At 40.2% G+C, this 115,652-nt stretch overlaps 2 protein-coding genes across 4 annotated transcripts; both read right to left on the reverse strand.

Annotated features, from left to right (window-relative positions):
• Positions 1-44,468: 44,468 nt before the first annotated feature.
• tmem229b (transmembrane protein 229B) lies at positions 44,469-62,167 on the reverse strand. 2 transcript variants are annotated; one of them, XM_044142165.1, is made up of 3 exons: positions 62,088-62,167; positions 61,844-61,995; positions 44,469-46,406 (listed from the first exon to the last, which is right to left on the reverse strand). In XM_044142165.1, exon 3 carries the CDS (start codon positions 46,356-46,358, stop codon positions 45,750-45,752), a length of 609 nt encoding a protein of 202 aa, XP_043998100.1. In that variant the 5' UTR covers positions 46,359-46,406; positions 61,844-61,995; positions 62,088-62,167; the 3' UTR covers positions 44,469-45,749. The 2 variants fall into 2 exon arrangements, with proteins under 2 accessions (XP_043998100.1, XP_043998099.1); XM_044142164.1 differs by having other exon boundaries at positions 61,844-62,157.
• Positions 62,168-68,407: 6,240 nt separating this feature from the next.
• mta1 (metastasis associated 1) lies at positions 68,408-111,406 on the reverse strand. 2 transcript variants are annotated; one of them, XM_044142168.1, is made up of 18 exons: positions 111,255-111,406; positions 97,724-97,791; positions 95,114-95,207; positions 84,336-84,462; positions 83,154-83,217; positions 81,978-82,095; positions 80,693-80,795; positions 78,917-79,016; positions 78,584-78,772; positions 76,829-76,903; positions 76,636-76,694; positions 75,349-75,485; positions 74,965-75,116; positions 73,709-73,898; positions 73,509-73,598; positions 72,542-72,697; positions 70,663-70,812; positions 68,408-69,420 (listed from the first exon to the last, which is right to left on the reverse strand). In XM_044142168.1, the coding sequence occupies exons 1-17, from the start codon at positions 111,280-111,282 to the stop codon at positions 70,703-70,705; spliced, it is 1,860 nt and encodes a 619-aa protein (XP_043998103.1). In that variant the 5' UTR covers positions 111,283-111,406; the 3' UTR covers positions 68,408-69,420; positions 70,663-70,702. The 2 variants fall into 2 exon arrangements, with proteins under 2 accessions (XP_043998103.1, XP_043998102.1); XM_044142167.1 differs by having other exon boundaries at positions 68,408-69,423.
• Between the last annotated feature and the right edge of the window lie 4,246 nt (positions 111,407-115,652).

Genomic DNA, 115,652 nt, shown 5'->3' on the forward strand with positions numbered 1-115,652 from the left:
CCTATTTTCCATGTTTTCTTTCAAATGTTTCAGGACTATACACAAATACACCCGAGCTGTGCACGGCTCCAATAAATTCTTGATTGTGCCTTTAAGTTGAGAGCGTGTTGTTTGTTCAGCTGCTCGAGGGCCTCAGAGAGAAACCCGGGGAGGCCGCGGAGAATTCATACCTTCTATTCATCACAGAGGAAGGGGAGGAGGGAGGAGTTTTTAAGACGAAGAAAGAGCGAGGAAATGAAAAGACAAGAGCCTGTTTCTCTCCCCCCCTCCCTCCTTCTCTGCTGAGTAAGGAAAGAGGTAAGCTCAGCTTTCTGACAGCTGGGCCGAGAAACCTCTGCTCAAATGATCAACGACTCATGCCTCATTTATGCAACCATTACGGCACAAATTGCTGCAGATTTGCAGCAATCAATAACGTCTGTTTCAGACTAAAAAGACAGAGTCTCTGTTTATCTACAAAAGGATTTTCATCGTGATGCACCGGATTTTTGTTTCACGAGATATACAGAGGAATGCACTACAGATAGGTTGAGTCGATATAAAACTGAATGCTAGCTCACAGGAAATAGCATCATGGAACCATTATCGACGGGAACATTTGCATGATACAACTTTTTAAGACATTGAAGAAAGCTTACTTTTAGAGAAGATGTTCTAAAGCTTTCGTACTTATGAGCAAATCTCTATTACAAATCAGAATCAAAATAAACAGCAAAAACATTTTATGTGCCCTTGAGTACCAACTACAGCTTGACATCAATGTCTTACTCTTCACAAGTTGACCTTTTGCCCTCTTAAGTACAGCTTCCTGTATTTCTTGAAAGTTTGTGGCGCTTCAGGGATATGATCCTGTACCTGTTGAATCAGCTGATTCCAGACGTTATGGGATTCAGGTCTGAAGAAAGATCAGGCCACTTGATTTGAGGTACCCCTGTATCCAGCAGCCACTTCCTAATGAATGTTGATTAAATTAGGCCTGTGTTGGGTCACAATGACAGGAATGATGACATTATTCAGGCAGTATTGGCTTTTCACTGTGCCATTCACAAAATGTAGGGCAGTTTTGTCAGCACTGTCTCATCACCACCTCCAAAAGCTTGTTTAAAGACAGCAGGAGTTGATACACAGTGCTCTCCTTGACGTCTCCAACAACGCCGGCGGCCATCTTGTCCATTCAATGTGAACTGACTTTCATCAGAGCCAACCAGTCCTTCATCTGGTGTAAATGCTCCCTCGTGGTGTGGTCAGGGGTCCTTGCAGGTCATCTAGAACAAGCTGAGGTAAATAGTTTCCAGTGGCCAGACAGAAGACTTCTCTTGAATGTGCATAGAAGTTGAGTGGAATTCATCTTCCGTTTCCACAAGAGAACGGTTCACAGTGAAGCGGTCATCAGCGTAGGATGTGGCCAGAGGACATCCACCTGCATACCTTTGTATGACTCTTCCAGGCTCTGTGTCTTTGTTGCAACCTACAGATGACACTCTGTGACACTATGACCTCAGTGGCCACTTCCACCTGAGAACATCCTGTTTGAAGCCTTGCAGGCACAAAGTACGGTTGATCGGATGTTAGGTGTCGTCTCGTTCTCACGTCAAAATGAAATCTGAATGTCTCCAGCTTTTTGTAAGTAGAATATTTCTAAAACAAAACAAAAAAGTTAGACGTCAGCTTATACACAGTCAAACAAGATCTGTTACAACAGAAGAAAGGCAGAAAGTGTAGCTGAATAGCAATGCAATAAAATGCAGTTTGTGTTGTCAGAGAAACTTTGTTGTGGTATTATTATTATTATTATTATTATTATTATGGTTGGGCCTATTTCGCTCCTTCTAAGTAGAGGTTATCTTTTCACCACAGAAGAACAGATAAAATCTGAATAATGCTAATGTGACATCTCAGTTGACGTCATGTTTGTAAATCAAAGGTTAGAAGAAGAGCATAACCACAAGTGCAGAATGACTAAACTGTCTCGGAACCACGTTTAACCCAGCTGTGTCTCGTTTCCCTGATTACCCTCTGTGTATTTAATCCCACCTGTGTTCCTTGTTCCCAGTCGGGTCCTTGTCCAATCTATTGTGTCAAGCTGGCTTGCTGTCAAGTCTTTGGTCAGATGTCCGTTGTTACCAGTCGCTACCAGTTTTGACCCTTAGCCTTCCGTTCATTGTATCCTGCCTGGACTTTGGATTATTGAGCTTTTGATCATTAAATCATCATAATTTCTCCATAAACTGGGTCCACTGCGTCTGCCTCACCACCTCAACTACCGCATTTCATGACAGCAAATGGAAAAAGATGAAAAAAGTAGATTATATACTTTAAAAGAACAAATATCAATGGCAAAGTTTCTCAATTCAAAACGTATTGGAGAAAGAAAGACATGAACAATTCTCCAGGTTGGGAACTGAAGTGCCCAGGTTGAGATTTGGGTAAATAGGCGACACATTGTAAGAGCAAGTGTATTTTTGATGAGGGAACAATGTTACAACATATGAACACCAGATTTTCATTCTGACCATGGCTGACTTTCTTTTTTTTCTTTTACCTCAGAAGAAATAGATCTTGTAAGTTTGTGTCCACGAAATTCCTTAACTTTTTGAAGCTACAATTTCCCATAGAGTTTGTAGTGATTCTATGTAAGCTACAAAGTGTAGCTGCTGTTTAATGCCTGCTTGTACAGGTAAAACAAAACATCAAAGCTCATTGGACTAGATAATATGTGATGCTGGATTCACGAGAACAAGATTAGATGACACTATAGCATTTTTATATTTTTGCTACACACAACAAACTTGTATTCTTAAATCAGTGGATTAGCCACAGCGTCATCGGACTTTGTGGATCACTTTCGATCCAGCTTAATAACCGTTCGGGGTTAACAGTGCTGAAATGTCTGAAAATTTACTTTGACCCACAAGGAGAGAAACACTGAGAAATGATTAGAGCAGTGGTTCTCAAAGTGTGGGGCGCGCCCCCTGGGGGGGGGGCACAGTGCCATTACAGTTAGGGCGCGATTTTGCATAGAGGCTTTTTTTTAAATGTATTGATGATAGCAAAGTTGAATATTGTTTCAAATAAAAAAGAGAAATATGTTTGAAATAACACTGACGGCAAAGAATACTCTTCTACAGTATAAAACCTAAAACACACAAAAGTGTTTCACTGTAAAGATGGTTTGTAGTGTGTTTTGCTGCAACCTGGAGTGTGAAATAAACGTCAGTGGAGTTTGAAAACAAAATTTATGTACAAGTTTATGTCTGGTTGAACGATGTGTGTGCCCAGTTGATTTTTTTTTTTTCTACTTTTTTGGGGAGGATTTTATTGTAATCCATATGGGGGCCCAGAAAATCTTTGGGAACCACTGGATTAGAGGAAGATTACAGAATCATACAATAGTAAAATGTAATTGTCTTGCAGGGATGTGGAGAAGTAACAATAGTCTGGTTAGAGACCTTAAGCCATGTTCACACTGCGGATCTTAATGCTCATCAGATTTTTGTTTTTGTTTGCTGAGACAGTGAGTTTTGTTTTTTTGGGGGGGTTTTTCTTTTGCATTGTTGTTGACATTTCAATTTTAATGCAGATGTCATCAGACTCCAACGTGAACAGCCTACAGCTCTGAAGAAGACCTGACATCACCACACTGCGTTGTTTCCTGAAGGGAATATGAAGGGCGCACATCAACTGCAGCGTAATAATTTTGAAATTGTGCCTCTAGACTGAATAAAATTACAACAATCTCCATTCATAATCTGCTCAATGGTCACTTCGTGGATGTTACAATGGGTCTCGTTGCTTAAGTGCAAAATAGCTAACCACACCCAGGTTGTTTTGATTTGGGCAAGCATATGAAAAATAACCTGTGTCTGAACTGTGCTGTTCATTGTGGAGCACTAAATGTGCAGTCTGAACATAGCTTTAAAGGGAGCAGAAAGGGATTAGCTGGAATCAGAGGTAAGCGATTAACGAGGTGACAATTACAGGCGTAAGGAACAGGTGAGGGTAATTATCTGAATGTGCTGCAACTGTGGTGAAAAATGCACAAAGACATGGAGGTGAAGTGGCTAAAATGACACACACCGAATTGAGAAAGAAAGCAGGGAGACGAGTGGAAAGTGATTACTGAAAGAAGCAAATTAACCAAACGATAATCCACTCGAAATACAACTGCTAGAACAACAAAGTGCAAGATCAAAGCCCAAGGATTCACTTTAATATCAAGGAACCATAATCATAGTTAAAATTAAAACAGCAAGTAGATGGTTCTTTCTGAGACAGGCTTCGCTGTCATCATGCTTCCCCGTGGCGTTAAGAAATAAATCAAAAGCTTAAATCAAATGCCACAAACGAAGGATGATTAAGCCCTACTGCTGCCGTCCAACCTGAACAGACTGGATTTGTCCGCTCCCCATGATTCAACGCTAGGCTCATCTCCATTCTGCTCCCACTTCCTCTGTCATGATCATGCCTTGCTTCATCCTGTTGTTACTCACTCTAGTTGCAACAGTGCTGCTTCACAACTGTCTCGTCAGCACTTCTCACTTCCTCAAAGCCCCTTTTAGTGGACTGAAAAACACTGCAGGCTGATTAAGTTCAGATCAGGAAGAAGCCACTGTGGTCAACGAATAATCCCCACCATGTGAACCGTGCTGTGTCTGGAACGGTTAATAAGCTGCGCTGATTCAACAAAATGCTAACAAAACTAAGTTATAACACTTGACCATGTTTGGAGTTGAACGTGTTTTCAGAGTCCCTGCTACAGCTGACACGAGGTTAAGAAACTGGGACAGGCAATATAAGAAAAGGGCGGGAAAAGAAAACACTCGAAGAGGTAGTTTTGAGAGCCCCAATGGTTTATTACCCTCGATTTTCAGGGGCTGAAATTTCAGCCTCGCTTTGAGGAGAAACTCGAACCGCTGGTCCAGCTGTCCACAGCTTGCCAGGATTGAGAAAACCTCCACCGCACACGTTCTCCCAAACCTAGTCTTTTTTGATTATTTTTTTGTCCCTCCTCCCTGGTGTCTCCCAGCCAGGTAATCAATAGGAAACCAACACCCAAACGCGCTGTGCCTGCCAGAGGATTCGAGACGAGCTATTGTGACATGAAGGTCCCACAAACAAATCTGTCACTCGACCATGTTCTCACTTGTATGTTTTATGTTCTCTATCCCGCTCTAGCTGCGCAAAAAACTAAATAAATAAATAACATGACCAGGTGGGAAGCAAATGGAAATGTTTAAGCTCTTTAGTGCTATTTTTATCACGCTCTTGTCATTATTTTGAAAGAAGAAAGGAAGAGGTTCTTGAGCTGAACTTTCGTTTTGAGACAGACGACAGATAAAGAACTATAGTTGGGCTGGATGCAAATAGCCAGTTTTATTGGCAAAACTTTAAGTAGACTGTGTGGCAGGGACAAAGCAACAGGCAACATGATTTGTAAGTACTGTACAAATATCAGGAGTGGGGGTGCTGTGGTGGCGCATGGGCAAAGCACAACCCATGCATTGAGGCCTTAGTTCTCACGCCGGTGGTCACAGGTTCGACTCCCGACCTGGCGATATTTGCCGCATGTGTTCCACTTCTCTCGTTACCCTCTTTCCTGTCACTCTACTTTCAAATAAAGGCCACTAGAGCCAACAAAACCTTTAAAAATAAAATATCGGGATTGGCTAGCAATTAGTGCTGACAATCCTAACAGTAGACTCTAATCTGTACTATCATGCTGCGCCAAGCTAATGGCGTATATTAACAATCGTCTTATAAATTGTATCTAGATTATTATATCTAGCTAACTTGTGCGCTGTGTCATCTTATGAGCTGCGTACATTGTTACACCCCTCTTGTTTGGTGGAATTCATCAAATAGTGATGAATTAATGATTTTTCACATCACTGTTTGAGGATTCTTTTATTTTTAGGGTTTTAGAAAGTTCACATTTATATGAGGTTCTAACTCAAAAAGTTGAGTGAAATCTGTTTTCTCTAACAGGTGACTGTCGTGTTTAGACGGAGAAGCTCTCCTTTGTTCTCCTCTGTGCCCAGCTCAGTGCAGCGGAAGGCCACTCCGACCTCACAGTGACTCATTATCCAGGCCTCGGTCACACACAGGGAATTAGTGACCTTGGGCACTGGACAATGAGGAGTTGTCTAAACTGCTTGTCTTATCAGTCTCTGGGAAATGTATCAACTGATCTTTTCTAGCCAGACTCTCCCACAGCCTCCTACAGCCTTGCCTCGGCTTAGATACAAGGAACGCTGATGTCATTGTGGCATCGAGGACTTTAGCTTTGATCTGGGATTATAACTTTGCCGAATGTCTTCAGTAAATCTAACCGGTTGCTCTGCTGGTTTTAGTTTATTTATCATGCAGCAATTTCCTCTCGGTGTCAGTCTTTTAAATTAGCATGAATCTGATTCAATCATTTGCTCATTGTTTCAAGTTACCTTAAAGGGGTATTGCATTGAGATTCTCTTTAAAGTTCATAATGAGTTTATGTCTTACCTACAACTAATTAATGTGTTGATATATTAAGTAATAATAATAAAAAAAAACATTTTACTCTGTGCCAGAAACTAAAGCTAAGAGCTTTCCTGAGGGTCCATGATTATACCAGGTTTCTTAAAAATACTCCTATGTCAAAAACTTCACTATGATTTATGTTACTTTTTCTTTGGATGGTTATTTACAGGATTTGATGATTTGCTATGTGGACAGTGGAAGTAGGAGGTGGTGTGTTCCCGGTGATCTTCCTGTTGTAAACACATAGAGAGAACAGAAAGTAATTCCAATCAGAAACGGTGACTGATGTAAAAAGCAAAAAACAACAAAAAAATAATAAAAATTCCAACAAAATGTAATTATATTAATTTGTACAATTTTCTGAAAGGAAGCAACTCTGACTTGTAACAATTTACATTTTCTGTTCTTTGTATGTTTCCCACAGGAATACAGTTGGTGGTGCGCCGCTTCCAACCAGGAGTTTCTGTTGAAATAACTGTGAATAAACTGATCCCCACATACAGCATGGAAAATACATCTGAGAAAGTTTACTTGGACTTGCTGTTTGCTTTTGCCTCCGAGATTCGGATGTTACTCCAAATAAAGAAGAAACATGGAGTCTGAAGATGTAGCTACTGCAGGTAAGTTATTTACTACTCTCAGTGTTTCAACAGAACCTCACCATAAATATTTTGTCCATTTAAGTGCAGCACAGCAGCCACAGTACGCCGTTCATCTTCAGAAGCCATCGTTCCTTTTTTTTTTTTTTTATTACTCATGCAGGTTAACCTAAGTAGAAGTACAAGACGGCTGCAGTTGTGCAACATCGAGGATGTAAACGAAACAGTTGCTGTTCACATGTTTATATCGTCTCGTTGTTGCGACAGATGTGCCCATCTTTTCTTTTCTTTTTTTTTTTTTTTACAGGATTTATGAAATATATGACTTTAAAACAACTTCTGCCCCTGCCTGCTCTTGCTCAACTGTGTCAGTAAACCAGTGGAGCAAGGCTACTGGTTTGTTAAAATGATGTAAATATTACAAAATAACACAAAGAAGTCAAAAAAAAAAATGCAGATATGTAAATATATGTACAGCAAGTGTGCCACAGTGCAGTTGTGCAAAACTGGGCTGATTAGTGCAGAACAATGATTTAGCTTTAAAATATTTAAACTATAAATAAACTATTTCCTTGAATCTTGGGCCCCCCTGTTCAAGTATTTTGCAGGTTTTTCTCAAAGATTGGCCCATATTTCCATCAATCGTCCCCTCAGCTCTGACCAGCTTCCCTGTCCCTGCTGAAGATGAGCATCTTTACTCCATGACACTGCCACCACCGTGTTTCACAATGGGAATGGTTTGCTCACAAAAGTAAATTATGCACAAGTAGACTTTGCTCACTATTTAGGTGACTTTTGAGTACAATTGGTGGCACTGGATTGCATTTCATTACGTTTTTTTTTTCCACTTCTTACTTATAAATAAGTCTGGGTGTGATACTTAAAGACCTAAAAACGTACATCAAAGCTTTTGGTCCAGGTGGTAAAATTTAGAACACTGTATACAACACTAAAATACATAACAAAATACTCAACGTGTGCTTTGTTGTGTTGCTTCATCCGTGCGTCCAGGACGTAGTTGTTGAACGAGGCGCTGGATTCGAACAAAATGGATGGAGGAAGCGTGAACTGCAGAGGAGGAAGAAGGCTCATTGGCCAGCAGATGTTTCAGCTTTTGGGTTTTTGGCTAGAAAAGAGCAATTAAGAGCTCCCCTTAATGAGGCTGGCAGCCACCCTATAAACTGTCTGGTACAGTGAAAGAGTTGCTCATTAAGTGAAACGTTCCCCCACTCCGCCCTTCTCTTTGGCGCTGCCCTCGCTTGTACAGGAAGTAACGAATCAGACTTTTTAAAAATTTGTATGCCATCTTCAGACAAAGTCACTTTGTCTGAACGGCTGGCTTTGGCCACACCAACTCGTCTGCGAGGCCGTGCAAGCCTGTGTGCCTTGTGTGTGTGTGTGTGTGTGTGTGTGTGTGTGCGCACCGATTTGCGTCCATGTACACCGAAATGTCTGTTGTGCGCCTGGCTTGAGCCGAGTGTGGGGAAGTGATGCACATTTTCCATGAGGCAGCTAACTATGCACCTCCAGCACTAAAGGCCACAACAGTCAACAGAACATTGCAGATGAGAATGCCGAGATTAAAATACCAAACAACCCAAATAGGGGCCAGATCCTGTTTTCCCACCCTCAGTTTCTGTTCGCCATAAACTTCTAATTTAGCTAATAAAGAGCAAGCACCAGAAGAAGAACCCCGGAGAGCTGGCTCGCAGCTGCTTGTAACAGAGCTGTATGCAAGCGCTGATTTGTTTGTCACCCTCGCGTTTCCAAATCAGGACTCCACTGACTGGTGGAAATCATATTAACTCATGAGCTGTACAGCCAGAAATGTAAGTTGTTTCATGCCGCTCTTTATTGAATCTTTAATAGGTACAGTTCTCTAGAGTTTGCGATCACATAATTGAATCTTTTGGCTTCAGCTACACAGTAAATATCAAGTTATGTGGCTGTGTGATTTGGCTTGATTCACTGCACATTTCCAGAAATGAGAAGAACGCTGAACTGAATGGCTCCAGCTCTTCAAAGGAGTTTCTTATTTATGGTGCTTTCTTGCACATTTTTACATTTTCTTCTGTTAGAACCACAAGCTTCAATGCATCTAGGATTTTATGCGGCCCATTAGCACACAGTAGCACACGAAGAAAGAAAGACAGACATGCATTTAAAAAAAAAAACAATGTTCAAATAAAAATTCTAAAAGTCAAGTATATGCATTTGTACTAGGTCCCCTTTATGCTGATACACCTAAGTAAATATGACTCTCCACTCCAGACTTAAGACTTTTACAGTTTTTCAATCTTGCCGTCACCAAGTCTCACAATGCCAAATTCAGCATGATCTGCGGAGTGCTCGTCCATAAATAAAGTTAAACATGTGGACCAAAACGTTCAGCTTTGGTCTCCTCTGAATATGACATGTTCTTCCAAATGTTTGTAGTTTCCCCAACGAGGCTCGTGGTAAACTATGAAGGTGAACTTCACATGGAGGTCTTCTTGCCACTGTTCCATGAAGACGAGAAAGTGGAGGGTGGGACCTGTGGTTGTCCTGTCAGCATATACTTCCACCTGAGCTGCGGAACTCTGCAGCTCCTCCAGAGTTACTGTGTGAATCTTGGCAGCTTCTTTGAATAAACCTCTTTTTGCCACGGCCCTCAGTTTAGGTGGGTAGCAATGTTTTTGTCATGATCCTGGTGCTTTTTTTTTTTTTTCCTTTGTGGTTTATTTATGTTCAAAAAGTCTTGCCATATATAGTTTATCATTTTTACTTTATGGTTTTGCCGTGTACATTCATCTCTTTATGTTTAGGTTCTTGTGTTCTGGGGAACCAAAGTAAAGACATGAAAAGCATGCAACACAATTCAGATATTTATTTTTGAAACACTTCACAGCTGTTGCTTTACTTTGACCTGGTCTGTTGCATAAAAGGCCAATAAAACAGATTAAAGTTAATGTGACAAAACATGAAAACATTCCAAAGGGTATAAGTAAAGCATTTTCAGCTGTTTGTTTTTTTTCTTCTTCTTCAGGTTTTATGTGGTCAGGTGACCACACAAAACTAAACCAATCCAAACCACAGCATTAACCGATTACCTGAAAAAATAAACACCAAATCAATCCTCCCCTAGAACAATAAGGGATACCGCTCTCACAGTATCTGGTGGGGCCTTGTCCCCGGACCCCATCTGGCATCAGGAGGACTTGGCACAAGGCGCCCCATTGAGTCCTGACCAAAACTAGGTCATTTGCAAAGCTCCCGCTGGACACGCACGGCAGAAAGAAAATAAACGTGGAGATGAAGAGAGCTCGACAGGAGGCGGCCGAGCTTCCTGTCGAGGGCCACAGAGGGATGCTGAGAGCGAGGTTAAGATAATGCGGAGCTGTGATAATGCACTGGCGTTTTCGTAAGCTCGAGGTTGCCTTCCATGTCATCTCCGAGTCTTCCTCTCATTGTTCCAGGCGCACCGTGTGATGTGTTCGTCCAAGTTTCCTCCTGCTGAGTTCAATGATATTTACCCCCCTCACCCCAACCGCCGTATTTAAAATCATGCAGGAATCCCAAATCGCTTTCATAAATCACTCTCTTACCGAGGCAGACATTGCAAACAGGCCCTGGTTGATGCCTGATGGCAATCATAACTTAGAGAAATTATCAAGCAAGGCCTTACAACCCACGACTTGACCTATTGTTCACGTTTCTCTCTGAAGCCTGCAACAGCCGCGCCGCACACATGTTCTTGTCATCACCGGCAGGACGGGCCTTCTCGAAATATCTGGTAGAAACCCCAGGCACGCAGGAAGCGGGAAAGAAAGAAACGCAGAGATGGGAGGCGGGAAATCAGGTGACTGGAGTTTTAATTGGGTTTTTTTTCCCCCTTGTAGTGTTACAGCAGAAACACACGCACCGGAGCCAAACACAAACGCACCAAAAAATAAAAGATAAAATTATGCACAGGCTTGCATCTGAAAGGAACCATGTCCACCGGCTCCCTCCAGCCTCCTCTCCCTCCCTTGGTGAAAATCCTGAAGTTCTCCGTCAACAGTCTGTGGAGTTATGGAATCGATCCCTACCCCCACATCCTCCCTTCTCCGTGCAGCTTCAAGCGTATGTCTGCCAGATGTCCAAAGCAGAGAAGGGGGAATATGAAAGCTGAAGCTGAAGACTGCCAGAGGTATCTTTTATGGAAGGAGCTAATGTCCTAATGATATGACATAAAAGATGCCATCAGTTTGTCGACAACCAGTGCCTCCCCTTTCCGCATTAGAGTCTCTTCGGGATTGCTTTATGGAAAAAAAAAAAAACAAAATGAAGATTTTCCTTCTTCCATTCAAATAAACTGTCCTATTTTTAAATTACATTAACATTTGTGAAAAAGTAGTAACTTCCAAGTTTATAAAAATACCCATTGTTTGGTGAAAATGCCTAAACTCCTCTGTTGAGCTATTGTGCGTTTCTGTAAACCGCATACATGTGAGGGGAAACTCGAGCCCGTGATTTGACTTGAGTTATACCATGTAGCACACATTGTATACAGACCCCGCTAGATGGATATCTACCCCTAAGCCCCTGGAGTATTTCAGTGAATAGATGAGGAGGAGGGTAGACAGTACCTGACATTTACTCGGTACTGCAGGAAAGACAGGCCATTGTCTTTGCTGAAATGAGAGACTCGGCCACAGAAGGGCGACTGGGGGAGAAAAAGGGCGGTGTAAGACAACCTGATATCAATCTAATGAAATAATAGCAAGCGCTCTGAAGTGGATATCTGGGATATCTTGACTTTTTTTTTTCTTTTTTTTTTTTTACCCCATTGTCAAACCCGTTCCTCACCTGGGGAAGGGCCCGGACACGAGAAGGACGAACTCAGACACACAAACTTGCTTTCACTGTCTCTAAAGGAGATGCCAGGTGAGCCACAGAAGGAAGAAGTTCACATAACCCTGATTACGGGCAAGAGATGGGTTTTAAGTCCTGGCTTTTTTTAAATGGGACATTTAAATTCTCAAGACATAACCCCTCCACTAGTATTTGGTGACATGTCCTTTAGTAAGGTGCAGAGAAACCTCTTGCTTTTGGAACCTCTGTAAATATTCTTACTGGACATTTTACCTCACTTTTTATCAGAAATCACATCAATTATTTTTTTTTTTATTTATTTCTGTCTATTGGCCAGTTTTTTAAACTAGACTACAAATTTTCAATTTGAGGATTCAAGGATTTTTTTTATTGTCATACCACCTTGCTTGTCTGTGGTACTAAATTCAGACTCAGGTCCCAGATTAAGAAATTTACTACACACAAAACATATATACATAAATACAGTAGTTTATGTGATGTATAGATATGTGTGTGTTGAGGTTAGGTCCATTCCTACTTTTACCCTTTCTGAACCAGTTTTTATAGATTTTTGTGATTTCCATGAACTTGTATTCAAGTTTCAACAATGTAGATGTTGTTTTCACGAAGCTAAAGACTGTGACGGCAGCTGCTTTTGTCAAAGGGAGGCACAGCGGTGGCAGCGTCATGCTGAGGACCCGTGGTTCTGGTGCGTGGCACAAAGTGGATGGAATAATAAATGTTTAGTCTTCAACCGCACATCAAAACGCCACATGAAAACATTTTGACACAGTTGGGTGATCCAACAACTCTGAGATCCCAAACACACATCAAACCGGTTTATTGGAACGGAAACATCGGGCTAGCATTAAGAGTTTGGAACGACCTCGACCTCGACCTTTTGTAGATTTGTAGACTGCGCTGAAAAGGCTGCGTCTGTACCCAGAAACCAACTCGTTTAAATGAACGCCACCGATTCTGCTCAGCAATGCGGTCAAATGTGTAGAGAGAGAAGTATGCTACAACCTTGTAATTGGCTGCAGTGGTTTCTCAGTAAATCAACCGTAACGTTGAGTTTTTGAAACTCATTGAAGTTACTTGTTGCATAAAGAACGGCTCTAGAGGCAGCGCTGGGGGCTCATGTGACATTTGTGCAGAGTAAGAATGTTGGCGAACTTCTGACGGGCACCGTCAACTTAAACCTCCGCGGAGGACACTACAAAGATATGTGACTAAGACGACACTTGTGAACCTGAATTTTCTGGGCTGGAAAATGTTTCTGCCGTGTGGCTTCTGTTCTGGTAGAAACCACAGGCTCTCCATTAGTCTCTTGACTAATGGAGAGAAGGACAAGAAGAAGAAGGAAAAAAAACACCCATGATGTGACAAACGGCACATATGGAAGGCAGAGGCAAGCAAACAAGGTAAAGTCCAAAACAAGTCGAGAGCTTCTCTGCGTCTGTTGTGTCGGGCTCCCACAGAAACAGCAAGAACGGCTCAGCATCCAGACAAAAAGAGGAAGGGAAAGAAGAACTGGTGAAAGGAAGTGAGACTGAGGCCAAAGAAACATCTGCTCCAGATCCTTTTTAGTGCACGCCGTCCACTTCTCGCAGAGTGATTTGTTTGTCCGTGAGTCAGGAGCACAAGCCAAAAGCAGAGAGAGAGAGAGAGAGAGAGAGAGAGAAGAAAAGGGAGAGAAAGAGAGAGAGACGTTAAGGGATGTGTGCGTGCACAGAGGGAGAAGTTAATAAGTCAATAGGACAACGGCTCCATATCTTATTGGGCCTTGTTTAAGCGACGAGTCCCGGAGAATAATAAACAGGACAGACACAAATCAGTGTTATCTTTTCACTCAGCGGGGTGAATGGGGCGAGTAACAGAGCCAAAAAGAACAAAAAAAAAAAGAACAGAGGAACAAAAAGAGAAAGAAAGGGAGGGTTTGGGAAGAGGAGTGGGGGAGGGGGGTTAAAGGAGAATGAAAAGCCCCCTTCTGACTCGCATTGACCCACATACATTCGCCCAGCTTTTCTGAGGCTCGCTCTGTCTTGGCAACCAGCAGCCTCTGTGAAAGAATCCCAGCGTTCAGCCAAAGGCAAAGCCCATGTGAGAGAGGAGGGGAGGGGAGGATTGCAGAGGGAGAAAACGACAGAAAAGGAGAAGTGGACACTAAACTCCTCCTTTCTTTTTTTTTTCTTTTTCTCCCTCCTCCTCACCAGCCCTGTTGCCCCTGACGACCGGTTCTCAATGGATTCCTACATATTCAGGAGGCTGAGCGCGCATCGACTTAAGTAAGAAACCATGTGGGGATCCTCCGTTGTAAATAATCTTCGTCAAAAGCGCTAAACTACCACCAGCTAGGACGCATAATGAAGTTAAAGCTGTACCGCTGTGCTATTAAACAAACATGAAATCCAATCGGTCATTCGTCAAATGGCATTTGTATTGTTTTACTCGGGAACGTCTGCTTACATCCAGCGTTTAATTGTGATGCAACGGAATGGAGCGACTGATAAATGCCAGAAGAACTGCACTCGAGACACGATTTTTAGGAGTTTCCGCAGCTAAAACCTGTTTTTGCTGTGCTCCGATGCAAAGTTAAAACAGAGGCGGACATATACAGCACCATTCATTTACCATCCACACTGAAAAGCCTCCCTGTCTCTGCTGGAGGAAGGAATTCCCACAGCATGATGCCCCTAACACCGTGTTTCATCACATCAGCGGTGTTCAAGATTTATGTGTGGTGATACTATTTACCCACACAGTGTTTGGCACAGTAATGGCCTATAAAAAAAAACCCCTCTGGATTCAAATTCTTTAATCACAGAACAGCTTCAATCTTTTCTAAAACAATAGTCTTCTGAGGGAGATTTGTATTTATTTGCAGTCAACGTAGTGTTGCTCTCTTATAAAAATAAAACATTTCTGTTTTGCGACGTGTAATAAGTTACATTTTGACTTCTGTGCTCAGCTAGCGCGGTTTTCCGCTTGAGCTTTATTTGCTCCCTCACCTTGCTCTGGTCAGAAGAGCCACACGAGACAAAGGGGAATTATTTTGGCGCACCGTCTTTTTTGGGTGCAGAGCAGCAGCTGCGATCAGTGAGCAAACTGAAAAGAGACTTGTCCAAGCTTTTAATGGGGGGTTTGATTGGGGTGTCCAGACTTGTAGCCTAATGATGGATGAATGCAGAGCCTTCTAAGCATTAGTGACATAATCAGAGAGCTGTAGGTCAGCGAGTGACAGTTGGGTGCCTGTAGCCGAATGGGAGAAAGAGGCCTTTCAGCCCCGACGTTCACAGACACCGGTCCAAGTTCATTAGCAGTCAGATTGGCTACAAGGCCTGCTGCAGGCTTCTCCCGGCGACACATGGCACACACATACAGATGTATCAGCGAGCGCCGAAACGCCGAGCGACCTCTAATGGGCAGCTTTTTCTTCCTTAAAGCGAATCTGTTTCTGTCCGCGTCGACCCAAACGCAGGGATTTCATGAAAACCCCAGCTCGCCTTTTAAGCGGCTCTGGCAGCAGGTTTTATCTGTAAACAATAAAACGTTTGGGCTTAAACATTTTTCTCTCTCTCTCTGGTTTTGGCGCTTTTTTTCACCAGCAATCATCTATAGACTCTCCCTTCTTTTCCTGCCATTAAGCGATGATGAGGCCAAACCCGCAGCTCAGCCAAAAGAACCTGATAGTCGTGGAACCGACGCAGATTCCCCCTCCACCCCGTCCAACCGCCCCTCTCCGAGCCCCCCGCCTTGGAATGCATTTCTGCTGCGCTGCACTTTTCACCATCCAGCAGCGACTGGACGCAACCCCACCAGCACAGGAAAAAAAAAAAAAAAGAAAAAAAAAGAAAATCCCCACCTGCACCCACCCACTCAGGCACAAACTCACCCCCACACCACCACTTGCTTCTCGAGCAATTGCCCCAAAGACCCCGTGAGGCCTGCGCAAACACACCGACAGGCGTGGAAAACAGCTAAATATGTCCTGTTGAACTTCAAAACAGCAGTTACATGTAGAGCTGGGGTTTTGAAAAAAAAAATAATAATAATAATTACTTTGCATACTTTACATGCTTCCACATTTGTTAGTAAACCTGGTAGAGATGTGAAAACATATATATTTTTGCAACAGTATGACTTCACACTGTTTTCCAATTTATATTGGAAGACATTTATTTAGTTGGAGAAAAATTAAATACGTCACAGACAGCTTTATTGTGCTATTTAGGTACAATCTGTGTGGCAAAGTTGTTAATCGCCTTTCAAATAAATTTAACTACACCATTTCATACTTTTTCCTGTTTCATAAATTTGATGTGACACAAAGGTCAATGTCTTTTAGCCACAGGTCTCTAAACTGCACAAAATCCATATTTATATCCCCCACCTGCTAACACACACACACACACACGTGCGCACACACACAACAAGGAGGATGATATGTGTCATCAAGTAACCATAATAACAAGTAGATAGCTACTACAATCCAGTCAGTTGTTTTGGAAATTATGCCAAGAAAAAGCCTTTTGCGTCTTACAATAACAAACGTAAATGCATGGAGTTTGCGAATCGACTCACGCATTTTAAACGGAGCAATAATTTAAACAATTGGCTAAAAGAAAACAGAAATGGTTCCCTAGATGTAAAAGTAAGAGTTTTGTTTATTATTATTCATCTTCTCTTGGGCTGTCAGTAACTGCTCGGTCAGTTTTCCGTTCCTAGTTAAGATCAACCTTTGGATCATGCAATATTTATTTTCACAACAAGACCAAACCAACCAATGAAAAAAAATTACAAAAATGCTTAAAAAAAAAAAGACTGAACTTTGTTGTTTTATTAACTTGATCCTAACCAATCCTATTAAATTTAATGACCCCCACAGTCATAAAAACCAGAGAGCCAGACTGCTTCTTCTTTCATTCTTGACCCATTCCATTCGGATTTTCACAGAAACGGAGGATCTGCGCACTTCTTTCTCCAATCCTTGTTTATTTCAAATATCAGGGCTTAATTGCCAGCGTGTTTCCCTTTAACAAGCTCACACACACGCACACACACGTAAAAAAAAAAAAAAAAAGAAAGAAAGACCCACAAAGAACCACCAAAACACACACACACACACACACACACACACACACACCCTGCTTCTCACAAATGGCCACAACTGAACGGAGACAAATTCCACCACAGATGCTCCTCTCAGCCTCCCTGACCGCAGAAGCTATGGCGGAGAAAACAAGACCCCCGACTCCCACCACGTACATCACATCCTCTGTGGTGCACCTTACACCCCCACCCTCTGTTCAAGTCACCCTTCCTACACACTGAACTCTACTTCTTCCATTACGCCCCCTGAAACATGCTTACTTGAGTGGGCTACAAGTGGGTACAGTAAAACGGTTTACAGTGGAGGTGTTTGAGCCGCGCAGTCGTTCTGTACCTGAACAAACGAGGCCACAGAAAGGACATTTTTGCTAACAGTGAAGTCCCCCTCGGCTCCGGTGGGAATTATTACACTGCCCCCTGGTGGCAAAAAAAGAAACACAGACAGCCCACCTTCCTTCCTTATTCCTTCAATCTGTCATTCTGTAAAAAATAAACTTCAATAATGTCATTGTACTGTTAAAACAGGCTCCAATAAACTCCCTCACACACCGGTTTGTGGAAGGGGAGCTACAGCATGAATGCTTTCCACCTGCCTTGTTTTGCTGTTCGCATGAGCCGACCTTAAGCAGATTTGAAGCAGATTGTTTCATAAAGGCATCAACTGGGTTATGACCTAGTTGTTGAACTAATGAATTAGATGCAAAGAAAACAGACACCTGAGAAGTTTTCCACACCCTGTTCCTTGCCATTGTGCAGAGGGTGTGTGTGTGAGCTGCACTGATTTGATTTTGTTCGGATGTAAATGCAGGGAGAAGGTATTCATGACACTAACTAGTCTGTAGAAAAGGTATTGCCAGTATTGTGTTGCTTGATTGTAATTGAACTTGAATGAATCTTCTCAGTTTGTAAAACCAGATCACTATCTTACTTTATGGGTTCATCTGTGCAACATATGATCTTTTATTTGCCGTGTTACCCTAATTTAAACGTAAGAACCTTATGAGTTTGCCGTATTTTACTAGAGAGTACACAGTGCCTGACAAGAGTTTCAGAAACGATAACCTATCTTGACAACATGAAGTAGACTTAAAGATCTCTAAAAGCAACACACCACGTCCTGATCTTCATTCAAGAACAGATTGAAAAAAACTAAAAGTAAAAAAAAAAATTGGCAAGGACTAGTCTGGAAAGAGTTATAATGCAATTTCTAAGGCTTTGGGACTCCAGCTAACCACAGTGGGAGTCATTATCCACAAATGGAGAAAACATGGAGCAGTGGTGTGGTGATCCTTCCCAGGAGTAGCTGATCTAACAAAAATCTCCATTGACTCATCAAAGAGGTCACACAGAACAATTTAATAAAACACACAAACCAAGCCATAAATGAAGAAGGAGCTCAAACAGCTAGAAGCCAAAACATATAATAAAACAGAGGGCAAGTTTAATTAAGTCACTAAATAAATTTCAGTTTTTGTCGTAAGAGTTCCAGCAACAGCTGCAGGTGTAGAACCAGCTTTCGCCACACAGCAGCTGTAAGACTTTTGCTGTATTCCTTCACCAGCTTTGCACATTTAGAAATATTTTTACATTTTCTTTTTTTTTCTTTTGCATTCAAATGCTCAAGCTTAGATGTATTTAGGTCTGGACTCTGATTGACCCGTGTCAACAGATGAGTGTGTTTCGCCTTGCTAGCTGTAACTCTGTGTGTCGGAGGTTGTGCTCCTTCTGGACGGCTGAATATTTCCACCAATTCCACAAAATTTTATTCTTGTCTCAGCATAACGGAGCCTAAATCATCAGCAGAAAAACTCAGATGACTCTGCGGTGTGTATCAGCGATGGGTGATAAGCGGAGGACAGAGACTTGACGGACCGCTTTGTGGCATGTTGTGGGAACAGTCGTCTTTTTTTGAAATGTGAGCAAGACAAATCAGATTATAGATTCATGAGAAACAGCATAAAGTAAAGTGCTGTGTCAATCATGGGTGAAGAAGGTTGTGGAGCATAAATGCAGAGTCAGTGACTAACAAAGACTGAACAACTTGATTAAAAAAAAAAAGAAGGCCGGTTCTGTTCTGGAGAACCACTGGAGATAACGATGCAAAGAGGGATTCTTCATAAAAATCAAGAAAATATGAACAACCCCGAGCATCTTCTTCCTGAGACTGTCATGCAAAAACAAAGTGCCTTCAGTCAGAGTCTTCTTTAGGTTTTCTGTAACACCGACCGCTACAGGAGACCTTCCCTGCATCTACAGCAACATCTTGAAAAATCTCGCTTGATATGAGCTGCAGCAACTTTTAATTTCCCTTTAGGATCACTAAAGTATTTGTGAGTCTGAACTCAGTTTGAAATACAAAGTATTCATACATTTTTTAAATTAAAGTTTGCAAATTCAGGTATATCTGTGTGCCTGTGGAACTTCTGTGGACTTATCCCTTTGGGGCCTTTCCCTCGGGGCTGCAGTTCAGTGGGTTATGAGCTCAGGCTGCCAAAGCAGAATAGAGGTTTTATTGAATTTATCACAAGTTCTGACTTGCCTGCCTGTCAGCCAGCTTTGTGAGCAAACTGCAGAGTTTCTAAAACCGCTATTAAGTCACATTAGGTTTATGCGGTATCGTATGTGGTAATGGGTATAGGAGGAAGGGCTGCTTTAGGGCATTACAAAAGGGCTTCCTTAAAATGCAACAGAAAGGACTATTTGCTGACAGAAATTATGAATTACATGTTTTCACAATTCTTCTTTTCCGGTGTGTTGGATGAGTTTCTGCTGATTTGACTCAAAGGATGATGGACAAATCTTGAGATTTGCACATTTTTGCCAGAGAGAGAGAGAGAGAGTGCTGTGACACGCTGACTGCAGCTTTGCACGTCCCACCATGGAAGCTAAACTCAGCTTGGTCTCCACTGGCAGCTTAGATGTGTTCATCACAATCATGCTGCTTTGCTTTCCAAATCTCAATGTCCTGGTGTCTAATGGAAGAAAAATCCAGTTCTACCAAAGAAAAAAAAAAAAAAAGTCTGACTTTGATCAGTGTCATTATGTTTCCTTTTTGTTGCACAACTTGCTGACCTGAAGGTTAACTCCGAATATGCACGCTGAGAAAGGAAAACTGCAAAACTGTGGTTCATTTGTGCAAATCTAAAACGTTTCTCTGTTTCTCTGTCATTTCTCTCACCGTCAGCACAACAAATGTCAGCAAAGTGAATAACAGCTTGTCTCATCTCAAGAGTTTTCTACACAAATAATCTCTGACTAACCGTCTAGCACTTAATGTGATTAAGAATCCACTCTCACCTAATTAATATTTTCCGTGAAAAGGCTTACAGAAATGGAGAAAAATGGCAAAAAAAAAACCAACTCTCACTTCTTAGAGATGTGTTTATTTTTAGAAAGAAAACCCCACAGACAAACCTTTATTTTACATAATTTCACAAATTATTGTTTAATTAAATCTGAGCATACCTGCAGCTTTTCTGTGACGTTTTAGGAGTTTTGTTAGAGAGCATTAGTGAACCAAAAGCATCATGGAGACCAATTGACACAGCAAAGAGGTCAGAAATTGAAAGCATAGTCAAAATTCAGAGGTTTGAACATATTATGGGGAACTGTAGAAAAGAGCTAAAAAGAAAACAAACTGCTACCCTAACAAGAGCAGATCATTAATCAGGGAAGCGGCCTATCTAAACTCAAAAATCGGTGGCCATGTCAACTTGGTGTTCGCTCCATAATTCTGGTCTTTATAAAAGAAGGTCTTTTTTGAAAAGAAAAAAAAAAGCCTTTGGAAGTCTTGTCAGATGAAACCAAAATTGATACTCTGTGACACGATTCAGAGAAATTGCAGTAAAAGTCTTTCAGCCTAAATCTCCCTGAGGAATGAAAAGTTTTGGGATTCATTTTACCCCTTGGGATTTGCAGACAAACGTGTTTCTATGCATACAAAATGAAATACTGGGAAGTTTTAGTTTGAAACTAATAAGTGTGAAAAGGTCTCAGAAGTACGAATATGTTCACAAGTAGACCTCAAATCCCCCCTACTTTCTCGCAATAAGAGATCTTAATCTGAACTATCTGAGTAGAATCTTTGAATTTTATCAGCTTGACAAGCAGCAGAGGTGAGTTCGACAAGCCACGTTATCAGGTCTGTGCAGATATCGAGGCTTGAGGCATTTTCTTGCTCCAACAAAAATCCTTCCGTCAGTCGACTAAAGCAGCCAACTCAGATCTGCGACAGGTGTGGCTTCGACACCCAAACAGTCGGGTTGGTGGTGTCCTCTAACCTCTCCTTCCTTCCCTTTTCCCCTTATCAGCCCAAACAAGCACTTTGCCTGTTATCTGCGTCTTTAATTGCCCTTGGCATCTTGCATCTGCTCCGACAAACTCAATAAACACCATCAAACGCTTTCAATATCAAAAGGCTGCCGTTGGTGTGAATAAACAGCCCTCACAGACTTTGGCCGTCAATGAGTAACGGTGAATGGAGGCTAAAGTACTTCAAATTTTCAAAGTACATTTGACTTCCTTGTAACCTCGACTGCTTTGTGTTTGAATCCATGGATGGCTAATGTGAAACAAAGCCATCCTTCACCTGAAGGAAGCATGTGTGAGAAGGATTGCGTTGCCTGAATTCCAGGGTAAAGTGATCCCTCAAGCATTTATTGACTTCATGCACAAATGAGAATTTTCTTCTTTTTTTTTTTTCTTTTTTTTTTAGCTGATATTGAGACTTTGGAATTGACTTACAGAGGCTCTCAACTGTCCCCAATGACAAGGCCACACACCCGGAGCATACCACACACTAAACATGGAGACCGCAGCAGGCACGGTGGTTCCCAGGTTAAGAGCGGTCCAGATGGGTTGAGGGGTGGAGGGGTGGATGCTCAGATGGACTGCATTCTTGAGAAAATGTAAACCTGCCAGGACCTTAATTTCTTTTTTTTTTTCTTTTCCAGAATTGGGTGGTCCGCCGGAGTAATGTGGTGCAGGCGAGGACTCATAAAGGAGCCAACTGTCGGCGTGCCGCAACCAGGCGGGGCATCAAAGGACGGCGGGGGAGTCCTGTCGAAAGTGACCCGCAGAGTCCAGTCTGGCTCAGTCTGTCGCCCGCAGTACGTCCCTGCTGTCGAGATCACAGCCGCGCGGTCACAGATCGGCTTCACGTCGTCCCAGAGGAGCCGCACATTCCGAGGATCCCATTTTCTCTGTTGGGAGAAGATCGAAACACCTGCTGTCCCGGAGTAGCAAGCGTCGCTCTTTAACCACGAGAACATTTCCATCTTCGTCTAATAGAGTTGCTTTCCTCCCATAATGACTGGACCGGTGACCAACACATTAGACGTCTGTTGACAGTTTTTATGACTGCACTCGGCAAAATGGGATGTTTGTCTCTGGTTTCTAAATTTGGTGACTGTATGTTGTTTTTATGACGGGGTTGTTGTTACTTTTTGTCCGTGTTCTTATAATGTAAAGAACTTTGTTGTTACTGAAATGTGCTATGCAAATAAACGTTATTGATTGATGTACACTGCCTGCATAAAGAAGATTGTATTTAGCTAAGTTTTTTCTGCTTAATAAGTTAAACGTCTCAGATCGACACTTGCTTTACTTCACACGTTTTTAACTTACCAAAGATTCTCAATGACTAGACGACTCTGACACATGAAATTTGTATCAAACCAGGTGGTCGAATTTCAGTCCTGCAGATCATGAAGTCTTGCAACTTTTACAAATTAAAACAATTGTTTATCAGTTCCCAGCAGCTTGCCAGTAGTTTGTTTATTGGTTCTCAATAGCTTCCCAGTAGTTTGTTTATTGGTTCTCAATAGCTTCCCAGTAGTTTGGGAACAATTTGGGAACAGATCGGGTGTCTTCCAACCCTTTCTGTTGGTTGAGTTTACTCAGATTTCTGTTCTACAGGGATGGGAATGAAAACAAAAACAGCAACTTCAGCCAATCTATTATACCATGTCAGCTTGTAAATTCTGTTTTTATGTCTTCTGGGCTTTGTAACCAAAACAGACTGTGTTTTTTTCTTACACACAGTGGACCTCTGTATTTGCAGCTCTTCTCGTGGAACGTTGCTCCAAATTACTAGCCGTGCTTCTCATAGCTGTAACGCATTACTCACCACCTGGTTTCAATTCTACTGTCGGCCCTCCTCATATTTACAGCTGTTTGTCAGATCTTTCCATCAAATGTAATTTTTCTCCTGATGCTCCTGAGTTTTTTCCTCTGTTGTTTCCACCTAAAATCTACCTTTTTGGTGCCTCATTTGATGCTTTTATTTGTAAGCTTAGCTAATAAAGACTTCATTCATTTTTGGGCCTCTGCCTCCATGAATTATCACTGGCTGTATATTTAGAGTCATCTTCCTGCTTTACAGTGATAATTTGCAGCATTACATTTATCTCCATCCATCTTCCAAATGACTTAACAACTTTTTTCACCCACAAAGGAAGATATTTAACCCATCATGATAACGCCGCCAGCGTGTCTGACTTTGGGGATGATGCGTTCAGGGCGATGTGCAGCGTTTTGCGTGGTTTTTTTTCCACCACAAATATTCTCCCACATCCTTCCGATTCCTTCAAAGAAATGTTGCAATAAATGATTAAAGGATTAACTTTACACAAGCAGATGCGATTTACTGATTTAATATTGTAGTATAGGCCTATTGATGAATTTTAGATGACACTGTAAAATGGCATGAGAACAAACCCATGCCACATTTCAGAATTTGGTTTGCCGCATACTACATTGTTTCGAAGTGTGGAAATGTTCATGTATGTGAACTTTCACACACACACACATGCACACACACACACAGTGATCTCCAGGGCTCAGTGTAGTGGAATAGAGTGGAACACCAGATACCTCAAGACCATGACGGCCTCAAATTCATTCATGAGACAAAAGGGACATTCCCATAATCCCTCACATCGTTTAGTTAATGAATGACTGCAGACTCTGTTGTAACAGCTTTTAATTTAACTTCAGAATTACAGAGGTTAGTCATCAGTTTAACTGATACTTTAGTTGACCTGCAAAATAATAAGAATGACTCAAGTAAACAGGCCAGGCGGAGGTGGTGATTTACCGCCATCAAACTTCACTGGAAGTTTGTTATTTTCCACATAAATCCTCCTGGATTTTTTTTTTGTTTTGTTTTGTTTTTTTGTTGTTTTCCGACCCAAAACTGTGAACAACACACACACAAAGCTAAAACATGCTTCCTGCCGCTCCGTTCCGCTGGTTTTCACAGTCATTGTCTAGACCTGGTAATCTTGGCTTCTTCTGAACCTGACCAAGTTTTTTTTTTCCCCCATTTAAAATGAAAGAATGAGGTCAGAACTGCTTACTCATCCAGCCCTCGGATAGCCATTCACAGAACTCCGCGGTCGTTTGCATGTGAATAGGCGCCAAACCTGCATTTCCAGTTTACACAACCTATTTTTATTTCTTTTTTAACATTTTTTTTTTTACCCCGACAAATCAGCATGTGCGTGCCTGTGTGTACGTGCCTGTTTCTGTGATTGACAAGTTAGAACAGCCAAAGCAAACATTAAAGGATCCCTCTGAGTGCTAATGAAAGGTTGGAGGGTGTGCATTAGAATGTTTACAGATGAAATCAATCACTAACTTGAAGCGCGATGACTCATGGAGGACCAGAGCAGCCAAGGAGAAACAAAAGCAGAGCCCTCAGGTGGCGTTCCCACTGTTACATCACAATAGGTGGGGGGTTCGCTGCGCTGCCTGGCCACAGGCTCTCTGCCAATTAGTGAGCTGTTCGGTGGGAGGGGCCGGTCAGAATGATGGATGCGGATTAAAGACTATTAGGAGCTGGCATCCGTTTAGGGGAAAAAACAAAACAAGACATCAAAAGGTCAGATCACGCCTCGGTTTGCCATGAGCTCAGAGATTAAGAGGCGGTTCAGAGATATCCTCTGCATTATCACAAGTAGGTAAAATAAACAATAGGCAATAGGGTCAAGGAAGAATTTGTTTTTTTTGTGGCTTATGCTCTGGGTCTTAAATGATTTATTAGTCATGGGAACAGAGAGGAGCCTCCTTAACTTTTATTGAGTTTATGTGCACAGACAGGCGCTCTGTTTTTACAAAGTCAAAAAAAACAACTTTCTGCTAACTCATGTAAAATGTAAGTGCCTAATGTGGAAGGTGAGTCACTACCAAACATATGGGCTAAAAAAAAAACTAAAAAAAACAATAAACTGTAAACTGGATGACTAGACAAATAACCACCAGTTTTAAATTCATTATTTTCTGTTTTGTCGTAACTCAGTTTAGTTTATTAACGTTTACACCAATTTCTAACAAGCATCATCTAACTGCACAGGACAAATAGTCGACTCGGTCAAATCTTACTGACTCATTCAAAGTCAATTAAATCGGTCATTTGTAATTCAACACTACAAAATTTCAGATTTAAAAAAACAAACAAACAAACAAACTTTTGACATCTTCTATTGACAAGAACTTAAATGATAAATGACACTTCACATTCAATTCAGAGCAATCATGTAATTTAAATTTATTCTCCGAAAGATTTTTAGTGAAGTTTGAACTCGTCATTTATTCAAAATGGAAAGTCGTGGGAAATATTGAGGCTCCTTCTTGTCTTTTCTCTAAACCAACAAACTCTGTCTCAATTTTGACTCGTTGTTTGGTTAATACAACCCATCTTCTCTCCCAAAATAAAACAAAACCAAAAAAAACAATAAAAAACTGCCTTTTGGACATTTTAGAATAAAACTCCTAAATCCAGCTGATTTGTAGATTATTACAGCTGAGAAAATAATACAGTGGAAAATATCATCTACTCATGAATGTGTGTGTTTTGCAGAGCTTTTCTAAAATAGTAAATGCAGCTTGGGAAGCTGAAATATTTGGGCACAACGCTGCTTAAAATGTTATGGACGGACGTTTTGTAAGGCAGCCAATCAGGGAGCGGCATTTATTTTCTGAACATCCAAAAGTGGAAATAAGGAAGATTATAGATGTTAGCTTCTACGGTTGTGCCAAGACGCTTTTCACTCTGTATTAACACATAATAAGATGTATTTGATGTTGGAACAATCGAAATAGGCAGTTGTCATGTGGTTCCTCACCGCTGCACATACCAGAGATCCTCAGTCACACTGAATCACAATTACAAGAAACCTAAAACAAATGTATAGCTTCTTTAAAAATGCTATGAAAACACTACGACTTGGTGGTTAGCACTGTTATCTTACAGATTAAAATCCCGTGTAGAGCTCGGTTGTTCTTTCGGTGCATGATTGGGTTTTCTCAGGCTACTCATGTTTCCAAAAAATATGCATGCGATGTTACAAAGACTTATCCTCAGGGTGTGTGTTGTCTGCTTATTGTGTGTGTCTGTGCATTGACCCTGACGGACTGGCAACCTTTTAGCGGTCAAGCCCTTCTGGCCAATAATCACTGTACATTGATAACTTAGCATGAACAGTATAAACATGATAGAGAAAATGGATTTATCGATGGTGACCTGAAGTCCTTATACATATATATACTGAACTTATTAGCTTTTTCCAGACAAGAGCTCTAAGATATATTATTACATTTGATCTATTTGAACAAGATTGTTTCGCAGCACCCATCAAACATCTGATCTGAGTGAGCATGTGATATTCTCCACAGCTAAATGGTTCCCACTTGAGAGCTTTTGCGAGGACAGTCAAGCTATGACCCGGGCCATTTGTCATAATTATACCCAGCAATGGAAACTTCACCTGTCACACTGGAAACGGCTCCAGTTGAGGAACTTTTTTTTTTTTTTCTTTTTTTTTGCAGCAGCAGTCACCTGCGAGCAATCACTCATCCACCTTCTCCTGTTCCTTGAAACCCACACTCTCTCACACACGCTTTTAAGCATGCAGTGCCCACATCCTCGTGCACAGAGGGACCATTCTACCGCCAGATGCTGCCTGGCCGCGCGAAGGCTGCAGCCAGGGTCTATTTTCATAATGACAAGCAAGATTTGTAGAAAGAGGGGGTGGAGGTGTTGTGGAGTGTAGACATGATGTAAAATAACTTAACTGCTCCATAAAATGCAACGAGGGAGGCGGGAGGAAGGAGAAGCTCCCATGAGGCGAAAGAGGCCGAGCTCGCGGACCGCAGTCGGACAACACAAACCGCACTCAGCCCCCGTGCCAAAGTCAACATGAGGAGACCCCAGCAGATGCTGGTTTTGTTGCTGCCAAAATATGCCTCTTTTTTTGTTTTTTTGATACTTGACCCTTTTTTTTTTTTTGCAGGCGAATAAACATGTCTCTCAGAGCGCATTTTGCCCCTCTTTTTTTTAACCGTTTATTTCACGGTTGCTGGCTGATGAGGTGGTTCTAAACTTATTTCATGTTATTTGCAAAAAAAAAAAAAAAACAGAGAAAAACCACATCATCTGAAACCCTAGACCAACTTGCATAAGTGTTTGTTTGTTTTTTGTTCTTTGCTTTTCATTTGATCACATTTCAGCCATAAACAATAATGAATTTTTTTTTAGCTTTTTCTTAAAGTAACAGACAAACACAAAAGCAGGCCACAAGTGGAAATAAAACTAAATGTTGTTTTGAAACTTTTTAGCAACTAAATATCATGAAAACTGTGGCGCGTCTCTTGATACAATGTTTGAACCATCTGTATAAAATTTGCACATGTAGAGTCTGAGACAAATGTCCTTTTCATAATGGAGGGAGATTTGAACACTGGATTAAAGTCTGGACTTTGGGCCATTTTAACACAGAAGTAGTCGAGGATCCAAACCATTCCATTGTAGTTCTGGTGCGTTTGGGGTCTTTATGTCATCCGCAGACATAAACTCTGGAAGATCATAAAGGAATTTCATTAAATTAATCAGAGCAGGAGCAGAACAAGAATGGGACTTTAAGGAGAGGAAGAGAAACCGGAGGAGCCTGTAAATTAAGAATTGGCATTAGGCGCAGATATGGAAATCAAAATTTAAAAAAAATAAAGAAAATTAGGTGAATGGGAGCAGCTGTGGAAGGGAACAAACTGAAAGGACGTGAATAATAACAACAAGGGGCCGAACTAAAACTCGAGGATATTACAAAACGAGGCGAAAAGAACAATTCTGACCCAAGACAATCACCAAGAACAGAACATAATGGGCTGCGAAACTAAATACAAATGAATGAACCTGTATGGCAATACCTTACCAGCAATAATAGGATGCAAAGAAAATGAACAGTGTATGGCAAGACCTAAAGAATTTATTAAGAAGCAAACGATCAAAACAAATGAAAACCAAAACAGACATGAATCGTGTCACTTCAGTCCTGTTGGAAGGAGAACATTGAGCTCAGTCTAAAGTCCTTTTAAAGCCTTTATCAGGTTTTATTTTAAAATTGACAATTACAACTTAAATGGTGATTGGACAAGTTGATGTGAAGTTTCTGGGGGTGGGGGGGTTGTCGCACGTTGTGTTTTGCATGTAAGGCAGAAAGTTCAGTTCTTTCAGAATCGTGTTGTGTTCATGAAGTAATTTGTGACCAACTTCAAACCAAGCTTTTTAGGACATTCTTCAAAAGAAAAAAACTTTCTCATTGCCACTTGTTCAACGGGGTCCAGATTTGTAGAGTCAGTGACTAATAGGACTCGTCCTGGTAGAAGATCCTCCCACCTGAGCTGTTCTTCTTGGTGGTTCCTTCAAAGTTACAGTGAACTTTTGTTGTACTTTGTCAAAAGGTGGAAATGTTTATGGAGTAAAGACGTGTTTGCAAGGTGTTTTTATTTGTCAAATTCAAGATCCTAGGTAGAAAGACACAGGTTGAAAAACTATGCTCATGTTGTACGCGATTACATAAACCTCCTGTCAAGTTAAACCTCCTTGTGATGAACACTAAACCTGACGGCTCTGTACTGGGGCGACAGTGTATAAGCTTCCTCATCACATCCTCATTAGAGCAAGAGAAGGAATAACAGAAGTGAGATACCCACAGGTGGCGTTCAGCAGAGTTACGGGGCGCCGACCCACATCTTGGAAACCCTGGCTGTCAGCCCACGAATCAAAGCAGGTCTAAAAATAATCGCTGACTCTGCCCCTCTGCTTTTCCAGTAGACCAAAGAGGGGGATGCGGGTGATGGAGACCCCCGCGGCATGCTTCTGAGCCAGGCAGGAAATCACGCTGTTTGCCTTTGCTCTGAATTGGGCATTGCTCTGAAAAGCACCAATGATCCAAAACGGCACCAGCACGTTTCATAATCAGACGTCATACTGCAGCACACCTGTACAAACAGCGACCGTACTGTAAGCTCCTGTAGCGCTGCTCCCATGTGCACACTGTGGGGAAGACGGGCCATGAATGTAACTTGTAGTGTATCCAGTGGTTGAGCTGTTGGTCTGGGGCTTCCTGCTCTTACACACACAAGAGTTAATTGCTGATATAAAGTCTGTAACAACAACAACAGCAACAAAAACTATATACTTATTGAGTTGCTAAAGGAAAACTGCAGGCATGAGATAATTATGGAGGCAGGACTTAAATGTAATATATGTAGTTCTGTCACAAAAAGTATCGGTTCACTTTGTATCTTTTTTTTTTTTTTTTTTTACTTTTTAATTGAGAATTGTGGTCAAATTCAAATTTGTTTGAGAATTTGACTGCAGAATTTGTTACTATTTGGGCACTAAATAGTTACATTTTCTCAGTTAAAGTTACTTAAGCAACATTTTGGAAGAATTTAGTTTTGTATTGTTACTATGTTGTACTTTTTACTTTTACTTGGTGCAAATTATATTGTATGAGATATTGCTCTTCGTACTTGAGTAAAATTTCTGGACTCTCTAACCTCTGTTAGTAACTCCACTGAATGAAGAACAAGCTTCTTTGAACCAAAAATTCACCAGACACAGACAAATGTCTGCAGATTTTGTTACAGTTTCATAAATTTTATGTTGAATGAATTGGGGGGAAAAAATGTCTTATTGTTTTGTAATTATGTTACTTAAATTAATTATTTTCATTTTGATCTTTGAAACATCAAAATTTACACACAACTGTATGTTTTTTGTTGTTGTTTTTCCGTCCGATGAGGTCATTTTTAAATTTTAAAATATTGATCAGTGGCTTGATCAGTTAATTTCTTCAACAGCTACGTTTGGCTTTTACTTGAAGTAGTGCTACTCTTACTTGAGTACAATTTAAGATAATGATAATAATTTCTCTTATAGATTAACCTTAGTTATAAAAACCCAGATTCAAGATGAAACAACAGATTTCCAAGTTTTTATGATCAAATAAACTGTAGCTTAAGCCTTGAACTTTGAAGTAAAATGCAACCAGAGCTGTCAGCTACACCCAATAAAAAGAGTTAAATATTTCCTTTTAAAATCTCTGCAATTATGTATAGTATTTGTATACACAGTAATATTTAGCCAGAGGTTAGACACTGTGAACATAAAGCTTAAGTGCACCACTATGGTAAACGTAAACTAACTTCTTGGCTTAAGGAAATGCCCCTCGTCTTTCTTTGAAGCTGTAGCGGCACAGCAGTACTGCTAATGTTTTGGGGGGGTTTTTTCACATATTGGCATTTAGTCACTTTAGCGTTATATTTAGCTCCAACCATCTTCCTGTTAAACATCCCCACAACACCAAGCCGCCACCACCGTGCTTCACAGAGAGCTTGGTGATAGTAGGGATCCACGGGTCTGTGGCGTTTTAAGATGATCTACACAAATCAATTCCTTTGTGTTAAGTTTTTATTTCTTAGTTCTTTCCAGTGTTTTGCTCAGGTTGTTTCTCCAGCTGCATTCATTAGTCGCACCCGGTTGTCATGGCACCCATTCACCCCTCTTTAAGCTCCTTGAAGATAATTTAGTTTCATTATGTCTTCACCAGATTCCTCAGATTTGCTATTCTCATTGCCTTTTATCTTCCATACCAATTTTCTTATGACGCTGTTTCCTCTGGTTTTCCAGTTTCTTCCTTTGCAATATTTCATTCAATAAATGTTCAACTGCTATGTGGGAGTGCAGTCCACTGCTTTGCATTTGGATGCAGTTCAACCACAACCCTCGGCAGTGATGAGTTCAGCTAGTTTTCTACCACTCATAGCATTTTGCACACTAGCAAAAACGCTAGATTTTGCTCTTCCCTCGTCAGAGTTTCTTCTGCCACATGCTTGATTTTACCTCAGCATCAATTGTGGCAAACAGCAATTTGACTTGTTGAAGCCTGGTTTTCCTGACAGCCTCCTCCTTCTCACTTATCAATAGAGACTGGAACTGGAGTGCAGGAGCAATTGTAGAGCAGCCTACAAAGCCTTCTGAGTTACCATTGGGATTCTGGAACCTTTTTCCAATTTGCCAGATTGTGAAGGCCACAGCGTATAGCTATGAAATCAGATTAATGCAGCTGAGCTCTGGATCTCTGGAGAGTTGCCACTGGCTTCTTGGCTGGTCAGTTCAGGTGCATGGCAATGTGTACAACAGGACAATAACTATCACATTTTTTGACTCTGCTGTGAACATTTCAGTACTTTTATCTCTGACCTGCCTGTTGTCTTCTCTGTTCTTCGAGATCCTGTTGGTTAAAAATTTTTCTCTAACAAACCTCTGAGGCCTTGGCCTAACTGGTTGGGTGACTTCTGAAGCAAAACATTTTGAAATCCATGTATCATTTTTGCTTTCATTTCATATATGTTACACTTCCCCCCCTCTCCCCAGTAATCACTTTGAGGTCTATTGTGGTAATTCAACAAAGGTTGGAAGGAACCTCATGGCAAAAGTTGAAAGCGTCTTTTATACACCTGGTTGAGAAAAAAGTTCCCTGTTTGACCAAAGTTATACCAAGATGGAGGCAACAATGTGAGCAAACAGAAGCCCAAACGCAGCACCATGAGTCCTGCCAAAGTCACAGCTAGACTGGATGAGCAAGCTGGAGTTAGCCACAACCGTCACCGCCAGCTGCCGAGAACCTCCTCATGGAAATCACAAACACTTCCCCCAGAGTTGGAAAAGATGACAGTGGATCATGACCAAAAGGCTTATGCAACCACTGGGTCAGTAGCCCAGCTCTGGCGCATGAGTAAAACTGTTAGATTCTTATCTTTGTTTGTTTGAATGAGAAAATGTTCTCTGTGTGCACAGATGGTCACGTGGCTGCACACTTTCAGTTGCAATCAGAAACATCAGACAGGTGTTATGTGAGCGATGCAGGTAAATACAGTTAAGCCATAACTTTGGCATGAGTGTGTGTTTACACCTTAGGCTAAACTGCTTCCAATGCCGTAGCAGGGCGTTTATCGTACAAAACAAAAAAGAAAAAAAAAAAAAGGAATGAGAGGTAGGGGAGTGTTTCTGTGGCCTCTGTGTTGGTCAAATGACTGTCTAAGATGAAATAATTTCATGAAAAACAATCAAATGTAGTTTAAAGTGAACAAAGTAACTCTCTCCAGTCGGACCCCAGCGAAACCAAATGACGATGACGGCAAAATTTGCTTAAGTGAAAGGATTCCCACTTCAAAGAGGAGACTGAGGACCGGCCCGGACTCCAGTGCAGCGTGGGGTCTGTTTGAAGTACGGTGGACCACGTTGAGACACAACACAGATCTGGGCCCCTGGCTCTCTTGGACTTAGAGAAGCTGGAGTTGGTTATGTTGGACAAATAAGACACTCGGATCAGTCCTCAAAAAGCAAGGCTTTGAAATGCCCTAGATGCTTAAATGGCTGCTCTAAAGATTTTGCTGGGTTGACACAAGCACACACAGTAAGAAAAATATACCCGAGAATTTCAAATGAAATAGGGGATGAATGCTGAACGCGCCTCCATATGTAGTTGATACTGCTGCAGCTAGCTCCTTGAGGCCACATGAGAAGCAGCGGCTGCTTTAATTTCGGTAACTGCTCCTATTTTCCACATTCTCCGCGGCTTTCACCATAATCCAGGCTGTCTACCTGGGGAGGAGAGTTACAATCAAGTCTGTGTGGCTGGATCATAACCAGGACGCTAAAGAAAAGGAGAAATAAGAGTAAGAGACAAAGCAAAAATGATTGAAGTTTTAAGATCATAACCCTAAAGACTGATTACAAACTACAGCTTCGGCCTGTTGAAAGACCAAAAGATGACCTCACAAGCAAGGTGGATGCCTGCTACATCTCATGGTCAGTCATAGTTTGATGACCCTTTTCAACCAGAAGATCCGTTGAGGGAAAAAGCTCTGAGGTCACACAGGAACCTCCTCCACTGTGGTAGTTCAGGAGGAAGGATTGTTTCAACCTAAATAAATCAGTCCGACCACCTGGGTTTCCTTAGACAGAGAACATTTTATCACCAAAGCTAACAAAAAGACCTTGACAGCATCATTTTATAGCTGGGAACTTATAAAACTGACTTTGAATCTGTCTTTATGACGAATCGATTAAATGGACCATACCCGCCGCAACCATGGAAGTCATCATGACTGTCAAGATCTGGGGGTTTTTTGTTGTTTTTTTTTCCCCTTTTGATGAAACTTTCATGCCCCTTTTTGGACTTTCTCTGCAAAGTCCAGAGATTTGTGGCGTGCTCATTAAGCTAATCTCACAGATTCCCTCCCTGCATGTCAGATTCAGAACAGACCTTGACTTGGTGTTTGGGGTCAGCCTACATCTTTTTCTGCTCGGAGCAGATCAAGTTTTTGTGAGATCTCACAACTTGGAATTTATTTTTTTTTCATTACTTATTTATTTTTGTAACTATCAGGTTTACAGCGTCCAGTCTTGGCAGCAAGAGTAACGTTGCAAGAGGCCTTGCATCTACATCTCCACAATCATGCCAGGTCCAAAGACAAGAAAGCCTTTTGGAGCCACATCTGGGGAACATCTAGACATTGTAAATTTTCTCCATTCTTCCTTTACGAGCAGCTCAACCTCCTGTGAGCAAATTCTCTATAAGGTTGAAATCTGGGCTTTGACTTGGCCACTCCAGAACGTGTACCTTTCTGTGCAGTTTTTTTCTTGCTTTATGTCTTGCAGGAAAATAAATCTGCCTCCAAGATGCAATTTCCTTGCAGGCTGAGTTAGATTATCCCTCAGGATAGGAACCTCTATTTTGTCAGCAGTAGTTTTCTCTTTGCTTTCCTTCTATACGGTTTCCACTGGAGAAGAACCGGGGCCACAGGTGGTGTTTGTACAATCTCTTCCTTCTGAGCCCCTGAAGCTTTTAGCTCCAGATCTGTCCTGGGAGTCTTGGTGGTCTCCTTCACTCAGTTTATGAGTGCGGCCAGCTCTGAGCAGATTCAGCCAAGTCCCATCCTCCTTCCATTTGTTAATGATGGATTTAACCGAACTCCCTGAAAAGCTCAGTGAGTTGGAAGTCTTTTCCAGGCATCGTATGACTTTTTATGATCTTTTCTCAGAGTTTCTTAAAGTGTTTCTTTTTTTTTTCTTGATGTTGCAATTTTATACACGCATAAACTCCACTCATAAAATGGCAAAAGGACTGAATTTATACATCGCTTTTCCAGTCGTACTGACCAATCAAGCTCCATATTCATTCACCCGTTCGCACTCACAAACGTGCACACGTTTATACACTGGCACACTCGGGGTTAATGCATTGCCTCAAAGTGAGACAGGAGGAATTTGACCTACAACTCTTTTTACTGGCAGACCTCTTCTCTACCCACTGATCCCCGTTCACCGTATGGTTTTTGAGTTGAACTTTTCCCTAGTTGTGACAATGCTGGCGTTTTAAAGGGAGCAAATATTTACGCAAACACTTATAAGATGTAGATGAACATCTTATAAGTGTTAATTAGTCTGCAACAGTCTTGACATGGTAAGAAGTTTTTTTTTTCTTGCAAATTCTTGACAATACTGTCAAATTGTTTCAACTATGATTTCATGTAGACCACACAGCAGAACAGAAGGTTGTGGGTTTGAATCCCAGCCTGGGGTCTTTCTGTATGGAGCTTGCGACCATGGCAACAGCAACCAACATGGCCCAATGACGGTTGGAGGCTGGCACCGCCCTCCGCCCCCTTTTGCAAGGGCACCATATCCTTGCATTCATGTACATGTTGCAAAAAATACATTTCTGCATGACTTTAGCTAACTTAAAAAGAAAATATTCCAATGAACAAAAGCTGTTTCTTGCGATCTTTTAAATTTATTTTTCATATTTTTAATTTGCAGATGAAAAAAAAACGTTCCTCTGTGTGTGAACCCATCAGACACTTATACAAGGTGAAAAGAAAGAATAAAAATGAACACCTGCTAAGTAAATTTGCATCGTTTTGACAAATAATTGCTTTAAGGTCAACATTTAGAGCTTTGAATTAAAACCTGAGATCAAATCGCTTCCCTTTTGACTACTTTCTGTGTTTTTTGGAATAGATAAGATTTCAAGTACAAAAGGCTGGAAGCAATATTCTTAATTAACTTTCATTATGAATCTTGATGTGACAAATAATGATAGAAGTAGGATTTGCCTTTCAGGTAAATGACTAGAAATGACACTCTTTGCACTTAAAAAAATAACAAATGTGGGCGGGATTTTAGGCATACAGATGAGGACATTTGAATATAATCTGATATACTGAAATACAGGATGTTATAAATGAATTATTTCTAGTGTAAACAGGGACTTTGAATATGAAAATCAGTGTGCACTAGACCGGGCAGGGCAATGGAGCGTTTCTTCTTCTTGGAAACTTCTTCCTTTGACCTTACACCTACATCCTGCTCTCATGTTGCTACGTTACCAAAGGATTTTTACCCCTGAGCTTAAAAGTGACGTGTTGCACAAATCAGTATGTTAGTTAGTAGCTATCCATAAGGCCTCTTCGTAATACATTCCTCTCTGTCTATCGGAATCTGAGTTTGATTGCTGTGTAAATGCAATAAAATTCAAAGTGCAGAGAGTACTGCGATATTTACTAAAAACCTTAAGTTAACTTTTCAGATTTGTGCCCCAGTAGAAGCGGTGATAGCTGTTTCTCGACAGCCACAATCCAAGCTACTGCTCCTGTAATAAAGCTCATGTAAAGCAGCGTGGGAAAGCGTTGTTCCCTCTTGTTATGCAAAAAGCCTCTCAGGAGATAAACCGTGACTGTTGACTAAACGGCAGGTCTGTACAGATGGCCACAGGTTCAAACTGTCAAAATCAAATGTGCACAAACCGTTGCCTGTTGTGGCTTTGCTTAGGAGCTCTGCCAGATACGGAGACTTCATTTTACTAACTGGCAGGCAGAGAAACGAGAAGGAGGACTGAGCCAAATATGGGAATGTTGTCATTCAGGATCTGTCATCTTGGATCTCAATAAACCCATCTCCAGGATTCAGCACGCAAATCATCACCAGCTGCTTGTTTCTTCTTCTTTTTCTTAAAGACTTTGAAGAGTGGAATTTGAATAATTGACTGGTTTCATTTTAAGATGGCAAACAAACCACGAAAAATACCAGTACACAGACATGGGCTGCAGATTTGTCAACATTTTTAAGGTCAACTATTACAATCTGAAATGATGTACAACCCAAAAATAGGCAGGAAGTAGGAAAAATCCAGGGAAAAGTGTAGTTTCATTCAATTGAAGAACTTTAAGTTTTGTTTTGTTTTTTTCTTCCACAGGGCAGCCATTTTGGATCTTGAGGTTCTGGTTGGTGAGAAACATCTAACATCCCACTTTGAAGTCCAACTTTAGATGGTAGCCTTCTGTTATTTTTCCTTAACTCCCAACGAGGAAATTGTCAACTGGTCCCAGACTGCCAGGAGTGCCGGCACGAGAGGAAAAAAGTGACTGAAAAAAGCTCGAGTTTTCCAAAAGGATCAGAGAGAAACGCTCGAAGCTGGTCCAGAGCTGCGAAGACGTGAACGCAGTTCAGGAAGGGCTTGATGCTTTTTCTCGTTCACGTGTCAAACAAGCCTAGAGGCTTTCTTTGCTGGAATTGATTCTGCTCAAATGCGGATGTTCGGCCCTTGCCTTGATTCGATGGAACAATTCATCTTCTTGGCTCACCCTGCTCAACCCCAGCTTACCGTCATTCAGTGCCGTGACCCTGATGCTGCTATTCTCCCTGCTGCTCTGTGATGCTGGTCTAGCATTCAGTTCTTCAACTGTATTTTTGGTTTAAATCTCATCGTCCAACAAATATTTGAGTGTTCTCAGTTGCCTTCCTCATGCCAGGAGACAGGAAATTATTTTTAACAGAGGTCTTTTGTTTTTGTTTGTTTGTTTTTGATGTGGACAATTATCATTTTAGACGACATATAGAAGAAAATGAAAGGTTTGAAATGAGTGGTGGACGAATGCTGGGCAGCAGGACTGCAGCCTAGAGCTGAACTGCTTCATCACTGTGTTTTAATGTTCATCCCGTGGATAACCGGATGGATTATTCACAGCTGCCTGTACACACCCAGCACGTACACCTTCCAGTAAGAGACTGCGGTGTTTTTGTTTTTGAATGCGGCCGGATGTAGTATCAGCCTATATCTGCCCACTTGAACAACAAAGGAGCGAGTTTGCTGCAAAAGCTCTGATCTGATGTTGTGATGAACATCTGGGTCGAACCCCGAAAGACGAAGAGGTTTTTTCAGAAACTGCAAAGCAGCCGAAACCCCGCTGTTCCTTTAAATAAAGGTCTAAAACTTAACCGGTTTAGAGTTGCCTTTGAGTCATAATAGCAGGAACATTGATTTGATGATTTGATGATTTTCATTATGGCATTTGACAAAATGTATTATTTCATATTTAGTTTCATGTTTAAACATGATGTAAACATACTTCACACCATATTTATATGGTGTGAAGTGCTGTGAACTGCCTTGTTGCTGAAATGTGCTTTATAAACAAAGTTGACTTGACTTTAAGCACTAAACTGAAATCTGGAACAGATGGTTACCGTGGAGACACAACCCAAGACAGTGGACAAACATTACTGACCTAAACTACTCCCTTCCTGAGCGCCGTTGAAGCTTAGTTATTTAGTCACCTCAAAACACTGAAATCCTCTGGACCAATTTAGCTTCTTTGCAAGCTTTAGATGCAAAATGGAAGTTTATTCTTGTCAAACAGAAAAATGTTTTACGAGTTTGTTCTGGTAAAACAGCAAAAGATCGCCACTGCTTTTAAATGTGTTTTAAACACATAGAATGTGACAACTTTCAGTAACAGTTGTTTGTTTTTTTGTTTTGTTTTGTTTTTTTATTATTTTATTTTTGGTTTCCATCATGTACACATTTTACAGAGAATTTTCCTCCTCGAATGTTTCACATTTCAAACGAGGCATAGAAATATTGACTCACGGTGGAGTTCAAAGCAATGTTGCAGAGGAAATAATGTAAATTACTCTCACTCCCCTGTCTGTAACTAGTTAGTCGCTACAACAACTCCGAGTCTCAACTTGTGGCAAAAGCAACCTGGGGGAAAAAAAGCTTAGAAAGACCAAGATCTTCAGCTACCCAGCATTTTTTTTTATTTCAAGCATTGTTTGAAAACTGCTTTTAGTGACATGGTGATTCTTCTGAGGATGAACTTAGCAAACGGCCTCCTTCTGTACAGGTCACTCTGCAAAAGCGCAACACTAGGAAACCCATGATGCATTTTATTTATTTTTTTTTATGTATTAACATTAGTAATTGAAGAATACATCTCCAGATTCCAAATGAGAAAACCCACTAGGAAGGGCATCATTTTAAGTTAGAAAAACAAAACCTGTTCACTGACACTGACCTCAAAATCCAATATGGCAGCCATGCATTTGAAGCACATTGGTAGCTGTCTTCATAAATAGCTTATCTGCACTTCTGAAAGTTTGTGTCTCAGTGAATCGCCACACATGTGAATAAAGGCACTACAGCCGTTTGTGACCACATCTATGCAGCTTTAGGACAGCTTGCAGAAAGTGAGTATCCAGAGACAACAACGTCATGCATAAAGACCCCAGGCGGGGATTTTAACCTGGGACCTCCTAATGTCATGCCAGAGCTTCTCAGTAGCATTTAAGTTCAGACTTTAACTAGGCCACTGCAATATATTTTTGTTTGTTTTTGTGAGTCATGCAAAGGTTGTCTCGAGAACAGAGTGCATGGATCCACCAATTGTTGCAAATTATCCAGTTGCTCAAGAAGGAGAGAGCAGGCCAGGTTCTTCATATTATTGCCACTATGTGTCACTATATTTTGCATTCGATCTGAAGAGACGCACCCTGACCGAAATAAAATATAAAAGTCTATTCTGGTCAGCATTAATTGTGATTAAAATATAATTTAAAAAAGTCTGCATGGTGAGAAAATACTTTTACACTTCCGTGAATCCTTAATCCATGCAGACTTCCTCTTACACAAACTTCAATCATGACCCACAACACAACGAAGTCAATCATGAAGACGCTTGCCAAAACTTAAACACAAGACATATTTGGGTGTGAGCTCGCAAACAGCTCAACACAGTGACAAAACAGCCCTTCGGATGTGCCCGAGGGAGGACACTGGTAATCCGCAGTGCAGAGATTACAGGTCTTCAGTTTCCATATTTGGTCTGAGAGGCCCTGATTGGAGGAAAGGTGATGAAGCCATATGCCGAAGGTGTGAAAGAGGCCAGGCCACCATGGCTCTGGGCCATTAGTGCAGCAGAGCGTGCAACGTGGACACACCTTCACATGGGAGCCTTTGTTTTGGTTGCCGGGCCCCGAGGCCGGCGGGAAACCCGCAGTTAATCGAATACTTTGACAGGCGATATTCTTGGAACCTGAGAGGTGTGGCCACAAAAAGAGAAGGAGATGGAAACTTGTTTTGCTTTTGCTCCAGGCCTCTTTATAGGCAAATGAGATTTGTGATAACCCATATCTACATTTAAACATATTTTTAATTGTGCTTGAACACTTCTAAACTGGTGTCAGAAACAAAAGACCTGGTATAAGCAAAGAAGAACAACTCTGATCATGTTGACTGCAATGAAGGTCGTATTGACGCCCACACCTTAAGATGAGTGGAAAGTTATATTTGAAGCAAATCTGTGCTTTGTTGCTTTGGAGGCCCAGTCATGAGATAAAACTGCTTGACAAAGCATTTGCTAAGTGCAGACTGGTGACTCAACCTGTGACTTTAAGCTGAATTGCAAAGGCAGGATTGCCTTGTTTTTGTTGGTGAAAAAGAGCCATCTTCAGGTTCAAATGTGTACTGCAACAGAAGAGCAGTCCTATTCATATCGTAAATGGAAAGGTTCTACGTTTCCTTTGAAATAATTGAAAAAAAGCTACATATAACATAACATATAATAAAACTACATGTGATATAACATATATTATGATGGATGAGGAGAGCTTTTTGTTGGAGAAGGAGTGGGTCGGGGATACGCTTTAGGGCTGCAGACTGCAATTCACTATGCCAGCCACATGGAGTCGCCATAACGGCGAGTAAAAACTTCTGTGTTGATAACAAAACTCAAGAACATCGGAACAGTGAAATGCCTCTCCAAAAAGAAAAGAAAAAAAAACTGTCTCAGCGGTGATCTGAAATAAATGCTTAACCTTATAAATATCCTTCAAGGAGAGAGACAGACGCTTTATTGCAATTGATCAAATTGACCATAGATTCCGTCCTGTTTTCTATTAGTTACCTGCGTATTGAGTCAATGGGGATTTGGTCCCATTTTAGGTTAAAAAGCCCCGCTAAGCTCTGTGTGAGTGGGTAAATCGTGACTATTTTTAATATAAAAAGTGCGACCTTTTTCCTCATTCCATGTATAAAAAGTTACTTGTTATTGATTGATGAAAGCGACAGAAATGGCTTCATGATAAAAGAAACATCAATGACTTAAGCAGCACAGTTTAAAAATGTTCAGTGTTCAGTATTGCAATATAGCCTATAATGTGTATAAACCCCTTTTCATTAAAAACTGTAAGTGAAAAACTTTTTACTTAAAAGAAAAGACACAAAGACCAGCAAGATGTTTATTTTTAATTCATGAGGGTTAAGGACAATAATTAATCAGGAAATAATATAAAAAGGCATTCTAGACATATTTCACAGTTCTCACACCCACACACATTAAAAACCAAATACTTTTTTTTTAACATTTGCTCCTCAGAGATTGATAAATCATTCATTAGCGATATACAGTACAGATTTCTCAAGAATCCTGCTCCTTTTTCGTTTGGGTTTCTTCTTCTTCTTCTTTTTAAAATAAAAATAATGCGAAGATCAATCAGCAGCAGCTTTAAACTGGAGTTTGGTGGAGCTGCCTTTAGACATGCACATTCAAAGAGAGAAAAAAATAAAACAACACCAGACACCCAGCTTACTGTTAACATCTTATTCATGCACTTACTTAGAGACAAGCGTCTCCGCGTGACTCAAAGTTCCTTCACACACATATTGCAGAGAATACATTTAGGTTAGCAAGTTAAGATATTTACTGCATATGAATTATGCAGAGACGTTTCCTTAGAAAAGGGTAATAATCGCATCTACAGTATTGCTTTTAAGCCTAATGGAAAATGCATACAAGGGCGAAGAGTGCAAAACAACACAGTCCGTTTTCTGGATGTTTAGCAGACCACTCACCACTGGGTGGCAGCACTTCATCTGAGATGCAGAGCAGCTCTCAGGAGAGCCACGCGCAGATAAAACTCCACGTTTAACGCATCAACACAGGAGAAGGTCATAGTGTCCACTTAATCAAGCAGAGCTGTGGAGACATTAAAAAGAGTAATGTTTTTTTTTATTATTATTATTTATTGAGTTTATCCAGAGTCTACTAGTACATTTTGAGTCTATATTCGGTTTAGTTGTGTTCCTTTCGTTCCCAGGAACATGTTTAGTAAAGAGTCATTTGACGGAGGCAGTCAGCTTGCGATCCCATGCAGGATTTATATTGAAGCCAATAAAAACATGCTTAGTCTTATTGATGTGTCTTTTATAACTACTGATGTTAGTCTTGAATGTTTCTCTGGGTTTTGTGTTTTAAAATTCTCTAGAAATATGCTCATGGTACCTACAGAGGCTTCCAAAAAGCACTTATTTTTTTTATGTCAACTACACAGCAAACATGTTTCACCTGGATTTTATGTGACCGACGAACACAAAGGAGCACATCGCATAAGTTTGCAAGTCAAAATCTGAAAATTGTTACTTGTAATCTGTCTTTACCGTCATTGTGAAGTGGCGTGTGGTTTGTAGAAACAAACCTCTGAGGCCTTCACAGAAACACAGCTGTATTTGTACTGAGATTCGATTACACCCACATAACTTCAGAAGGCAATAAGTTGCACTTATTCTGGTGTCAGAGTAAAGAGTGTTGAATACATATTCCTCCTAGCACACGTTTATGTAATTATTTTAATTGTAAAATAGGTTGAACACAATGTGTTAATTCCACTGTACAATTATGACTACTTTGTGTTGATTTTTCACATGAACCCCTATAAAAATACACTGAATTTTGCAATCCCCAAAAAATGCCAATTCTTTTGCAAGGCTCTGTGATTTGGGTGTTTTTTTACAGTAACTAGTATTACATAAGACTTTTAAGTCTTTGCCATACTCTAGATAGCATCAAACCACACAAAGTGGTAATTGCAGACAGAGACACACAAGATAATTCTTAAAATCAAATAAATAAATTGCAAAAGGCTTTTATGTTGATGGCCATGACTCACAGTCGTCACAGACTATAGCATATAGGTAACAGAAATTATGTCAAGAGGAATAATTTTATTTATCATCCCCGTATTTACCAGAAAAAACACACATATATGTCCAATTACACACACACACACACGCACACACACAAAAACACAGTAGGAAAGCATCCATGCAAAGCCATGACCTGCTTACTTACAGTTTAGTGGTTCAATGTGTGGCTCAAGGACACTTTGACATGCTAGGAGAAGCCAACCGCAGACCCTCGCTGATAAACAGCAACGTCTGTCATTCTATTTGCACATGCAGCACAGTGATTCATTAGACATACATTATGGTTGTTGGTTGAATAAACGGGCTGAAAGAATATCTTTCCATGCATTTTTTTTTTATGTGATCCTTGAGAACCAAAGTGAAAAACTAAATAGTGGTGAAACCCTGCTTCTGGGGAAGGATGCATTCTTAAAGGTCCATTGCTGCAGAATGTGATGAAAATGCTGCCAAGAGAACATTAGCCAAAGTATTTCCTTCAAAAGCCTCTATCAAAGAAATTAAATTTGGCCTGGTGCGACTTTTAATTCACACAAATAGGTGCGATGCGGCAGCCACAGTGTTTCACAGGGACAGTTTTTGCTGTCGCACCACGTCAATCCTTACATTCACATTAAAAGTGATGGTGGCAGAAAGACGACAAGTGTGGAGAAATATCACGCAAAAGAAAAGCAAACATTATTAACAGTGTTAATTTAATTGCTCCTTTGCAAACTCGCACCCTCAATTCACACACACACACCCACACACACACGTTACCTGCAGTAGTGATTTTCTTCAGCCATTTCATACCCATAACCATACCATTACATACATCCGTGTAAATAATACCAAGACTAAATCGTTTTACCTTTCTTTGTAGTCAAGTGTTTTTGTGTATTACTGTAGACAAATGGTCAGAAAATGGCTAAATTTTATGTATAATTTAAATAGTTTGTAAAATAGTTTCCAAAAACGTCTTACTTGTTAGTTCTAAGCATTTTGGTTCTGATTCCCATTTAGGCCGGCTGAGTTAAAGATCAATGAAAGCAGAGTAACAATGAGCGACCTTCTGTACGTTGTTGTTTAGTTAAGTCATGTAGCCACATTTTCTTACATAGCTATGATTAGAGTATGGAAAGACACGTTAAATTATGTCTTCTCAAAGCCAGTATGAAACTGGTGAATACAAATCTGAAAACAAAAAAAATAAAACAAAGTTCTGTAGTAGCCAACTCCGAAGTATACAAGTCTGTAAACAGATTTACAGACTTGTCCACTTTATTTCTTGTTAAAAAGAAATAAAGTGGACATTCGATTTTTACAATTCTCGCATCCATAAACTGGAATACAGAGTTGACTCGGAAAAGCTACCACTAGCAGAAAACTCATAATCGCTCCTTTTTCATTGAAGTCAACTGGTCAAAGCGGGGATCTGGACCAGTGTTAATACTCCTACTCTAAAATCTTCAGAAAATAATATACAATTAAATAAATCATAAGTGAGCTTCATAAATTTCTAACTACCAAGACAATAAATTGGTCCTGTACCAAATGGAAGTGGTTCCGGGTCAAATATTACTGGTTGTGTGAGAAAGAAGGGTACGAATTGGCGAAATTGCACACAGCTCTGAAGACAGGTGTAATATAAACACAGAGTTTTAGGTCATTCTCCCCTAATACTAAACTTGAAACCAGATATTTACATCAACTGTATAAGCAAGACAGCTTTATCTTATTCTCTGATATTACGTCAGACTCGCCTTTTCCTGTTTCCACCAAAATTATTTTTATCAGCACCAGAATAAAGAAGGAGATTTTTCATTTCTATAACCTTCGTTAAATTTAGAGTTCCAAGATTACATTTTTTAGTGAGTCCAGATAATGAGAATGATCTCATGGCTTTGGGATCTTCTAATTCAAATTGAGGAATATCTGTGAACCTGTGGATATTCTTCAAAATAACTGATCAATCATTATTGTGGTCTGAGAAAAGCGAGAGAAAAATGGTTATGTGTCTTTTTATAAAGTGCATGTTAATATCTAGTTTTATTTGTGCCTATTAAGGACTTTAGCACCTTATGAGAATAAACAAGAGCCTTCACCTCACATCCTGACAACTTACCTCCATACCAAGGTATTTAAGACTCAGGTGACTGTTAGGTTTTCTTTAGAGACGCATGTTTTGTAAAGAGTTTTTCATAGATAATCAATGACTTGGCTGTTGGAGTGTGTGTGTGTGGGTGCGTGTGTGTGTGTGTGTGTGCATGAACGTGCACTGTTTTGACGGAGGGAAGTAGAGGCCGGCTCTTTTGTATGCTTAAAAAAGAAAGTTTGGGAACACCCACAGCAGCACTTCTATTGCTGTTTAATCAGAGGCTAATCAATTACTAAAAAAAAAATTGCACATGCGACCCTAATATAGATTACTTATTACAACGTAACCATGACAAAATTCCTCATATCTTCATCGTTTTTTCTATACTGACAACTCAAAAGATTATCTTAATTATTACACATTCCTTTGAATTTAAAGAAAGTCCGGCATTTGGGTGTCTAGATGATACTTCGTGGCTGTGCGACTTTCATTTAACATTTCTATGAGGCAAGAGTACTGTTCTTACATAGATTGGTGCATACTTAAAGAACATAAATACTGTACTTTTATTTTTCAAGAAGTCTTTTTAAAGAACAAAAACAATAATCTTTGCAAAACTGCTTTTTTTTTTAAACCCTATATTCTGAGCTCCAAGAAGGAGTTTTAAAGTTTAATCCAGATCATTGAAGATCCTAATATGAGGGTCAGCCCCATGTAAATGGGTGGATGTAATAACAGTAGCATTATGAGTCCCTGTGTAGCTAACAACGCTGAGTATTTGGGATTTGAAGCTTCAGTTAGACATTTGTTTTCTGGCTTCCTCAGAACTAACTTATTCTTGATGGCTGTCTCTCAATCTCATGCACTAAAGGGTGAGGATTGCATATGGAAAAGTGCCAGTGGCAGGTCAAGGAGGTATGACAGAGTCCCCTGCGAATTGACTCAATCAACTTTAAGGTAGCCATTTGAATTAAAGCCACTCCCCCTCCTTTGTTCTCGTTGTCTGTTGCCTTCCAAAGTTTCTCCAGCACTTCCTCCTTTTTCTCTTCCTCCTCCAGCATCATGCCGATGGTTTGACCAGCCGTCCTCGGGCCCTCCATGAAAGCGTAGCCTCAGGGTTTTGCGGATAACAAAGCGCTCCACGATGAAGGAGGCGCAGAACCACGGCACGGCGTACTCGGCCGTGATCAACCCCATGAAGTTGTAGCGGAACTCGGTGTAGTCCCAGGGACAGGCGTTGAACTGCCGAAGCAGCAGCCCCGTCCCAAACTCCCACAGGTAGGTCCACAGAGTGTAGATGATGCAGCGCAGCAGCACGGGGCAGCGGCCGCGCAACTTCAAGTACATCCGCTCTACGATGAGGATGCAGGTGCCGTAGATGAAGAGGGCCCACACGCTGGTCACGCCGGGGAATTTCCAGTTGCAGTTGACCACAAACTCCCAGGCAGCAGTGAACATCACTTCACAGAAGTAGCCATGGATGGCGTAGAGGTACCAGCGGGAGAGGGCCGTGAGAGGAATAGGGTCACTTGAAGTTTCTAAGGTTACCATGGTTGCTCTTGTGGGTTTCACACAGATTTTCTATTACAAGACTCAGATCTGAAAAGAGAACAAAAACAGACTTCAGAAATGAACATTTGGAAAACCTCCTAACCCTTATTCAACTCTGGTACCAAAGGAAAGGACATTTTGCTTGGTTGATTTTTGTCATTGCCATAACAATGTTTCATGGTACTGAATCTCATACTGCTGAACAGTCTGTTTATTGTCCCTCAAATTGTGCCACATTTGTAAAGAAATGCTTTCATGGGTTGAGCAGCAGAGTTGAGTATGTGGGTTGCTCTCATATAAGACTTGCCAAAAACCAAACAGAGCGATAGTGTGGGGTGGCATTTCATCATTGTCAATCTTCACAGAAAGAGGTATCAAGATGAGATCCTACAACCAGTGGCAATCCCATATTTGCCCTCTTTGGGGACCCAGATCTAGCCTCCATAATGTTAATGCCCAACAGAGAAAGCTTTTACAGACACTACCTTCAGAACGAAAGAGAAAATATTTCCTCCCTGCAGTCCTGACCTCAACCTCATTGAACACTGGCGTCAAAGACCAACGTAACTACGTGCGACAATTGCTGGTTGAAGACTAGTATGTCATCTCACACCAATGTGCAACCAAGCTGGTGATCAGAATGAGGAGAAGGTGGCAGGATGTTGTGACTGCATATGACACACTGCAGAGGCCCCTGTTTATCCAATTAATGGTTTTTTTGTGTAATTGCTTCATCAAGGTTCAATCCCATAGGCCAACTGATGACACTCAGCAAGAATAAGTAGCAGAATAAACTACTTTGTATTAGCACAGATGATTTGAAAGGCTTTCCTTTGCCACAACCCATATACTCAACTCTGTTGCTCAACCCACAAATGCATTTTCCTTACAAATGTGGCACCATTTAAAGGGAAATTAAAAAAAAAGCTTTACAATGGCATAAGATTTATTGAAAGAGGTATTGCTACAAAAGAAAAAAAATTGATAGAACAGAACTTGCCAAGTTGTTTTCTCAGTCTCCGAGATGGACTATTAATACAAGACATCTAGCAAATAATGTGTGAACAGCAATGTGCCAGCACAGAAATAGCTGTGGGGAGTCAATACAAAGTTTCCATCACGTACGGACAGGAGGAGAGCAGTAGAAGATGTAATAAAATCTCCAAAGCTCGCTGTTAGAGAACCGCAGTCAAGAGTGGAGTCTCAGGTCACCGAGTTTCCATAGCAACCACAACATGCTGTTGCGATATAACCAAATGGTTCGGGGTGATGCCAGAAAAAAAAAAGAAGCCTTAACAGATGGAAACACAAAAGGAAATTCTACTAGGAGTTGAATTGGAAGGATGTTCTTTGGTCAGAGGAGACGAGGACTGAGCGACTCAGCAACAAAATATGTAAGATGCAGGAAGAGTTGAGGAAAAGCATCTCATGTTCAATGCAAAGGATTGTGGGAGATTGGTAATGAAGGGGGGCTGTTTTTCGTTCATATCTCCTGAGAACGTTTATAAAGTGTATGGCTTCATCACCTCTTTGAAATAAAATGTAAAAAACATCTATATTTAATCTGAATATAAGTATAGCAAATGAGTCTTATTGGGTATTTCTGCAGCTTAATAATCAAAACACAGACCAAATAGAAAACCGACAGACATGGCCACCACAAAACAAATCAGCATTCTTCCATGACTATCTCAGTATCAGGATCTGCCTCCTACAGAAAACTTGTTTGGGTGAGATGTGGAAAATAAAATGTTAAATGTGTCAGACACTGCATTCTGGTTTGTTTGCTTTGCTCCCTGCAAGATTGCTGTGTTACGCCTCCTGTTTAGTTTGTATCAAAGGTTGTTGGTCTGGATAGTCTAGTTTGTTGTCTTTGGATTTCACCCAAAGCTTCTCCATGTGAATGCCATTTATTTAGAAATAAAATCTTTTAGTTTCAACGATTTGGCCCCAGGGAATCCAGAATTAAGTCTTCAACTCTCTTTCATGACAGGGTAAAAATGTACAATTCGCCAGGCAGCAAGGTTCTGACAGTGAAAGTTCAATTTCTGAGAATGCTTGTGAAAGGCACTGCAACTGCTTGTAGAGATTTTCCAAAAAATTACAATAATTATTCCTCATTATAAAACACTGACATGCAGTACATCCCATCTTAAGCAATGATTGCAGCCTAACTGTCCAAACAGAGTCTGCTGCCTGCAGAATTAAACAGGATTTGCTTCCATCTCCAGCAACAGCCATCTGGCCAAATCAAAAGTGAAATCTTCAGGATTAGAAATTTAATTGCGTGGGGTGCTAAGCCACTTTTAAATTAAGCCAAGGCAGTGAAACACTGCAGGCATCAGGAGATTTAATTAAAGACTAGAGGCTGATGAAGCACTTAAAGTGTACGACCTTTCCTCAGCTGATGCTATTTACACAGTGAGGGCATATCTTATGTAACGTATAGCTTTGTCAACTGACTGCCTACATCAACACTCTGCATCTCCAACTCGTGCTGCTTGACAAACATTTCGTGCTGACATATCAGGTATCAGAAATCCCACAAAGGGACGGGCCCGTTCGCGGCTCTGCTCCACACATCGCCTCTTAAATTAGAAGAACACTGAATGCAAACAGCACAATGACGAATACAAAGGCAATTTTACGCAATAAGGCCACGTAGGTTATATCCTTTACCATACAATGTCTCCAGAGGAAGCTGTCATAGCAACAACGACTATACAATAGATCACAAACGCTTGGTGAAATTACATCTTAGTGCGAGGCTGCAAGTACAAACGCATGTTTGAAGAACAAAAGGTCTTTTTTTGTTTCTTTTTGTCTTCAAAGCCCTGGCTGTGACCCAGAGAGAGTCCACAGGGATTAACACATTTACTCCAAACAAGGAACAAGGGTTTCATGTGATTAACTGGGCCACAGCGATGGACCAACTGACCTCCATAAACCCTTTATTCCATCTTTTCTCTGGCTTCCTGGGAAACACACCTCATCTATGAAAGTTAGACTGGGTCAAGGAGTACTTTTCAAATGCTGAGAAGAAAGGTTCAGCCTCTTACAAAAAGAGAGGCATGCTGAATTTAATTCTCCTTCGCTTCCATAAGTTAGTCATGTCAGATTGTTAAATTGTGTCAAAGCCTCAAGGAATTCATGCCATTATGATTCTGTTTCTCTGTATCATTCGTTTTTTTATGTCTCAGTCACTGAACTACATCTGCGGACTGCCTGGTATTTCAGTCATTCAAATTCCACAATATTTGGCATATTCAGAATCTGTCAACTATCACCGACATTATTTATACCTCTTACACTTTACAAATGTCTCATGGAAGAGTCAAAAAGGCACACGGGCTTACCAGGTCACTTTTTGTTTTTCGGCTTCTGAACATCTTCATGCTATCAAACCAGAAGCAGCTGTTTTAGTTAGTATTACAAAACAAATTTATGCTCTTCATACTTTTTCAGAACGGGGCAGTTAGGGAATTAAAAATACTTTTACAAAAGATTATTGTTTACCGTGTATACCATATTACTGTAAGTATATTAGCTAATGTTAAAATAGCCAGTGCTGCAAGCCTGCTAACATTTGCTAACCTGCTGGCGGTAACATTAACTACTACACACTAGCTAATGTTAGCATATCACCCAAAAACAAGTAACAGGTAATATAACTACCATTAATAGCAATTTACAGGTTAATGTTACGATGTTAGCTTTTAGAATATCAGTATTCGTTACTGCCATATTTGCTAGTGTTTTCAACTGAAGTTAGAACCATAATGAATAGCCATGAAAAATAGCTATTATGCTAATTTTACTATGCTGGCATTTTAGCTAATGCGGGCTCATAAAATGCTATTAGCAAGGCAACTGATGCTTGCTAGTCAGGTAGGAAAGACTTAAAAATAATAAGCACTGATTTTAAAACTGGAAAAGTGCTTTCTTAACAAAAGGAAAGAAAGCCTTTCCACTCATTTTAACTGTAGCCTACATCACAAATATTGACTTTTTTCATTTTGCCTGAGCTCTCCCACTTAAGTTACAAATGCCCTACTGTTTAACATCGTCAGCTGATTTATGCTCTTAGATTTTATTTTATGGTCTATCATGCCAGGCTGCTTCTTCAATCTAACATCACTTTTAACCGTTCAGCTTAGTCTGCTATGACTTCAGTTTCTTCAGCAATTTTCAGTTTTTGCTTCTGCTGTGCAGTACGGCTCTATTGAAAGGGATTGTTCTCAATTTCTGCCTCTTTGCTCCCCATAACATTAATTTTTGCTTCAGTTCAACTTTTTCAGCAGAATGGAAATTAAAAATCAGATTACCAATATACTAGCTTACAGCATCCATATAACATTTGTGATGGAAAAGCTTTTAAAAAAAAATCTAGTTCATGTTTTCCCCATAAAACTGAATTATTGTCAAATCTGCAATTATAAGTAGACTATAGTTTAAATACACCAGCCTATTCTTACTTCCAAAACACCTCATTGATATAACCACTTTCTATGCAGATCAAAGCAGTGTGTTTGCCACATTGTTCTCTTGTCATCACTGACGACCGGTTTCTCACAGAAACGATGTCCGCTTTTTCCTCCCAACACTTCCCCCTTTCTCTCTCCACCTAAAATGCACATTACATTCGTCACCCACACACATGCAAATCTGCTAATGAGAAGGATTATCTAAAACTGTAATGAGGCTGTCCAACGCTACAGCTCCTGCCAAACACACCATACACGCGGACATCCAGACGAAGACGAGGCAGTGATGTAGCACGAGAAAAGGAAATCATTTCTGTGTTCTTCGTTTCTGAAAACAGTTAGTGGCATTTCTGATAATTTTATGGCGTTGAAAAGCCAGAGAGAGTCAACACTTGACATAAACTAAAATGGTCCAAACAATTTATTTTCTATACTCACAGAGATTCTTGTGGTAATGATTCTTCTCTATCCGGTTAGGTTTATAAAACGTTTTCCACTTGTGTGTGCCAATGTGCGTGTTTGTGCCCAAGGTAAGGTGAGGCAGGGTGAGTTATTTTGAGTAGCACCACTCAAACAAAAGATCATTCAAATAGCCAAACTCAGCGGCGAACTGGGACTCCTCTAGCCTGTCTTCAAATCATCGCCTCACAACAGATATACGTAACCACCAATCCCTCTTGGTGGCTCATTTAATCCTGTAAGTCACACCAGTCAGTCTGGTGAGATCATGGTCAATGTGAGCTTCTTGACCATGCAGTGGGTCCGTGCGGCCAAAAGGGGCCGGGTCTACAATGCAGCGCATTCACATACATTAGATGCATCACACACGCATTCAATTTAGCTGATATTTGTGTGTCAGTTTGTTATAATTGTTGCACACCCATTTCAACATGGAAAAATTTAAACATTGGTTGCATCCAATGTAACTGAATCTCCACTGCAAAGTGAATTTATTGGAAAAAGCAACAAACATGCAACAAATCTAAAAAAAAACAACAAAAAAAACTATTTAAATAGCTGAGCAAAGCTGAAATAACAAGTTGTTCCTTTAAGTTAAACACAAAAGAGAACTTTTAATGACAGCAGTCTCTAAATGATTTAACTCCTTCAAGTATTTGCAGAAGTCATTTTGCTGTTGACCTGCTAGAACTGTGATGTATGGCCACCCAATAGGTTCTGGAAGAGATCTCGAGGAGACTTGTCATGAGCAAGCCCTCCAGTTCACTAATAATCTTGCTTCTGGATTCTGTGATCATGTTTTTCGAATCAGACCAGAGTTTAAGTCAGGCGATTATGTTTGATAGTCTAGCATTTTCCAAGTAGTCCTTCTGACATCAAGCCTTGGTGAATCACGCTTGAGATCATTGTCCAGTTTAAATGGCCGATCGTTTCGTCACACTTTGAGAAAAGCCAGCATAGTGTGTCTGTGTCTGACATTAAAATGACTGTCATAATCTGAAAAATATGACACTATTCTGCTCCATAAAAACTGAATAGGCCTGTGTGATGATGTCAAACCATAATACTGTTGGCATCAGGCTGGCTAGATGTTTGATTAGCTTAATTTACTTCTGCATGTCGTGGCAGAATCATGTAAAAAGTTTGGATCTGTGCTATTGTTACTGGTGGAAATAAAGAAGATGGAAGAGTTCACTTAAGGGGGCAGAAGGGCCTAAGCGTTTAAATAAAAAAATATCAGATATCCGAATGAAAGTGCCGAAGGATCCGCAAGCTACATAGCTTACCCTTCCCATGAGGCGAGGGATCATGCATTGATCAAACAGCAGCATGAACTAATGAGAGCAGCACAGATCAGTGACACACATAGACACATTAGGAAAGGACAACTTATAAAGCTGCTGGCTTTCTGGCTGTGAGACATTTTGAATGTAATCTGTGCGGCTGGATGAACCACAGAAAGACAGCAAATCTGCAACACTGCAATTTCCACTCCGCACAGGTAGAAACTGCTGTGCAAAAACAAAGAACAAACCTTTCATGATGTTTATTTTCTCATTAATCATCAACTACTTTCTGTCTCTTCAAACATGCACGTCGAAACATGTCAGGTATCTCTGAAGAGACAATGTAATTGAATGTCTAGTAATAAAATAAACTAAAAGACTTTATCATATAGAGACACAATGAGTTTTACTGAATAAAATTTTAACCATAAGTCTATGAAATCTACTATATTTGAATTGTTTAACTTTATGAGTTTAGTCAAAACACTGCTTTTTGATCAAAATAGAATAAAGTGTGATTAACTGCAAAGCCCCTAATTAATTAGATACACTTTTACTGTGTCCCACGGCTAATTCAGATGCACCATTAAAAGATGAGATCTAATACAAGATGTTAATGGAACATTTATTCTAATTTTTTCACTGGAGTTAATACAAAGCCACGTTGGAAAACGTGCTACATGAAATCCTTTGAAACTTGCCAGTTTGTTGCACTTTTCTTTAGCTGTGTCACAAATTTCAGACCCCCTTCTGCTGACCTAGCAAAACCGAAAGTTGCTTTTATTTAAAGAAAATGCAAGGGACGTACCGGTTCCCAACGTTTTTGATTACTCCCATTTTACAGAAGTCAGGAAGTGATTGAAATATTGATAGTAAGATACTTAAAAGCACCCAGCTAGACTAAATTGGAATTTCTTTGACAATTACATCAAGATGACATAACCAGATATCCCCATCACTTTACTTATGCTCCTTTATTGACCTGTTGCCTCATAATCACACAATTAACTTGCCAGATAGTACTTTGCTCTGCTTTTGATGTAGTTGTTGTATCATACCCTCCCTCCCCATCACAGAGGCGCTAAATTATCGATCAACATGGCTCCTGCCTGCTCCAACTGCAGTGGCCCCATTTTGGCATCACCCTTTATGGAAACCTGGCACAAAATATCTCAGTTCGAGGTCAGAATCAGAAAAGCAGGACGAAACAAACTGAACTGAAAAAGCGTAAATCAACCGCACAGCGCAGGCAGGTCTTGTTTAAGGAACTGATTGTGTGCTTTTAAGAGAAACAACATGATTATTTGTGAAGGGAACGGGTGACAGGTTTCTGAGACATTCGGCGAGCAACAAAACACACGGACTGATATACGGAGTAAGCGAAAGGTAGAGCATAAAGACGTCTTTATGATGCTGACAGCTATGAGCTCTGACAGCGAACACACTGAGGAATCCACAACACAGCCCACAGTCAGGTTATCTTCCGTGCCGGTGTGTTTCCGAGTGTGTGTGGCACAGATCCCAGGTCTACTCTGACTTTTGGAAGGTCACTTTGGGAGGCATCAGAGTGGAACCAGCAGCATCCGATATGCAGGTGAACGACAGTGAACCGGGGTGACCTTAGCGACAAGTCATCTCCGATGACAGAAACTGCATCAACAAGAACTGCGCTCCTGCATTTAAAGGGATAGTTTGGGATTTTTCAAGTGGGGTTCTGTTAAAAAGCTCATAAGAATTTAGTATTGTATTGCTCTGCGTTTTCATTTAGCGAAATTAGCATGAATTCTGGTTGGTCCAAGAGAAGTCAAATTATCTGCCTTTCACAATCTTTCAGAAATCCAAACCCAAAAACGACACAGGACTTTTTGAATTTGGGGTTTTAAACTATTAGTATGTTTCCACTGGGTGGTTATTTATATAAACACGATTATTCACACTGGACATTGAGATAGCAGGCAGCGTGCTGATATTGAGTCTTCTGTGTGAAACACTTACAGATCATGCAACTCGCAAAGCGTTTCCTGGTCAGAGTCAATGTCTGATATAAAACTAAAGTGGTTACTGATGGATGGATACTGATGGGAAATTCATGCATACAATAAGTTATAATTAGAAATCATCATAATATATATATATATATATATATATTTTGTTGTTGTTGTTGTTAAGTAATTGAAAATTCTAACAAATTATGTAAAGGAAATAGGAACTAGATCAAAATTTTGAATAAATACAAATTAAACAAAACATTTTCAGACGAAAGCTTTGCAAAATCGAGTTTGATCTATTTTAAGAGGCAAAAACCAAGCGCCTTAAGGTCTGAAGTATACACACAAGACAGGCTTTAAAGCTTAAATTCTGCTTTTAAATTCCTGCGTCTTTCAGATTCCTCACATACCTACCTTTATCACATGTTCTCTATATCCACGATGAGCAATAGGCCGAGTTGGGAGGGATAGCGGGGGGACGAATCCAGAGACGGGTTTGTAGAGAAAAAAAGCTGGACAGGAGCGGGGGATGGATGAAAGGTGGAATGGGAGAACCCCATGAGGCGGCACAAAATAAAAGGACTCTGATCGATTGCAAAGACAGGTCGATTAGCTCCGAAACAGCAAGCTGGCCTTCACCCCCTCACCCTCTCACCCCCCAGGGCAGAACTACGCCTCTCCTCTCATTCAGACTCGTCCAAAAAGACCTAAAACTCCTGCTGCTAAGATACGCCGCTTCTGCTGTCACATTTAAGAGGGAGTGAGTTCAATGCTCCATCATCAGAGCTTTGACTTTGCACTCTTGGATGCAAAGAAGCATGTCAAAAGAAAAGGAAGTTAATATCAACGTTGTTGGCTTATACAATGTGTTTGATACAAGTGATTCTGCTCTGAAAATCATAAGGCACTATCCATGAACAGCCACTGTAATTATTACTTACATGCAGATAATAGGAAAATTCTCATTATTACAAGCTATTTCTTTCTTGATAATGAAACATTTTTCCAGTTATTTTAAGGAAACTACGTAAAAATATCTAGATTTATCAGATACATTCTTATAGCATCCAGATGATATCTAAATTTCTTTCTTTATTAGAACACATTTTATATACAAATTTCCTTTGATAAAGATTAGAACTGTGTACACACTCCAATTAAAGCAGTTTAATGTATTATTGCATTTGTGATCTAAGGATGGTGAGATGGAGGGAGGGTAGGAGAAAATGGAAGAGGAAGGAGCGAATAAGGAAAGAGAAGTAAGGCAGGAAACTAAGAAATAAGGAAGCAGTGAAAGAAGGAAGAAAGTCTTGAAATACAAATATTTTCCACTGGTTTATCTTCTCTCTCCTTTTAAAAAACAGGAATCCCACACCCTGCAAACAACACGCAAAACGTCCCTTTAAAAGCAGTCTTCCAGTTAGGCGTGTAGAACATTTCGTGCCCCTCCTTCTGGTCTACAGTTTCAGAAAGCAGCTCAGTTTAACAACTACGTTAGACCTCAGGTTATATACACAACACTTGCTTTTCGGTCCGCTACGGCGTGTCTGGTGAGGCCGTGTGATCATGTGAGTCCGAGCCGCACAGCGGGAGGCGGCCACGGCTACGCAGGCTACGTTCATTCCTCACACCGCCCCGTGAAAGTATTCAGACCCCTGAACTTTGTCCACAGCTCTTAAGAATCTCATTTCGACGCAAAGCAGTGCAAAGTTGTAAAAGCGTAGAAAAACAACTCAAGGGTTTTATTTGTTTTTATATTCAGCTCTTCAGTTGAAGTTTGATCAGCCTTTTTTGCTGCTGGCAGCTCTGGACACAAACAAACTGACATTTTTCTATTGTTTTTTTTTTGTTGTTGTTGTTTTGTTTTTTAAAAATATATAAAATTTTATTTTTCAAGTCTTGACAGAGATTCCCAAGTAGATTTAGGTCTGGGTTTTCACTAGGCCATTGTAAGACATGATTACGCTTTGATCCAGTTTGCAGAAAAGTGACCTTTTATCCTAAACTCAAGTCTTCTGCAGCCTTTTATAGTTGTTTTTTTTTTTGGGGGGGGGGGGTTTAAGTCACATCTATTTTTCCATTAACTCTAACCAGCTTCATTGTTGCTGCTAAAGAAAGATGTCCCCACAGCATTAGGCTGCTACTACCATGCCTCATCTCGGGGGTGGCGCAAGGTCTTAAGATTTCCAGACCAGAAAAGTTCAACTTTTGCCCCATTCTGATCAGAGCACCTCTTTCTCGTGGTTCCTTGTGGCATACTCCACCTGAGCTGAGGATTTTTGCAGCTCCCCAAGAGCTACCCACCATTCTCTTGGCAGTTTCTCTGACTACTCGCCAAGGCTGCCATTTCTTTGTAAGGTTTGCAAACATGTAGCCTCCGAACCGCGTCCGATCCTTCCAAACATTACGGGTGCGATGCTTTTTCAGACAGATGCGCAGCTTCATTCGCAACACAAAGCCTCGGTTTGCATGTTTAAGCTCTATAATTAGCAAGGTCTCTCAATAATGCTCTCAGGTAAGGCTGGAAAGGAGCCAGGAAGCGCTGACACTAAAAGCTCCGGCGCAGCACGGCCGACGCAGGCCCGTGCAACTTTATCAAAGGCACCCTCTCCATAACCGCAAGGTGAAAGCTTTAGCGAGTGACGCAGAGCGGCGGAGGAGGAAGGATTTATGTAAACAGGGAGGTGGGTTTCGGATCCAAAAGGCTTTTATTGATTGGCAAGAAATAGAACCTGAAGTCACGCATGGAAGCAAGGAGGCTTCTTGTCTTAAACGTGACGAGTCAAAACAATAAGCTTTCCCAAACACGTCAGTTAGCTACATAAGAGAAGGCTGAACTTTCTAACTCTTTAATTAAAGTGATTCATAAAGCTGTCTAGGCAACATGTCCGTTTCCAAGGGTGATCGGACAGGCTGAACCTCTAACTGGAAGCAATGGCTCTGTTTTGGCCTCCAACAACAACGCAATAAATCAAGAAAAACAGATTGGTGTGTAACTCAAAAGGTATTAGCAAAATATTTGATTCATCAAGGTTTATATAGCAATTTATGTCACCCAGGGACATGTGATTATAAAGATTTGGGATAAGTATGACTAGACAGAAAATGTTTGGTTTTTTTTAAACTGTCCACACCGCTATCTTTTGTTGCATCAGCATAATCTCACACTGGAAATTTCAGGGGGGAAAATCCAATCTGTAATTACAGTACATTTATTCAGTGGGTGGAGAGGATCTCATATAAAAAAAAGTAATTTCTCTAATTACGTTAGAAAGTAATTACTGGGTGCATAATTACGTTCAATAAACCCATAAAATAAGTTAAATGAGGCATTTGTTTCTCATTTTTATGCTGATCAGAGTTTCTAAGAACCTTTACGATATAATTTTTCCCCCTATCGTATAAATATGAAGCAACACAGCGGCCACATTTCTGAGCCACTCTACAAAATGGGAAAGAGAAGCCACTAAAGTAAGGCAGGAATCAATTTACCAAAACTTGCCCTTTTTTCCCCCACAGGCAATAATTAAAAAGTTTAAAATAGCTAGAATGACAAAAAAGGAACATGGGATTATTTTATAGAGATTATTTAAGAATGACGTCACATCTTGTCAAAAATTTGCATGTTTATTCAAAAGGTCCTGTTACATTTGCAGCTCCAAAGACAAAAGTGGCTCTTTGGACTATAAAGGTTGCAGACCCCTGCCTCCCAACAAGAACAGCCCTGAGGGGGAGAATCTGTTGACAGGCAACTAATAGTTGCACACTCTGCAAATCATGCTACTGCTACAAACTAACCAAACACCTGAGACTTGGTGGGGATTTCACCTTTCAGCGTGACAGCAACCTTTAACATAGAGCCAGAGTGACAGTGGAGCTGGTTAGATAAAAGCAGATTCAATGGTCCAGTCAAAGTCCAAACCTAAATCCAGTAGTAAAGAATATTTGGGAAGACCTGGAAATTAATATGTTTCATGCAATTTGACTGATCTTCAGCTATTTTCCAATTTAGAATGAGCAAACATTTAAAGTTCTGGATAGAACTTTAAAAATACCCCCACCCCCAAAAGGCTTGCATTAAAATGTTGCTGCTGAAGTACTGTCTAAGGACGGGTCTGCGTTTATGCATTACTTTGTCGGTCTGTCGTAACGCCACACTAAGTACATGAGGTTTCTAACTGCAATGTGACAAAATGTGAAAAGGTTCGAGAGGTACAAACACTTTGCAGGTCCATTACCGTCCTGAAGTACCAGATCCTGAGAAGTTGAAGCTCTGAGATTTGTGGGGTCAAGCTATGCATTAAATCTTAGAGCTCCTCAGGAAAAATCTGGAGTTTTATAGACATTGTCGCCGTGGAAACGGTAAAATGGAGATGGATGCACCTAATGGACGGGGATTCAACTGGCTATCAGATGTAGAAGCTTTGTAATCAATCGTCGGTTATGCATAATTGATGTTGGTTTTATGGCAAGAGATCTGTGGAAAACAACAGAGGTACAGAAATGTCCTGTCCAAGTCAACCCAATGAACTACTGAGGCTACTGAGGCTTTCGTTCAAATCAATAAACTGGAATAGCGTGTTGAGTATTTTATTTATAGAGAAAGGGACAACTAACATCTAGAAGGTGAGACCAAGGCCAAACTCTCCGAGTGACTTCAGAAGTACCCGTTTGCTTTCATGCCACAAACTCAGATTTTTGAACGAGCATATTTGCTAAACCCGACCTGTGATATGACGCAGACGTAGTTTATTCGTAGCATTCCATCAATTCCAAACACATAAGCTCAGTGTGTAGAAACAGGGCCAGTTCTGGCATGAGGTGACCTCCTTCTAAGCTAGGGGTGAGGGGGATAAAATAGATATTATCATTTTATTTATTTATTTTTTTTAATGGATTTGCAAACATTGAGAGTCATTGAGAACCAGGGATTCTTTGGATATATTCCCATCCGAAAGGATTTCCATTGCAACAGTGATTCCCACACGCTGTAAAGTGACGGGATCGCTAGCAGGTGAGATAACCCTGACATGATGTGACACAGGGAAAGCCGTTGACCCAGAATCGGATGTTACTGTACTGAGCAATTTGCTGATGTGTGGCGGTTAGTGTGAGGTGTGCTCCAAGGGAGAGCAGTAAAAGAAAGTCACACTGCTGTGAATGTTAAATGGCCTGTACTTCTGTAGCGCTTTATCTAGTCCAGAGGACTCTAAAGCGCATCACACTGAATTTACCCACATTTTCTCAAATATTAAAAGCTGTGACAGAATGCACCACAGGAAAGGCGGATCATAAATAAAGATGTAATTTTAAAAACAGGTCATTATTTACTTCAGGTATTTATTTACTTCTGAATTAGGTCGCTAGTTTTTTAGTTAATAATCTGTTTGGTGGTTTTACTGAGCGATATAGGCTATAGCAAATTTGTTGTTATGGCACTATAACTGCATGCAATACAAAGAGTTGCCTGTATTGCAAAAAGTTTTACCTAAATATTTAGGTACTTACGCCCCAATTCCTGTAATATCATTGTTATACTTGATATTTAATGCATTAACTAAAAAAAAAAACAAAGGTTTTTAGAAGATAAGAAGGTGATGAAGTCACTAAGAAACCAATAAAAATGCGTTGTTGGGATTGCTATCAAACTGAAGCAAAAATATATATATTATAATTTTAAAATTGATTTTTTATCACCAGTGATGTCATCCTCCACTCACAACATTCACTAATATTATTGGGCATATCAGGTTTTACGCGCTTAAACTAAGAGCAGAGCAAATTTTTCGTTCATCATTGTAGCATTTTAGCTAGCTTGGAAAACGCACGCAGTTTTGCCTAAATGAAATTTTCCGCATAAATTCTACTGCACGACTGTACTTGGCTGCTTTGTGAGCTTTCAACTTGAACAATGTTCAACATCTGCTGTGAAGTTTTGGTTATCGGCTGCTTCTGATTCTGAGGTAGTTTTACTGAATGTACAAATAATTCAGGTCGGATATTTTAGAATTTCAACTAGAGATGTACAAATGCAGTCCAGGGTTTATGTAAAGAGTGGAAATACTCCTTTACTGTAACGCCAAAACTGAAGTCTGTAGACAGCCAAAAATAAAAATAAAAAAAATCTTACAGTAGCTACTTACAATAATGCCGCCCTCCTGGGCCCGCGCCACATTGCCAATTTCATTAACCACCACTATGTCAATATTATTTACCTTTTGGCCCCTGTAAGGTGACTTACAGTAAGACCAATGAGTTGTGAAACATCAACACGTGAATACAGAGTGGAAACAGACCCGCTGCATCACTACGGGAATATTAATCTTGTGTCCACACACACAGCTCAGAACTGTTACTCCCTTTTAGCAGTGTTATAATACGGGGTCATTTTGGGATTCCTCGCTGTGGAGGCTGTTGCGTGAGTTATAAATAGGCTACGGTCTACAGTGGAAGCGACAGCGGGGATTATCTCAACCCAAATGATAATGAACTGCAGGGTTTATGTGGCATAAATCGATTAGGGTTTTGTTTTGTTTTTTTTGTTTTTTTTAAGCTTCTGCAAAAGGCTTCCACAGATGGAGCTACACTGCGGACCCGGGGTCCAGGCGTCCATCCGCTCTGCAAAGGAAAGGCTTTTCTTCACGTCGGACGCCCGCCGATCCTGATCTGTCCCGGGAAACTGGAAGGGTGGGGAGGGGGCAAAGGGTAGGGAGGGGGGGAGGTCCACTGCAGCATCAAGCACACTGATGATGAGCAGTGCAACACACTACAATTAAACATACATGTAGCCGTGCAGCTCATGCACCGATTTCATATCTGGGATACTTTGCAACTCTTTGGTATCGCATTAAAAGAAAAAGGTGATTTGCGATCCACAAAGGCGGTTTTAGTCAGAGGGGTTCCCAAATAAACTTACGATAATCCGGATTTTAACAGGTGCAGCGGCGCGACTGCGCAGACAACACGCGCAATATTGTTGTTGAATATGAAAAGAGAGAGAGAGAGAAGGGGGGTACTGCTTTAGACATTCAATTGAATAAACGGTTAATAAACAATACCACTGTTAAGTTCGGAGTAATCTGGTGAAATTTCATTGTGAAAGGAAAATAAAAGCCCAAAAGAATCCCCAACACACATGTTGTCTCACATGTTGTTGCCCTGAATGTCACTCCGCTTGAGTACAAACATGTTGACTGCGTGTACCTCTCTCTCCCTCTCTGCTCTGTCTTTTTACGATCAGCACAGCGAAATATATTTTTATTTTTTACCTTCAGAAGGGTCTCTGCGGTGTCTGCCCAGGCGCACACCCCGGCGGATCCTACACATCCCTCAGTGAGGTCGGTCGGGGGAAAGTCGGTGTCGGTCCGTGCCTCTGCTAGCCTGTCGCCCGGCTTCTCCTGTGCGGTGTCTCCGCTCTGTCCTGTGGAAATCCACACATTTTTTATTTTTTTTTTTACTTCACTGCAGCAGCGGCGGCGGCGGCACCAGCGGCACATGCTCAGATGGACTCACTCCTGCATCTTTGCGCTTAACTGTTTCTTCACCGCAGCTCTGCGCCGCTTGACAGCCAGGCTGCGTGATGGTGCACGAAGGACACGGAGAGCAATTAGTGGCGCTATTTTCCCATAGCGCCACTTTGTTTTTTGTTTTGCTTTGTTTGTTGTAGCACTGATTACAAGTGCATTTTAATTGATTATTAAAAAGTTTGGTAACGCTGTAGTTGTTTTGATATTGATATATTTTTGCTTTCTGCGTACAGTTCCTCTAAGTTTTGAATAATAGGTGTCCAATAAAAAAAAAGAGAAGTTTTTTAAATGTAGAAATGCTATGATCTACACGTCATCATGAAGGTTCACAGCTTCCATAACAAAAGCTGACTTAAGTAAATTTGTTCATAAGCTGGTTCTTATTAGGATACTATTAATGGAAAATTGAGTGGTAGGAAAAAGAGTGAAGAAAAAAAAACACAAGCAATGGATGACTGCAGCCTTCAATAGATTGTCAAGCAAAGCACAATAAAGATACTGGAGGAGATTCACGAGGCTGGACTGCAGCTGGAGTCTGTAGGTAGAGCGGAGAGGCTCACAATCCAAGTCGCTTGAGTTCTAGTGGGAAGTTTCCACAGTTAATGATAATCTGGTGAGGGTGCTGGCCCACTGTGTTTCATCAAGTCCAAGGTCAGAACAGTCATTTCCGGATTAAAAGTCCTTTTTTATTTTAATATTTGATAAGAGAAATTGAATTTGTGTCTATCTACCTGTATGCAGTCTCTTCGGTTGTGCTTTCTCTCTCTCTTCCTCCAGGCAGCTGCAGCTCATCCAACCTCCTTAGGGAAGCTGATATATGGAAACCAGCTCTCTCAGACGGACGCTGGATCGTTCTCTTACCGGTTGGTAATCAGGCCCCAGTCGCTTCATGTTCAGCTTTTATGGTTTCCGGTATTGACTTCTTGTTTCTTCTACAGAAAGTGAGCTCTGGTTTGTCGCTTCCTCCGCAGCGTCTTGATCCGATATGATGCTCGTTTATCTGGAACCATCTCATGTTGCATGGGTGACCTGGTCCTAACTTACCTGTTTGTCTGCTGCCGGCATGACCATCCCACCTTCCAATGAATCCTCTGACGGTTAACCTGCTGAAAGAGAGAGAGACATCACGAACCACGCAGCTAGTCTTCAATCAAGTTCCTGCCAGTGTCAACCTGTGCTGTGTTCATCCTGACGGCTCTTATGATTAACTTATTGAACTGGATTCTTCATGTCAATTGACTGTCTATATCTCCCTTACAGTTACCTTTCCTGGGGACCAGATCCAAGGCTATGCATGTCCTTTATAAGTGTTAAATTCCTCCTTGTGTGCTTGTCTAATTGTTTCTACCTGTACTACCTGTAAGTCATGATCATCGAAATGAACAGGTATGAATCACATCTCTGTGTTCTGACCTTATTATAAAAATGTCACTCTTTGACATGCTAAATGACACTTTTAAATCCTGGATGTGGTGCCGGTCAGCTAAGTCTCCCATCAGCATTTTTCCGAAACCTCTTTGCTGCACGCATCACCTCAAGTCTTAACCTTTTGAGAAAACAATCTGTAGACCTTCTCTAGCTCTACTTCAACGTTGTTTAATGTTTAAAAGTTAAAAAGTAACTACACAAATATGTAAAAAATAAAAACAAAAAAAGACTTAAGATTCTTTCAGTGATCATTTAGTATGCTTGTACTTGAACAATGCTAACATCACTTACTTCTAAAATACTTTTCTTTTGAAACTTGATTAAATCTACAATTTTAGACAGAATTTTAGGATTCTGTCAAAAATTGTTCCATTAGTAAAATACTTTGACACACTTCCTCTACATGTATTGTTACTAATTAAAAAATATATTCAAATATTGAGTCTTCAGCTGTTTCTTGTAAAAGTTGACCGAGCACTGCAAGAAGGACCCGTCTCATTAGTTACTTTTGTTTGCTCTTTTTATAGAACCGGATCAAGATACTTGATTTGTCTTTTTTTTGTTGTTGTTGTTCCATCTGACAACTATAACCGCTTGAAATAATTGCCAAACTTACTTTCCTGTGATGTGGAGAGACATGTGATTTCCGTAAAGCGGACTTCTTTATCCAATTCATTGGCTCTGAACCAAACTGAAGCTCCATCAACTCAACGTTAAATGCAGGCTGGTGATTCATCGCTTCGATCCGCCCATCTTCTCCATCACTGCTTCTCTTTAGTAGCTTTGCTTTCTTCTTTTTGGATCGAAATGAGGGGTTAGGTTTGGACTGTCTTGATGTAAAAAAAATGAAAAAAATTAAAAAATGCCCTCACTGTTTAAGCACAAATATTAACTTTTGTTTTTTTGCCACTGAACTGTTTTACTTTATTCATTTATTAATTTTTTCTCTGCCCCATCAAGAGTTATGATTAGTCAGATACACTTTTTACAGTGTAACTTGCTACTCTGCTCTATCATCTCATTAATAAATTAATAGGCTTCCATTATCATTAAAAGCTGTGCGGGTCAAAGCCATAAGACGTCCCTAATATATTTAGAGATGATTAGGAGCTGTTTAAGCTTTGTGTTTGCCTCTTAGTCCATTCACTTTTTCTTTCTCTACCCCAGGAATACTTTGTTGTTGTTTTGGTTTTTTTTTGTTTTTTTGGAGATACTACACACTGGTGGCTCTTAAGCACAATTTGCTACCACTAACGACAGATGTGGTGAAATCTAGGAAAAGGGTCAAATTTAATTGGCTGGAAAAAAAAAAAAAAAACGGGCCGCGGATTGTCAAGATGTATTTGTGAGCAAACTGAGCTAAAACACAAAGACAAGATTAAACCTAAACTTAAACGTAAACTTTCCATTTCCTTTAAAGGGACACAACTACATAAAAATAAAATTTTCTGAGATTTACGTCGTGTTATAATGGTATTTCCACATCATATCAACATACCTGGATTGTTGCCTTGTTCTTTTCATGCATAAGAAATACTTTAATCTCCCATGGCAACCATTCACCTGTGCAAAATACTTGGGTGGACACCTGGCCCCGCCTTCAAGGATGAAGCTCCTCCTTGGAGCTGCCGTTTCCAAGCTTCTCAAAGAGCAGCCCTCCTCTATAACTACCCCCGCTCTGCTCCTTCAGACTAGCCAGGAGCAATTAGCAAACACCTGGTGGAACTGGGCATCCGCTGAGCTCTTTATGCAAGCCACTGCTCAGTACAACACTGGTAAAAACATTGTTAAAAGTTGTAATGACTTCCTGAAGGCGAAGGTTCAGAAAGAGCAAGAGTTTTTAAAGAGTCAGAGGCCCAATTTCAAGGCGTTAAATTACAAAGTCAAATTTCTTTTAAGTAGTATTTGATATATGCAGCATTTTTACAACTAATGACAACATAGTTACTGGACTGTGCTATGAAATGATAAAAACACATAACACTGCCCCTTTAAATTTAAAAATATATGTATTATATGATCTGTGGTAAAATTCAAACATTGATGGGCGGACAACTAAAGGCCCTGCTGCATACTAGAAAGGAGCAAACTAAATATTTAGGCTGCGGTCTTGCCTATCATTTTCAATTTCCAAGTTTACGTCTAGATAATAAGCTGCCTCTATGACTTTGTGGCCGTTATATTGGTGTTAACGTACTGATTTCTGCAGAACACGGCCTACTGCTCCACATTACCCAACCTGACAAAATAAACATCGTGTCCACTCATGACAACATAATACAATGCAGGATGTGGCTGGAACATTGACATCTTTTCTAAGCAGTCCTCCGCTTATTAAAGATATACTCGGTAGTGATGTAGTCTAGAAGCTTGCGTACATAACTGCAGACAGTTAGTCAAACTAAAAGCTTTCTGAAAATCATTACGTTGGCCGTCAGAATTGATCCGGTCATGCATACGAGTGGACTGGACCAGCTCATGTCTCCGCGGTGGGCACCAGTCGTCTCCAGAAACGTCATCGGGCCAGGGATCAGATCGGATTCAAAAACAAGGCCATAACAATCGTTCCTCAGCCAGGAAGCGAGTCGATAAGAGCAATGTGCCTTCCTCATCGCAAAGTTCACTTTCTGAAAGTTAAAAAGGGCCGCAAAAGCACGGGAACCATCGCAGATAGAGCCGCCTGAGATGACTCAGCGGAGAAATATCCAGGAGGGTCAGAGAGGAGAAGAATCTGTCTGAGGAGAAAAAAGCAACCAGCACAGGAGAAGTTAGAGCCAAATATGACCCAGCGAGTGAGAAAGCATCCAACTGAAGGTGATTTAAGGCCGAATCCAGATGTTACAGAGCAGGCTGCAGCTAATCCGTACTTACTGATAAGAAAAAGATCAATTATTTAAGTTGTCAAAAGAAAAAGAAAACATTACACTGCTCCTCTGAAAATAAGGATTTGTTTGAACTTTGCCTTGTTGATTAAGTATTACGTATTCCTATAGGCTTACTGTGATCATTGGTTAAATTGCAGATTAGAGAGTACTTAACGTTGAGACTACATTAAAGTTGAAGTCATCATTCTTGCACTGCCTGTCCAAAGTTCTTGCACAACTCTTGTGTCACAGCCACAACCTTTAATGCATTTTACATGAGTAACAAAGTATCTCATAAAATACTTTTTAAGCACTTCTGACCAATAGTCTCAAAATTGCGACGTGCATTTGTATTTATTTATCCATTTAGAGTTTGAAAAAGGTTATTTGTGGGTTTTAGAAAGACTGTCAATTTTAGTTTTATATTATATAAAGTGCATTTTTAACATGTTTGGGCTTTCATGCAATTAAGTATTAAAAGAATCTACATGTTTTATTATTTGAGGGAGATATTTCATTTAAATGTAGTCCTGTTACCTTTATGTTCAATATGCAAACGTTTGTGATGTCCATTGCTGATGTGCGTTTATGTGACATCAGAAATATTTATTTTATTTTAATATGTGGTTTCACAGCTGATGCATCCTTTTCATTGGCTCAGTGATCAGGTCACACTACCCGGCAACAGTCGCGTTTACTTACACTGTCTCTCTCTCTCTCTCATATTAGCAAAAACTGCAATGCTCCACTTGTGAAAGTAAATCTGTTGGCCTTCTTCTTGGCAGTCAGACTCTGAATGCTACACTGCCAGACAGGGCGTATAAAAGAAGAAAAGAAAAAAAAGAAAAGCAGAGCAATCTGTGAAATGTCCAAAGCTTGGGGTTAGACTTTAATAACCTAGCTCTGGTCTAAACTTCTCCAGAACTGTCCGCCGTCTTCTCTGGTCTTCATGATGCTGTTAAATTTACCCAACGCCCATAAAGTCACACTACACACAAGTGGACATCGAGTCATTTACATGGCGACTGGTTACACTGGATTCCTGATAAGAGTAAATGAGATGAACACAAATAAATGCCACAATTTAAGGATTTTTATTTATAAAAAAATATTTGAAAACCCATGTGTCCTATTCATGTTCACATGCCCTACTTGGTGTTTGGGACTGAAAAGTGGGAAAAACGAGTCCAAGGATGTGCCAGACACTGCAACTCTAAGCTGTGGGGTTTGTGGGCGGAGTCTAAAGATGCAGCACAGGTGCGTCTGCCACCTTTTTTTTAAAAAAAAAAAAAGAAAAAAAAATCTTTTATGCTGAAAACTTTAGTGACGCCAGGCCTCTCGAAAAAAGTTGCAGACAAATTAATTCTTCTTCTTTAAGGAAAAAAAAAATGTTAGGTGCAACACAGAGCATGTATCTTGACATTCTTTTGCAGTCGTTTTAATTTCAAAGTAAGCAGAACTACACAAATACAGAGATTTATGTAGAAGCAAACATTTAATAAGTGTGGCACAAAAAGCCTCTTTTTGTTAGGAGTGACCCATATCTCTTTTGTTTAAAGTATATTCCCCCCACCCCCCAAAAAAAAAGAAAAAATTTGAAAATACAAAACTTTTAGGACACCGACATTTGGCAGGAGGTCAGAATCGAACCCACGGCTTTCTGATTGCAAAAGAACTACACTTCCCAATGAGCCACAGACCTCCATGTTTAGACTTTTCCTCAAAGATGTAACTACTTGGTTTCCTTGTGTGTTATTGTGAAACGGGTAAAAATGTCACCTCTCAATGTTGCTGCTGCCCGTCGATACTTTGGGTTCAGCCGTTTGGGCCGAGCGGCAAAAAAAAAGTTTAGACAGCCCTCTAAATAGTTCTTAGGTTCAGTGAACTACAAGGATTCAAATAAACTGCAGTCAGAGCATTGTTTGAAGAAGACACTTACTCACAATCTGGTTGTTTTTAGATGATTGGTTGGTTGATTTGTAAACGTGTGTTATGGACGGATGGTAAAATTACATCTTTTTTTTTTTTTTCGAAAAGCCAACTTTGCTCGCAACGTTTTCAACAAATGTACAAAAATAAACACACCGACAAGAGACTGGACATGAAAGCAGACTTGCATTCCTGCTTTTTAGTTCATTTCAGATGTTTGCTTACAAAACAAAGAACAGCTCGAGCTTTAAATCCGCTCCAATACTGACAACATATAAAGCCATTAGGAATGAAGAGTCGAAGTAAATTTTGCATATACCCTGCTTGCATACCCGGTGTGGAGTAGAGGGAAAAAACAAAATATATGAACACACACACACACACACACACACCGACAACAGCCCGAAGCGACAACGGTCTGTGTGTGTTTTAACGCCTCGCCTCTGTGGATGGACACCAAAACAAGAAGAGGGGAAAGAAAACCAAAAAAAAAAAAATCTATTGTTTTTAATTACATTACAAAGCGAAGAGATGCCGCTAATTGCTGAAAAAGGTAGAAAAAACATCAAGTCCTTCTGAATAAGTTAACCATCCTCTGGCTGCAGAGCGACGCAGAAGACAAGTTGAACTCGCGTCGCTGAAACAAAAAGAAAAATGCGTCTCTTTTCTGACTTGGTCTTGTTTTAAAAAGAAAAAAAAAACACAACAAAAGATGCAAGTGGCTAATGTTAACGTTCCTTCTCCACAGGGGCTCCTCAAGCACTTCTCATGAAACTTTACAAGTCTCCATCGTTTGATCGACAAACAAACCGAGTTATAGTTGGTAAAAAAACAAACAAACAAACAAACAAAAAACCCAACCCAATAACAATAATTACAAAGACAGTAATAACAAGTAATGTAAGTAATAAACACAGTCCTGTACAGTCAGGCTCATCTTCAGATGGAGACCTCTGCCGAAGCGGTCGCCTGGCCTCCAGCAGCAAAGAGACACAAACTGACTGAAAGAAAAGTGACCAATGCTGTCGTCTCCTCTCAGCTGCCCACACTTATGGTCTGTTAGGAAAGCCTTCTCCTTTTCCTTTCTCCCCCCGCCCCCTGCTGGAGAAAGGAGAAAAGAGAAGAAAAAGAAGAAGAAGAAAAAAAAGATGCTATTAAAAATCTTTGGCCACATGGGGGCAGCAGAAGCATCGTCTAGCGGCGGCATTGACCTCAAAGTGCAGCTGGAAGTTTTTGAATATCATTGGTAATTAAATACAAAACGTGAAACCAGATGTTACAGTAGCAAGGGACGGACTGACACGGCTGTAAATATCTGAGTGTAATATTTCGTTCAGTTTGCTTTCGGATCCCAAGTTTTTAAACTTTCAAAGTTTATATGAATTTGCTGGAATTGCAGACACAAATATTTTCGCTACCCAGGACTCACAGGTGAATGCCATGATTGTGTCGCGTATGAAAAACTGTATGATAAGATAAACTACAGAACGATTAGAAACAAGCTTTATTTGGGAGACATAAATACCGTTTCTCAGGAAAAACAGGATTAAATCCTTGGATATTTCACTCATCTTTGATGGCCTTGTCCCTCCTCCCACTGAGTCATTAAAAATACTAAAAATTGGAAATTTGTAAATTAGTGACAGTAGTTTGAATACTTTTTGACTCGTTTCTTTAATTCGTTCATACTGTCAATTAAAAAAATCGTGTGGTTTAATGATTAAATTTCATTACATAAGCACATTAATTTTACCCTTAGTGAGCAAATGTTTAGCAAATAAACTAAACCAGAAAGATTAAATTTGATGTATATCTGAGCTAATTTAGATGACTACGGCTTACAGCTACTTGGTGGAGCTCATTTTTCATAGGTTACTGTGCTCATGTGCTCCACAATTTTTCCTTCCACTTAACATTCCATAAATAAGATTGCATACAGCACTCTGGACAGCCTGCTGTCAAGTCTGTTGTATTCCCAGCGATTATGTAGAACATAATGTGGCAATTCTTTAAAAAAAATAAAAAAAATAAAAAAATCAGCCTTATGATGTATTCAGGTTTCCTGAGAAACAGCATTCGGGGGTTTCATTAGCTTTATGTCACAACCATGAACAAAACCTTGGTGTGGAGAACATATATAGTTTCTGCTCTAACCTATTAAAGATTAAAGACTACTTTTTTTTTTCTTTCTTCTTCGCCTGCAAAGGTGTTCGTTTTCAGCTTGGTTTTCGCCTCTCAAGCCAACATTTGCAACACCACCGACAAGCAGACAACCTGCTGAATAAATCATCCGAGCCCCTCGTGTTCAAAGCGGTCCGGCAGCAGGAGCCAAAGTCTCACCTCACTGCTGTTTGCAGGAGAGATTGTTCCCACAGGGAGTTCAGTCCAGTTCGTGTATCTCATCCTGCAGGGACGCCGAGGGCCGACCCGCGTCGCTAACACGTTTGGCCATGATGTCCCACTGTGGAGTGAGGGCTTTGGACTTGGTGCCTGCAAATGGAGCGGAGCGAGAGTTGATGCAGCAGATATGAAACAAACAAAGACAAACACACACATGCCGATTCAATCTGCCAATTCTACAGTGGGAGAAAAAAAAAAAAAAAAAAAAAACAAGAAAAAAGCTAACTTTCATCTGGCCCCCTGCTGGCTTCAAAAGCAACTAATTTCACGTGATCACAGCAGTAAAAAAAATAAATAAATAAATAATTAACGAACATTATCAATATTCAGTTTTTCCGATTTGACTATATTGTGGATCTTTTTCTCATTTGAATTCAGAAGCCGGATGCAGAGGACGTTCATCAGAGAAGCCATGTTCAAGGATAACAGATCTGTGGCTTCATGGATTTTCAAGGTGCATGAAGTGAGAAACCTCAGTGGAAGAAAAAAAGTCTTCCTAGATATTCTTTGTGAGAAATTTCACAGTTTTCCACTCGGATTTTCAGATTCCTCAGCCAAAAACCAGAGTGGAACAAGGAGATGTAGACAGATGTTAGGACTGATGTTTAATTTAATTTCCCATCAACTGTCTGGTAAAAAAAAAGTATTTATGATCAAAAATAACAAATCACCTGCATCAGGGTTCAGTCTTTTTGTGTCCACTAAATGTGTTCATCTATCTGGTCGCTACAAATAAGCACCTCTCGTTTGGTGAGCTCCACGTTTATCGAGCCCGATCTCAGCACATCTACTGGTTTTTTTTCTTTCCACTTTCTCTGTTCGGGTTTCTGGACCGACTCGGCTCAGATCCTCCGGCAGCTCCTGATGAAAACGCTGCTTTCAAACGCACCGGGCTCCGATCGCTGCGGATATATTTACCACGGCCACTTTTAACCGCAACACATTTAGAGGAAGCTTAAATAATCACAGCCACGACCCAGGAGCCGCAGGAAATATGCTTGGTGAATAACCTGCCGTCAAGCGCCCTGCTTGTCTTGCAATAACAACCTCGACGTGTTGGATTTGAAAAGGCTGCAGCTCCATTAACTGCTGATTTAAATAAACGTTAAACACGTGGACCTCGCGTGGTTCTGAAGAGGGCTCGGAGACCGGCTGAATCGTCTCCCCGGGAAATACTCGGCGAGCTTTCTTTGCCTCGTTACCATGACAACGCGCGCCACAGCCTACAGCCGGAGCAGTGCGGCCGATCGGATCTCCGGCTCTCCCCTCCCCTCTCTGGCGCACTCCTGGTCCATCAGTGTCACGCCGACCCTGCTCCTCGCATCGCACAGGACCACAGCAGCTCCTCGCCGAACCTCGATTTTGGAGTCGGGTGGCCTTGAAAAAGTATTCATACCCCTTGAAGGTTTTTGCAGGTGCGTTTGATCGGGCTTTTTATGTGCTGAATAAACACAACAGATCGGGGTTTTGAAGTGGAAGAAAGACTTTTTTTTTTTCTTTTTTTTTTAAAAACCTTGTGCAAAGAAAAATTTCTCTGAAGTGTGGTGCAGGGCTGAAACGACTGATTGATGCACTGTGCTTAATCAATTCGGTCAAATAATCGTCAACTAGTTTAGCAATTGATTAATCGCTAACTGGAGTACGCAGCCTCAAGAAAAGGAACAAAATACCTAACGTGTGTTGATCTCTGAGCTAAACTCAAACTTTTGGCAGAGTGACTTCAATGAGAGAATAGAGGTCGTCACGGTTACACAAAGGTGTCCCTTCTGGCTGCGGTCGTTTAGCGACAGGAAGAACGTCCTGAATCTGAGAAACCCACCATCCAGGCCGTTGTGCTGCTCGTAGCTGCGCTTGCCCAGGATGGTGGGCGAGCCGTTGTTGAGGATGGGAGAGGACTTGATGGGCGTCAAGCTGCCTGTTGAGATGGATCCGCCACGGGTCGGCGGGTTGGGCTTGGACGGACGGGGATGCGCTTCTGAACACAGTGGACAGAAAACGGGTCAGGCAGAGAAGAGGACGCGAGAAGCTTTACTTTCAAACGGATAGACATCTTAAAAGGAAGGAAAAAAAAACAACAAAAAAAAAACATGAAATACTCAATTTCTGTCTGGACTTGAGAAATTTTGAACAAAAACAAGTCATGCACAACAGATGCGTACAAAAGAGAAACGGGAATAAACGAACAAACGCCGTAGGACGCAAAAAAAAAAAAAAGAAAGACAAAAGGGCTCAAGTAGAGTGACAAAGGAAGAGCATCATCGAGGAAGGATACAAGGAAGAATGGAAGGACACAGGAAACAAATCGGGTCAACACAAGAAGTAAAGATGGGAATTATATGTCAGAGGAAAAAGGAAGGACATGGGAAAGAAAAGAAGAAAGGGCAGAAGAAAGAAAGTACGATCCAAAGGGTAAAAGGGCACAAGTAAGGGAGTGAGGAAGGAAGGAAAGACAATAAAAAAGGCACAAGAACAACAGAGTGAAGGAAGTTAGCAGAGAGGGAAGGATACAAGGAAGCAAGGGCTCAATAAAGAAGAGGAGAGGAGAGAAGGAAGAAAGGAACAAAAAGGATAAAATGGAAAGATGAGGCAGGGAGGAAGAAAAGACAACCAGCCAGGGAATAAAGTCTGTAAGCATTCGTATTTTCTTAGTCTAGACTTTTCCTGGGTTGAAATAACATCCCAGACATTTCCAGACTTTCCCAGGCTTCTTCTTTCTTTAAGAATAAAAGCTTCTCATGCTCAACAGATAAGCTGAAACATGACAAACTTGACAGCGGGCCTCTTACCCAAGTACCGAACCACAGACTCCAGAGGCTTCCGCTCCACTGGTTTGAGCTGTGAGGGCTTTTTTGGCCGATCTGGTAACCTCAGAGCGCCTGAAGTCGGTCAGCGAAAGAACACTCATCAATAACCAAACAAAAACTAAAAAAAAGAAAACATTTGAATGTGACCAAAGTTTGGCTGTTGGGAACACAAAGCCTCCTACACTCTGCTTTGATGGCTGCTGTGTTGACGGGGAGGTAGGGGTGCCGGGCCAGGTACCGCGGTCGGATGATGTCCTCGCAGAGGCGGCGTGCCAGCCGCGTCGCGCCGGTGGTCTGCAGGAAAAACGCCTGCCGGGTCTTGACGGCAAACTTGGGGCTGCCGCTGTGCCGCAGAGGAAGGCCGTGAGGACTCTGGAACGACAAAACGTCGGATCGGTCAGAGGATCCTCGCCGAGGATGAGGCAGGACTCGTATCTCGCGTGATTTTGCCCCGAAAACTAAATTACTCTAAAGTGCCAAGATGGCTTTGAGGTAAATTTGTTTCGCCGGAACTCAGATGGGTACTTTACTGCTGCGAGCAGAAGCCCCGTTGCCCCGCTATTATTTTGAAAAATACACAGACTGGATTGGAGAATTCAACAAACCCTGATAGTTTCTGTTGTATCACTTGGTTTCTGTTTCTTGTGTTGGTTGGCTCTAAATAAAAGCCAACCAAAGAAAAGCCAAAAACGTTGAAGCTTTATGCAAGAATCAGGGCTGGCAACTTCTTCATAGGTTTTGTCAGTGAAGGCTCTGCTGAAGGCGCGGGCGCACCATGCGACGACCACGGATAGCGAAGAGCAACACCAAAAACACGAATCCAGACGGAGTCGGCTCACTTTTCCCCACGGTAAAATTCAAGACGTTTTCGAGTAAAATCAAAACGCTTTCCGCTACGTGTTCTGGCATTTAGCAAATAGAAATCATTTTGCTAATTATGACTAACATAAAACAAGAAAAGTTTAGTCTGATTTAACTTTAGACAGCGAGGGAAAAAAAAAAAAAAAAAAAACATCTCCGAGATGAAAATGTCTGGTTTCAACTGTAAATAACAAAAATAACACGAGCTTCTTTATTTTGAACAGAAAGTTTGTTCTTTAAAAACTGACGGCAGAATGCTCCTCACCATCTTGTAACGTCATTCAATGTTCGGTTGAACCACAGCATTAATTTGTTATCAGCAAAGCCTGAAGAGCTGTATATGCGGATCTCTTTGTGGACTTTTTCACTCCTTAACGACACTTTTTATTAATCATTAATAAATGCGGTCGAATGGACAAAGTGGAATCGAGGAAACAAAAACAGACAAAGGAGAGTTTGGGAGACGGCGGGGGGGGGATGAACGGAATTTGGAAAATAACGAGCCATTGTTCGAGATGCAGCTAGATTGAGTCAGGAGGATTTCCTCCGATTAACGGTCCAGGAATGCAGCCGTTACCATGGTGTTGCGGTTGGGACCTGGCCTCTCGCCGTCCAGCCTTGTGGGCATCTTCAGGCCGCCGTACTTCTTCCAGTAGGTCCAGCATGAAGCGCACAGGCGGCACTGCATGTTGGGAGGTCCCCACGAGTACCACTGGTAGGAGCTGCTGGCTACTCACACACACGCACACACACACACAAAACAACATCAGCATGACAGAGCACAGACTTTCACTTTCTTTGTCAGCTGATAGGAGAAGTCATGATGAGATTTGCTGTTCCGTTCCATCATAATCATCTAATGTGACTCACAGAGAAGAGAGGGAGTCTGTATTTTCTTAAACTATCTATATTACAATAGCAAAAAAAAAAAAAAAAAACTGTGCTAAGTTGGAAGACTTACTATAGCAGCTTTCACAGGCTCTGCCCAGCCCCGGGGTCTGCGCCGAGCACGGCGGTCCCGGGACGTTTGAGCCTGCTGCTCCGTTTAGGAGCGCTGGCTTTACGCTGTTACTCAGCTGGTTGGGGTTTGGCTTGTTGCTGGAAGTTCAGGCGAACAGAGACGGAGTCAGACATGAGAGCAACAGACTGTCTTAAAACATGAAACGCAGGAAGACTACAATTGGGGCGGGGGGGAGAATAAAAAAAAAAAAAAGAATGTGATGACAAAAACCTGACAAATATTAAAGTTCAACTACTGGAAGGGGAGAAATGACTTTCTTTAAGGGTTTATCCTACATAACCACAAGGTTTTCTCACACACAGTTTTCTGGAATGCTTTTTGTTGGGGGGGAGGGTTTCTGGCTCACATCAGTTGCAGGGATCCTTTCCTAGTCTTTCCCTACAGACTCTCAAATTGGCTCTTAGCGATGAGACCAACGAGTCCATCTTTGAAAGCATGGAGCAAATGCAGATCAAACTGCAACGTTACGCGTAGAGCGACTCTGAAAGCGGATGCTTCCTGTCTGTGTGTTAACATCTGGACGAAGGCCTCTGACGATGGGAACTTCTCCATCTGGAAGCTTCTCAGACACCCTCTATCCTCCAAAATGTAGGAAGCAGCTGAATGAGGCATCGTAAGGTTCAGCCACAAACTAACGTTTATGTGATAGACCAACACAAAATATGTGGCCTGTTGAAAGGAGTTTTTCTAGTGACAAAGTTCAGGGGTCCAGATCTTAAGGTTTTCAGACAATATTGTGCATCAGTAGCTTTCAGTTCTGCCATATTTCTATTAAAAGATTGTGAATGGAACAGAGTTATGTTAGATGCTTGAAACTTGGCATATTTTATAATCTAGTCTTCCTTTAAACTTCTTTACAACTTTATCTCTGACCTGTCTTCAGTGTTTCTTGGTCGTCATGATGCCCCTTCTATGCTAGTGTTTGCTCAGAACTGGATTTTTACTGAGATTACACACACACACACACACACATAGAAGAGTGCTTCATTTACTAATCAGATGACTTCTCATTTTATTTAGGGGCATCACAGGAAAGGGAGCCAAATACAAGAGCGTGCTACAATCACTTCACAATTGCTTTTGTTTATCACCAAAAGAAAAAAAAGAAAAAAAGAAAAACCTCTTGTGGCTGCAACTTCACCTTTTTTAGCGTAGCAACCTGTGTTGCTTTCTTGCTTTGAACTGAAACGTGCAAAAGTCTTAAGTGTCTGAAGAGAAAGCACTCACTAGTTGGGGATGTAGACCTGCTTGAGTTTGCTCTCTGCCTCGGCTGCTTTTAATCGCTTCTGGAGCAGGAACGGGTGAGGAGGAGAGAGAGGAAGACCAACAGGATTAGATCTATTCAGCTCCTCGTCTTCCTGCGACCAAACATCAACGGTACCAAGCTTAAAGTAAGGACAGCCATGTAAGGTCAATGTACCTGCTGGACGTATCTATCTGTAGTCTTCCACATGTAGTAATACTCAATTATACTCGTCAGCGACTTCCAGGGCAGCTGAGAAAGAAGAGAAGGATGATGGACATGGTAATATGATCTAGCTGATTTTTAAATAAAATCCAATTTGCCACAGAGTTGTTGCTGTGGAACAACAGGACAGGAAAACCTGAAGATTTATCCTCTTGTTGAGCTGCAGCTGATTCCAGATCTCAAAGTTTGAAACAAAGATGTAGCGAGTTGCAGCCCCACCCATGCTGCTGTTTTTTAAAAAAAAAAAGAGAGAGAAAAAAAAAAAAGGCTCAAGCGTAGCACTCAGACTAGCACTGAGAGACGCTGGCCACCAGGTGGCGGAGCAACGCTCAAAGTGACAGCTAACTGTGGATCAGAAACGGCTCATTCTTCTCAGGCTGAAGGCGAATCAGAAAACGAGGAGCTGCAGCATCTTCCTCCCGGCTTCTCAGCAGAACTCAACCTTGTTTTCAAATGGATCTGTGTGATCACCACACACAGGATAAACAGGCTGCTTTCCAAAAAAGAAAAAAAACAAAACAAACAAACCAAAAAACGGTCCAGTTCTTAAATTATCAATTAAACATTAAATAAATCTGCAAAGATCCCCTGTAGGGCAGCAGTTAGAAATACACTACATATCTGGGATGTGCTGTGTTGGCGCAGGGGTTGAGCACAACCCACATAAGGAGGCCTTAGTCCTCGTCACAGGTTCGATTCCCGGCCTGGCGACCTCTGCCGCATGTCTTCCCCCTTCTCTCATTACCCACTTTCCTGTCAATTAATTATCAAATAAAGGCCACTAGAGCCAATAAAACTTAAAAAAAAAAAAAAAAGAAATACGCTACATATCTGACAGACAGGTTGAGTCCTGCAGTTTAGCTTTGTTTCGATCATACAACATAGCTTTATTCAATGAACAATGGGGATGAATCAACTATTGAAATAATTGTCAATTGATCATTAACTCTGATTGCCACTTGCTGAAAGAACATACTTTCAGCAAGTATGCTGTCAATAGTCAAAACAATAGTTTTGACTATTCTTTGTATAGTCAAAACTATACAAAGAATTTTTTGCCAGCCCATTTTGCTAACAAATTACACTCAGTTAACCTAAAAAATGCTTTTATTAAGTCAAGCAGAAACAGCTAAGAAAGGTAAGAAGTATTTTTTAGCTATAGATGCAACTTTTGCAACAAATAATCAATGTGGCCCCCTATTGCATTTTAGGCAACAAATGTGTTTTTTTCTAATTCATAAGAGGAATTTCTTTGTTTTTTACTTGCAACTTTTGATGTATTTCAAATATTGTTTTTTTTTAAGTTGCAAGTAGTAGTTAAATGAAAAATCTTTTTTTTTTTTTTTGAAAAATTGTCAGAAGAATTTATAGATTAACGGAGTGCTAAAATAATCATTAGTTGCTGCTCTAATGAATCCTGAAAATACAAACTGGGTGAACAAGTTTGAATTTATGCAGGTTGGCTGAAGAATATTTGCAGCAAATTTGCTAAACTAGTCGTAGTTTAGCATTCTTATGTTATTTTTTTATTTTTATTTTTTTTTTTTTTTTGAAAAGCGCATTATTAAACGTACAAAAAAAACCATGATGATGATAAATATGAGACCGGTACCAAGAATGAATGATCAACTCCAGTCTTTTTACTTTAGGAGACCAAAAGAAGCTAGGAAAAAAAAAAAGGTGCTACTTTTTGGTTTCGTCACTTACAAAATCCTGCTGGATGTCTGTGAAGTCTTTGCCGTATTTCTCCAGCGCTTCCTCGAACAGGTTGGCCTCGGAGGCGCTCCACTCCTCCATCTCATCCCTGCAGAGGACGGGCCCACCCTGAGGCACCAGCGCCGCGATGGCCCGGGTCATGTCATAGCCGTTGGTGTGGAGCGTGTCCATGGCGTGGAACTGGAAGGAAGCCGCCGTGCAGTGTTAAAACGCTAAGCTAACGCTAACGTGTCACCGGCTGCACAGACAAGGTTGCACGCTTTAAGCAGCCGCACGATGTTGAGCTAACCTCCCGCCCCCAGAACCCGCTTCCACGCGTCTCACCAGTGTGATGTCCCTGGAGGCGGCGGCGGCGCTCATGTGGAGGCTCGGCTGCCGGACAGAACTGCTGCAGTCCAACGCTCTGGCGAATGTACCAACCGACCTGTGGGACAAGGACTGCTTCAACAAGACGCAAAACCGTGCTGCAACCGGCGATTACTGAGGCTACTGGTGAATTCTTCTGGTGAATAATCGGATTTGAAAAAAAATGGGCACATTCAAATTTTTCATTGAACTATTTAAGTCCTTATTATACAATATTAGAAATACATTTTATTGCCTGAAATGCAATAATGTGGCTCTTTTTTAGTGGAATTGACCCAGGTGAAGCTAAAACTATGCCTCTTGAGGAGTTTTGGGTAAAATATGTTTTGTGTTTTCTTCTTAACTGCAAAATGTACATTTTTAAAATTTTTTTTTAACTTAATTACTTATATTAATATGTTGAGTTTTTTTCAGCAAATTACATGTTTCATAATCTCAGATTAACGATTAATCGATTACTAAGTTAGTTGATGATTATTTCAACAAACAATTCATGACGAATAATGTGATTAATCATTTCAGCCCTATTACTGAACAAGGATACTTTCTGACTATTAAAGGGCTCCTAAACATTTTCCATTGTAAAAAAAAAAATATAATAATAATAAAATAAAATTCTGATGCTCTTCAGGTCAGTTTTGGCTCCAGATGTCCAATATTTGTAAAAAGTCAGGTGGATAGTTAGAGGGAATGTTTGTTTATTGGTTTAATACAGGATTTTATTCCAGCAATACAAGTATGACAGATCCTTTCTGCCAGCGAACGTCAGACTGCACAACAAGCACAGCTCCCAACAGATTGGGAACAACGCAATATCACAAGTACAACACTTCCCAAACTGGAATCACATTTAAGGGACAATATCTGATGAGACTGGAGGCTTCATGTTTCTTTCTTGTACAAACTTAGTTTATGTACAGACAATATTTTCAAAGAGAAATATTTTCTTTTGGAGTTTTTCTGCGAGTGCTAATTCTTGCTGCCATTTCCCTTTATGTGGATTTTTTTCCCCCCGTTCTTTTTGGTGCATTTCTTTTATCCAATTTGTTTGTTGATTATGGTAATTTCTGCACAAAGAGAGATAAAAGAGCAGAGGTGTTACACATTCCCACTAACAAAGATGAAGGCACTCCCGAAACAACGCGTACATTATTAATAAAATTTGGATAGATGAAAATATTTACTTCTCCCAACATGTTACTTATTTAGTTTTAAAATTATTGCACTTTTAAATTTAATAAAAAATATTTCCGCTCTATTGCTAGGTTTATTATTTTTTAGGTCAAAACATCAAATTTTGTCCCATTTATTTAACTTTTTTCACTCTAGTGGTTTTTCTGCACGTCTGTTTTGAATGTATGAGAAGCACTTTGTGTTATTTTTGTTTCTGTCAAAATAAAAGTTTAGCAATGGCGCTATTCATGCGGCATATTAACATGGCCTTACTTGTAGCCCATAAACTCGGTTTAACGCTACATAACGTTCATTTAGTAAACCGTGTTCTCATTCAATATAAAATTATGATTATGTACCTGCAAAATCTTAATTCTGTAGTGGCTCTTCTTACTTTCACTTTCCACATGTACTACGCACAATTTCTGATGGAACCGAAACATATCAACCATTTTTGGTTTTCACGTTAATTCAAACCTGAGAGTGTTGGCATAGTTAGTGTTCCTTTCTAAACAGTTTCCCTGTGAGCATTTCTTCTTTTTAGCGTCACCGTTTACTTACCGAGCTACGACTAAAAACTGATCGATCTGTTTCTCTGTTAGTGAGCTGTTGGGGTCCCAGATCTTCTCTTCTAGCTTTGCCAGGTCTCTGCCGTCCTCTTCATCTGAATTTACCAACATACACAGTAAACATAATTTGATTTAAAAAACAAAAAAACAAAAACAACAACAACAAAAAATAAAAACTCATCTACCTGTTAAAGTTTTTATTGAATCCAACTGTGCCTGGTTTGCAGCTTCTGCATTTTCTACTTGCTGAGAATAAAAGGCTTTGGCAAAACATATAATGTGTCCTAAAAAAAAATTTACATTTTCTTAGATTATCAAGACAAAAATATTATTTTACTGTGGTACGTTGTAATGTTTGAATAAAATTAAGGCTGTGGTTATGATTCATTTTCTGTGAAAGTACAAGTTACGCAAGCTTTTCTTGGCAGACGCAGATTTTGACCAAAAACATTTTTGGAGGGTAAATCTGTATATTGAAGTAAAAGGTTAGAAATCTGAAAAATTGTAATTAAACAATTACATGGCTGCACATGTGTTAGATAGATGGCGAGTTTATAGAGTGAAAATAGCAAAAGTGTTTTGTTTTGATGCAATTAATGAATTAGGATGAAAAATAAGCTGAATTTCATTTACTGATCAGCCAATTAATGATTGGAGCTGATCATTGGAGGATTTATTATGTCCTTTTTCCTTTCTAGCTGTTTTTCTTAGTTTAACAGCCTCAAAGGCTGGATCTTCTGTCTAATGTTTGGTCTTTGAATTTTTGCAACTTTAATTGTTTGACCTTGTTTGCTGGATCTCTGATTTTTAACCGTTCGACCAAAACAAAGCAATTGTGAATTTGATGTATAGTTTTTTTTTTTATGTTTTTTCGTTTTTTTTCCTTTTACACATTAAAATCTGAAAAGTGTGGCATGCATTTATATTTAGTCTACCTTTACATTTATTCAACGACCAGCCGACTTTGTGATGGGCTGTCTCATAACAGAGATTGAAGGCATTCTGTCGTGACGAAGTGTGAAAAAGTTCAAGAGGCGAAAAAAAACTTTTGCTAGCTGAAAAACTGTTGGAAAGCGCTGGGACGTCAGTGTTCAGGTCCAGGTTCTGATATGAAAGCAGTTATTTATTGGACTACCGTGCCGTTCAGACGCACCGCATCAATATTCAGTGGTTTTAAAAAAAAAAAAAAAGAAGAAGAAGAAAATATTCCCTGAAGAAAAGAAAAACCTTCTTCTCTTAGAATCCAATGTTTATTTAAACAGGCCAGATTAAACTACCTTCATTCAGGAGGTCGGTGATGTCAGCCTGGAATTTGTTCCCGATGCGGATCTCCCCTTTATCCGCCAGCAGGGTCTTCTGCTGAGGGTCGTACACCAGCGAGTAGAAGAAGGCATCCTGGGAATTACAGGCGGGAGGAAAGTTCAGAACAGAAGACGGGCAACCGGGCCTGAGAGTGTGCTGTTATCTGACTGTGTGTGTGTGTGTGTGTGTGTGTGTGTGTGTGTGCGAGCGCGCGCCCGGCTTCCTCGCTGCTAGTCTCTCGTCTCCTCATTACTGTGTGTGAACAGAACATTCTGGGTCAACATGCTGAATAATTCATCTGGAAAAAGAAATCTTTAAACTCGTACGACTCAGACCCACACAACCTCATACAAGCCCGCAAATCTAACACACCTAATCACATATTTAAATCCCATGATGCCGCTGGGCATCTGCACCTGGGGCTGGATGCATACCGTAGCTCCACGGCCAGGCGCACAAAAGCCCGTTCCTCAGAATTGCGAGGCTGTGTGTATAGATCTCACAGAAATTTCAGTCCTTTTATAATTTTTTTCCTCACCTGCGCAAGGATTTTCACTCACAATATCGATGGACACAACAAACACGAGCTAGTTATAGCAACATATTCATGCTCTGTGCGGCAGAAACGTTTTTTGGAATGTTAGTTGTTTAAAGCAACAGGAAACATTTCCAGTGGCCACCAAGATTGTCAATGAGAACCTTCTGTGAGAAATTCTCACTGCCAACGCAGCAGCCGCAGGAGAATGAAAAAAAAAAAAATTTTGCATTTATCTGAATTGAATGTCATTGATTGGGTTTATTGTTGGGGGAAAAAAAAGCTAAATCAGAAGGAGAGCAGGACTAAAGCATTTGTTGCTTTAGTGTTGGAAAGCTGTTTGAAAATTATGAAATGTTAACGCGGCAGTTGGAGTTGAGGTGATGAAAAGATCCTAAAACTGTACAAAGTTTTCTTCTTGAAATAAACAAAAAAAAAGAAAGAAAAAAGTTGAAATGGAAAGCTACTTCCGTATGGCTGCAGGCGATTAAAAATTGAAACCAGCCACAATCAAAGAGTGAAAAGAGAAACAAAACAAACAAAAAAAAAAAAGCTCTGGTGAGAAGCCTGTAAGAATGCGTGCATGCTTTCTGTGCATGAATGCACACATACATACCTCTCTGTCCAGGTAGGACTTCAGGGCTTCGGTTTCATTCAGCAGCGTCACGCAGCACTTCCCTCTGGAGTCGGGCGAGGACGGGGAGGAAAATCAAAGTAACGAGATGCATGAGACGAAAGAGAAATTGGAGGAAAGGCCAGAAGACCCATTTTCAGTTTCTTGCAAAAGCGTTCATATCCCTAAAACGTAGCATTTAATCATGTTAAAACCCCAAAGTTCAACGCATCTCATTTCTAGTAACAGACCAACACAAAGTAATGCATAATTGTGAAGAGGAAAGGAGAAAAATGCAACGTTTCAAATTGTGTTTGTCTATCTCCCTTCAGCCATTTTTATTCTGTTACATCTAAACAAAAACCAGGACAATTCAAACTTGTTTAAAGTGAGGCTAAAAAAGTAAAAGTGCACATTTATAACTTTGTTCCAAATCAAATGACTCATGGTGCAGAGGTCAGTCAGCGATAGTGACCGTTTGGTTTCGCTAATTGCTGCTTTCTAAGTTTAGATGATTTCATAGGAAATTATTAACACCCCTATATGTAGTTTGGGAAGGTCACAGACTCAAACTGTGAAAAAATCTGCACACCCGTGTTAATCAGGAAGTCTTAATCAGGCTTGGATCTAACCTTTCAGGACTCTTCTTTAAGCTTTGATGCAGAAATGTCAAGTTATAACGTGGCAATAAATGGAGCTTACTGATGAGTAACGGTAGGGTTGAGTCTAGAAACTGGCTTCTGTCGGCATTTAATGCTCGGTTTGCCCATGATATCAGAGTTTCATTTAGTGCCAGATTTTTAAAAAAGCACGGCATCCCTTAACCCTCAGGTGTCTTTATGAACATTTTTTTTTGTTTTGGTATTTCTATAGCAGTCCATTAGAAGATAAATGTACAATCCTCTTGAGTCATAAAGGACAAACACGTCCCCTTCCAGGAAATGCTTAAAATAAAAAAAAATAAAATAAAATAAAAACATTTTAGTTTTCTTTTAACAATTTTCTCAAACATTCAGAAAATTTCAAGCCTTTAAATCTCAGCTTTATTACTTTATGCCAATGTGACCTATTTTTAATTGTATATATTCTAAGTTTATATTTTGTCTCGAATAAAGGAACAAAAAAAGTTGAAACAAAACAAATGCAAAGGCGCCATAGAGCTAGTGAGGCCTGCCGGTGGATGACCTGATGTGTGTTGCTGGTAGGGACTCCAGCTGGCGCGACAGGAAAAGCTCTCTGTGTCTGAGCTGGTGCTTCTGCTTCTCGGGGAGATCGGCCATCTCTGAATTCTCCATTTCCTCCTCCAACTCCCCTAGAGTACAAAAAAAACAACAACAAAAAAAACAACAGGGAACAAAGGTCAAATAAACGCACATCAGTTGAGGCGGAACAATGGGCTCCTTTGGGAAAAACAGCAGGAATGGAAAATCTTCCGGCAGCTGTCGGTACACTGTCTCAGGTGCACGGCGAGAGGACCTTAAACAGGGGGACGCGCACTTGATGAGCCAGAACAATGAACCCCCCAGAGACATGAGCTGTGTTCTCACACCTCAGACATGTTTTATGGGAATCTGACTGACTTGGCATACAAGAAAAAGCAAAAAGAAACATGTTCACGTGTAATTCTGCCTCCTGTATATTGACTGAAGTATCCAGCTGCTGTTTGATGTCTTACATGTTATCACAAAAGTAATAAGCTCAGAAGCATTGCACTGGGGTTTAAAAAAAAAAAAATAGCAAAAACAATCTTTGATGTGAGCAGATGAAATTATAAAAACTTCCTGTGCAGCTATGACTCACGTTGACAGAAGGTTCAAACGGCAAAAAGTTGCTCTGTTATGAAGTTGGGATGATTGTCATGAAGGGGTTAAAAAATAAAAATAAAAAAATAAAAAGATGCATTCACACCAGCCCTGTTCAGTTCAGATTAAGAGTTTGAATGTTCGGTTCGTTTGGGGAAGTGTGAATCGAACGCTGATGTGGACTGAACAAGCAAACTCTGCTCCGCCTACAAACCTAAGTTTCAGTTCGGCTAAGGTGAACTTCAGCGCGGTTCGAATGCATGTTGTGGATGGAAGCGGACTGCTCCAACAGCACAAAAGGAGCCACAGCTGTGCATTCTGGGTAAATACAACCTAAACAAATGCTCTAGTCTAATGGATAAAAATGGCTCACTGTTGTTTGTTTTTTTTACTGAAGACAAAAGAGAAATCCTGCAACCGCTAAAATCTGACGCTACTCCACTTTTGTTCATATTCTACGAAGGAGGATGTTGCGCTCATGTCTTCTTTTCAGGTTTTCGTGCCGTTTTCTCCAGTGGTTCTTGTTACAGCGCCACCGCAGGCGAACGGGGAAACAGGTTTTTCAAAGCGTTGTATTCGTTTGACACGGCACAATGTGAAAGCAACCTGCACCAGCTGAAAATGTAGCAAATTTTGCAATTTTGGACCCCAAACCAACCAAGCTTGAAACTGCAGTAGTCATTAAAAGTAGAATTTTGTGTTTAATGTTGAGAAACCACAGCCTCATCTCTCACACACAAACCCCAAAATTCCCCACCCCTCTTCCTGGCTGGACTTCCTGTAGAAAACCAAGTAGTAAAATCTTTCCAGCCTTCTGGTCATTTTCTACACAACAATTATTCGGTCTGTCCTGTGTTCGTCACAAAACAAGACGTGTCAGAAGAAGGATAAGCTAACATCTCTGCAGATCCCACACATCCTGGACACAAACCATCTGGACTTAAATCTTCAGCGTCACTTGCAAAAACCAGCCGCCTTAGGGACAGTTTCTTCCCCCGGACTGTCTCTCTGACGAACACTTAACAGTCAGAGTGCCCAGATTGATACAGCCTCGTCTTCCTGTTTCGCAAAAACACTTTATTTATAAACATTTACAAGGATGAATGTACTTTGTCTTATTGGCATTAGCAGCAAGTTTGAACATTTCCAGGGTTTGAATCCTGGTGTGGGGGCTTTGTGCATGGAGTTTGCATATTTTCCCAGTGCATATGCGGGTTCACTCCAGGTACTCTGGCTTCCTATTGAATTAATTGGAGCCTCACACCCTTAGGTATTAGTTTGTGTGTTTCTGTGTTGGACTGGCAACCTCTCGCCCAATGACCCCTGGAGATAGGCGGCACCAGGAAAGAAATTAACTGAATAATAGGTCCGAAAAAAATCATGGTAAGGAGTGGTAAGAATAACAAAAGCATCAAAGACAGAAGAGGCATAAAAACAGTGGGAAATAAAGACAACGAGAGACTGCCATTATATGGGAGAGAGGGAAGGCCTAAGAAAGAAGAGAAGTGAAACGAAGAGCGCCGGAGCAGTCAGTACGTGCTCCAATTCATTTGGAGTTTCATTAGAGGAAGCGAGGCTAAGAGAGAGAGACGAAGAGAGGGAGGCTGGAAGCAGAACAAAAGCAATCAAGGGATTTTCAGGAGAAGAGATGTGTGGCCAAAATCAATAAGTACTTCTTCACTCCCTCACTCTCTCTGCCCAGCACTCAGCGCCCAGCAGACACACCATCAATGCCCAGGAAGAGCAGTTCAGATGGATACATTCTGCATGGGCCCTGCTTCTTCTTCTTCTTCTGCTGCTTCCTTGTGGTGCTGAATCATGAAGCACACAGGAAACTTCCAAGCCCAATTACAGTTAAAGCTCCAACAAATTTACGATTTCAATATTCCAGCTTTCCAGGCTTAAATTTCTATATTACCCTTCTCCCTCCATGTAAAAACTAAACCTGGACAGGTTTTGTTAGATCTATGGTCATCAAAATCATGAGATGACCCAAATCTCATGATTTGTTATATTTACTACACAACTTCTGACCGAGTTGTGTAGTAAGTTACGCAGAAAGTATCTGCGTAACTTTCTAACATATTGGTGTCAATGTGTTATGGGAAAAATATTTCCCCTTTAAGACCAATTACCAATACAGCTTGGTACCCAGTGATGGCATAGTTACTTTGAAAAAGTAACTTTAATCGGACTACTGATTACTCCTTGAAAAAGTAACTTAGTTATATTACTGACTACTTGATTTGGAAAGTAACTAAGTTACACTAAAAGTAACTTTTTAGTTACTTTCAGCAACTGCTAACAACAACGCTCCGCCTCCTGTGAAAATAACATTGATCTTTGCTAATACTTAATTGTCAGCTATTTTATAATGGTAACATCAACAATGTGTCTCCACTGATAAGGCTGAACTGAAGAGGAGATTGTACAAAAAACAGTACAAAAAAATAAAAAACGTGAGTAATATGTGTGGTCCACTGTTGTCTGGAAAACTCTAAGAAGGATTTTAAAGCCCCCATCCCCCCACCTCCAGGTTCTGCGTTACGGCCCTGCATTTGGTGTCACAGCACAGAGCTCCTCTTGCAGCTCCACAGCTCAGATGGCTGCACAGATTTGTGACACTTATCTTAATATTAATAATTATAATTGCGTTAAGTTGGCATTATAATTATTGGAAACTACGGACACGTTTATTCGTGGCTGTTTTCACGTTTATTGCGCTGTTCATATTGGTCTCGATGTTTGCAGTTTTCTGGAGCGCAACGCGAAGCTCGACGTCATTCAGAGGTAATACATTAACTTGGCATTAACAAAAAAACAGAAGGACGGATCATCCAGGAAATGATGGACAAGGAGAGACTGACTAAAACTACCTTAATGACGGACAAATTCTGGGATTTATTATGAGTCTCTGCTTATTTCCAAGCCCAAATGAGCAACTTCACGTTCAAAAACGAGCCCAAAAAGGCGCAACCCGCCGCTCATTAAATTTGCAAGCGACTTTAAAAAAATGAAGTCCAAAGCCGCTTATAATAATCGGACTTGGCGACAGAAACTCAAAATAGTTCCAGTTTTTCCACCAACAAAATGCGCATCTCCCTCCATTGTTTACATTTCTGTCGCATAGAGACGTCGGTCACTCGACAAGACGCGTCGAGGAAATACGATTAAATAACAAAAGAAGATAGTAACGCACAATGATTTTGATAAGTAACTGTAGTCTGACTACTGGATTTGAAGTAGCAACGCGTTAGATTACTCGTTACAGAAAAAAGTGGTCCGACGTCAGTAACGCGTTACAAATTAACGCGTTACTGACATCACTGTTGGTACCATAAGGTTTGTAAGACAAGCCATGTCTGGATTGTCTTACAAATTTGCCTCGTCTTTCAAATGTACTGAAAACAATCTGATCTCTTCAGAACAGAAAAGAGTAAGATCTACAATTCCCAGAATGCACTGGAACAACAATTAGAGCTATAGTTTCCATCCTTCCATCCATCATCAGGCTGGCGTCATTTTTTTTTAAAGACAAATTTAAAAAAAGGCCAAAATAAATTAATTCCCTTTCTGCTGTTTGGCTCTAAAACTGAGCATTTCTACAGTACTATATCAGTTAACACACACTGCAATTTATCGCAAATGAAACAAAGGGGTTACCCATATCTTTAGCAGGAATTATCAAATGTACCCAAATTAATCAGAGGGCTGTTTAAGAACAATAAAACAATTAAAGTGACATCTAATCTAGCCAGTGGATACTGGTATAAATGATAGGCAGATAATACGGATATATAGGGACAAATTTCAAACTGAGACAGAGACAATTGCTCTTTTAATTCTCCATTTATCTCCAAACAGCTAAAGCAAAGGGAATATAAACCGAGCTGCATTAATCCCAGACAGCCAAGTTGAATCAAACAACCTGAGGAAAATCCTGTAAACAAGTAAAGTTAAGATTCTACTCTGCGGGACGTCTTCTCTTCTGAACACAACAGACCCATTTCAAACGAAAACGAGAGAAGACGCACCACATGCAACAATCATTCCCCACGAACGCAAACCTTGGATCTAGCGGCGCACAGAATGAGGCAACCACTTAACCAGCGGCAACCCTCAGAAAGATAAAGCGATGTAAATGTGTTGTAGAGACATTTTTAAAAATCAACCAAAAATACCACAACATGCACCAATTACTTTTTGTAGCTAGTTTCCAATTTTTTGCACTTGTAAAGCTCCAACACAAATTTTGCTTCTAGGAAATTATCTTTGAGAGCGAATTGGAAAGTGTCTTCACAGAATAAAATTATGGTTTCTAAGAAACAACCTACCTCAAGTTATAAAGTGGAAACAATCAGTCCAATTCTCTTATGAAAAAGTTATCATTATATGCATTTTGATTTAATATTGTGTTAAATTTGTAAGTTGTTTATTTACTTCTTACAGGACCCTTATGAAGCCTTTAAAACCACCGTGTATAAGAGAACAGTTTGTGTTACACAGCTCCGCAGAACAAAATTTCACAATTACTTCAAATAAAAGAAAGAGAGACCACTGGTGTAACTTTCAAAACTATAATAGTGAGCTGAATGTAATAAGTATTAAGCATGTATTCCCTGTAGAGTTACAGATCCTAGTGCTACCTGAGAGTTTTCCAAAAACAGTGCCAGCACTTCCAAATCCATGTTGCACAAAATTGTGAAGTATAAAACGGAGCAACTTTGCTGTAACACAATCAGCTTCCTGTTATCAGTTGATGTCTAACTCTCTTGGTTTTAGCAGCCTGGTTGAACAGATATAAAATACCGACTCCTATTTAAACAAGTCTTGCATCTTTCGGGCTTCCTGTGACTTCCTTTGTAAACTCTGATAGTGAAACGAGCTGCCAGAGTCTTCTTCACCAAGTAAGATCTTCCATGCTTTTCTCATGTATGCATCACTGACTGACTTCACACACACACACCTACACACAAGCAAAGATTATCAAGCAGTCCATTGGTTGTTTGGACCTTCCAGCTGGCGCCTCAGTGCGAGTCCTTGAGTGGCAACCTAACTTTGCAATGTACCCACACCACACTCTCTACAAATTGCCTCTCCGTCTCACCTGTCCCAACCAATTATCAATTATTGATGAATGGGTCGCCTTACTGGCCTGAGAGATGGAAGAGGAAGGTGAGGAAGAGAAGAGAGCGGGCCTGAGGGTGAGATGTTGATGCGAGGAGAGCACAAGGGACCTTTATTACCTTAATAAACTTCCTATACTCAATATGCGGAGTGTTGATGTGTCAACAGCTGATGTGCAGTGAAGACTTGCAATTCTTCATTATTATTGGTACTAAATACTAATAATAATAATAAAACAACAGAGAAAGAAAAGTTTAGCAATAGTAATCTGTTGATTTTAGGCATGAGTAAACAGTCTGAAATTTTTAAAATTTGATATTTTTATTTACCTATCCAAGTTTTCAGGTCATGCTAACTGAAAACACTCTTCAGAGTGGAAGTCATTAAGATAGTTAGCCAATCTTCCATATTGTTGACATGTTTAAACACATCCAAAGGAAGCATAACAAGTTCTAAGCTAAAAATCATTCCCTATAGAGCAGGGGTGTCAAACTCCAGGCCTCGAGGGCCGCTGTCCTGCAGTTTTTAGATGTGCCACAGGTACAAAACACCCGAATGAAATGGCTTAATTACCTCCTCCTTGTGTAGATCAATTCTCCAGAGCCTTGCTAATTACCTAATTATTCTATACAGGTGTGGTGCAGCAGAGGCACATCTAAACGTTGCAGGACACCGGCCCTTGAGGACTGGAGTTTGACACCCCTGCTATAGAGGCACAATTCATTTAGGCTGCTCAGGAGGAGAACTATAATTTTAAGAGAGCCATCCTTTTTGATCATTTGTCTTTTGATGCTTTTACAACTTTTAATGTTTCATACCAAAGTTTTACAGGCAGAAAAATGTGCCGTCTGCCCTTCATTGGAGAAGAGACCCAGAGCTGACTTCAGTAGATAACATGAAGGAGAAACTAGATCCATTAAAATAGCTCTATTGTCTTCTTTGAAGCTTTCATTCTCTGTCATTGAACACGATGAACTGGAAATGTTAGTCTTTTGGAAAACGTAGGGATGTACATTATTTAATACAGAATACACACAGAGATTGATGTCTACAGTTAGCAAAGCTGACCATGCTAGTTGCCCTAACTGTTAATGAACCTGTTTGAAATTACTGCTTCATATCAGAGTTTCTGACCATTTCAAATTCAAGACTTTTTAAGACAATTATGACTTTAATGGTTTTTTTTTAAATGGTCTCAACTGGCAATAAATTTGCTCTTATTCATGTCAGATGCAAAATAAAATAATTTCAAAAAACCTAGCTAGCTAGCTAGCCAGGGTATGTCAGCAGTGACTTACCGGTAGCCTCAACCATCTAGCCACATTTGCCTGACATAAAAGTTCTGCGAGAAATATGAATAAATAGTCATGTCAGATCAAAATTTATGATTTGTGTTTAACATATTTAAAGCCAAGTTACTTGGATTTAAGTCTTCATTTTAGATGCATGAATTTAAGACTTCTTAAGAATGCACCCTGCATATAATGATGCATTTGGTTTGAAAAGGTAAAACCCTACAGTGGTAGCTCTCTCACATGCACACAGCATGACATGGATAGTTATTAAACAGGATCGGCTAACATCAGGATTGGCAGTTTGAAACTTTACAAAAACAGAGCTGAAAAATCAGCCACAAAATCCTGATTAGTGCATCTCTAATAGTAGCCAATTGTTGACTGTATACAAATGTGCCGCTTCAAGCTATGGGGTGGCTCAGGAAATTGAGAAATACAAGCATACTCCGTCTCAGACTAAACATGTCACCAAGTCAAAAGTTCAAATTCAAGACAAAAAAAAAAAAATACAAGCTTGTAAAATACAATCAAAATGCCACCATAGGTCAAAAAGAAGTGAAAGACTTACCAGATATCTGCACAGTTCTCGGTTTGCTACGTAAAAGATGACTTCCAGAAAACCTTTTCAATACTCAACCTTTTCGTCACTCTAGTGCATTGTGATTTTTTTCCCCCAATCCACAGCAGATTCCAAACAAGAACAAAACCAGCACAGCTGGAAAACAGGATGAGTCTTTATACTGTTTGCATTAGCTTTACCATTGCACCTATTAAGAGTTTGGTTTAAAAAAAATTTTTTGAAAACACCTCCAAAAAACTAAGGTTGAGTCATGGCAAATTCATGCGTTTGAAAGGAGGAGCTTTAGAGCCAAAAAAAACAGAATTAGAAACAGTCGTCTTCCATTATGTTCAGTGGTGGGAGCAGAAAACACCTAATTACCAGAGCTACAAGTGAGGCAGCCGAAAAACATCTTCAGTCTTCAGTAATGATGCACATTTTAAATGAAAACAAAAGCAAAGCTGGGCTGGATAAACCTCGCTAGCTTCTCTAACTGCCATTACTTTTGTGAATCGCCTTACAAATAGCATTGAGACCACAGTTTATATAGGAAGAAGGCACCACCTTTAAAAAAAAGAAAAAAAAAGAAAGAAACTAAAGGTTGAGTCATGGCAAATTCATGTGTTTAAAAGGAGGAGCTTTGGAGCCAAAATGCCAAGTTATCCAGAGAGACCGTCCACTTTGGAGCCCTGCTTTACTCGTAGGGAGGGAATACAGCTCGAGTTAAAGGCCTCGCACAGAAGGAGCACTGCGAACCTCTGCAAGCAAAATATTTGATCAATGACTCATAGCAGACACCCAGATTTATATATACACAAGCCACGAAGAGCTGTTCTCCGCAGAGCCATGAGAAATGTTACATTAAAGTAGATTCAAGCCCTCCAGTGGCACCTAAAGGCAGCAGCTCCAGTCTATTATGCATGCACATGCATGTATCCGCAGACATGCACTCAGAGGATGAGATCGCAGCTACAGAAATGCAGATGGGATGTTAACCACACCCATGTGGTAGAGTCCAATTCTCGCCGTTTGTTTTTTTTTTTTTTAATTAGCAATGTTGAAATTGTCAAGGCAACCCATCAACAATCCAAATCTGGTCCAATCCACCAAGATCCTGCAGACTACTTCATTGTGCTTCTTATAAGTAAATTCATATTTCTAATCTGCACTTGTTCCAGACATTAATTACATACAAAAAACTCAATAAAAGTACCACTGAGTGGATTGCATCACAAGCCGACACTGGGTATTCCCACAAAAAAAAAAAAATCTGATTCTGCAATACATGTGCCCCCATGTCTCCTCTGTGGACGCTGTGGTTAAGACTTGTATTTATATAAACACGCTTCCAAAAAGGCCGGTCGGTCTCTTTATAGAGGCTCACACAAGCGCTTTCACGCCCTTCGAGCCAACACAGCCTGCCACACCCAGCCGGAGTCTACAAGTTGACTTGCAATCCTCCAGAGCGTGTGGATGACGGCACTACTTACTGAAAATGGTAGACTGAATTAAATGAAATTGTATTATCACATTTTTTGGGATTTTTTTTTTTTTCTCTTCTAGATTAATGCTAATCTAGAAGGTTTCACATCTGACTAAGGCTTTTTAAAAAATTATTATTATTTTCAAAGCATCTGGTCCTTAACACGCAAATTACTGGCTAAGATTGCAACAAATGCATGACATATTAAGTTGTAACAACATGTATTTAACAAAAGAACAAAGCAGTAATGTAAGGACAATTGACTAATGCTTTTGATTAAAGAGGAAAGTAGCTGGTAGTTAGAATTACATTTACTTTTATTATATATCTTTTTCTATAATAGGGACTGTGTGTGTGTTAAATCAAATTAGAAACAATTCATTAGAGCCGTTTTTAATGTTCAAAACTTGATTTGACAAGCTTTACGCCTGAAACAATACAGATCAATTGTGATGAATCGATTATTTCAATAAATGTCAGCTAATTTAGTAATATACTGATTGTTAAGTAGATAAATTTTAGTACCTAACCAATCAAAATATTCAACACACATCAAGAGATTACGACAGTATGTAGAGTTAAAATAGTGTTCTACGCAACACTCAGGCCTATGGCTTTTTAAGATCATTAAGACCATTATGGATCAAATTTAAAACCTATATCACAACAGAGATGCAGAAAAAAGAATGCAGGCGACTAAAACTGTAACATTTCTGGGGTCCTTTTGTGTCTCCTGGCAGCAGCTTTGTGCTCCTCTCATGGTACATGGCTCTCTAGCTAGCTAGCAAGCATTAGCAGCTTGTTATTGGTAGACTAAACTGCCTTGAGTTGCACAACGCAGTAAGTGAAGATGTCTCTGTACAGCTCAAACTTTTGCCTAATAGAGAAGTCCCTACATAGAACATATGAGATTAAATGGTCCTGCCACAACAAAGTTTAAGACTTGTGATGAACGTATTTAAGGCCAACTTATATTTTCTTTCAGGAATTTCAGTCATTTAATGCCTTAATTTAAGACATGAATTTAAAGCCTTTTTAAAAATACTTTTTAAGGATATGAAGCCACCTGGCCCTAAACTTGGTTGAAACTATGTTCTTTTTTTTTTCTCTGCTTATTTATCCTTTCAATTCCTTTCAGTTCAGCTGACCTCTTTGGCGATGACGCAACAGTCTGGAATGGCTGCTGCTTTTTAGCAACAGCCTTCTGCCACCTGCAGCCACAAATCTTTCTTTTGCACGTGCTCCAGTTGGATTTGCCACACAACTGAGCAGCATTCCCTTTTAGCTCATTTGTTCGCCAACCCGTCTCTCGGAGAAATATCCAATCACAGATAACACAGAGAGGCAACCTGGGGTAGCGATACTCTGAGTACAACTAGACTTGCTTTGGAGAACAGCACTCTGCAAGTGAAGAGCAGCACATTGAACACTTCCACACACACACACACACACCGAGGAGTCGTCACACTGCAAAACAAAAGAAGAAACAATTTTCTCCTCAAACAAGTCCGCAGTCTGGATCAGTGCAGTAAAAGCTCTTTTGATTTCAAGCTTGCACCATTTAATGTTAGGGCTTTTCACCTCCGCAGTGAGGAAAATAACAGAAAAGGTTTTCAGCAGAGGAAGCCATTTTTATTCCGGGGCTGGAAGTCTTTGATGCTCGATGCTTACTGGTTGGGTTTTGGTCAGTCACTTACTTGCATGTTTGTCTGCCAGAGCGATGAGTGTGCTGGAGATGTCCCTGCGCCGGTAAAAACACACCACTTTGGCCTCCACATTCCCATTGGCTGTCTGCAAAGCAGAGACAATCGACGTTACCAAGGCAACAAGTGGTGCCGCACAAAGAAAACCAACACACGTAAGAATGCACTACACAGACTAAATAAAAAAAAAATAAAAAATATATATATATATATATATAAATATATATTTTGAAATCAGTGCAAGACTTGTTGTTAATTTAGCTATTTCCCCTACAAACTTAATGAGACATTGAATAATTTGTCAAAAACAAAACGACTAAAAAATGGTTTCACGCTTAGAGGAGTTGAGGCTGAATTATGTTGAATTGAGAACTGAATAAAAAAAATTTAAAAAGTAGAAAAAAACAAATCATCATAAGCTTTTATTCTGCCAGCAAGGAGGACTGCACTGTTTCTTTGTTAGTAAAATAATTTCAATCTAACTTACAGGATCCTCCGAGTGAAACTCAATATAGTAAAAGATGATGAAACTTGATAACTGGTTCATGTGCAGCAGTAAAAAAAAAATTGCAAAAGACTAAACCTCAGTCTGCATCACAGACATTAGAAAGTAGAGATGTACTAAGAAATCAGCTGGCAACCAGAATTTACAAAAGCAAAAACAGACATTAAATGCGTGTCATCCAAGCAGAAAGTCCTCATTCATTACATTTAGATGAAAGACATTTTATAAAGAAATCTGTCTAAATAAAGATGAGTATTCAAGGTAGATGCAAATTATCTGTTATTTAAAAAAAGCAAAAAGCAGAAAATTGACAACATTGAAAGGTTTAGGCAGGATGTAAGCCATAATTATAATGTGATGAAGTGATTTCAAGATCTGTGAATGTTAATAAGACGTGATTTTAAAGCACTGGAAACTAAACCTTTTCTGTGATGACTATTTCAATTCTTTCACACGTGCTTCGTCATCAAAACGGGTTCATTTTCAACAATACTCTGAAAGTTTCTGTTGCTATTTTTAACGATTTTATCCCAAAACTTACTCAGGCCATCTTAACGTTTATGCAAGGAGAGAATGGATTCCTCCGGTTTAGTTCAGTGTTTTTGTGGAGCTGTTTTCCATGTGCACATCTACACTTCTTAAAACTCGATCTGAATCCGTAGCATGAGGAGACCGACAGCGACAGTCAGAAAAGAAGAAGGCCGATGCTGTGATCTGTGTCAATCACATTAAAACAACCTCCACATTTTGGAGCAGAGGCAAAGACCAGGAGATTGGCACCGGGTCTCTGACAAAAGAAGGAGGAGGACAAAAAGCAGGCTTGACTTGATGAGTGACAGCTCATCTGTCCCCTTTTAAAAGTGCCTTTATTATAATAAAACAGTTCGACTGCTTTCAATGCAAAATAGATGGAAGAATTTAAAACACACAGTGACTAAAGGTAGGATTTTAAATCCCAGGTTGCAATTTTTGGAACTATTAAAAATGAATAAATGTTAGCTCTGGCTAGTGATTATTGATAGCTGCTGTTTAATATTGATAGTGCCCTGTATTACTTAATAGGAGACAAGCCACAAAACCGTAAAGCTGTTTTAAGTGCCTTAAAACAATCATTTGTTCATATCTTTAGGCTAACAATCTTTAATGTATTTTTGTAATAACTTTGCAACAAGGAATGGATTTTACCTCTGAAATCTAAATTTAGCACTTTTCCTAATAACTGAAAATGATTTTAAAAATCTTGTAAGAATTAAATAAAGCATTAAGACCTCTAAATCCATCACAATAATAAAAAGGGTATCTGAAGGTTTCAGCAAGTCCAATCTAAGACGTTTTAATACCAGACTGAATAAAATTTAATATTGGGAAAAAAAGCAAACTATAAATATAGGGGATGACTGGGGAATCCTGCTGGATCATCTCGGCTGGCAACAGACGTGAGACAGTGGTAAAAACAAAAGTGGCCCAAGCAGCTGGTGCACTTACTCAAAACGGACACACAAAAAAAAAAGCTACCTAGAAACCTAGCTAGTAAGGATATATTAGCAACCAGCTGCTGGCGCCTCGAGTTACAAAAAAATAATAAGTTGTGGCCAGAATGTGTGTCAAGAGCAAAGTGGAGGAACTCCCAAACCAGGGCAGCCAGAACAGAATGATGTCATGCTGCGTTTGCAGCTCTGGGAGAGAGAACAACTTTCCCTTTACTCGTGGAGAACGTGTTGGTCTGTGCAGCTCTGTCAGGACTGGGAATGTCCAAAACATCATGGCCAATTATGTTGCTTTACATGTAATTAGAATAATCTGAGTTTCTCAAATCATCTATTTATTTCCAGTAACGCTCAAAGCGAAAGAGCGACTGTATTGGCTGCTGCATTTTCCTGTCTGTAAGTTTAGTTTAGTGGGAATGTACTATTCCTATACTTTAAGATGAACTGGTTTACAAAAAAAAAAAACATTTTTCTACAGGTTTTACTTAAGGAGCTGAAGGACAGATACAATGTTAGAAGATTTGGTGAGGAAGAAGCCTCAACAACCGATACACAGTGGTGGGATTAGTGCCACATTCAAGGGTGGAAATTCAACCTCCAACACCCACTCACCTTGTTCAGCTCCTCTATCCTCCTGATCAGAAGTGGGTTGCTGGATGAGTTCTCAAAATAAACATAATCTGCGGAACAAGAGGAAGAGAAAGAGGAGAAAGAAGAGAAAGAAACATGACAATCGGCATTTTAGAGTCACTCAGCAACATGGGGCGTCTCCATTCGGACACCGCGACTGCTTAATTAACAAGTGTGCATCAGACACGTCTACAAAATGTGAGTTAAACTTGATTAGGCTAATTTCATACACAGAAAGTCCCCATTGTAGTCGGGGAGGCCGACTGAATGAGACGCTGATGCGCTAATGCGCGTCTAAACAAAACAAATTTGGCGCTGCAAACCTTCAATTCAGCCTGCAAACCTTGAATTTCCTCAACCCTCATGCTCTCTTTGTCTTTTGCTCCATTCATTCTCCTTCTGTTTAGTGTTGTTTGCATGCGCAGTGGGTCTGGGCTTGTGTGGGTGTGATGAGAGCCTGTATAAGCTTTAACGTGTGTGCGCGTTCGTGTGTGTGGCTCCTGGCGCAGCTCCAGGCCCATTGGAGGCTTAGCTCTCACCAGGATGTCCCCACAGGCCCCGGTCTTGGTAGGGTGCCTGGTCTTAGCCCTGCATGTGTCTTGGCTGAGTGTTTTCAGATTATGCACAGCACTTGGTAAGTTGCCTGGTGCCGGAGCTCTGCCCCGTATGTATCGCATGCCATCCCTCAACACCCCCTAGTGCTTTGCTCTTGACCATCAGGGGCAGGGATCCTATGACTTTCCACCAGAAAACTCACAACAATTCTTGCTTTTTGTTTCCCACTCTGAAAATGCACCAACGCAGACTGGTTGAGGCACCGACCCACCATGCACTCGGGATGTGAATGACAGCCAAAACTATGCTTAATGTCCCTAAAAGCCAAGACGAAATAGAAAAGTCCCCACTTGTGGGGTATATTTTTGTGGCATTTTTTTTTTTTTTTTGGACAATAATTTCATTAATGTAACGATAGCTTGAGGGTAAACCAAACTTCACACAACTGAAATTACTACTTTTTTCTACACAACATAAACAATTTTAATGGCTACATGATTAGAGATTTAAACAACAATTTTAAACTTCAATGTTCCAACTTCATTTTGGTACATTAAATTGAGTAGTTTTGATTTTGGTTCAAATCCTGTTGATTAACGAGAACCGTCGTGTCGAGCTGTAACCAGATCTAGCTGGTGGCAGCATGAGACTTTTATGTGACTTGGCACCCTGTTGTAAGCACTGTAAGTCAACTTTATTTATACGGCAGATTTAATCAACTTCGCATCGCCCACAGCAATCTTTACATTTCTACAAGCATTGTAAAAACCAACAATAAATCACTAGGTGATGAGAATACTTTTTTTTTTCTTTTAATTAAGTCCAGCAGTCACAAATAAAAAAAAGCAACAAGATAAAAGATTTAAATTTAAAGTAGCACAAAAAAAAAAAAAAAGATTAGTAGCCAAAATATAATTTTGAGAAGATTAGCGGGTTGGAAATCCAATTTTAAATATTTAATATTTCTGACTTGAAGTCAGCAATTAGAGTAAGATATTAACAGACCTGGAGCAGCAACTATAACGTCTCCATCTACTTTCACCTAATATATGAACAACCACGGTCACTCATTGCATATAGCGTACCAATAATGTAGTAGTACCTTCATGCCTGCCACTAGAGTGCAGTTTTCATTTTATGTGCATGCAACTCTTGGCACTTTGTGACAAATATGCAAATGTGTAACCAGGAAGAGGGTGGGTCATATAGTATTTAAGTGTGGGAGTGGTCTAAAGTGATAGAAATGCAAGTCATATTTTAATGTTATAAGAAATTTTTAAGAATATTACAGAATTATTTAGGTTTCTTGATTAATAAAAATTATTTTGGACTCCTTGGTTTAGGATTTAGGTAAAAAAAAATTTAAAAAATAAAAAAATAAAAAAAATTACATTTTGGTTGGTCCAAAATACATAAATCTAAAATTTTAATGACGCTAATTGCTGAATATTTAATGATAAACTAAAAAAAAAGCTAAATATATATATATATATAAAATCCAAACCTGTCATAAGTTTTCCAAAAGAAACTAAGACAAAAAATATCTATGTTACCAAAATTAATTAAACGGTGGCAACAGAAATCTAACTGTACAATGCTCTAGGAAATGACCAATTTCCCTCTGTGAGCTTACCAATGCAGCAGCAGTAATTAAGAAGAAATGTAGAGTGCAGTTTCCTCTCAGGCACTTTTTTTCACTGCTGAGCAACACTGTAAGACGTTGGGGGATCCACACCAGGCCCGTCAGCCCTCACACTGTAACAGCTTGTTATCAGACTCCACTATCACTATGACATCTTCGTCACATTGCTGAATACCAAATAGGCCGACATGAAATCGAGCGCTGGAGACTTAAAAGATGATCATAAGATATTCGGGTAACTCAGTTTCAGACACCCAGATAAGACAGTAGACTGAAAAAAAAATCAAAACGCTTGGAATAAGAATGTAAATTGATACCTTGGAATCTAGATGTAAAATTGTTTTACAGTTAATTTACACTTAATATAACTGAGCTGTAAAAATAATAATTTCATCTGTTGATGGGCAAGCGGCAATAAGGTAGATCCCAACAATAAGGTATATCTACAGGAAAGTACATTCCTCCAATTTAACATGTTAGTGAAAGTTCATATTCTACCAACACAAAAAAAGCTAATCCAAAGCTTCCTAAATCCGACCGAAAGGTTAGAGTGCAACACCGATGACTTGGCCTGTCCCATTGCCGACGTCAAGGCCGAACCCATATCTGACTCCACATTGGAGTCTGCAATTACCATCCCAACTTCAGCGCCATCTGTGGTTTTTGATCTCTTAAAAACTAGCTTCACCAGAAGGAAATCCTACAGGAGTGTTTCCTCAGCAGCAGGGGTGATACAGCACTCTCCCCATGTCCTGCATTCACAGACACACTCTTCTGATGCTGTGATTGGCAGTCCTTCATGGAGTTATGAAGTCCCATGGAGTTATGAATTTGATGCTGATTTAGGGCTGAGCCACATAACAGTAGATATCTACACCAATAGACACAGATGTATGCTAAACAAGGTTGGTGGCATCAACTAACTCACTCACTCTTTGTTGAGTAAGCACCCCAACTACCTGTTGAGTAAGAACCCCAACATATTCAGGCATGCCTCACTCCTCGGAGGTCCGCTCGTACACAATGCGGACATTTGCACAATTTTACAACCGTGCACGCATGCGCGCCGACTTGTACAGTAAACTGCTAGGTAAGAAACAAGGATCACAAAGTTTTGTATGCGGCACCAAGCTGATAATGTATGTTGAGTCAACGCGACCCGTCACTGCAATGCACAGTGCGACTGCCACTTTCTGTGCAGGACCGGCAGCTGTGCGATGGGTGCCCTTGTGGAGGAGAAACAAGGCTTGGTGCCCAACTGGCTCATCAAACTTGCTTGTCTGATATCCATTCAGATTGTGGGAAATAACAGAATTTGTCAAGAAAAATTTTGGTAATCGGTACACTCGACTGTGAAATTTTATTTGTCCGCCAACAGTGTGCGCAGAGAGTGCACAGTACAGATTACACACAGTACGCCTGAGTAAGTGGGAGCAGTTTTGTGTTTTGCTGCTTTTTAAAAAAAATTGTAAAAAGCGTGAAAGTAGAAAGTAAGTACAAGAGCAAGTTGTAGATAAAAGTCACCCAGTTTAGCAGTATTTTGGACATTTAAAACAAAAAGCTAATCAATAATTACTGATATAAAAGTCTTATGTGTTTTTATAGCGACATCGCCCAGCCCCATGTTAACAGTAAATATTACTACTGAGGAACAAATCAAGGATAATGTAAGACATGTTTCTAAATCAGTCGTCATTACAACATTCAGATTTTCTGATACTGTAACAAAATCTAATCAAAAACCAGCCATAGAAAATTATAATGATGAATCTGCTTCTACAAATGAAATCATTTGAATAAGATTATTTTTTATAGGACCCAGCAATGATTTTGCACCTCTATTAAAGCTCTAAATCAAAGCGGCATTCTGAATGGGTGTTGTGACAAACTGCAGGGACCAGTTCTGCTGTTCATTAATTGGGAGCCAGAAAGTGCTGTGAACGTTTCAAACATGAAGCAAGACCACATTTTAAAGTTTTAATGTGATGAAGGGTGGGATTCGCTTCCATGCATCTTAAAGCGATGACAGCATGTCTCCACCTACATCTAAAGAAAAGGAGACTTTGACTGTCTTTGCTTTTCCTGGTTAAGGAAGAGTAAGTTACCAAGAATACACAACGACAGGGAGGAAATAGTTAACCGTCAAAGAGCAGGCTGTTTGAGAGTTTCCACCATGAGAGGAGTTGTAGCCTAGTAGAGAACAGCCTGGAGAGGAACTCAAAATGAGAGCAACAGAGAGAGAGAGTGAAAGAAAAAGAGAGAGAGGGCCTGTAGGCACTGAGCAGCGTCGTTCAGTCTCTCGGTTTCCCATGAGCCCTCCCGCCGCCTCACCCAGCGTGCAACCGCCCGACCATCCATCCCCCACTCTGAGCGGCAGCCAAACAGCAGGCTGCGGCGGCTGTGATGTCACGGTGCAGGCAAATTTCACGTGAGCCAATCAAGGCATTTTCCTGAGCCCCAAAAGAGAGCCTGTGGGGCTGATCCAAACCAGGACAGAGAGAGACTCTCAGACTCTGAAATGCATTTCAGGAGAACCGTGACGTACTAACCCGCACAGATTTTTAAAAAGTAGACAAATTAGAAAAGGACTGGTGAAAATGAAGGGAATATACACAATTACATCAAATTAATTATTGCACATAGAACAAGAGAGCGTAGAGGGAAGCATGAGGTATTCAGACTGAACTCTTAACCAAGAAACTACTAAATGTCTTTATTTTGTCTTGACCAGAACCTGGGTTGCTGAAATATGAACAGGAAGTGCTTCATGAAACCGTCACAAGCCCTCTTCAGATCAATTCATGAAAACTCTGTCACAATACCAGTGCAATACGGCATTGCATCTGTAAAGGACAGATCAGCCTGGGTTGGCTTTTAAATTTCAGAAACCAGGCATTCATGACTGGTCTATGAACTCTCCCTGCACACAATGCCCACACCTGGTGTAGAGTTTAGTGGTCGAGATGCTAAAGCTCACAGAGACCAAACACGACATTAAGTAAATGCAGGTTTAACATCCTGGAGGTCTAATTTAGATAGATTATGATTTTACCATTTGACAATCTGCTGAGACATTTACATAACTAACAAAACCCAAGTAGAGCTACTCCCACCACACTTTGTGCATGTTCAAATATCACCTCATCCAATGATTACGTAAGCAGGTAGTTAATAGCCTGCAATGGACTGGCGACCTGTTTACTGTGCACCTCTCCTCTTGCCTATTGGCTGCTAAAGATAGGTTCACCGCCCCCGTGACCCCAAATAGGATTAAACGGCTACAGAAAATGAAAGGATGGAACTTAACACAGTGGTCCTCAGTGTGAATTAATTGTGTTGCAATAGTATTTGCACCCTGTAAGCAACCCCCACCCCCATTTTTCAAAGTTATAATCACAAACTTTAATGTGTTTTGTTGGGATTTTTAGTAGTAGAGCGATATCAAGATTGCCAAAATTTTAACAGATTTCTTTGCAGAAATAACTATAGCTCAGTCATCTGAACATTTTTTCTTTAAACAACTCAACATATTCTAAATTCTTTTTGAATCTTGATTTTGAATGTTTCAATTAATGAAATTAATCTATTCCTCCATAACTGCGATTGTACAGTTAGGGTTTTTTGCCGCATGAGTGTGAACCTCCAACTCTATCTGAAGTCTTTTTTCCAACTTGGTATTCTTCCAGATATGACCTGTGTTTAGCATCATCCATCAAGTCTCACCAGCTTCCCTGAAGAATTAATCCCCACGCCATTAGTCTTACCTGACCAGCGCACCTTCCTATTTTGTTCTTGCTACTGTTCCATAAAGTCCAGAGTCCTGCAGTGGAGTATAATTTTTCTTCCACATCAAAATGATGCTCTACTTCCTGTTGGCCCATCACTTAAAATACGCTTAAGTTTCTAGCTGTAACATAATATGTGAAAAAAGTGAAAAGGGGCATAAAAGCTGGGGTGGTATCCATGCCTACTGCAACATCTGCCGACACGTGTTGATCGCCTGACTGAGATCCAGCAGTTCCTGCCAATGGCACTCCAATTAAAAGCTAGAACACAGCATGTGACTGGAAGGAGAGAACTCTGTGAAGAGATGATACCTGTTCAAGGACATGAAAACCTAATCAGTCGGCAAAAACAAACAAGGTTTGAATGTAAGAAATAAACGTGGCCCGTTCAAAGTTAAGCATCCCAAGGCAATAATGAAGACGGCCAAGAACAACGTACGAGAGGAGGCTGAGGAGCAGGAAGATCCGCCCACACTGGCATAGATGAGGGATGGAGGTTTCTATGGTAATAGCTGGAAATGTAACATTGTGAAGTCAAACTTACCTTTCTTCTATACTTGGATAGTAAAGCTCTCCCTGATTCACATAACGTCTTCATGGATATTTTTAGAGGTCAGTATTTGTGATTAAGCAAAGATTTATGTGAAACAGTAGAACTCATGCATCAGCCAGGCGTTCTGAACAACTGAAACATTTCTGCTTATTCTGAAGCAGACCACATTTGAAATATTTCTGCTCCTGCCAGCAGGAAGGGGGGGGAAAAAAACCTCAAAAACATTTAGCTCTTGGCTAACACTATTTATTGTTACAGACATGGGTGATGTTTGGTCTCTGAAATGCAGTGATGGTGACACGTTGTTGAGGGAATGTAATTGCTGTCATGCATCTGTTCAACTGGCTGTCCTGAACTTGGCAGGAAGGCTGCGAAGAAGCCTCCGACTTTCACTGTGAGAAGCGCACCCACCGGAGCTGCGGCCGAGACAATTGCCAGCGTGGGAAATTAACACCAGCTCTCAGCCAAGCAAACAATGAGCTCTATCAAAGTTTTTTCCACATAATTAGTTTGTGTATCGGTAAATAACTTCAAGCATCAAACGAATCGCACCAAGGCAAACATGGAGAGTTCCTCTGCAAATGCTAGATGAGCCCACTTGTAGCAGTTTTTGTTGCAATACAACTTGCTGAACACAGACTTATTTATTCACAGCAGATGTGCAATTGTCCCAAAATGATATCCCCGTGCCCGTACGATGGCTGAACATCTTGTGCGAGCACTAATCACCCCTTATGTCTATTCTGGCGGAGGCCTTGATTCCCACTAGAAGGAGCTGCGCTGCGTTCCAGCTGTGAAACATTTTGTTCTGTTCTAATAAAGGAGGTTCTCTCACACCAGAACAGTTTCACCAAGTACGAATATCAGCATGCTCAAGGTAAAAGTCAAGCTAAATCATGTTTTGTTTTAGAACTCGTTCACCATTTTCTCCCAAACCTCTGTTGTTAGTGTCGTATTAGGGAAGAACAGATCAATCAGTCAATTTCTCCTTGACTGGCAGGACAAATGCTGAAAATTTTAATCTTTTCCTGTTTAATAAATGCATAAAAAAGAAAATCCAATTTTTTTTTCAGCTTGTGAAACACATTCCTACAAAAACAAATAAATGCACTTTTATTGCAATTAGTAAAACTCTGGATTGGGACAAGGGATCCACAATGTCGATGTTCGTCATTTTTTTTAACATATCGGCATCGGTCTGAAAAATAAAACCAGGCTACATTTACAGACCAATATTTATTTCCATCTTGTTTTTTGTTTCTGAAGGGGCAGAGGAGGAAGTTACTCATGCAGTATTCGTTTGGTCATGTGACGGTGATGCAGAAAAAAATGTGGAGAGTTTAACTGAAAGGGTGAAGTTAGTGAGGTTGTCAGTTTTTTCAAAGCATTGAAAATCTTGTGAAATATGTTAATAAGTATCACTTATGAGCTGTAAAAACAATACTTATATAAAATATCGGCCCAAATTTTCATTTCGGTGCATCTCTTTTTGGGATGTGAGCTTTAATAATCCCTTCGTCTCTCCTAAGATCAATTCATTATGACTACCCAAGAAACTTGCAAACATTTTTTTCCTTCTGTGGTTAATTATTTTTACTAAGGTTCCAACAAGATTTTCAAATCACTTCCACAGTTTTCCAGACTCAGGATTTCTAAACCTTTTTAAATATTTTGTGAGTGAGCGATTGAACAAAATAGATAAACAGCCAAATGGATAAACAGATGAATGAGAATATCTTGGGATTAAAAGATATTCAAATATCTTGGAGTGGCAATAAGTGACAATAACAGTTGTGATATATGCACATTTTTCCCTTTTGCTCTCATTTGGGCTTCATCTCTTCTGGCATTTTGAACATCTGCTGCCCTGAGGCTCTGTCCAAATGGCTGAATAGTACATTAGAACAAAAACTGCAAGTTCCTAACATAAGCCAAAAATTATTGCACTCCAAACAGTCCTTTGGAATACAAGTAAACTTTTGTCGTCTTGCACAAAACTACCCCGACAGTTGATCAAGTAAAAAAAGACAAGTTTTAATTAAACTCCAATGAGATAACAAAAGCAGTGTAAAACGCTCTAGATTAATAACAGTCAGTGTGACACCCAAGTAGGAATAACTTTCCTACTGTAATTTAACCATAAACTCAAGAATCAAATGATCTTCTGTTCCACGCAAGGCTTTCAGAACACAATATCAGCTGTTTGTCACATGAGATGCTGCCTTCTCGTCAAATCGTTGGCGGCCCTTCTAACATTACCGCTCGCTCTCTCGTCAGATCATGTCACAAAGCTAGTAAATACGGTGCATCCTGTTGAAACAACAGTGAAATGGAACAGCTGCTTGTATTGATACGCAGCAAGAGGACAAGCTCAACTTTAGGCGCCGTTTGTTGGAGTTGTCGATTAAAGATTTTTTTATTATTTTTTTGCTAATTGAGCCAAAGTAATGTCCACACCTCGGGTGGGAAACTCTAAGGCCTACACTTGCTTTTGATCTCTCAACATGACTGATCCAAAGAGAAATCGCACCAACTTGGATTTGAGTCGTTTTTGTTTTTCAAGAGAAACCCCTAGCAGTTCCTATTGCTGACATGCTAAACTGGAAACATTCATGTTTGTAAGCATGACTTAATAAAGAGAGAGGAGAATACAGCAGGAAATATGAACTTGGTTTCTGTGGAAACCATTATTACCGAGCCTTGTGCTTCCTTGGTCAATCGCATTCATACGGGCATCATTTTCTGTTGAATCATTCTACATACTATAAATGCACAAAGTAAAAGATAGAGAAAAAAAAAAAACATAGATCACCTAATGTAAAAATCCCATCTATGCTTTCTGTCTCTAGCTGGATTTTGTCTGTTGCAGGAATCATTTCCATCCAGTTGAAAACTACCATGGCCACCTTCAACACCCCTGAGATGACGAGTCATTGGCTGTATGAGGTCATTGTTAGTCATCAACACTTTGAGCACCAACACTGGTGTTGCATGTGCCGGATGAGGAGAGTACGGCCAGCACGGTTAACAAACAAAGACATCAAGGCCTAAGAAGCCATCTTTTGTCCACTGCTCTTTGAAAAGGGAAGCCGCTGCCTTCCCAAGACGGGCCCTATTGTCCTGCAAAGTTATGGTTGTCTCTTCGAGGACCAGGCTTTGTTGGGACGCTAGGTTGAAATTATCTCTGAGAGAAAGTTTGTGATTTTGTTGTCTTTTTTTCTTTTCTAAAAGGTTGAAAAGTGACAATTTTTTGGGCTGAATAGGCAAAAACAAATTCACACAAAATTTTATAAATACACCGACATCGGATGTTTCCTGTATCTTGCAGCAAAACGCATTAAAATTAGAGGTTGAATAAATAATGTCCAGCACTAGGATATCGCTCTTTGTTATTTTGTTTGATAAGCTGTCATAATCGATGATATCAGCTGGCCTGAACAGGGATCAGGAGACATGATGAAATACAAATACTTCTGAAAATAATATGCAATGAAAATTGAAGATACATGAGATTTGAGCCTTCTATAGATTATTTATCCCCACGATTGCTGAAAATACTGCAATAAATAAATAAATAAATAAAATACATGCATTGGTACAAAAATGGAAGGAGAAAGATGTGAAATGTCAAAGTGCGAATAAAAATCGGTTTATTTTTGGCTTAAACAGAAATCCATCTAAATACTTCAGCCCTCTATAGCTATTTCAATATTTCTTATACAGACCAAACACGCAGTTAAGAGACGCACCAATCAGATTTTACTTTGCTTAATTGTTGTTGAATACTACTTTTTTAAAGGACTAGAACGCCCAAAAAAGAGAGAAAATATTCCTCCAGCTCCATGATAGAGGTAATAGCTGTATATTCTTAATCTCTGACATTTCATAAATTATTTTTTTTTAAATGAGTCAGAGTTCATGTTATTGGTTGATGTGTTTATAGGCCAAAACCAGAGGGTGTTTTTAGTTCAGATGCATTTTTTATTTTTTTTAAATAGAAGAATTTTTCAGTATTTGACCTGTCTGATTGATGAGACTCGAAGTGAAAACTGTGTAAAGACTTGCACATCTCTACTATTGTCTAAAATAAATAATTAACAGCCTGACACAGAAGAGTTCGGTCTTTTTTCGTTAATTACATTTAACTTGCCAACATGCAGCGCAGCAGCATGTGGGCCAAATCCCACAAGCTGAAAAGCATGCAGCAGACGGAGGAGGAAACCTGTAACAAAGCTGCAGTAGATAACTCGGAGACAGGAGATCTGAATTCAGGTTCCTTGGATCTGTGTACGAGGCTGGCAGCATCAAGACATGGACCAAACTAAGTAATATGTGGCCAGAGAAGTGTTAATTTTCAACCCTTCTTCTGACGTAGCAAGGCCTTGTTTAATTTTACACCGTTCGCTGCATGTGCCCGAGCCGAGCACAGAGTCCCCGCAGCCATCAAATGGAAACAGGCCTTAAACATTTAAGTTATCGTTTTCACTTCCACAATCCCTTCCCCTCATTTACACACAGCTGGAAACAGAACTGTACAATCGGTACAGGTCTATTCGTTGGGCACAGAGACGGATAAAACAATAAAAATAAGAAAGAATAAAGAACCTACTGTGTTCATAGACCAGCCCAGCAGCATGTCTTTCTGTAACGACTCTGGCCAAGAATTAGCTTTAAAGCTAATAACCTTGTTGGCTTTAATAACTTTAAAGCTAATTAGTAAAACTCAAACAATCTCACTTGTCATAAGATACTTTCAGTATCTTATAGATGTTCCTCATATATAAATCAATTTGCTTTTGTCAGTTTTTCTAACTATGAAACTGGCTGTAAATTATTTAGTCAAGAAAAAGTTAATCCTTTCAAAAAAAAATCAAGCTTGTGCCTCTGGTGACATCACGTAAGGCACAAGAACCCAATCAGACCTCTACAGGGCATCCATTTGTATGCGTTTCCTCTTTCTTGCAGTTTATTTAACCACATTGCTCCTTTAAGAGGTGGTCACTTCTATTATGAACGACTGCAACAAAAGGTTCAGAGTTTGTATCTCAAAACACAACATGGATTTCTGGAAACTATGCCAACAATAAACAAGGTTTCTGCTACTTTTTCTGTAGTTCTGGTAATTATTTTATAAAAACATCCCTATCTCAGCATGAATTACAAAAAGATAACTTCATTTTTTAACTACCATGAATAATAAGCAAGTTAGTGAAAAATTAAACATGTGTTTTCATGTATCTTAAACATTTAAATACCTCTAACTTCAAGACCATCTAACAATAAATGGAGAAAGCATTACAACAGATACTAAGAAACGTCTTTAACCAACCATATGAGTCCCTTTTTTTTTCCCAAAATTTTGCTAATTACACACAATAAAATGAGCTCAAGATGGAATAAAATAGTTTCGGGCGTGTAAGTGAGCGTATTAAAAAAAAAAAAAAGAGAGAGAAAATAAACATAAATGTGAGGCCAAGTATGAATAATTTTAACATTTTAAAAAAATTAAAAAATCATCCAAGGATAAAAAAAAAATGCTGATTGCCAGACAGGAATGGATTCCCCCCACCCCCATTTTCCCAAACATCTTCAGTTCCTATGATGTTTTCTCCAGTGATGCAGTCACCCCTTTATTTCCACCAAATATGTTTACCAGACAGGGGCTGAAAATGAGCAAAGTGTGCCAGTTGGCCAAAACGCGCATCCACCTGCAGTACAGACCAGACCGCACCATCATCGCCACGATTCAAGTCAATGCCAGAGGTGAACACGTTCAAAAGCTAATAGAAAATTTTTACCACAAAAATAACAGATTTGAACGAAATAAAATTTCAGAACATAGTAAATGTCATAGTCATCATTTCACCACCTTATCCGTCATGAACTGATGATCCTCGGTCAAATCCTGACTCACTCGCTTTAATGTACAGTTAAAGCCCTTGCAATTACATTTCAGATTCTACCAGAATCTGTCAAAAGTTGCTTCTAATCCTTAGTGTTGATTAATGCCAGCTGATCAGCTTGCTTCCTGTGCCTCTTCTGATGTCATCGACCCAAAAGCACACACGTTTCTGTGTGAAACATTAGAAACATTTGTATTTTCTGAAATCTCACAGTGAAAATCCATACTTCCTTACCCAGCTGTTTCTATAGTGTACATTTGTTGGAAAGGGGGAAAAGTTCACCACTGGAGAGTATCTTTAAATCACTCTGTGATCGTTTTTCTTCGTTTTAAACCTAGCAATCCAAAAATACTGTTATAATTAAACGGTGAAACAGCAATCAGAACTTCCTATTGGAGTATTTTTTACTGAACACCATCAGGATGTAGCAGAAAATGAGTGGGAGGGGGAATCAGGAATCTTAATTAGGTATTAGAAGCAATTGCCTGTATAAAAAAATTTAAAAAAAGACAGAGAGGTCACCCTAGTTGTAAGGATCCAGAAGGATGCTAGAAGATTCCCCCCCCGCCCTATGATTTCCATCGAAGTGTACCCTTCAACTTTTTTGTGTCCCTGTTCCCTTCACTTGCCTGAACTCCTGGATGCTTTGTCAGTCAAACGCGGTCCCTGGAGGTCAGTGAAGTGCTCATAATGCTACTTATAGGAGCGAGGACATGAAATAGTTGAACAAAGGCAAAACTTTTGGGATTTCTTAGACAAAAGCAACACTAACGATACTTTAGGTGTATCATTACATTCAAGTTGCCCGTGTTTATGCTGAGTTTCATTAAAGGAAGAGAAAATAAAGCAAAGGACGTGTGGACATTTTGAAGCAATTTTTAGTCCTCATCACCATCCTTCTCTTCACAGACTCACCATCATCTCTCAGTGAGCTATATAGCTTTAGGGAAATAAAAAACGAAGGGAATCAACGACGAACCACGCTCTGTATAACACACAAAACCGAGTCTGCGTTAACCATGGCGAGAGCGACTTTAAAAGATTACTGCTCTAAAATGTAATCCACCAGCCTTACCTCCAACCCGGTACATATTCGCTGCCATGACTGCCCCCGGTCCCTGGCTTCCTCTCCAGGTAGAGGGGTGGCTCTCTTCTCGCTCCCGCTGCCGCTGCTGTGTGTTGGAAAATGGAGGATTGATCAATACGAAACAGACTGGCAGTGAGCTCTTAAAGAGACAGTACACCTCTACGTAACTCCGACTCTGGCAGGGGGAGGAATGTAACAAAAGGCGCGTTTTTGACTGCAGGAACCTTTTGCAGGAACCATGGTAGTTTCTGGGGTCTTTGTTCATACCCACCCCATCCTCAATTTCCACTGCTTCTACTAGGCTAAGCACAGATTACCAGGTTGATATTTACCTCTTTAAAATGCACTGCAGGGGATCAGGGCTGGGGAGTACCTGATGTACTCTGAACTACCGAGTGGAGTTTTGTGGAGGGAGTGATAAGATTGTTTGAATTTTCTCAGCTCTGTGTTTCTGTTATCTCAATTAAAACCCGTGAAGAATGTATACATGGACCATCTGGAGTCAAACGTATGTATATGTCTCTTTTATCCTACATACCTTTTTTTTTAAAAAAAAAAAAAAAAAAAAAAGGTCTGCTTTGCTGTGCTTCTTTCAAAAATGAACTCTCTGAAGGAGCTACTACTGACATTAACTTTTTACTTTACTTGAAGTTAGTGACTAGATGAAGTCTGCTGGAAATCTATTCCTGTTTAAAGATGGATCTTGATTTGGGTTTGTGTTGTTGTTTTGTTTTTGTTTTTTGTTTTGTTTTTTGTGTGTAATTTATTTTTTAAGAAACTTCTATTGTACCCCGGGCATTTACTGTACCCCTCAATTTACAGTGATTTTAATGCTGTTTTTTAGTGTATCCACTGTGTTACAACCCAGGTTGTATTCCTGACAGTAACGCTCCCTTTTCTTACTTCAAAGCCAAAAGAACGTCTATTGTCAATTTTTTATTATTATTTGTTACACGTTTTTGTAAATGTTAAAGTGAATTTCCATGAGTAATAAATTGTGAAAGGTGCTACAGAAACATTAGTTATAGTTTAATTACTTAAAATCTGAACTTTTTTATTTTGGCACCCTCTTTACACTCTCAGTCCCACAAACTGACGATAATTGTGATTGACATGTTCGATTTAAAATCTGTTCTAGATACACGTTAACACAAGGTTTGGAGTAACTTTATATGGTTTTAAGTGAAGACTGTTATTGAACTACCCTTAAATTAAACTATATTAATCTGAATTTCATGTTTTTAATTACTTTCTGGTCTCAGCAGTTGCACTAGGAGATGGTCCATATGTGTAGATCTCTAAATTTGCATGAATGTTCAAAATTTAAATCTCTATTTATGATCAATGACAAGTGTTCCTTTGAACCAATGGAATTTAACAGATAACAGGCACGTTTTTATTTCACCTCTGAGTTTTATTACGCTTCCAGTAGCTATGCCAACGTAGCTTACATGAGCAGCGTGATTTTGGGTCACACCGTGGAATGGCACAAAACAAAAATCTTGGATAAATAAAGGTTCTGCATTACATGGTCAAAGCACACCAAAAGATCTCCTTATCTGCATAATTTAATACAATTTAAGTGCTTTTATTTTGAAAATATAGGCACAACATTGTGCTTGTGAACCTTTAATATTTGCATGCCACACCGCTGGTAATGCCAAAACCAACCATTTTGTCTTTATTTTGTTGTTTATTTTGTGCATCTCAAGTAATTTGATTTAAGGGATTGCACAAAAAATTCAAATATCACAAACTATGTTTTGACCAATTTGCAATTATGTGTCACTCATACAAAAATAAATTAAACCTGACTTGTGTGATAATTCAAATGATTTTGGATCATCTGAATTATGCTGTGATGTTGACCATTGCTGGTCTATCCCATGGGGTTTATATGCACAGGATTGGCACAAATATATCCATCGTTTAGGATTTTAAATTCTGGAGTTTATTTGTTACGTTCTCATTTGTTACAGAGCCACATGGACAACGTACAGTGAAATAACACAAAAACAGGACCTAAAATACTATTTCTAAAAAAAAATAGAATTCTAAAGCCCAATGAATAATAATAATAATAATAATAATAATAATAATAATAATAATAATAATAATAATAATAATAATAATAATAATAATAATAATAATAAATATACAATGAGAATGAAAAACAACATGATATTGTTAGAAATGGCAGGTGGCGTACATGTGGATGACCAGCGCAGTTAAGACAATCAGCTGCAATTGTGCATCTGGAATGCACAACACAATGTGCTCCATGGTAGTGCTTCATTTTTTCAGGGCCTTTTCAGATAGTACGACATGGCCTCGTTGAGGAACCTCAAACTATGAGAATATCAGGCCCTTCTGAGTCTCGGGGTGTTCGCTGTCTGAGTTCTACGACCTAAACAGACAGATACTAGGTTGAAAGGAATCTGTGATCATTTTGATGGCTGTACTTGGCAGCTCCTGTTGTTGATATCCTGCAGTGAAGGGAGATTTGATCTAATGTAGTGCACGCCTGCTTTGATCACGCTCCACAGGTCTTAACAGTCCTTTACAGCGCTGTAACCTTCCCAGTGATGGACAAAGTATTGCGAGCATCAACCCTGTAGATGGTTTTGAGGACCTTAAGACACTCTCCACAGTCGCCCTGAATTGGGAAAGGTACAATCCTGCCTTTGTGACCTGAGCATGTATTTGGGTGGAACAAGTGAGATCATCTCTAAACTAAACCTCAAGGAACTTGGTGTTGCTCAACATTTCCACCAGATGTGTCTCTGATATGGAGAAAAGAAGAAGAAGAAAGCTACCATTTCCTACCATAGTCCACAATCATTTCCGTGGTGTTGTCCACGTTCAGCTGAAGGTGGTTACCTTGGCACCATCTTGTCAAGACTTTTATCTCTTCTCCTAATTTTTGAAGCTAGTACTACGGTGTTGTGGGCATCTTACTTTATGGACTCTGAATTTTTCAAATCTCCTGATTTGCTGATTTATATTGTCTGCTATCCAATCACGCTGTCTTTGTGTACTTTGCTTTGTTCATATCGATCATAGGAGAGTTTATATCTTCAAGAATGTAGATGATGATGATGATGTCATCATGGTCACGTCAACATACCAAAACAAGCATAGAACTGGAAATACAAATACATTCTGTACAGAATAGAATGGGATGGAATAGATTTATTCTTTATTTTTGCCTCAACAGGAATATTTAGGTGTGACCGCAGCAAGTTAAACTTAAATGGAAACATCCATATTCAAACTATGGTAAGAAAAATATTTTTTAAAAATAACTATTAAACTGTACAGTAAGAACAACATAAGAAAAATAACACTGGATAGTTATTTACAATAGCAAACAGCAAGACTATTTACAAAAAAATTTAAAAACATCCCCCCCGATGCGCAAATAATACCTCATGGGGTATTTGGTTTTTTTAGGAGCAATGATAGCTATGAAGTCTAACAGCTGCTGGGAGGAAGAATCTACAATAACGTTTCTTTGTGCACTTAGGATGCAGCAGTCTGTCACTGAAGGAGCTCTCCAGTTCAGTGAACACGGTGGGAGACAGTGTCTATCGGTGATGTTATTTTAGCTGGAGTTCCTCTGTCTCCCACCACCTGCAGTGGGTTGAGGGGGCATCCTCAGACAGAGCTGGCCTTCCTGATGAGCTTATTTAACCGCTTCCTCTCAGCTGTAGATAAGCTGCTGCTCCAACATACTACACCACAGAAGATCGCTGGTTCCACCAGGCAGACTCCAAAAAAAAAAGAGAGAGAGAGATTTGAATCTTTTAAGACTAGTCAGGAAGTTTTGCAACAAGAAAAGCTTCACTCCTTTCTTCTTGCATGATGCAGTATCGTCGTATGCATTACATACTTGTATTACGAGCAAAAACAAAAGTGAAGACACCCTACTGAAAACCATGAGTTAGCAGGCTTGCTACCGCATAAATTGTCAGTGAGAGGTGTTTAGCATATTTGCCAGAACACAATGAAAGAATGTCATTTAGCATTCTCCACACAGTTGTATTAGCTCAGTTTTCTTTGTGGGTACGAGCACAGAGCCTCTGTGCTGCAGGAATGCTGTGGTTAAAAGCTCCATCTGATCTATACCATATGGAAGCTTCAATTACTGTGGCCTAACACAGGGGACTACAGCCTGCAGTCACATGACCGCTACAGACCAATCGTGTGCACTTGTGCCGCACGCACTCCTGCTGCTGTGGAGTCTCAGTGTTGGATGTGTGCTGCATGGGAACGACATCCTGTGTTGTATTCCTGGAGGTCTCACATGGCAAAGAGCGAGAGAAGGCAGACAGTGTGTTTTTCATACGTGACTGTGTGGAAGTGTTGGACAAACAACGAGTTCAA

Source organism: Gambusia affinis, linkage group LG16 (genome assembly GCF_019740435.1).
Source record: "Gambusia affinis linkage group LG16, SWU_Gaff_1.0, whole genome shotgun sequence".
Lineage (NCBI taxonomy): Eukaryota > Metazoa > Chordata > Actinopteri > Cyprinodontiformes > Poeciliidae > Gambusia > Gambusia affinis.

Coding starts and splice junctions, on each gene's coding strand:
- tmem229b (XM_044142165.1), bottom strand. CDS start 46,358: ATGGTAACCTTAGAAACTTCAAGTGACCCTATTCCTCTCACGGCCCTC.
- mta1 (XM_044142168.1), bottom strand. CDS start 111,282: ATGGCAGCGAATATGTACCGGGTTGGAG. Junction 83,218..84,335: donor CTACCAGCAACACACATCAG/GTCATCCACCGG, acceptor GCCCGACTCCAG/AGGGAAGTGCTGCGTGACGC. Junction 72,698..73,508: donor GTCTGTGGTTCGGTACTTGG/GTAAGAGGCCCG, acceptor CACTGTGTTCAG/AAGCGCATCCCCGTCCGTCC.